Source organism: Ornithodoros turicata, unplaced genomic scaffold (genome assembly GCF_037126465.1).
Source record: "Ornithodoros turicata isolate Travis unplaced genomic scaffold, ASM3712646v1 Chromosome23, whole genome shotgun sequence".
NCBI lineage: Eukaryota > Metazoa > Arthropoda > Arachnida > Ixodida > Argasidae > Ornithodoros > Ornithodoros turicata.
In genome coordinates, this window is record NW_026999342.1 from 284,824 (window position 1) to 429,002 (window position 144,179).

Genomic DNA, 144,179 nt, shown 5'->3' on the forward strand with positions numbered 1-144,179 from the left:
CATAAGGGCTAAAATTTCGTCTAAAAATCATGACATGTAAATTGGAGCGGGATTTCCAGGGAGGGTTGCTCATACTCTGGGAAGTTTTGCCTATATACTGCTTGCAACAGCTGAAGGGGCAAAAAAAAAACACAATGTTTGTGCAAACAACCAACGTTTTGCGATAGTTTGCAGCAGAGAATTGAGCATTTGGTGGAAGGTTTACCGTCAGAATCATTTTTGAAAGCTTGCACGGGTGAGCAAAGATTATACCCTTAGACATGAGGACTTGCTGGCTATTTTGCTTTGGCTATATTGTATCCTTACAACAGGTTTTTCAAACCTGGAAGGAGCAGTGCAACCTTTCCCAGAGCCAGAAGGCGTTCAGGAATTATTTGAACTTTTGGGGTACTTTTATGGCCGGGTACCCTGCAGGATCAAGTGAGTATGTAGTTGGAATATTAGGGTCTCGACCAACAAGTTCTCATAGCTTGTCAGTCAAGTTCTCATGTTCTCAAGTCCTTTCGCGTTGCTTCATGCAGCATGTTTCCTGCTCCCACCACTTTCATACACCACTCTCCTCGTCATTCACCACTACGTGTTGTTAGTGACTATCAGAATAGTGACTGTTAGCCACTATTAGAATACCGTTGTCACTTGTGGGCGTGGTCAGAGAAAGAAAGATTACATGAAATATTTGACTTTTTTCCTAGCGCTTCTCTTCCCTAACACTAGTCGTGATCTCCAGCTGTACCGGCACCAACATTCAGGTTAACGTGCTACAGTAACCTCAAGGATCCTCCAGGGATGTACTGTGCTGACCTACGTCAGCCCCAAGAGCACACACGCTCCTCGGGATGTCCTCACAGGAGTGTCATCATGTCCTTCGATGTGTATCTCCAGAACGTCCTGAGGATGACAGCCGCGGACTATCCATGAAGAGTCATTCAGATACGTCCTGTGCCCGTCCCTGTGGGTAGCTAGCGGGACGAGAAATATTACTTTTTTTGTTCATCTGCTTAGACTCCCTGAACACATTTGTTTTGTTTTGGGGCGATCCTAGGGCCTGATTCAGCGTAAAATTATCTGCCTTGCAAAAGAATGAGTGTCTATCATACATGGAGTATTTCTCGTGGAAATGGCAGAAACGCGTTCCTTTGTAGCACTGCTTTTGACTTTCAAAGTACATACCTGGGTGTCTCAAACCAAAATAAGTAAGAAACATAGACTTTGCAGTGATGTAGAGCTAATACTTAAATAATTTTCTCGCTTTGGATATTTACTCTTTGCGTAATCGAAACAAGCGTGGACTGCTCCCCCTTCGTTTTGTATAGTATCTAGCAGGACTGTCGAATCTACGGAGGGTCATGTTATAAGCAGTAAATATTATCTGTTTTCGCTTCGGAAGGTATTTCGGGGTGGGTTTCTCGGGCATGGTGCCCCTGGCAGGATTGTTTCTTTGTCTTTTATACTTTTCTGCTTTCTTTTTAAACCATCCTGATCATTGTCTGTTGTGGATTGCACTAGAAACGAGCAGCAAGACTTTATTGTGACAGTTTACCAAGATGTATGGATCAGTAAAGTCACGCGGAAGAAAAAATAAGGTGCAATAAAGTGAAACTAGGATTCGTCCCTGAAGTGTCATCGCTCTGTCCTGAAATTGTCCTCAAGGAATGTCTGAGGACATACTTAGTACGCCATAAATAGTGCCCCATTGACACAATCAGGAGAATTTGAGGATCAGATTTGACTCTCCTCGGGATGTCATCCGTGTCTGTGCATGATGTTCTTGGGATATCCCTGCGATGACAGTGTGTTCTCGGAGAGGTGCTAACATCCCTGATTCTGTGAAAAAATATAGTTTTTCAAAGAGCATTTTTTTTTTCATTTGACCTAAGCAGTTCTGGCGAACGGAAACTATTGAGCATTCAAGCTGTAGGCTCCGTTTCTGCTTAGGAGTACCGATGACCACGGAGAGATTTCCAGATCAAGCAAAAGTGCGGAAATCATCAGCATACGTCTTACATGACAAAACAACCCTACACGTTTGCACACGCTACCATACCCGACATCTTCTCACAACCTCTGGAACCTCGCACAATCTTGCACATCCTCAGCATTCGGTCCAGCTTTGTTACTCGTTTACAAGAATACACCCGATCGACCTCCACACATGTCTTGTATGCGGCGCCCATGTGTACAATTTTTCAGCCTTTTGTGCGCAAGCATATATGTTCGTGATATTCCTTGTGTTCTAGTGGTGACGACGTGAAGGACATTCTTCATTGTCTTCTGCACTGCCAGCTGCACATTCCTGGATGGCAAGCCCTCCGTCGGCGTCTAATGCAGCTTGGCTATACCGTCCAAGGCCACCCTCCTTGGTCTTTTCCTTCGGCCTACCCGGTGAGCAGTCACCACAGTCCTGCTACACTTTTTCAAACACTCCAGCCTTCTGTCTACCCTCTGACTGGGCCCTCTTCCAGTGTCTAGCCTGTACTGTACTAACTGTTTTCCTTTCTTTCTTTCTTTTTCTAGTTTTACTTATTTTTATCTTTCTTTTTGGAATAACAAGCCAGCATTGGCCTGGCTGACATTTTCATATTCTCCCCCTGGTGTTCCTGAAGAGTAACGCACAAACCACTGTGGTCCGTTTACGTACACTGCACAAAATCCATACACTTCGTGGCCTCCGAAGTTATGTACATACTAACGGCTCATACATACTAACGGCGGATGGACAGCTGCAATTTACATTCCACATCATGGAGTTTCACATGAGCAAGGATTCAAGCTCCTCCATTCATTCGACTTTCTGCAAACCGTCAAAGTTTCTTCTTTTTCTTCTTTTTTTTCGAGTAGCAGCTGCATTGTATTGGGGTTTGTTTGCACTGCAGGGCCGACATTGTCCCGCCTATATTATGCAGAACTCTCAATAGTACGCCCGCTAATCGCTGCACAACGTCGTTCGACGACAACTGCGAGCGACATGATACAGACGTTGGTCCAAGGTGTAGTGGCCAACTAGGTCACATGCCGACCAAAAACCGACCACTAGCCAATGGTTGGCAGTCGACACTTTTCACTTGGGTAGAGAACAGGATATGGTTTAAATTTTGTGATAGATATTGCTATTACCGAAAATGGAGGGGCCTGTGCGTTCTTTTCAGTGAATCTCTTCGCGACGACCACACGATGTTGGCCAGATGATGCATGCCAAGGCTTTAACGACGCGTCAACAAGGTGCCAGGGTGTGCTGTGGGGCCAGCGTCCATTGACCAACATACTCTGTTAGTGACATTGGACCATGCTTGATTCAATCATTCTTGGCCGATGAAGTCGTTTGCCGACCGACTGCCGATGGCCGGCCGATCATCGGCAGTCGACAAATTTCCATTGGGTAGGGCCACCACATTAGGACTGGGACCATCCAGGCAGTCCCCACAATAATTGGGAAGCATCAAACTGGTGTCCACAGTAGTAATATTACAACCCAAGATTTACACAGAAAATCCACGGCAAGTATTGCACATTTTACTTTAAATTATTTTAAAATTACTTTAAAATTTACTTTAAAAATACTTAAAAAATTTTTAAATTTGGCAGAATCTGACTCAGTGCAATACTTGTCGTGGATTTTCTATGTAAAACTCGGGTTGTAGGAAATAAAAAACTAGATAGAAAGGAAGCAGACAGTAGGAAATGACTTATTTGAAAATCAACGACGCCATCTTGAGGAAATCACGTCGGTGCGGGCGACTGGAGCACGACGGTTGCAGAGGCAGGTGGCACGCTAGTTCCAAGGCGTCACACCAGATGGCGCCAGCATCGTAGCTCTATACGAGAAACACAGAGAACAAGAAAGTACTAGCGACACGTAAAAATGGCAACACTGCTTGACAACTCTAACCATGCCAGAGCGCGGGGAAAAGGCCTAACCGCTACTGCTAAACAGCACGGAGAAAACACTATACATCGGGGGAAAAGGCTTAAGGCAATCGACAAGGCCTAACCAAAGCGTCACAACACTACAACCAAAGCGTCACAACACTACGCGGCTAACACATGGCGGGAACCACTAGCCACACGATGGTAAACGTGCGTCAACAGGCTTGGACACCGCTAAACAAGTCTAAACATTCGCGTACGGCGAGAAAAGGCTTAACACGAGCACGGTAAAACAACGCGCAAACATCGGTAAATCACTCACCTTTTTCCCCGCCGCGACGAAGCGTCCGCTCTCGTCGACAGCCAGGGATCAAGTGACGACGGAGCGACCGGCCGCACGTCTTCTACCTACGAGAGCCAGAGCTGGACTGACTCAGGCGACGCGCCGCGGCAGCTACGCATGCGCACGCGCTCCTAGCGCCGTCTGCTCCACCTGACCGCGCATGCGCGCGCGCGCGCTCCTAGCTTCCTCTGCGCCGTCCGCGGATGTTTTCGGTTTCGGCTCTCCGCTGCGCGCGCGCGCGCTCCTAGCGGCGACGGGTGGCTTCTGAGTTTTGGTGTCACTTTCGTTTCTTTGCGCGCGCGTTTATCTGTATAAAGGCAGCGCGCACCGCGCTCGCGTCATCACTACGTGAAGATGTTCAGCTACCACTCGTTACAAAATTGTTCCCGCACCCACGCTTCTTGGGAAGAAGTGGAGAAGGAATGTTTCAGCAGCGAAAGTCCCCGCAACGAGCTCGTCATCACTGCTTTTCGCTACGTGATAGACATGGTAGGCTTTGGCTATAGGAGAGATCTCGCCAGGGCCACTGCAGGAGATGGTGCGTCGGGTCTACGCCCGTTACAAGAACGTCTGCATAACGGTTCCTGACGGACCCCTGGGACTGATGAGCGAATTTGTGAGTCTGGCCAACTCAGAATTCAACTACATCACTGCAGACATCGTGGACCTTCTCGCTCGTGCGAGGAATTTGAAAGAAAATTGGCGCGCTACGGGGAGAGAGACGCGTAGCGTTTCTCCGTGTCCCTCGACGGGTGTGAGATGTAGCAGCTTGACAAGGGGTTCCAGTATGTGCAACCCTTTCGGCGTTTTCAGAGAGTAGACGTTATCCGCGAATTCTAGCGAGGCGTCCAGCTTGTGCGTCTGGGTATACTTGTTGAGTGTGTTCCGTAGGGACGTGGTTTCCGAATTCAGAGTGACGTCACCGAGCGCGACGGGTGCGGCGTGCTCCAATAAGATGGAGGTGGCTTCGCGTTCGCTCAATTTGGGAGGTTTCACCGCACGACCTGCTTCGCGGGACGCTAGCGAGGCGTCGAGCGCCTGTGCGAGCCGAGGGTCCAATTCCACGGCTTTCACGTCCACGGGTAAGACGAAGTCGTATCGCGATTTATTGTACGCGAAAGAAACGTTAAATTCCGAAAGGGCTTTTCCCAAATCCCTCTCGAGATCCGAGGTGACACGAAAAGTTCTGCCGGCTTCCACCGTGTCCTCGAAAGAAACCTCGATTTTCGCATCTTGCCTTTCGTACCCGATATTTAAAAAATCGTTACTTATGCTGAGATCCATCACACCGACTTTATAGCGGTTCGAGAGCTGAAGCGGACTATCGAAAGCTACCGTGAAGGCGTTGAGTTTATTCGAGGGAAACTTATCCATGCTGGCGTTCGAGAGCAGGTGGACGCAGATGTCTGACGTCATTTTCCAATCTTGACCACGTCGCTGCTCGGAACCCAACTGTCGTGTTCTTTGTCGTAACCGAACCAGCGAACCAAGGAGAAGCTCTGACCGTTCACTTGCTTCTTTCTCAGCACTTTCGTTACTGGCCAAGGCTGATTGGCGTCTCGGGTTACGACGAGTACCTCCTCCGGGTAGAAAGATCCGTCCACTTCCTTACCCCGGTAATCTTCCAGGTGTACGACGGGAGGAGAGGTGTCTCTCAGGCGGGAGACGGTGAAAATCTGAGGCGACCAACTCCCTTCCGAGCTCTTATGAAAACCTTTTCTGTGTAGTAGGACCCTCACTTTATCCCCCAGTTTGAGCTTCTTTTTCATGGAGGGTACGACGGGCTTCCCATTTATCTTATTGAACAGCTCCAATTCGTTTTCGGGCGTGACTTCGGACGGGCTGATGCCCAAAGTCCTGTGTTTGGTGTTGTTGTAGTCGCGCACGATCTTGGGAAGCGCGGAAACGAAGTGGTATTTTCCCGTTACTCTAAAATAACGGAATATTCTGTCGCGTAAAGTGCGTATGACGCGTTCTGCCTGCGATGCTTTGATTACTGGAGAGAAGGTCGAATACATGTGTACCTTCTTCCGTGAGAGATACTCCTTGACGGTCTTGTTGTAGAATTCCCCGCCTCTGTCGCAAAAGATGTGTGTAGGTACGTTACCTCCGCGAAAAAGTCTTATCATGGCCCTTTTCATTTCGGCGGGGCGCTTCGTCTTTAGTGGGAGGGTGCGCAGAAAGCGGGAGAGGGAATCGATTGCCACGAGAATGTAGCGGTAGCCACCGTTGAATCTCTTGTATTTTGAAAAATCGGCGAGGTCCATTTGCCACACGTCGTTGATCTTGAGCGCGATGATGCGTCTCCTATTAAACTTTCTTCTGACCGGATGGTGGAGCGTGTATGCATCCAGCTTTCTGAGAATGGCGAGAGCCTTCTTTTTGCTCAAGTGATGCGCTTTTCTATAGCGTTCCACACCTCCCAAACCACCCTCTGGTTTCTCATATCCCTCCATAAGTCGTCCACGCAATGGAGGCCTGCTGCTGCTGTTGAGGCTCGCGAGATTTGGGCAGAGAAATCAGGCGCAATAGTTTCGAGACTTTGGGGAACCAGGAAGGTTTCTTTCCCGTCTTACGTTGCAACAAATAATTGACGAGTTCGTAAACGGAGGAGTGTCTGATGGGCTTGCCCGACACGGAGACACAACCCTCGCGATTCCAGGAAAGAACCTTCTTTAATTCCGAGACGACCCTTTCCGCTTCCTCTTCGTCCACCTCTGGAGAGAGGAGCGAATAGTCAAAGTCATTTGTAGCGTCAGACGCCTTGTTTTTATTGTCGTAGGGGTCAAATCCGTACAGCTTGAGTATGCGATACAGTGCTTGCAGTATGAGTTTCACTTTGACGTCGTCACTTTCCTTTGAGGAAAGAATGTTTCCGATGGAGGAGGAGGTGGTCACTTCAATTCTCTTGGCCATTGGCGAAAAGGTTCAACACGGCGGAAAGCAGGAGAGGAACCACCGACGAAAGAACGCCCTGTCCTCGCTGCTGAGACAGATAGCGCTTCAAATGTTGCGGATTCTTGTGAATCTTTTTGTAGGCGAGCCGTTGTAAAAAGCGTTTGTGCTTCTTCAAACGCGCGAACGTATCTGGAGCTAGAGCCACCTTTCCGTTCAATACACTGAGGCAAATTTCGGAGAGGTGTTTCATGTCGGACGAGGACGAACGTCTCAAGACGTCGCGGCGGCGTGGAGAGTACTTTGAGTAAAGTGAGGTGAGGGCGGAGATTCATTTCGGAGCGTAGATATATTGACGTTCTCCCGGAAAGATATTGCTACGCAACCTGTGATCCTCGTGCGTATAGTTGTGAAGATCCACGAGTAAATATGCGTGGGGCGACGACATCGCTTGTTTATATGCGTCCAGAAAATACTCCAATCTTTTTCTGCCAAATAGCTGTTGGCCGAAATGTTCCATCTGGTGCACGCTGCGCACGGTGCGCCACAGGACGACATAACTGGCGTTGTGGGATATTGTTCTAAAATGGCTACTGTCGAAAAAGATGTTTTGAACGAGTAAGAAGATCGACGCGTTGGCGTGGTGAGAACCCCGAATGAAGAGATTGGTCACCTCCTTCAAGGAACCGGCGTCGGTCATGTGATCATCGACGACGATCAGCGTAGCGCGCGACGTGTCCCACTCTCGCGGTAGCTCCTTGGTAAATTTTACGGAGTCCCCGAATTCGTCCTGCATGCTCGGCGAAGCATATTTCTGCACGTAGAATATTTGTGACGGAGGCTTGTCCACCACGTCGTTCAGGTTCCTCAGCACGTTAGCAATGAAAGTAGATTTGCCGCACATGGAGGGGCCGCTTAAGATACAGCGAAAAGGATGACGGAAACGAAAAGGTTCGGGGGAAGACATGTTGCGTGCGTACACGTTTCACGAAGAGAAAGAAGAGACTGAGACTCGAAGAGAAATGCATCGCTTTTATTTACACGTTGTCGTCGTCGTCCTCTACATCGGAACTGCGTTCCCAATACAGATTATCCAGGGTAAAGTTGGACTTCTTTTTCGCCAGTCTGTCCGCCGCTAAGATGCGGTCGAGCGTCTTCATCTTGTCCTGACACATTTCTTGACGCGCTTGCAACCATTCCAGGCGGTGGACTTGAAAGGCTTCCTCCACGATGCCGCGTATAAATTCGCGAAGTTCTTCGTTTTTTGTCTTTTCCTTGCGACGACGAGAAACGCAGGAGAATAAACCACACATGGCGTTTTCCACGTATCGGACAGAATGATGACGCGAGCGCGGTGCGCGCTGCCTTTATACAGATAAACGCGCGTGCAAAGAAACGAGAGTGACACCGAAACTCAGAAGCCACCCGTCGCCGCTAGGAGCGCGCGCGCGCGCAGCGGAGAGCTGAAACCGAAAACACCCGCGGGCGGCGCAGAGGAAGCTAGGAGCGCGCGCGCGCGCATGCGCGGTCGGGTGGAGCAGAGGGCGCTAGGAGCGCGCGCGCATGCGTAGCTGCCGCGTCGCTTCGTCTGAGTCAGTCCAGCTCTGGCTCTCGTAGGTAGAAGACGTGCGGCCGGTCGCTCCGTCGTCACTTGATCCCTGGCTGTCAACGAGAGCGGACGCTCCGTCGCAGCGGGGAAAAAGGTGAGTGATTTACCGATGTTTGCGCGTTGTTTTACCGTGCTCGTGTTAAGCCTTTTCTCGCCGTACGCGAATGTTTAGACTTATTTAGCGGTGTCCAAGCCTGTTGACGCACGTTTACCATCGTGTGGCTAGTGGTTCCCGCCATGTGTTAGCCGCGTAGTGTTGTGACGCTTTGGTTGTAGTGTTGTGACGCTTTAGTTAGGCCTTGTCGATTGCCTTAAGCCTTTTCCCCCGATGTGTAGTGTTTTCTCCGTGCTGTTTAGAAGTAGCGGTTAGGCCTTTTCCCCGCGCTCTGGCATGGTTAGACTTGTCGAGCAGTGTTGCCATTTTTACGTGTCGCTAGTACTTTCTTGTTCTCTGTGTTTCTCGTATAGAGCTACGATGCTGGCGCCGTCTGGTGTGACGCCTTGGAACTAGCGTGCCACCTGCCTCTGCAACCGTCGTGCTCCAGTCGCCCGCACCGGCGTGATTTCTTCAAGATGGCGTCGTTGATTTTCAAATAAATCATTTCCCACTCTCTGCTTCCTTTCTATCTAGTTGTTTATTTCCTACAACCCGAGTTTTACATAGAAAATCCACGACAAGTATTGCACTGAGTCAGATTTTGCCAAATTTAAAAATTTTTTAAATCTAAATTTTTTAACAAATTTTAAAGTAATTTTAAAATAATTTAAAGTAAAATGTGCAATACTTGCCGTGGATTTTCTGTGTGAATCTTGGGTTGTAACATTACTACTGTCCACACCACCCTGTATATTGCCGACAACCAGTGGCGATAAAAAGGAACAAATAGATAGGAATAGAATGGAGAGAAACAATTTATTCAAAATAGCAATTCGAATAATGATGATATGTCGTTTATTCGAGAATAAACTATGCCACTTCGGAGAAATCGGTATGTCAAGGCCGAGTGACCAGCGACCGCCTTGTGACTTGATCATGGCCGATAGTTGCGGAGATCGACGACAAGTGGCTACCTAGCTGCAGTGGCGTATCTAGAGAGGACGGCGCCCATGGCAAACGGAAACAAATGGAAACGAATGGAAATAATTCGAACTGGAATGGAAACAACTTGTCTGTGTCGTCCCTAATTGTTGGTCTGCCTCGGCCAAATCTCGTTGTTTACGCCCATGGCAAGCTGTGCAGTTGCGCCCCAGTCGCAGTGTACCCCATGTTGTTGTACGCGATAAACAAGGAACACTGCTGACTTGTCGATTATGTTTTTATGAACTCAGAATACACACAAAAACGACATAAAAAGAAAAACAATTGTCAGATTGGACAATTACAACACTATTTTCCAAGCCTTTGCTGCTGTCAGACTGTCATTGATGTCATCGAAATCCATTTTTTCAGTGTCATGTCTCTCTATGCTCAGCAGAGCAAGATCGCAGAGCCTTCTTTGACCCATGGAAGCTCGCAAATATGAAAGTATCAGTTTTAATTTACTGAAAGACCTCTCACAGCTGGCGATAAAAACCGCTATCGTTAGCATCATCTGGATCGCGATACGAAGATTGCGGAATACACTCTCGTCTCCACACCGAACAATAAATTAAGAAGGCCCTCGGGACTCGTTATCTTCAGGCTGGAACGACTTCACAGCAAAATTCTGCAATCTAAAATTTCTTCATAGAGTTGCTCCCCATCAACATCACTGTCGTAAAAACTACCGAAGCAGCTACACTTTTCCTTCAGACTGTCTGTGTTTGTGCCATAACATAAACCCTCGATATCGAGAAGGAATCCGAACATGACGTCAGTATCACGCAAACGGGTGAATCTTTCGTCCATCTCTCTGCGAAGACGATCACTCACTCACCATTTTTACCTCCTTAGTTAGCGCCATCGGCGCCCCCCATGAAACGGCGCCCAGGGCAAGTGTCCCCACCTGCCACACCCTAGATACGCCTCTGCCTAGCTGCAAGGCTTCACGCCAGGTGGTGCCACCATCATGGCTCTATGTGTGAAAAACAGAATAACAAAATACTAGTGGTGGGTAAAAATTACAAGAAGAAAGGCTAAACAAGCCTAAACATGTGAAAGTGCATATAAAACATCAGAGAAAAAGCCCCTGGCAAATGCTAAACATGCAATAGCACGGAGAAAAGTCTAAGCTCAGCTCTGAGTCACCGCACATCGCTACGAAGCTCCAGGGCTAACTCAAGGGCAACAAAATACTAGGAATGCATTTCTAAACAACAACTAAAACAAGATGACAACCACAATACAGTAGGGACAGGGTGAACACAACTAAACATGCGAAAGCATGGAGAAAAGGCTTAAGATGCAAAACGCTACGAAACTCAACAGCATAAGGTCAGTGCCAAACAAGTGCAGTTATGTGGAGAAAAGGCCAAATGGCTACAGCAAATGTAAAACATCGGCCGCATAGAGAAAAGGCTTAATGCGAGCGCGGTAAAAATGCGCAAACACTGGGAAAAACCACTACGATAAATCACTCACGTTTCCCCCGCAGCAATGGAGCGTCCGCTCTCTTCCACAGCCAGACCTCAACTGATGCGGCAAGACGACGCAAGAGCGACTGACCGACCACACGTCCTCACTCCATGACAGCCAGCGCTAGACCGACGCAAGCGCGGCTCTATGAGTGCTACGCATGCATGCGTATGCCGCCATGGCCACCCGGTAGCCAGTGGTCATCCCTTCTCGGGCAGGCGTGCTCGTTTTCGTTCTCTGTTTCCTCTGTGTGAACTCCTAGTGCCAACAGTTTGCTACTCCATTTTGGTTACACTCTTGTTTCTTTGCGCATGTTTATTTGCAAATGCACTATAAAGGGAGTGCGAACTGCACTCACATTACTATTGCGACCAATACCTGAAAATGTTCAGCTACCACGCTTTACATTCACACTTCTTGGGAAGAAGTGGAGAATGAATGTTTCAACGAGGAGAGTCTCTGTAACAAGCTCATCATCACTGATTTTTGCTACATCTCTGTAGACTTGATGGGCTTCAGCAATATAGAAGAGATCTCGCCGAGGCCACTACAGCTAGCCAGGCTATCGGATTCACGGAAGGTGGCGTAACAATTAATAAGTAGTGTCTACTTTCTTTCCGGAATGGAGCATCAGTACCTTTCGAAGTGAGTTTGTTGCGCTTGGTCACTTGGTGTGCCTCGCAAGATTTTTTCTTCATCTTTTATATTTCTCCTTTTTCTTTTTATTGCACCCTGCTCATTATTCATTGTGGAAAAATGAACTAGACATTATAGTGGCAGTTTACCAAGACAATGGACGGTAATAAGTAAAACAAAATGTAGTGGTCTGTGACGAAACAAATAAAGTGCAATAAAAGGAATTTAGAATTCGTTCGTGATGTGCCATAACACTGTCTTAAACTTGTCCTAAAGGATGGCCTGTGGAAACACAAGAGACAGAGAAACACTTACCAAAAGAGGACGAATATAGACCAGACGGTTCAAAATTGTTTCGAACGCGTGCATCATTGCTGCTAGAGGTTGATGCGAAGGTTGACGCGAGGTTGATGCGGAGGATTCAGGCGATGGTGGACGAGGTGGTACAAGGGAGGATGATTGTCTTATAGTAGAGGTTCCTTCTATGAAGTCATATCAGTCCTTGTCGATTTCCTTCTGAATATTTCGTTCGGTAATGCTGTCCTCGACTACGTTTCTGCCTGAAGCTTGTAGCGCTTGTAGCAGATGGCGAGTTTCCTGACCGCTTCGTAGGATGCTTTGAGATTGCAGATTCTGTCCAACTCCCAAGCCTTTGCTAGCTAGCTTTGCAAGGTGTTCATCCTTCCCGTATTTGAAGTTCGAGTATGCCTTTTCAGAGGGGACTACTCTCGGTTGACGCATTGCTGCTCTGCAGACGATGTTGAGGCCGTCTCTCCCACGCCGTTCGTCTGATTAGCAAGCGGGGTACTTCGGTATCTTGTCTCGACATCGAGGAGTAGGCAAATGTTCAACCTCGAGTGGTGTAGATACCTTCAAACCCTCTGGCACGCCAATAGCAGGACGGGACACCAGCCCAGTGAAGCTTTTCAGGTAAACTCTGTTTCTGCTGGTGCTGCTTCAGAACTAGGAGGTTCCTGCAAAAGTGTACCGTAGGGACGTGGTATAATGCTACTTCGGCACATTGAGGACGACTTGAGGATCAGATCTGTCCATCCTGAGGATGTCACCCCATTCTTAGGGTATCCCAAGGATGACAATGTGTGCTTGGGGTTGGTTATCAAAATGCAATGCATTAAACAGCTTGAATAACTTTGATGAGACTCTAGATGGGTAGAAATCCAATGAAACGGCAGGGAAGTACGAAGGGAGTTGCTTCAGGACAGGAGCCGCCGATATTTCGAACAGAGACTGTTCTTCTTCTGGGCACCGTCCTCATCATTGGCATGTATTTAAAGGGTTAGGTGTGACGTGTTAAAGCTTCATGGGAATTGTGGGTCAACAGCCCGGAGGGAAGAAATGGTCCGTACGCGCTTTTACGGCCGGAGTGAACGGCCGCCTCTGTTAGTGTGTGGAGGGGATTATGTGAACGAAGTGATCTCGGGTCCAGGCCAGTTACAGGAATGGGAGGTTCACGAACACGGGGACGGAATGGGACAACAGGCAGGAATTGTCAAGCATTCCGAAAGATAAGGAGGTTAGTGGTTACGTGGGGAAAATTTCAGAGTGAGCAAAGCATTTTTTTAAAGATATATATTCGTAATACAAAGTTGTGGCATGCAATAAAGAAAGCAAAAAGGAGTGGCCATGCAGAACACAGATGATGCAGAACACAGAAGAACAGATGATAAAGGGAATAGACGAGAAAATGTCTGAGCATATTTTATTTGTGAAGTGTTTCTAGGGTGCCTTGTGATTTGGTGATACCGAACGGGTGAAGAGCGTTGAACTTGTGTATAAAAGAAGACTCCCTATCACTTCTGTCATGTGTGGATCTGAACCCGGTTTCCAGAATATATAGTATAATGTTGCCAAAATTGTGACCAGCAACGTTAAAGTGTTCGGCCAAAGCAGTCGCCGAACACTTTAACGTTCCTGACACCTCATGCTTTCCCCGACACCTTTGTTCCTTAACGTGCTGCCCTGTGGCAGGGCTCAGCTAACACTGAGAAGCCTTTGACACTCGGCTATGGAAATATGAAAGAACACTGCGAGATAATTTGTGTCATCGGCCTTCGAAAAGGGCAGTGGTGTAGGGGATAGAGGTGTCTCCACCTGATAGCTATGTGCGCTGCCCAGCTCGGCTGGTTTGGCGTGTGTGCCATGAAGAGACAAGCCTCTTTTCGAGGTATTGCTTCCGCACATTCTAAAAGATGGCTTACCCGGTATGTACTCGGCTTGCTACATATTTGAGACCAGTGTACGGAAACTCATGCACTGTTGGGGACACAGTTAGCTAAAATCGCCTGTCAGTACTTCGCTGTCCCTTATTACCTCGGTTGCGCTTGAGAGTGTTGTGTCAATATTGTATTTGAAGGTTGACCAGGTGCAGCACGTGTTTACTACTCGAAAGAAGTAGTCTTACAACACCTGGAGATTTGAGGTGCGAAAAACGACGTAGTGCACATTTTAGATCCCCAACCGTGTCCCCGACAGTACATCCATCAAGTCGCGACAACACACAGAGTATCCGAGCATGAGTTAGCTGGCGATTTAAAATGTTTACGTTTGTTGAAGTAGAAAGCTATTGCTAGAATTGCAGCTTAGTGTTGATTCTACCTTTAAGCGTGACAAATGCATAGACATTTTCAAACAATTTATTGAGATGCATTGTCGCAGACGTTTACAACTGAAGGCGCCCTCAGCAGAAATCAGGTTCGTATGTCGTCTGGCTTGTTTTGTCTTTAGTGATCTTATCGAACGTCGATTTGCAGCATGTTGAGGTGTCAACGGAAGCTTTCGTGACCCACAGCTCAATCTCTGCAAAAGAACACAGAACTGTCTATTCCGCAATTGCAAAAAGCAGAGTTCTACTCCAGCACTGTAACGGGAAATTGATGCTTATTGATGAACGTATGATATATTCCAGTTAGAATATTTCAGTTTGTAGCCGCACGTGGACAATGACTACGCGCCATTGCAGGCAAGCGGTAGCGCACAAAGCGGTCTGCCATGCGTTGAGAAGCCACCCAGCACATTTTGGCCCTCCAGAGGGAGAGATGTGCCAGATTTGGATATCGTGATACACATCGAGGGAGCGCCATCCCCTCTGCATTTGGTAACCTGGATAGCGAGAACTACACCCTGATCGAATATAGTGTTCCACCTTTAACCATCCCAAATTTCACAACGAACGTGAAAGCACTCACGCGAAGGCACGGAAGCTGTAGAAAAATGATCCCGAAACAAGGAAGGAAGACAAACACGACATGTTCTGAGAACGTGTCGTGTTTGTCCTCCATCCTTGTCTCGTGCTCCTTTCCCTTCACCATGTACCAGATCGTCTGCGCCCTTGCTCTTGTCCCGCTTTCCCAAGCCACACGCTCCAGTATCTGTCGCGGCACGTTACTGTTAACTGCACCACTTCTAGCACGTTCTATGGTAGGCGGTCCATGAACCAATACCACTCTACATTCCCAATACACTCTAACAACTGAGCTTCACGGCATAGCAGGCTGTGCGGCAACCATTGCCACGAATGATATAGGGTTATATCAGTTGTGATTCGAAGACAGAGGGGGCGTACGCTTTTTTGTGTCGATTTGGATACGTGATAATTGACACAAAAAGGCGTACGCCTCCCGGTCTCCTCGAATCAGGAGCGATAACGCTATCATGCGTTGCAATGATCGACGCAGAGCGTGCTATGCGGTGGAGTTCAGTTTTCAGGGTGTAGGTCGTCGTTTTCGGATTCGCCAGCAGCCAACCACCTTCTGGCGGACACGTTGCACCGGAATGGAGTGGAGTGACGCTAATATCGAGCGTTCTGCATGCCGTAACAGCGGCAAGGTAATGGTAATGGTAGCGTGTATTACGCGTAAGTTTTGTATGCTTGAACAGTGGCCAGACAGTATTCCATAACAAGAGTTAAATGCATCACTTCACTCATGATACGCCGCGAGCTCCCGCACGAAGGCCAATCGCAACTTCAATATGAAGTCTCGGCCGACCAGAATGGTTGTTATGTGCCGTCGCAGGAGTTTGCTGTACACTCTTAGGCGGCAACCGCATATAGCAACTTTTGGCAACTGAATCGGGCCAACGGAGCGCCAACTCAGCGTGAACGGAACGGTATCGAAGCTACGCAACCGCATGGAGCAGAATGTCCACGTTCAGGTTGTCATGGGGAAGCGTCGGCGTAGCGTTTACCACCGCTTGTTGCACGCGATGTGGCAATAGGGGGGGGGAAGATATTTATTAGCCGAAAAGGAAAAAAGACGATATGGCAATGCTTATTGTAGTAAATTGCTGCACGCATTGTTTAGTAACATAAATTATATTTTAGCGGTTCTTGAAAAAGTACGGTGCTAATAACATCTAGAAACCAGGTGTTTACAAGATATTTTGAGATACGAAGAGAATGTTGGCTTATGAGTGTTTCTAGCAATGCTCACTAAACAAATATCAGATTGCACTTTTGTTACCGCTATCTCCTCACACATTTCCGATTTCCCATGTGCCACAAATAATATTTTGATGTTCCATTTAGTCACCTTCGCCGTGCACACACCTTATTGCCACCTCCTGCCAAAGGATATATTTTAAGTTGATGTCCATACTCAACAAGTTTGACGTTCCAAAGGGGCGGCCTCCTTGAAACCTCCGATATTAATATATTCACGTCGAAGTCCGCGCGACGGACCATCTGCGTGTCCTTCTAGGAGGCAGGGCGAAGAAAGCAAAGGCCGCAAAAAAAAAAAAAAAAAAGCGGTCACAGGCATGGACACAGGTGACTTTGTCACGTGCTCGTGGCATTTCCTGTGAAGCGTGTTTTCATTGGCGCACACGGTTCCGTCGGGTGGTGTCACTTCTTCTCCTCAGACTAAATATCTGTCCTTGGCAGAAACCGGCTCATCCGTCCGTCGTCTATTGTTCGCTTAGTAGGTCACCGTTCCTTTCAAGTTCTGCTGCCATTCAGTTGGCAAAAGTGCTCCATGCGGTTGCCGCCCTAGAAATTATGGTGGTGGCGGTGATGGTAAAAGGGACCGCCGTTGTCGGCCTCACAGAGGTGGGCAAACGTCACGACTTACGCCATGGGGGACTGTGCGTCCTGGGCCGACTTCTAAGGGAACTGTGCCGACATATGTCTGAAAACGTCTCTTAGAAATGAACGTCACCACATAGCACGCTCCTGGCCAACCGTCATCTCGAATGATATCGTGAAATGATATTGTGAAAACGGGAGGCCTCCTCTTTTTTTAGAGTGAACACTGACTTGAAAATAATAATAATAATGTGTGCTATGTGCATTCTAAAAACAGAACTTCACAGCATAGCAGGCTGTGTGTCAAACAATCCCACGAATGATAGTGTTATCGCTTATGATTCGAAGAGAGAGGGGGCGTACGCCTTTTTGTGGCAATTAGCATATATTAAAATTTCCAAAGAAAAGGTGTACGCCCCCTGTGTTGTCCAATCACATGCGATTACCCTGCCATTCGTGGAAATAGGTGGCGCGAAGCGTGCTATGCGGTGAAGTTCTGTTCTTAAAGTGTGGAAGTTTCACATACAGGGTGGTCCACCAACCATGATAGAAATTCATAGTAAAAAACGTAGACCCTGGAGAGACATGCGGTCAAGGGACTTTTTTCTGCCAATAACTTTTGAAACATATTGGTAACATTTTTACTTCATTTCAATTGGCGGAAAGTTAATTTCTTGAATTGAACTCCGAAATTTCCCAAGGCAACCTAACGTTTTCTTTGCGGAAATGGGTTCCCCGTGGTCATTTTACTCAGTATAACACATAATTCCACTCGTAATGCAATGGCAATTGCCGAAATAAATTCGCCGAAAATCTGTGGAAATGAGCCCTTGGCTCCGCCCCTTTTTTGACGGCTCGTAGTTTGAGCGCAAAGCTACGAAGAAAGGAGGTTACATTGACACGCCACACAAGGGGGGAAAGGGTTACAAGGCGTCGGGTGACTTCATTTTTTATAAGATAGCTCTGATTCCCGCACTCACCGCGCGTGTTTGTTCCGTGGGTAAGGCTTGTAACCCTTTCCCCCCTCGTGTGGCGTGTCAATGTAACCTCCTTTCTTCGCAGCTTTGCGCTCAAACTACGAGCCGTCAAAAAAGGGGCGGCCAAGGGCTCATTTACACAGATTTTCGGCGAATTTATTACGACAATTGCCATTGCATTACGAGTGGGATTATGTGCTATACTGAGTAAAATGACCACGGGGAACCCATTTCCGCAAAGAAAACGTTAGGTTGCCTTGGGAATTTTCGGAGCTCAATTCAAGAAATTAACTTTCCGTCAATTGAAATGAAATAAAAATGTTACCAATATGTTTCAAAAGTTATTTGCAGAAAAAAATACCTTGACCGCATGTCTCTCCAGGGCCTACGTGTTTTACTATGAATTTCTATTATGGTTGGTGGACCACCCTGTATATTTTCACTTAAGTCAAGGAAGTGACAGGCATGTATTTATCTGCTACAGGGTGATTTTATGCGCGTAAGAAAAGACATGCTTACCGTCTTGTAAACGGAGGACGAAACAGTTATCGCCCTGAACCGATACTTTCTTTCCGCTCAGTGGCCCTATTCATAATTTAAAAAAAAAAAAACTATATATGAGACATGCAGGCATTCTTTTGCACGTGAGCATGTCGTAACAAAATCAATGGCTCACGCATGGAAACCGTCTTTGTCTGGCTATAATATTTGATTTGATCAGGCATGGTCTAAGCGAAAGTGGCGTATGTTAACAATTTGCATACTGACGGCATGTCGGCATGCCATTTAGCTCAGCCTGGAACACCGCACTCTGCTCTTGAGAATTTTGTGTTTATTCGTGGCTGCGGAGCTCTGCCTCCTCTTCTTCTTGAGCAAAAGCAGCATACGCTGGAAGTGTAGAGGTCCTCCAGCGCCCTACTGGGTCGCAGAATTTTCCGAATGAGTTACCAACAAGCCCGAGAACGCTAATCTTGCATAATCTAAAGCATCCAGACAAACAAAACCACAGCAAGCAAATGTTATTTCACGAGGCAAGCAGATCTTAAGGCAAACGGCATGACAGCAATACCGGTGCTTTGAACCACATATCGCTTTCCTCTAGGGGGATTTCCCTTTTCCGTAATATCAGTCGTGGTATTCTGGCCGCATCATGATTCCCAATGTTAGTCCTAATTTCAATAACACTTATCTGCCTCAGTTGGAAACAGTGACAAACCTTCGATGAACTACCAGTTTATGTCTGCGTCTGATTGACGGGGCTCCAGAGACCGATTTCCTCGGTTTCCTTCTTCGTTGAATGAGACATGTCGTTACTTTGATACAAACAAGTGCGAACGATAATCGGTTGCGCCGTTCCTGATATATGAACCAAGGGTACCGCTGTTTATGCTTTCCTTCTCCACCTCCTTCTCTAAAAGCCTTTGGGAGACAAGCCAGCACAATGAGAGGAGCCCTGTAACGTCCTTGTCATCGTTGCCGCGGGGCGGCTAAATACTCAACAGGCTGCCGACCGCTGGCTGGGGACCCGGATGAACTATGGGTGATACAGATAAAATGGTTAACTTGAGACTTGTGTTGTGTCGTCTGTTTTTCGTCTTTTTCCCAGTCTCGGGTTTTCGTCATGGATATGGGTGATCTCTTCTTACTTCGTATTTGTCTAAGACAATAACACTCCGCCTCCTCATCGTTTGCCGAAAGTTCATTTGCGAGCCTCGGCGTTCGGCCTGCGTTCTCAACTGAGTGCATGAGGCACGCCATTACTTGACGAGAGAAACGTAATGCTAGTAAATCAACTAACACGGAGAAGTGGGGTAGTTCATGCACAGATCCACTGGATGAAACAGCGCAGGAGGCAACAGCAGGCTGCACCGTAAGCAGGGTATTGAAATAGGCCCGTTTCATCTCATTGGACTAGTTGGAAGCACCGGTTGTGTTGTTTCTATCTTTCGTGGTGTTGTCTCCTGCTATGTTTCACCCTTGGATTTATCGCATTTCATCCCGTGGTGTCGGAAATTTCTCTTCGTTCTTTCTCTCAGAGGGGTGCGACTAGGGGGCCCTCATTCGGTTGGTACCTGGTTGATTGCCGAATTGCCCTTGTCACCGCATCGAGCAGGTACGATTGGCACACGATAGTGATTCTGTAACTTTTTCAACGTCCGACCTGCGTGTCGGCGAGTTTAAACCTATGCACGTTTGCTGCATGATCTAGGCTTGCAAGAACTGGAATCACGGGACGCCGACATCCGCGCGGAATTCGCGAAGGCTTGATTACTGTCTCCACTTGCAGCGGAGAAGAACTGTCTCTTTGTGAGGCAATGCAGTGTAACAGCGTAAGGAACCGCGTAGATATGTTGCCTCAGTGTCCTGGGAAAAATTTCTTGCATATTTCGTTCGCGTATTTTTCTGTAATTGGTTCGAAAATTTCGCGGATCTTTCAACTTGCGAAGAGAAGAGCTCCCGTGAATGTCGTGAAAATCAGTTCCTCGTGAAAATTACTACTTATACAGTAACTTCTCGCCTGTAACGGGACGATCGGCACCGACCAGACGTCCAACGGAAGTCGGGGTCCCATGAAATATTCAACAAAGCGCGTCAATACGGTGACGTCCCGGATTGGTCTCCTCGAACGACCCCGCTCGATGATTGCACAAATCGTTCGAGGGGGCCAATTAGAGCACGCTCCGCGCTGTCGGGGTCTCTGAGAAGGAGTGGGCCAGGAAAAGCGTAAATTGCAGATTGCCTTTCTCATAAATTACGAACGACTAAACGAATTAATCCCGTTCCTTTTATGTTCGTTTCAAGGTAACAGCATATTTCCTTCCGTGATGAGAGATCAGCGCACTTTAGTACTCCTCTAAGGCTTACCACGAAGACCCGAGGGAAATCTATGCTCTTTCTTGCTTTTCTCGTCTTTCTCCTCTGTGACCCCTTCTGTTACGTTAAACCTGCAAATAAGAAAGTAATTTCAGTTTCAATCCACTCGTCGATAGTTAATAAGTAAGTAAATTAGTAAAATAAAGTAAACCTTAGAGGTTTCAGCAACCCACCATGGGTGCTACCTGGTCTATCGCAAGAGCTGTATAGCTATTACACACTCTGAATCTAAATCCCCCAACAATCAAAACAAATCACAGCGGGATCCCTCACATACTCAATCAATGAAGCGGGAAAACAATATAGAACACTACAGATCTACAAACTACAGTGTCAGGAGTTCACACTAAAATGGAGTTCGCACTTAGTGTTCACAATACGGTTGTGAGACCAGTCTCACTCAAGCAGGATACCAGCAGACGGATTGTCTCACGCCATTGTCTGGTACGCCACGGCATGAAAAATCTGTAGCGGGCCGTGGACAATGACGAAGATGTCCACGCGCCTGGAGCACCTGCCTCAGTTCCACCAGCGCGGCCATGGAGATAGGCCACCGTCATCGCCTCTTTGTGGCATACCATTGTCGTGGGTCGGAACTCATGTAGAGGAAGACTATCACACAATCCTCTACATTTTGTGACCCGAACGATGAACATCAAGTTCGGAGCAATTCAGCCATTCACCATCCCAAAGATTTGACAAAATCGACTAGCACTACCACAGCGCTCTATCCATGGAAGTCACCGCCATTACTCGGCTCACGACGACAGCATCACGACTGCCCTTCTCCTATCGACTGACTCGCCGACCGCTCACGTACCGCTCCCCTCCACGGTACCGATTCGGACGACCATGCAACGATCCGACCGCTCACTGGTCTCCGGCTCCTCTAACCGGCTATCGCATGACGGCTTCCAGGGACCGCCCTGCGCTGTGCACGGACCCCGGCACACTCACGACCCGCCGCTTCCTTTGTGCATCTCGACGCTCATTCGCAGCCGGCCGCGACACCAGAGCAAAGTGTCAGAGCAAATTCGCGGCCGCCGACGCCACGGCACGCAATAGCCGGCGTCTCGCCAGTTATCCCGGCAGTTCTCACAGGTACGCAGCCTCACTTCCTGAGACCCTACGAGCTCTCGCTCCCGTGCCGGTGGCGGCACCCCAAGCCATGACTCTGACGCCCAACAATTCGCCCCTCATCTGTCCCGCTCATCGAGAGCTTCTCGCAACGGGTATTGTGCCGTACCACGAATACGTCCAGTAGTGCACGTCATCCACAGGCGCCTCTTCCTCTCTCCCTACGGTGTAGACGTAGTTCACCGTTCTTCTTTCTCGCCGCTCTGGATCTGGAGCACATTCTTCTTCATTGCCCTCACTACGAACCTTCCCGAGCCACACTCTCCGAGTCTCTTCGTCAGCTGGACTCTCGCCCTTTCTCCCTATCGAAATTGCTTGGTCCCTGGCCCAACCCAGCCCAGCAACGCTCTGCGCTCAAAGCTCTTCTGAAATTTCTGGACACCATCGGTCAACGATCGTTATTGTGAAGGGGCTCGTTATTTTATTCCCCACCTCCATCCAGCAATGGGGTAGAGTATCGCCTGTGGCGATGAAACTCCCCACTCTCCAAGGTCGAAAATAAAGTTGTTGTTGTTTCTCGCCGCTCCGCGTCTGGAGCGGGGGGAGCACTGTAGCGGGCCGTGGACAATGATGAAGATGGCCACGCGCCTGGAGCACCTGCCTCAGTTCCACCGGCGCGACCGTGGAGATAGGCCACCGTCATCGCCTCTCCGTGGCATACCATCACCGTCCGTCGGGGCTCGTGTGGAGGAAGACCATCGTCCTCTACAAATCTTAGGTTGGGGTTCATCTGTCGTAGAACATTCAGGTTACAGCTAGAGTCTGCAAACCACAGTCGACGAGAAACGTCGTACGTGACGCTGTGTAGTAGTCGGCGGGCGTCGTGCGCTGTGAATGGAATAGCACGACATCGGCGCATACTATGTGCCTCTGTAGCGAGACAGTCAGTCTTTTCATTGCCAGGGATACCGCAGTAGCTGGGTACCCACTGGAACCTAACCTCGTCACGGTCCTGGACAACAGATCCGTCGATATGAGCAACGTGCTCCGGCCTCCAGCGGAAATATCTCCTGCCGGTGTGGCGATATGCTCTGGGATATCGTGCCTCCTGGTTCGAGTTCAAAGCGGACTAAGCCGACATTTCTCTTAAAGCGTCTAACGACAACACATGGGTAAACAACACTGCCCCCGCCCGTATTCGTAAACGGCTCTCCTCCCAGTCTCGGCGTGGCATCTGGCAAACTGACATCGCCAGTATCTTTGCGGGCAAAGTTTACTTTTTTCTAGCTCCGTCTTGCGGGGAAACACGAAATCTCAGATTTGGTAGGTAATGATCGCACGTGCCAATGGGTTGGAGAGTCTTATCCGGTGACTTCTAGCTGTATTTCACGGCCCATTTAAATGGGGCATGGCCCGAACGGCTTTTTTAAGCAATTATTTTGCATGTTAGCGTAAGAGCACACATTTTAGAGCCATCTTAGTCAGCAGGTGTTTATTGGTTCGCTTTTTTTCTGCCCCTTCTCTGCTAGCAAAGAAGAAATAGACAACGCTGTGAACTAAGTGACCAACAACCCTTGATCAACTGTGAACTGGACCAACTGTGAACAACACCAAACGTGTGGTCAACTAATGTTACCAACAAATATGCGACCTGCTGTAACAAATGTGACCAACAGAAAAATATTATGGTGAAGTGTATGGTGTGAACCGAAGGTGACCACCAGATGGAACAGCCACCGAACTTTGCGGCGAACGTATCATCGCTATCTGTCGTGTGTCCTGTTGGCGTGGCCCGTTTTTTCGTGTTTTCTTTTTATTTGTTGTTGCCTTTTCTCTCTCTCTCTCTCTGTTGCATCTTGCCGCCCGTGTCGGCAGGCAGACCGCTGGTAGTGGTGGTGGTACTGCTGAAACAGCTCGCCGTTGTCGGGCTCGCAGGTGTGGGCAACATCGCGACTAACGCTCTGGGGGAATGTGCGTCCTCGGCCGACTTCTAAGGGAACTGTGCTGGCATATGTCTGACAGCGTCTGGGGAAAACCCAGGAAAAGCCCCAGGCAGCACAGCTGACTGCACCGTGACCGCACCGAACCGTGCACGGTCGTTGATCACTGGCGGCTGTCCACATCACGAGCCTTTTACTTGATGCTGCCTGGTTTCTTCACATGGGAGCTCTGTACTAGCGCAGTTCGAACGCCTGCTGTGCACGAGAGAAAATGTGCAGACAAAAATGTGTCAACCAGTAGTGGAATCAACATAATCGTCCTGCTCGCACTGCATGCTCCGTGGAACTACAAACAGGTTGCAATAACTGTGAAAAAGTGACAAGGTTCGTTCAGTCAATTTTTAATAAGAACGAAATGACGATTAAATGCAAGGTTCGTTGCAGAATATGCCGACTTTGAACATTGTGTATCGACCAACTCAGACAGTGTCGCCGGTCACGCATGTGGATGCATCCGTATATTAATGATATGAGGTATATTAATATTAGCATTAGAGTCCTCGGTATGCAAGAATCGCGGCGTAGTCTGGCTGTAGCCACGGCGCGCATGCTCAGTTAGTGGAGAGGGAAGAAGAAAGCTGGTGCAGAACCTTTGACGCTGCGCACCGGCCAGTGCAGCTGTGATGGTCACAGGTTTAGATGTGTCAGCGTGGTCGCGCCATGAGTTATGGAAGCTGTGCGAAGGAGCACCAGCGAAAGGAGGCAGAGGCACCGAGATGGCGCCGCCAAGCTGAGTCGGAAGAATCCCGAAAGGCGGGCTTGGCTGCGGATGCTGCCTTGAGTTAGCGTTGTGTAGGGTCGTGTGAAGGGTTGTGTAATGTTTTTGAACGGTCATTGAAGGGATGTGTAGCGTTGTGAATGGCAGTCCGAAAGGGGTTTTCAAGTTTTAAAGCTATGCATTTCCGTCGGACCCACAAATGGATCGACCATGTTTTTGTACTATGCTCTGGCGTAAGTCTCTTCCTTGTAATGCGATATCTACGACTACTTGCCGGTTGCCGTTGCCTTTATATCAGTAGGGGACGGGTGTCCAAGACGAGAAGAAAACAGAACGTGACATATGTCGCACGGATACTTGCCATGCTTTGCCTTTCTTGTATCCGTACATTACTGGCGTCCCGGACACGCACTCGTCGTTTAACCCCTGAGTAGACAGGAAGTAACAGGGCTCCCGCGTAGTATTCCTTGTACGCGTGAGGTAATACGTCTCCTTCTGTAATGCTGCGAGGACCTGTAGGAACAAGTAAAGAAAAATGCAGACCCTGTCCTGACACGTCACTGTCAAAATCGTTAGCATAGATACCGCTTCAGCTTCGACGTCTTGCCCGCCGCGCAACCAGAAAGGCCGTCTCATCTCGGTCACTTTCATTCCTCATAAAGTAACTACACACGTAACACTTTAAGGCACAACTTCTCCGCATTAGCTCATTCAAGGTCAACCATTGCAGAGGATGATACCACGCCTGATTTGAGAGGAGATGGAGCTGCAGTCAACATAAGCGCAAAGTGCCATAAAAAGGCGTATGTCTTCCATTCTCCACAAACGAAGAGAGACAACGATGTCATTCATTATGGCTGGCAAAGAGAAGAGTACGGACAAAGTGGTCTTTAGGGGGCACTGCCCCTAGTCTCAATACAGTGACGTCATTCCACACGATGGTGCGCTTTCCCGGTCTCTTATGAACTCGTGGATCGCATTACATGACGTAAATATTGTGGGTCCCTGCGTGGGATATTCGCTTTGTGGTAGTTTCTCATCGTGGTTTAAGCTACATCACTATGATATGCCTTAAAGTGACGCACCTGAGACACAGTATTGCCTTCGTTACATCCTGTCTTCTTCTTAGTTCCTGCATTGCCATGAACGGCGCCTAACAACAGGCAATCAGTCAAGAAAGTGGCTAGCTGAATCATGTTTCACCCGTACTTCTCGAATGGTACGCCTCAAGTACCACGCAAATAGTGGTGCTCTCTGTGTTATGAAAAGCGCCTGATGCTTCAGGGAAAGATCACCAATACAATAGTTCTACTATTGGCTGCTGACGTTCCGTAATCCTGAAGGACAGGTCGCACGCTGGTTCCAGACCATCCAGGAATATGACTTCACGCCACAACATCGCAGAGGCCGGGATCACGCCAACGCTGATGCCCTATCTCGACTTCCTTGCGAAGGAAAAGATTGCGGTCATTGTGCGCATGCGGACGATCATAACGTCCTCGCTCCAGCGCGTCCGCTAAGAATTGATGTCTCTCTCACCCACACAGCCTGCGCCGTTGGAGTACACTCCGAAGAGAACCTGGACCACATGAGGCGGGCGCAATAGTAGGATCGGAACATTGGCCCCATTCTTCTATGGAAGCGAGCGGGATCTCGACCATCGTGGGCCGAGGTGTCAGGACAATCAGATCAGGTCAAAGGCTACTGGTCGCTGTGGGACTCCCTCGATTTGCATAACAACCTCCTATACCGGGTATGGGAGTCTCGTGACGGACGGAGAAACCAGACATGAAAGAGATGAAAAGATATGAAAAGACCAGATATGAAAAGCGCCTGATGCTTCAGGGAAAGATCACCAATATAATAGTTCTACTAAGAAAAGAGATAAGAAAACGCATATTGCTAGGACTTTTCGCAAAAGGTCGACACATGTCTCTAACCTTGGCATTACGGCACATGCACTTGACACATGTTGGAAAATCGATTTCCCTGGTAAGGGCGAACAATGGTACCTCAGCTCCGAGTGAATCAATCAACTACAGAGTGGTTGCTTAACACGTCACTGTAGACGTTGATAAATTGACTGCACTGTTTCTTGGTACCCAGACCCAGTTTACGAATGGAAATGTGAAATATGTTGTAATACATGGTAGCTGCTTCCTGGGAATGAGAAAATATCCAGTGAAATACAGTCAACACAAGATATAGAAAGATACAGTGAAAGCTCTGTTTATTAGCATATAAACTTTTATATAGCAGGCTGCATTTCAGGCAGGTGCAGTACTGGACAGACGTTTACGGAACAGGCTCCGGCGCATTTATTCCTCAGAGTGAAACGCTAGCACTTAATGGTATCGTACGGGTTTACAAACAGGCCACTGGGCTACCCAGGCATATGTCGTTAAGCCCGTACGGCCCGATTCGCTGAAGCGTGTCACTCTGAGGAAGGAAAGCGCCGGAGCGTCTTCCGTAAACTTTTGTGCAGCACTGTACCTGGCAGGTGGGCTGCAGGTGCATGGTGAAATCGAGTCCACTGGATGAATGCTTTTAGGCTAATAACAAAAAAAAAAATAGTATGTGTGTTTATATATTTATCACTGCATAGTTGCTTCCAAGAATACGTGAGTCACCAAGCTACCGCAAAGCAGGAGTTTTTGCAAGGCTTTACGAGCTCTCCAAATGAATCCAAATGCTTTCTGGATAGGAAATAAAACGAATCTTTTGGGTGCTACACTATATCCGTCAGACGACACCATATGCCCTAAAAATTCATGTAAAAAATCATGACATGTAAATCAGAGCGAGATTTCCAGTGAAGGTTGTTCAGGCTCTGGGAAGTTTTGCCTATATACTGCTTGCAACAGGTGAAGGGGCAAAAATAAATCACATTGTTTGTGCAAACAATAAACTTCTTGCGATGGTTTGCAGTACAGAACAGAGCCTTAGGTGGAAGGTTTACCGTCAGGATCATTTTTGAAAGCCTGCACGGGCGACGAAGGACTATACCCTTAGACCTGAGGACTTCGCAGGCTTTTCGCCATGACAGTATTGTATGCTTACAACAGGCTGCTCGAACCTGTAAGGAACAGAGCAATTTTTGCACAGAGCCAGAAGACGTTTAGCAATTATTTGAACTTTTGAGGTACTTCTATGGTCGGGTATAGCAAAATAAAGCCAGCAGAGTAAAGTCAGTCTATAGTTGAAATATCAGGATCTCTACGAACAAGGGCTCATTGGGTTGACTGAAGTGGCCTCTGTGATTAGTTATTTGCCAGTTTAGTCATGGCTGTTGTTTTGTTGTTAGTTGTGCTGTTGTTTGTGCATTGCGTTTGTGTTTAGTTACTGCATTGTTGTTTCAAAAAAACAGTTGCTTCAGCTTGTTTCTTATTTCTATCACTTTCATACACCACTTTCCTCGTCATTCACCACTACACGTATTTGTTGTCATGGATACGCCACTATTAGAATACTGTTACCACCTGTGGGCGTGGCCAGAAAAAGAAAGATTACATCGGATATTTAACTTGTTCCTTGTCCATCGGACTTGTTCCTTGTCCATCGGATATTTAACTTGTTGTTCTCTTCCCTAACAATAGTCACGATCTCCAGCTGTACCAGCACCAGCACCTACATTAAAGTGCTTCAGCACCTCCGCGGCTCCTCCTGGGATGTCCTGTGCTGACCCACGTCAGCTGCTTACATCCCTGATTCTGTGTTCTGTGCCATATACCTGAGCTAAGCAGCTCTGGAGAACGGGAACTACTGAGCATTCAACCCCGTAGGCCCTGTTTCTGATTAGGAGTACCGATGACCGCGGAGTCTTACCCCGTTCTAGCAAAGGCATGGGAATCATCGACACGTGTCTTACATGATAAAGGAACCCCTCCAAGCTTATACACGCTGCCATACACGACATCTATCTCACCACCTCCGGGATCTTGCCCATCCTCAGCATCTGGCCCATCTTCGTTCCTCGTTTACAAGACCCCCTCCACCCTTGTCTCGTATGCGGCGCCCATGTGAACAATTCTTCAACCCTCCGTGCACAAGTACATTCCTGGTAATCCTTAACAGTAACGCACCAAGCACTGTAGTCCGTTAACTTACACTGCGCAATGTCCATACCCTTCACACCCGCCGAAGTTATGCATACAGGGTGTCCCAGGTAAAATCGAACATATTTGTCAAAAACATATACAGTCATGTCTGGATTATCCGTACACCTCGAGAGTCATCTACAGAACGGATTTTTGTTCTGAAAACGGCAACGATATCACGTAACCGAAAAGAACAGATGTTCTCATTGGGACATGGTAGCTTTTGTTATTGAAAGTTAATTAAGACATTGTCGTAGGAGTGTAGGAGTTTACGGATGCCCTCCTAATTATTGCCCTTCAGCATATGCTATATTGTACAGTCGACCCGTGTTTATCCGGACGGCTCCGTTTCCTGTGAAAATGTCCGGATAGCGGGGAACCAGATAAGTGAAACACGAAAATCCAGGGTGATCCTAAAAGGACATCTTTATTGACCATCACACAGAAAACTATCCATTGTCATATGTTTCATTCTAATACACGCATCCAGTTCTTGCAAACCTTTGCTAATGACATTAACTTGCGAAATATTGTTCTGTTGCTCGAAGAATACTAGCGCTGTTCTCAGTGCCGCTCTCGCATTTTCTACCGTCACAGTTGGTGCAGTCCCGCTTTCATCCAAGCAGCACACAATATTGGGCCCATGTAGGCTGGTCATTGGCTATACGGGTCCACGCGGGCAATATGGAACCCGTTTCGCCAAGATTTTCCCCATATTGGCTGAAAATGGGCAATATGGGCCCCATATTGCCCAGTTTCAGCCAATATGGGGAAAATACTGGCAATATGGGCCCCATATTGCCCGCGTACAGCCCATATTGACTGAAAATGGTACGTACCCGTGTTGCACAAATGCCCATGCAGCACGGCAAGATTGAACGTTGAAGCGTGTGAAATACTGTACAAATCTCTCTTGGGGCTTCTTCCCATGCATCCGGCGGCTGTGGGCCTTGGTGTGCCCCGGCAGGTTGCTTGGCGTCTTGTCACCGCGGGCTGGTTCGACGCACGTCGGGCTAGCCTGCAATGGCGCTTGGCACACGGCGTTTTACCGCTTCGGGACCGTCTGGCTCGGTACGGAGTCACCACTCCTTTCTGTCCATTCTGTGCTTGTCACGAAACTGCGGAACACGCGTTTCATCAGTGCCTTGTGCCCGATACGCTATGGCACAAAGTTGAAGTCCTGTTCGGTGTGTCACCCATTCGGTGGGCTGTCATTCAAACGCTCTTTCAGCCTCCCGTCCCGCATCGCGATAGGAAACAGTTCCTACTTCTGGCAGTTGAGATTAACTACCAGGTGTGGATTTCTCGCTGCATTGCAGCACAGGGTGGCCGCATCCGTAGTGTAGCAGAAGTGCTAAATCTTGTTCGAGCAGGGGTTCGTCGCGCTCTTCGTAGAGAGAGAGCTGTGCTCGGAGCTGTGCACTTTGCAAGACGGTGGCAGACATCTTCGGTCCTCTTTGAAGATGATAGAGGTACGTATGTGCTTCACTTTTAGGTGGCCAAGTACAGTGTGCCGTTGTCATGTTCGCAGCTTTCCGCGAGTATTCGTTCGTTGCATGGTGACGTCCAGCACACATATTAATCTAGAGATCATATTGCTCTAGAGTTGGCATCTACGTAGCCTTAGTTTAGTCCGTGTGAAACGTTAGAGGGAGCCAGTCTGTGTGGCTGGTCTTCCGCTCTGATGCCAATACAGAGAGGGAACTTGGCATTGGCAGTTCCGTGGGACTGCTTGTGTCCTTCAGCAAGGCGGGCGTAGCACCTGTTCTTCGTTTTTTTTTGGGGGGCAATGCCGTGTTTCTTTTTCGTTTTTTTTTCAGTCATGTGAACGTGGATCAATTAATTAGATCCTCAGAAATAAAAAAGCAAAAGTCAGACAAAAGTAATATGAGTGGTGAATATTATACAGCATAATGCTTTATTATTACACGGACTCCCCGTTGGTGTTATCACAGAAATATTGGCAATATTGGCGCAAAATGGGCTTGCCAATATGGGCAGCCCATATTGGACCAATATGGGCAATCTTGGCAGCCCACATGGGTCCAATATCGGACCAATATTGGCGTGCTGCTTGGGCATCAGTAGGTTCCTCTTGAACACTACGGAAGCGACGACACTGACGATGTCGTCATCTGTGATTGCAGCGCAGGGGTCCTCGTTGCGGACCTTCTCAGTCTGAAATGACCAGACTGCTCAGTGGATTACTTTTGTGTAACGTACAAAGTCGGAAAGGGAGAAAATTCTTCCTAGCAACACCCTCTTTGTGTCAGTCAAAAGGAGGCCACCAACACGGTCCTCGACCTCGCTTGACTAGGTGTGGGCCAAGAGTCCTTCCTGGACAATCACCGGAAAAATGAAGCCGATTGTTAGGTATTAGTCACTTCTGTTCCCTGGAATTCTCGTCCGAATCAGGAAGATGAAGTCCGGATAAACGAGGGCGAAATACATGGGGAGAAATCCGTCCCCATGCTTTTTTGTCCGGATACCGCAGGACCCCGATAAACGCGGGTCGACTGTAACTGATTTCATTTAGAAAAAAAAAAAAACTATATATATATTTTTTAAGATATGTTAGCTGGGACATCTTGTATTTTAACGGTCAGTTATTAATTATCAGTCAGTCAGTTATTGATTATTAATTAATTATCAGTCCCTGAAGACGGATGGACAGCTGCAATTTACGTTCCACAGGACGGAGTTGAGCAAGGATTCAAGCTCCTCCACACAATGTCACAGTAGCCGAAGTCTTCTTCTTTTTTTTGATTTCGTGTTAGCGACGCGAAGCAACTGTGGCTATGTGCGGCGTAAAGATATGGACACATGGAGAGAGGACGACAGGAAGGAGTGGACTGAAGTCCTCGCTTTGAGAGACGACTCCTCGGCGACACCTAGAGTTTGGATAATCCTGACGGACAGTAAATGAGCGTTTGAGGTATGGTCTTCTACTCCGCTAAAGTAATGATCACCGATATCTACTCCACGGTTCTTGACGTGCACAACCAACCCATGTCCCTGCGACACTGTGTGTGGTTCCAATGGGCACCAAGTCACTTAGGGCTGAAAGCTAACCATGTATAGACCTGTATAGCGCTAGGCAAGACGAGTTCATGATACTGGTGCGCCGTTAATGGTGTCCCCCTGATGTCCTCTGGCTGCCAACCGAACATCCACCGCCTCGGTACCGGTAGCGGGCAGCTCTTTGTGCAGGATGCTGTCAGGACTAACGCCTTCTTGCGACCTGTTGGCGATATCTGAAAATCAATGGCGGAAATGCGAGAGAAAAATAATTAATTTCCTGGTATGTTCCATTGCTGTTTTGAAATTTTAATATTAAATTTGAACAGCAACAATAATAGATGATGACGATCAGATGGGGTGCTTCACCGCGGTGGTGCGGTGCCCTAACCCATTGCACGTGGAACATTATATGAGGATGATGACGGAAGGATGAAAATACGAGGAAACATTACGGCGTCTGGAGCAATCCAGTGGAAGACAGGATGTCCATGAGCAGGTGAAGAACCCGACGATGGAGCACAAGCTCTTCATAGGGGCTAAGGGGTGCACCCAAGTTAAGCGGTCATTTGCTGATACGGGCAAGCTCATCACACAGTATCCACCTTTGCGGGCAGCAGAGTGCACATTCCATAAGAATGTGCTGCTCTACGAAAAAAAAAAATAAGGGTGTGAAAAGGTGGTAACTGTTATCGTTGCCACCAAGGTCAACATAGACGTCTGATAAAGGGTGTAAAAGGGCGGTAAAAGCAATTATCATATATCCAATTTGCTACAAAAAGGCGTACGCCCCCACCGCTCACCAAATTAGAAGCAGTAACCCTATCACTTGCGACAGAGAGTGATGTAGCGGGTAGAACTTTGCGACCTTTTAAGCACAACATAAGCGACAACCATTACCTCCTAAAAGGTGTATCTGCTCCGCCCTTTTGTCTAAGAGTTTGGGTGTAAGAAGAGAAGCTTGTGTCACAGCATGTGATCACGCACTTAAATTGTGGGGTGAAAGCCACATTGAGGCGGAGTCTACGCAGGACGGATGTAAAATGTCGTAATAATATCAAACTAATATTAATAACATTAATGTTAAATTTGAAGTTACTGCACTACAATACGTAATCTACCTTAAATTGATTCACCTCAGTTACGCCGTTTTCAGTCTTACACTTTTCGCCACGAGTAATGTCTAAGAACAGACAGGCGGAGAAGTGGCTACTCGGATCATGAGTTACCCGTGCTTAACGACAGATAGGCTTCTAGGATCACCGAAGTGACCGCATAGAACAGTGCTGTCTGTCTGGGAGGACAGACACCAGCCGCATGAGACAGAGATCACCGAGACAACAGCCTCACTAAAAGTACAGAAAGAAAAACCGCGACACCTGACTCTCAACGCGCTAACGTCAGCAGTTGTCTTGGGAAACCATGTTCCCTGGGCGAACAGTGAACTGACGGCTGCACGTACTTCATCAATAATTGTTGATTTAGACAAGATCGACTGCTTGCCTTGTCATACCTGGCTCAGTCTCAATTAAATTTCAAGACCAACAGGAAGTATAGCATGAAATTATGTGCATAACTTGATATTTCCTTCCAACTAGACAACTGAGGCAACAAGTAATGCAACGGAAATGTAGTGAAGCGTATTCGAGTGTTTAACGAGAATCTTTTCGTAGCAGCTGGCAAAACTAAGCGGAACGTTTCGTCTTGATGCCTTTTGACCTTTTGGGTATATTGTTATCATTCGTGTAAAGAAAATGAAGGACATCACGCAACGGTTTGACAGATGTAAGGTGTTTCCAGTGTAAGGTGGTGAGAAATGGGACACAGATTCGTTTTCGAACGTTATATTTATTTGTACTTTTATGTGAAAAAAAAAATCAAAGAGCGCTTCTTGGCTGCAATAAACGACGCGTGAGTCTAACACAAAATCATACTATGAAATTGAAAAGTCACCGTCGTCTGCTTTTGCCCGAGCTCTAGAGGCACAATTAAGCCTGAAAGACGCTGAGCTTGCGAAACGACATCGATGTTGGAAAATTCAGCAAGGCTTTAACCTTGCTGTCGATGGGGCGAATGCCTTCGCTGCTTACCAAGAACTTGTGGGCCATACTATCTGCTCTTGCCACAAACGACGAAGACGAAGATGTGCCTCGGATGCTGCGCGCCACTACGCCTGCCAGCCAGGGGCCGGATTCACAAAAAGCTCGTGCAACGGAATCTGTCGTAACTCCGTCGTACGGGAAGATACGACGAAGTGTAGATTCACGAAGGGCGCGCGTCGCAAAATCTTCGCAGCTTACGGCGGAATCCTGCGAGAGCTCCCGAGCTGTCTTACGAAGAAAAATGGCGGCGTATTTGGCAGCGGTGGAATTGGAGACGACAAACAAAGACTCCGTAATACGCGTCCACTCATTGCACTTTGCCACATAACCTACGAGATAATCCCCGAAGTGTCAATGATGCACTTTTTGCTTGATAACATTCAACAAATGCTTCAATTTTGTGCTCCGTAACATCGGGTCTCAGGGATTTTTCAAGCATCCCCCCAACACCCCGCTAAGACACCCCCAAAAACCTTGTCACACCCCTCCAAACTGTCTGCAAGAAAGGCCAAAAAAAGCCATAAAAGCTGCAAATATGGCTGCACCGCTTACAAACCCCCGCAGTTGGTCTTCTCGGAAATCTCGGCAGTTGGGCTTGGCGGACACCGCCACCACACAGGCCCAGCGAACACCGCCACACTCATCATCTCGCATTGCGCACATCGCCACCTTCACTTCACCGCTTCCCGGACCCGATGGCTACCGTCCTCAAGCCCACTCCACGTCGGCCCACACCGCCACTTCTCCCCACTCCCTCCCTTGCGCACGCTGCAGACATCCACCAACCTGCCAACCTCCTCATGAAGAACATTGGCTGCAACCGCAACAGACGTTGTACGCCCGATCTCCCTCCATCTCCACGGTCATCAACACCCTCTTGCACAGACGCCCCTGTGTCCTGGCAGGGGAGTACCTGTGGCGGCCTATCTGCTCATGCCACAGGCGACGACGAGGTGCAGCGCGCCATTGCGTCTGCCAGCCAGTTCTACGGGCACCGTCCTATAGCGTGAGGCCACGAACATCTGCATGCTGGAACATTCCATCATCGCCGGTCACGACTCATGTGGGGGAACACCATCTCCTCTACAACCTCCAATGATGACATTTCAAACTGATTTTGCTGCATTGATGACAAATTCATGTCTAACCGGCTAAAAAGCGCGCGGAGATAGGTCTCGTGTTCTTCTCGTGAGACACTAGTAACAAGTATGTCACCAATAGAGGCGAATGCGAAATGGAGTCCTCTCAAGACTTGGTCGATGAAATGATGGCAAGTCTGTACAGCGTTATGCAGCCCAAAATGGCGTCCTGAGATATTGAAGCATGACAAGAAGTGTGACAATGACAGTTTTCGGAATATGTGAGGACTGTACTCACAGTATAAAGTATACCTCGCAGTATAGAGGAGGTCGCGTGGAGGAATGGGGTAAAATCATGAATGTGTGAGATATGGCGGCAGTCTGGCGCTGTCACCTTATTTAGTGCTCGCCGTGAGGACAGTCGCCAGTTTTCTTTGGCACTTGTGTAACGTGCACGATCAATCGCCAGAAGAAACTCTGTAGGCAGCATTACCAATATCCATGAGGTTCATATTGTCTGCAGCAGCTAAATCATTCTCGCGTAGCCTGAGGAGAAACAGTTTACTCAGGACGTGGTCGTCTAGGATGTGAGGTGGCGATACTGTCTACTGCGATAAGGGTTTGCCTGAATCGCGTATGACGTCTTTAAGTGAGTGTCCTACATTAACTGAGGGCGGAGATATCGACGCCATTTTCGCTATTTTGCCTATCACTTTCGGTTTGCTCAGACGGCAAAGGCCAAATAGTTAGGTCTGTAGCGTGCGCTGCAATTGCTTTTGTGCTTCATCAGTAGTTCAAGCGGACCATGTAGAGGTCAAGCTTTAAAATTGCAATGTGCTGTATAATTTAGAGGTTGATTAAAATAACTCTTAATTAGTCTCATAACTGAGGAAAAATACGGTTTTCTTGTAGCTGTCCTATTGAGTAATCCAATAACCAAAGGTAAAGCGTCCTAAGGCAACTCCCTTTTTAGCTGCAACAAATTTTTACGTACGCCTTTTTGTTCTACATGTGCAGTTATATTAATAAGTTAGTAATAATTAGTCACAAGAGGCGCACACTCCGCTTCTCTTCAAAACTATCATTCGGCGCAGAGCGCGCCATGCCGTCAGGTTCCCTTTTTACTCGACTGTATCGATATTTAAGCAAGTAATTGTGCAGCTCTCCTTCAAGTCGGCCCAGGAGGCACCATTCCCACGAACAACACGTTTCCACACCGGCAGGCAGATCGCTCGAAAATAGCACACTACCATCACCACATCCACCATCACTTTTCAGCCGTTCTTCAGTAGTATGTGGTCGTGACGACGCGCACCCTCGTGCGTCAGCTGCGGCGAGTTAAATGTCGACATTATCTATCTAGAGTGTACTCCGCGGAAGAAACTCACCTCGGTTACAAGGGCCACACTCCATTACCATTACATCACTCGCCATGTGTCATTGCTGTTGTCTTACGTTGTTGGCTTTTTATACAATTTTAGCGCGAAATATGTATAAAAATTTCATGATTTGTTTTGCAAATTTCCGTCACGGGCGTAGCGTCGTCTCCTAACGCCCGACATCTCCCAAAGCAGTTGCGCAGTTTCTAAGCCATGGTGACCCAGGGGGACGACAGCAGCGCCCCTATTCGCGCTACAGGGTTCGCAGATGTGCCGCCCATTGCTGCGAGAGACGCAGATGCGATGGCGGAACATGGCAAATGCAAGGGGCATGCCATACCAGGATGGCAGGAAACGGCACAGCGCGGTGGCGTTGCTCCCGGCCGCATATTTCGAAACCCTGACCGATACAGAAGAGCGGCGGCGGCGGCAGAAAACCCTGAAAACCCGATCCGTCGCGTTGGCACAGGACGCTGTTGACATAATGGTGGCTGCTCTAGCCGGTGTTATGTTTTGTGGTGTTGGGTTGGGACAGATGGGTTGAGCGAAAAGAAGCAGATAGATTTGGCTTGCTGGTTGACGGCCTTGAGATTACACGTTAAGTAACGTGCAAGTTCTTCCAACATTTATGCTCCTTGTGTTTGAAAGCGTGAGTCCGCAGAGAGCCGGTGTTTTCAGTGTATGAGAGCGATGTTGTGCTTCTATTTGGGTGGTGGTTGCCATTAATGCATGGCATGGAAGTTGAAAGTGATCGAATGTGAAAGTGGGACAGAAACTGAGAATGGGTCCTCGCGGCGTGTAGAGAAGTTTGAAGTGAATCTGCCAAAGCAAAGGCGCCGTAGTGAAGTCTGTGCGTAGTGCGTGCACAAAGACTGTGTGTGTGGTTCCAACTAGAGTCACTAATAGTCACTAGAGTTCTGACGCTTTCAGGTTATATTCCTTTTGTCTTTTTTTTTTCTCTCGCAGAAAAAGTTGCGTGTAGTGGTCTTGAGCGTCAAATCCAAATAATGTGCACCCAGTTTAGTTCATGATTGAAACGTGATTGAATTCAGGGCGATACTTGGTTTAACACGAACTCTTCAGGCTCTGGGGTAGAATCGGGTATAACACGTAATCAGGCTGTATTTATGGTGCATTTCAGAGCACTTCACATATATTTCTGACCAATATTTACATGCTTTTAGGACCATAGTGTTGATACAGCTTACTTTTGTGGTTACATGTTGGCAAAAATGCCTTGCCTTACACTTGCCTTTCATTACTAAATGTTGTGGATAAATGTACACAGTATGACAAAGATTGCACACGGGTTTCTATATAGAGATATTTTATTTTTTATTCAGTGTTTCTGACTGCTAACAGGGAACTGTGGCCTGAACTTGGGAAAACATTATGCATAATGTACACAAGCCTACCTAAAGATAGCAAGTGCACCAAAATAGCAAGACTAAATGCATGAAAAGCATACTTCTACAAAAGCTACCAGTAAAAGCTGAAACAATAATGAAGTCAGTATCACTGCATTGGTCATCTTATGATGAGGAATGGCATTCACATTGTTTTCTGCACAGAGAAGGGATGCTTCGAGTTGGAACATTTAGGTATAGCTACTTGTGTCTCACTTAGTATCACCCAACCAGAACTGACCAATTTTGTCACACATTCATGTCTGTCTTCTCATTTGAACTGCACGAACTGAACGTAAGTATTAGTTACATTACTTGTTTTAGATTAGTTCATTACTACGCAGCTCAGCAAGACATTACTTTTGTAACTTTGTGACTTAGCAAATGCCCACATTGCACGTTCCATGAGCAATATTGAAATCACCATTTGTGGTGTAAATTATGTTATCTGATTTTATTTTTCACTCTGTATCCCATGGCTATGATAGTCTCTGTGTCTCATGGTCAACTCTCATCTCTGCTCATGACTGTGATGGTAATGGAGAAAGAGACAATCGTGGTTATCACCTCAGGACGAAAGATCATCAGTTTCACCCGTTCACCTGTTTATGCAATACTTATGCATGCACATACCAGATTCCCCACGGAATTGTTCATTGGAGACAACCATTGACCATTACCAGTCATAACTATAGAATTGTAGCTCCAGAAAAACATGTCTAAATTACTTTGGTTAGGAATAGTGACAAGATATATTTGACACGGTCATGAGATGCTTACAACTTGCTTTTCATTTTTGGCTGGGGCCACTGCTACTGCCCTGTGTTTTGGCAACTAACACATGACACGTTTCTCTTGTTTTTATTATTTAGGAAAGCTGTCATGCAACGGCTTCTACAAGGGGGTATCTAGCAAACTTAGAAACTTGTTAACTTATCAAGATGGGAAGGTGTTTAGGTTCACGTGTTTACTGATCAAGGCAAGGGAGTGGGTTAACTTAAAAAAATACAGTGCCGGTGTTTGCAACCACTTGACTCAATCTTGATCATACCCGCACCATCACATGCTGTATGTATGTATACACATAAATTGAGCTTTAAGTACAACATGTTGCTCACAAATGCAAAGGCACTGCAGCTGTGTAAAAGAGTAACATGCACTGCCAGGTTATGAAACAAAAAGGGACTGGACAGCAGTGTTTTCAGTGTAGTGAAGGTGTTGGGACTTTGGGCACCGAACACTAGGGATGCTGCCTTGGCAGCACTTGTGTTCAGAGCTGTGGGATGGATACAACCTTTTAGGATTCTCTGTGCATGATCCTGTGATAATTGTGAATAGTAGACTGCTAGTGAACATATGGCTAGTGGACTTCTGAACAGCGAAACAACAACAACAACTTTATTTTCGGCCTTGGAGAGTGGGGAGTTTCATCGCAACAGGCGATACTCTACCCCATTGCTTGGTGGAATGGGGGGAATAAAATAACGAGCCCCTTTACAATAACGATCGAAGTCCGATGGTGTCCAGAAATGTCAGAAGAGCTTTGAGCGCAGAGCGTTGCTGGGCTGGATTGGGCCAGGGACCAAGCAATTTCGGTAGGGAGAAAGGGCGAGAGTCCAGCTGACGAAGAGACTCGGAGAGTGTGGTTCGGGAAGGTTCGTAGTGAGGGCAATGAAGAAGAATGTGCTCCAGATCCTCAAGAGCACCACAGTGGCAGCAGGTGGGAGAATCAATTTGTCTCAAGCGGTAACGCCACTGAGCTGTAAAGGCCACATCGAGGCGCATGCGGTGGATTAATGCAGCATCCTGACGAGATGTGTTTCGTGGCATGCGGAAAGCGAGCGTGGGATCAACTCTGTTCAACATAGAGGGGGGAAGAATGTCGGTTGTCCGTTGGCGGGAAGCCAGGGGTGTCACTAGACGTCGCAGAATTGAACGGCGGTCTCCTCTGAGCAGAACAATACAGGTCCGGTTCCGAGACGAGAGTGCTGCTTCTGCGGCGCTGTCGGCCTGCTCGTTCCCCACGACACCACAATGGGCTGGAACCCACTGGAGAACTAGCCTGTGGCCTGCGGCGTAGATAGTGTGGTAAGCCATTAACACGTCTGTGACTAGGGGTGCGGATGGGCCTCGTATGCCGGAATTTTCAATTGCTTGAAGTGCAGATTTGGAGTCTGTAAAGACTGCCCACTCCCGGGGTGGAAAATCAGCGATGTGTTGTAGAAAGAAAAGGATGGCATAGAGTTCCGCAGCTGTGGAGGAGGTTGGATGTGAAAGGCGTCTTCCGTGCACGACGCCTTCGTGTACAGCTGTGTACTGAACAGCGTACTGAACTGAGCAGTGTACTGAACAGCGAACATGCGCATAGTGAATACCAAACTTGCGAGCAGAGCACATGAGCAGTATTTTTAGGGGGTGTGTGTGTGGAGGGGGATGAGAAATTATGGTCGGGGCAGCAGAACAAGTTGGGAGACATGTTCAATTTCTTTTTTTTTTTCATTACAAGCAAACAAAAGAGATTATTTATTCATGTCACTGCAATGTCACACAGCAATGTCGTTTCCACGAAACCCCCACATGTTGCAGGATAAATTACTTGCTTGGGCTTCATGCATTCCGTGTAATACAAAAACATTACAACTGTATTCCCCATATTTTGCCGCTAATAATGGCCTTTTAATATTTCAGTTTGCTGTGCACAAACAACATATCAATTATGGTAGCACCATATCACTAGAGTTACAACTTTTTGGTTTCCCTATAGGCTGTGTAAACACCTGCCAGTTTGAACAAAAATATGTAATGACCTGGGATTTGAATTAATGAGTCTACTGTAATTTGGTGTTCTCACAACGTCTTGCAATTATGCTCATATGAAAAAGTTGCATGCAGGCCCAGTCCGTTCGTTTTGCTTCGTTATGCTGCTTCCTTCTGATTTGTTTATTTATGCCCTCAGGGCAGAGCAATGTGATGCTTGATGAACTTTGACAATTGCTTTTGTACTGCACCATCTTTTGAAACCCGCAAAAAAGTATTTTAGAAGTTTACGCATGCTGTTCTGCAAATCTTGTAGGTCATGCTTTGTGGTAAACAGGCCTCATCAATGGACGTACTCTGAAAGCAACATGACAGGATGCAGGCTTTTTGTGTTGTCTTCAACATTTGCCCATTGCTCAGGGTTGTTTACCATGCACTCTTAAAAATGAACTTCACCTCATAGCACGTTCCTAGCCAACCATTATCTCGAATGATATCGTTATCTGCCCTGATTTGTTGAAAACGGGGGGCGTACGCCATTTCTGTGACACTTATGCTGTTCATAATTGTCACAGAAAAGGCGTACGCCCCGTGATTTCAACAAATCAGGGCAGATAACGATATCATTCGAGATAATGGTTGGCTAGGAGCGTGCTATGCGGTGAAGTTCATTTTTAAGAGTGTGCAGTTTGTCCACCAGCTTGCCTGCATTTATGCTGTTCTATCAGTTATTGTAGGCCAAGTTATTGTCAGGCAATCACATTATTGATGAAAGATGGAAGTCACTGAAAAGGCTAGCCAGCTGTAAGACTCGAACCCACACCTTCTGGATTACCGGTCCAGGGCTCCACCAACTGAGCTAAGCTAACACACCTCCCCAGCCACTTCCAAGGGTGCGTCATCTGAAGGGACAAACCAGCCACTCTCTCTCACTCGTCCTCCTTTCACTCTTACATTTTTGCTCACTCATACATACATTCATACGACGGGATCGACACAAGTGGCAACTGTTGAACATGAGAGAACTGATGTTCTGAAGCTGGAGCACGTAGAAAGGACAAATACATAAAAAGCCTGTTGTTTGTTTGTTACTGTCATGCTTCCTGCTTCTAAGACCAGATAGCACTTGTGTTTGCTATACTATCTGAAAGACAGATGAAGAAACACAATGTTGTAACACAATTGTGCTTAATAAAGCTCATGTCTTGCAGCCACAGCAACCATTTAGTTGAGTGAAATGATGAAGCCCGTACATGCTCTGTTATATTTGTTGTTTATTATTATATACTATTATTATTAAACTAATATTAATAATATATTTTATTATATACTATTATGTATTATTATTATTATACTGCATAGCCTTATACGTGGTTGCAGATACCCGGCGAAGGTGTCATCTACCATTCAGGTTTCACAAGGCACACTTTTCGTAAAAGCAAGGGATAGTGGTGTGTGTGTGGAGGGGAGGGGGTATGTTCCTTATATTAAAAAGTAGTAGGGAAAGGTTAGCCTCTGCTATGGCGGCTTCCTATTCCCAGGAAAGAAAAAAGAGGGAACGACAAACCAAAGAAAAACAAGTGATGTAAGGTTTTTAACAAAAGCTCTGTCTTTTCAATGCAGTCAACTTTTGGTGAAACACAAGCACGCGTGATGAAAATGAAAGCATCATAACCACCAGGTCTATCAACACAACCCCTTTGTTTACATTGATATAATGTATGTTTGTATGTATGCAGGTGTTGGAAGGTGGGCGCAGGAGAACACTATCCTCTTGATCTCAGGGATTTGGGGGAACGGCCCTCCTTTTCATACATAAGGGACATTTTCGACAGGGCGCCTGATATTCTTTCATACGGCATATTTTTACAGAATTTACATGTATTTTGATTACTACAGGTAGTGTCTATTAAATTAGAAGGATCTGTTATGTGTCGTCAATATGTTTACTAATAGAATCACTACCCCTCTGATACCAAACATACCTAAATATGGCCTCACATCATGTGAGCCCTACCAGAAGTCTGCTTACCACAATTTACAATATTGCAGATTAGATTTCAAAAACTGCAGCTGCTACATGGAATAAACTGCCAAAGTGTAAACACCCCATTTCATTGTTACTCCTTTTGTTGTCCACGTCCCCTTTCTTTTGGATTTCTTTCGTGAAGGTTTCCAGTCTGAATAATTCATAAAGAGTTGGTGCTATTGGAGAGCTTTCTTATCACTAAAGATGAGTTGTACAGTGAGTGGCTTATTTGCATATGCTCACTAATTAAATAAATATCAACTTTTGAATTTTACTTTGGACACTTTTGGGTAAGTACCTGGGCCTGCTTGCATTAGACTTCTGCTAGGGTCCTAATCTTGAGGAATTCCCTTTGGCACAGCCTTGCTAGTACTTGTGTCACATGCTACTGACATAAACTTTCCACTGCAGAGCACTGCCAGAGCTGTGTCAAAGGAAATGTCTCAAGGTTAGCATCCTAGCAGAAGTTTTGTGCAAGTGGGCCAGTACCTCCAGCAAAAAATATTCTGAGAACGAGCTGCATTGACACTCAGTGACTTTTTCGAGTTATTAGTTGGACTCTGTTTACATATCTCTTGCGTGAAGCATTGTACAAATGTGCTCTTTGGCTGCTGTCACATGGAAGATGCACTGCGCTTTTCATTCGTCTTCTCTACCGAACTGGTGCACAGCACTCGTGTCGTCTCATGATGCAAACGTGCTGTCTCACCTGCGAAATGACATCATAGCCATTGCTGTTTACAAGTCAGGTAGAGAATGATTCCAAAGCATGCCTTGTGGGTGTTCTTTAAGCAGTGTTCACAGAGACCAACAGACCAACTTCGAGGCGGTGTCATCTGCGTACACACATGTGCCAACTAGGCAGATCCGCAGACAAACAATATCACATCATCTTTTTTCACCAAGAGAACAACATTCTCTTAAGAAATGACAACTGGGATGTTTGTGCGGCTGTGACTTTTTAAGGACTATTATTTTTCAGCTACACCTGCAATCTAATAATAGTAGTACGGCACTATGACACAAATAAAATTGCATCACCATTGGAAGTGAGGGCATAAGTCATGTGACAATGCTCCTCTTGCCGACTTGCCAATGCACAACCACTTTCTGAAGGTTTCGTTCTTTGACAGATTCCCTCCAATTTGAGTTGGTCATGAATGTTCAGTTGGTGGTGAAAGTTGGCCTGTGTAAATGCTCTTATCCTTTGTCACCCCTGTTTGTGTGACAGACAAATGAACATGCGATAGATACGTCAAGTGAGCTGAGTAAGAGAGCTTTGGACACTGCTCTGTACAAACAATGTGTAAACTGTAACCAACTGATAACTTGAAAAAATCACCAATTGCCAACATAATTTTCTTTAAATATTTTTCACTGAAGGTTCCGATACGTAAAACAGACATTCCAAAAGTGTCACTAGTGAAATTGAAATGTTAGAATTTTCATTCAATTAGTGAGCATATACAAATGAGCCATTGCCTGCACAGTCCATGGCACTGCACTCTCAAGTTTACGGAGGTCTAATCTGCACTAGTGCAACCCAGCTTAAGACATACAGAATTAATTTGCCAGTTTCGATTTAAATGCACGTGTCAAGTGTGAACAACACACACTTGTTTCCTGACTGTAGGTCCTCTATGCCCACTCAGAAGAAGAGCTCGATGCAGCGACAGCCAGCCCTCAAAGTCAGTCTCACCCATGCAAGTGTCAAGGTGATGCTGCTCGATTACAATCTCTGTCTCTTTATTACAAATATCCAATTATTACATTATTCTTTATTTGACACAATATCATTTTCCTTCAATACAAGTCAGGCCACATCTGCCATTCGATTGACTCGCCTGCAAGTTTGTTGCGGTTGTTGATGTTGCAAAATATAACAAAATTTACAAAAATTTCCTAGAGTATAATAACTATTGGGACCTGCCTACTAGTGTGTGCTGACATTTGTAGAACTTATTACCTGTATGAAGATATAATAAGTACAACATGCAGTGTATGTCTCAGCCTTAGCGTTACACATCTCTACAGCAACAGATAGCATGACACATCGTATTGACAGTTCAGTACAGTGGATCAATTCTCCGCACCGTGTTTACCAACAGCATATGAATGATAAGTGGAGGCTCCTAAATGACAACTGTTTTGACGCAGGAGACTGTTTTGATGTGCTTCGAATGTGGGTCGAGGCACATCTGACACATGACACATGACTACATCAGACAGGGAAAGAACGACATTGACATTAACAGTGCGACTGGACATACTGTTCCTTGTGTGACAGTTTCTGAACGTTCACCGTTACCCTCTTGCTGTATATGGCGTAACACATTCTCCGAATATCTGTGTGGTTTCAACTATAACTTCGTAACGTTCCGTCTCATCTACAGTCCAAGGGGTAGTCAAATTTGACCCACCCTTGCTTGTAATCCAAACACATAGTAAAGAACGTCAAAATTACGTGCATGTTCCAACCTAACCTTGTTCTCCAGCACATTTCACCACCCTCCGCCCTGCCCCGTGGGCGATGCGTACAATTTACAAATAGTCGGCGTCGGCGTCCGTACAGCAAACGCATCGGGTTTTCGGGGTTTTCTGCCGCCGCCGCCGCCGCTCTTCTGTATCGGTCAGGGTTTCGAAATACGCCTCCTGGCCAGATGTTTAGAAGTGCACACGAAAGAGCACACCGGGTTTGGCAGGAAGTGAACCTGTTTGCAGGCGGCACCCGTGTTTCTGTAGAGGCCCATCATAACATATGGTCAGGTGTGCTGTTGCCCCAACCGCAGGTCATGTATGGTCACAGCGTAGGGCACTGTTCTCAGTCTGCGGCACTGCTATCGTGTTTTGTACTTGTTTAGCAGTGCACCAAAGAGCACAGTGACTTTTTTAAATAAGAATATCCGCAAAAAATAAAATCAGACACCCTGTGTATGATGTGCTCATTCTTTACCGATAACCTTGCTCTTTCAAGTGTTGCCGTGTGGTATAGGGCGCCGGCTAACAAGACACGGTAAGTATTTGCCATTCCGATATTGAAGTATGAAAGAGAAAATTGGTGTCATCGCCCTTCAAAAAGTGGGAGTTGGGGGTCTCCCTCTGGTAGCTATGTACGGTTGCCAGCTCGTTTGGCAAGTGTGTTTTCTTCAAGAAGAGGCAAGCCCCTTACACGTTGGTTGTGCATATTTCAAAAAGATGACTTACCCAGCATGAGCGTATTATGTATTTCAGAGCAACATATGCATCGTAGTTTTGCAATTCATGCTACATTGATCAAGTCGCGACACAAAAAGAGTAACTGAGCACGGGTTGCTTGCTGATTTCTGGCGTTTGTGTGTGTTAAAGTTGAAAGCTGTTGTTGTTGATGCTTGTTGTTGGTTCTACTTTTAAGAAAGACAGCTACACACGCATTTTTCCAAGTATTTGTTCAAACGCCTTGGCGTTGAGGTTTCACAACTGAGGCGCCTTCAGGAGAAACCATGTAAGTATATCGTCTTGTATGGTCCATCTTTACGCATTCTCTCGAACTTCGACATACAGCATGTTGAATTGTCAAGGGAAGGTTTCGTGACCCACAGCTGAATCTCTGCAAAATAACACAGAACTGTGTGTTCGGTATTTGCAAAAGCAGAGTTCTGCTCTGGCACTGTAACAAAAAATTGATGCTCATTGATGTTGCGCACACTCATAACAATGAACTTCACCGCTAGCACAGTTTTAGCCAACCATCATCTCGAATAATATCGTTATCTGCTCTGATTATTTGACGACAGGAGGCGTACACCTCTTTTGTAACACTTATGTTGTTCATAATTGTCGCAAAAAAGGCGTACACCTCACGTTTTCAACAATCAGGGCAGATAATGATATCATTCAAGATATGGTTCGCTTGGAGCGTGCTACGCGGAAAAGTTCATTTCTAATGGCGAATTCGGGTAGTCATTTGATGGCAACACGGCCTAGCGCTCAGAAATTGCTAGGTCACCGCCCGAGCTGTATCATGTGACCGTTGTCACCTGAACATGAGAGCCAGGAATCTAGCGGTTTTAGTAGCTTAGATTATGCTAGGGGCATTGCGGTCGCCCGTCTTCGAGTTCCGTCTTCCGCTAAATCACGCGAACTTCGTCGTGCGGGCCGATGAGGGCACTCACCACGTTTGCAGTGCGGATGTGACAACACTGTATATAATTGGGCTCAGTCGTTTGGAGACCAGGCAAAAAAAAAAAAAGTGCTAGTTGGCAAATTCAGAGCGTTCGGAAAGAGCCACGCAAACATATGCGAGATTGCTTGGCTTTGACCAACCGAACATGACTGCTCAGGACATGTAAAAAAAAAAGAAGTTGCCAGAAATTGACAACCCGAATTCGCCATAAGAGTGCATGATATATTCAGTTTAGAATACTTCAGTTTTAGCTGCCCGTGGACGATGTCTACGTGCCATTGCCGGCACGCGGTAGCCGGCGCATAGCGCTCATTTCTATCGAGCAAGGCCGACCATTGAGAAGCTAACCAGCGCTTCTACACGCTCTACCATCGTCGGTCGTGATACCGAGGTTCCACCGTTCCTTCTGCATTTGGTAACCTGGATAGCGAGTACTACACTCTGGTAGATAATGTTCCCTTTAACCATCCCAAATCTCACAAGGAACGTGAAGGCGCACATGAGACATCCCGGAAGCTGAAGGAAAATGAACCCGATGCAAGGGAGGAGGACAAACATGACTCGGTTTGAGAACGTGTCGTCGTGTTTGTCCTCCTTCCTTGGGTCGGGTTCCTTTCCCTTCACCATGTACCAGATCGCCTGCGCCCTTACTCTTCTCCCGGAAGCTATCCTCCGACATCCACCAGCAGTGCTTTCCCAAGGCTCCAGTACCTGTCGGCGCAAGTCGATGTTAACTGCACCACTTCTAGCACGTTCCAGGAACCAGTCCCATGCACTCTACATTCCGAAAAGGTAATCCCTTTTGGGTTCGCCGACAGCCGACCACCCTCTGGCGGACAAGTTGCACCGGAATGGAGTGGAGTAACGTTAATATCGAGCGCTCTGCATGCTGTAACAGCGGCAAGGTAATGGTAGCGTGTATTCCACGTAACGTCTGTCTGCCTGAACGGTGGAAAGACAGATCTTTAACTTGTCGACGTTCCGTAGAAACCGTTGAATGCATCACTTCGCCCGTGACTCGCCACGATTTCACGCGTGAAGGCCAATTGCAGCTTCAATTTGAAGTCCCGGCCCACCAGAACGGTTGTTATGTGCCGTCGCAGGAGTTTGGAGTGCGCTAACTTGAAACATAACCCTAATGCGTGCTATGTACACTCTAAAAACAGAACTTCACGGCATAGCATGCAGTGCGCCAAACCGCCATCGATTGCCACGTATGATCGGGTTATCGCTTCGGATTCAAACAGAAAGGGGGCGTACATCATTTTGTGACAATTTGCATATCGTGGGGAAGACTCATCGCCATCGCCGGCCCCGAGCGGGAAGTTCATTCGAATTGAACGCTTCTACCGCCATCCGCCGGCGATGAGTCTTCCCCACAATATATGAAAATTTCCACCACCCGCAACACACACACACACACAACCCTCCACATCGCCCCCCTGTTTCCCAATCTACGCGATCACGCCACCATTCGGGGAAATAGGTGGCGCCAGTGGCGGATCCAAATTGTCACTTTATACAGTGGGTTTCCCTCTCTCCCCTCCCCCATTACGAACTACGACAACCCCCCCCAAAAAAAAAATAAAAAAAAAAATACGAGTGTCTGGCTCCGCCCCTGGGTGGAGCGGTAACTGTATGCGGTGAAGATATTCTCACTTAAGCTCAGGAAGTAATTGGCATGTATGCATCACAGAGTGATCGTACTCACGTAAGAACGACATGCTTACCGACTCTTAATTGAAGGACGAAACAGTCGTTGCCCTGAACTAATAATTTCTTTCTTCTCAGTAGCCCTATTCATAATAAAAAGAAGTAATATGAAACATGCAAGCATTATTTTGCAAAGTTACCATGAAATCTGCTCTCGACCCACTGGACAACCTCAACTTTTCCCTCGTTAAAGTACTGTGTCCTTGGGCACCTGACAAGAGGGACGCTGCCTTGTCAGTGCTTATGACATTTATTCATAAGTGGCGTAGGATTCAGTCTATTAGGACCGTGTGATCGCTAGTTACCCCGTGATTTGGCACTTGGCCGGCAGTTATTGCTAAAACAGGAGTTTGTCTTTTATATTGTCATGTTTTACGTCAATTGTACCTCTCACTTGTGCAGTGTCATCTAATTTATTGTGCCACTTCTTGGGGTACTGCATTCCCAACATATCTGGATCGTCTGTTCAGGCTTCAGAAGAGAGCTATAAGATTAATTACTTGTTCTGGCAGTAGAACTTCCTGTATTGAGTTTTTTAATTCTCTGAATATTCTCCCACTGCCTGATCTTATTCGAGAGCGTCGTGCCTTACTTGTAGAGTCAATTGTAAAGAATAACGTTCCTTTTAATAACAACATATTTAAAAAATGTCCAAGAGGTAACCGAAGCGTCATGTCGAATGACTTTATGTTATATCGGCCAAAAAATGTGTATGGTACCAGACTGACAGTGTGTTTTGGGCCGCGACTCTGGAACTCTATGCCTCTTGAGGTTAAAAACAGCCAGTCATTCCGCAACATGCTACGACGATACCTTATGGACACTTCAGCCTATTTGAACCCAGGAATGTAACTGTTTGTTGCATTATTTATCTCACCTGTTTTTCTGTTCCATTTACCCCGCGGGGCATGAGCCTGTACTAGCGAAAGCTATTGGACACGCCCCACGGTTTTTCTTGTTCTTTGTTTCCTAGTGATGACAATAAACAATAAACAATATTTTTTCCCCTTTTGTGGGGGTCTGTTTATGGTAGTATCGGAATTTGGCATGCGACGAATTCAATCTCTCCCTATTATTTTTTTTCTTGCATTAACATCAACATCTTTTACACGTTAGCACAGCAAAAAATCAATGGCTCACGCATGGAAAACGACTTGGTCTCGTTAGTACGTAAAAATTAGTACGTGATTTGATCACGAAGCAGAGTGTAAGATAAAGTGGCCTGTATTAACGTTGGAACGCTGACGCGCTCTGCTCTTTCTTTTCCTTTCTTTTTTCTTAATAAACATATCCCCCCTTCTGCTCTTCACAATGTTGTGTTTCTTCGTTGCTGAGAGGCTCTGCTTCCTCCTCCTCTCCCATTTCTCCTGAGCAAAACAAGCCCTGGAACTGAAGAGGTCCTCCAGGGCCCTACTGTGAGGGGGGATATGTTTAATGCTGATAGAGAAAAACAGAAGGATCGTAACTGGTCGTGAGAGTAAACTGGGCCGCAGAATTTTCCAAAGCGGTTACCAAGAAGTCCGAGTATGCCAGTCCAGCTTAATCAGAAGCATCCAGACAGACCAAACCGCAGCGAGCAGATTTCGAGGCAAGCGGCATGACAGTAATACCGATGCTTTGGACCACAAATCGCTTTTTTTAGTGAAATTTCTGTTTTCTGACTACCAGTTGACATTTGCATCTGATTGACGAGGCTCCGAAGCGCAACAATGTCTCCCCGTTGAATTGAAAATGTCGTTACCTCGATACAAACACAAAACGAACGGCATTCGTCGGGCGCTGGTGGTACGATGTTCAAAAGAATAGGAGTGAGGTCTGCCTGCCCAGACAAAAAGCTTCACTCCTTAGTTAAAGAGGAAGGGGAGAAGGGGGAGTAAATCAGAAAGGGTATAGAGGGTCAGAAATTAAAAGAAATACGAAATTAGAAACGCTGAGAGAAAGAAAAAAAGAAAGTGGGAAGGTAGAGAGAAGAAAAGCGTTCGCGACAGACCCGCAGACCCGGATGCACTGCTCTGCGTCCCTACAAACCGTCCTACAAAATGTCGTGTTCCTTCCAGAGAAGGGCTCATCCTGTAAGTTAGGCGGCTCGCGAATACACAGTCTTGAGGTGGAACATTAGGCGATATCTCTGTTCTGTACTTCACATTTCCCTAATCAAAGAACTCTCCGCCTCCTAATCGGTTACCAAGAGTCGATCTGCACGCCTTGTCGTTCGGCTTGCGTTCTCTACGGAGTGCATGAGGCACGCCGTTACTTGATGGGGGAAATGTATGCTGGCGAATCCTCTTCGTCCAGCGCTGATGACGGCCTTGTTGACTTCACCGCTGCAGTGCAGTGTGATTTGGCAAGTGAGCTCTGGTCTGTAATGGGATCGGTCGGCACTGACCACACGCTCGACGGAAGTCGGGGTCGCAAGAAATATTCAACAACGCAGGTCAGTACGGAGAGTTCTGAAATTTGTCCTCTCGAACGACCTCCTGCGATTATTGGGGAAATTGTTTAAGGAGACCAGTGAGAGCATGCTCTGCATTACAAGGTAAGTAAAAGCGTAAATTGTAGGCTGCCTTTTGATAAATTACGAACGACGAAACAGATGAATCCCGTTCCATTTCTGTCTTTGTCAAGGTAACGGCATCTTTCACGCCGCGAGGAGAAATGATTGCACTTCAGTGCACCTTTAAGGCTTACCTTCAAGATCAGAAGGAAATCTCAGCTCTTTCGGGTCTTTCTGCTCTGCGACCCCTTCTGTTACGTTAACCCTGTAAATAAGAAAGGATTTTCAATTCCAATCTGTCCGTCGATATGAGCAGAATACCATGTAGAAATATCGTTACTGGAGTTGATAAGAAAGAGGCAGACCAGAAATGAGATCAATGATTATCTGGTGCTACCTGCTCGGCACGAGGCGCTGACGCGTTTCTGCGCAATTTAATTGCCAAACCATGTGTAAAATTAACATCGGCAGCAGCAACTAAGCGCAACCGCGAGGTGACCACGCGCGCGCAGGGGATTCCTCGAGTTGGAGGTGACGTGCGCTGTGTGATGCGGCCTCGACCGGAAATATCTCACATGACAACCGACATAGGTGATGGTGATGGTGGAGGTGGTGTGCTATCTCTGAGCGTTCTACGTGCTGGGGTAGCGGTATCTTGCTCAGGGATAACGTGCCGCCAGGGCTGACTTCACATGGGACTGTGACATTTGTCTTGTCGCTTGCACGGTGCCGCCCGTTCCGGCCATCACACCTTTGGCCGAGTATCCTGATGGTCAGCGTTCTGTCAAAAGTCTTTCCGTCACTGTCAACACCCTACAATCCAGCGTTGATCGGCTCACACAGCTTGTAACTGGATTGACCACTCTGGTTGCCTCTACAACCGCGCGACAACATCCATCGCCTTCACCGCACTACCGGTATAACCGTCGCCGGCACACTCGCTCGCCCCGACGATACCGCTCTCCATCTCCAGCTCAGTCTTCACCTTACTGTTGGTACCATGCCAAGTTCGGTCCCCGGGCCCGTAACTGTCAACCACCATGTACGTGGCCGGGAAACCACAGCCCCGGCAACTGAACGCGGCCGAAGTCGCTGGGCCTGATAACAGCCGCCTCTTTTACGTCAACGACACCATCAATCATCTTCGCTTTCTCACTGACACTGGCGCTGAAGTCAGTATCATTCCACCCCATCCTTCGGACCGTCATCGCACTTCTCAGCATTCATTGCAAGCTGTAAATTCTTCACCAATTAAATGTTTCGGTGAGCGATCCCTCACCCTGAACTTGGGCCTGCGTCGGAACTTTCAATGGGTCTTCATCATAGCCTACGTCTCTGATGCCATCATCGGTGCGGACTTCCTCAAGCACTTCGGTTTGATGGTCGATGTGAAGGGACGACGCCTCATTGACAACGGCACGGGCCTATCTGTCCGCGGACTTCGTGCCTTCTGTAATCCCATTGGCCCTGTCTTCACCCGCCTATCGGCACCTGTTCAGTTCCGTGACATCCTTAAGGATTTCCCCGACATCGTCCGTTTGCCACTTACAGATGCACCCCCTCTCCATAACACCACGCACCACATCATCACCAGAGGCCCCCCGGTGCATGCTAAGCCTCGCCGTCTTCCGCCTGATCGCCTTGCGATCGCCCGTCGCGAGTTCGACCATCTCCTCGCCTTGGGGTACATTCGTCCATCCAGCAGCCCATGGGCTTCGGCATTGCATATGGTGCCCAAAAAGGACCCGGGAGATTGGCGACCGTGTGGGGATTATCGGGCGCTGAACGCTGTCACCATACCCGACCGTTACCCTTTACCACATCTTCACGACTTCGCCGCAAATTTCCATGGTGCCTCACACTTTTCCAAGATCGATCTTATAAAGGCTTACCATCAGATCCCTGTGGAGCCCAGTGACATTCCGAAGGCCGCAATCACGACCCCGTTCGGCCTCTTCGAATACGTTCGAATGCCCTTCGGTCTTCGCAACGCCACGCAAACTTTCCAAAGATTCATTGACGAGGTCCTTCGCGGCCTGCCTGATTGTTTCGCCTACCTCGACGATATTCTGGTGGCTAGTTCCACTCCCGAGGACCACGCCGAACACCTTCGCCAATTGTTTCAGTGTCTACGTCAGCATGGCATTGTAATCAATCCGGTTAAATGCGAACTCGGTGTTCCTTCCCTCACCTTCCTCGGCCATCGCATTGACAGTTCCGGCATCACCCCTCTGCGGCAGAAGGTTGACGCCATTGACCGCTTTCCCCGCCCTACCACACGGCGGAAGCTTCGTGAATTTCTGGGCTTGGTGAATTTTTATCGCCGCTTGATACCGAACTGCGCGCACACCATCAAGCCGCTCTGTCATTTGCTGGCTGGCCCTGGCGGTCCGTCGAAAACCATCGAGTGGATGACATCCGCTGACCTAGCTTTCCGGAAGATAAAGTAGGACATCGCCTCCGCTTCATTCTTGGCTCATCCCATCCCAGACACTTCACTCGCACTCTTCGTGGATGCCTCTTCAGAAGCCGTTGGGGCCGCTCTGCACCAGCTCGGCCCGCACGACCAGTTACAGCCGCTGGGTTTCTTTTCCAAACCCCTCAAGCCCACCGAAGCACGGTACAGCACTTTCGGGCGCGAGCTGTTGGCGGTGTATCTGGCTATCAAACATTTTCGCCGCCTTCTCGAGGGACGCCAGTTCATTGTTTATACCGGTCACAAACCTCTCACCTACGCAATCACATCTGCCTCTGGTTCTCACTCGCCCCGAGAGATCCGTCACCTGGCCTACATCGCCGAGTTTACGACCGACATCAGGCACGTTCCTGGTCATGCTAACGTCGTCGCGGACGCTCTCTCTCGAGCTCACATTGCTGGTCTGGCCCACCATCTGTCACCAGACATTGACTATGTTGAGCTTGCAGAAGCGCAAGCGAACGACCCCGACATGCCTGCCATGGTTCAGTCATCCCCGTCCCTCGACATCCACAAGGTTTCCTATCCTCGAACCTCGAGCCTCTTGTTATGCGAGACCTCTACGGCTACCCGACGTCCTCTGGTTCCCCACGACTTCCGTCGCCACATCTTCAACCGCTACCACTCTCTGCATCACCACGGCATCAAGTCGACGCAGAGACTCATTCGCACCCGCTTCGTCTGGCCGTCCATGAATCGGGACATCCGCCAGTGGGCTCGAAATTGTTTGGCCTGTCAGTGTTCCAAGATCCAGCGCCATACGACATCCCCGTCGATGCCCTTTCCCACCCCTGATGCCCGCTTCCGCCATGTACACTTAGATCTGGTGGGTCCTCTTCCTCCATCTGCCGGCTACGCCTACCTCTTCACCTGCATTGACAGGTACACCCGGTAGCCTGAAGCGGTACCTATCAAGGATATCACGGCTGAGACAACCGCTCTCGCGTTCCTGTCCTCCCGGGAGGCGCGTTTTGGAGCTCCCGGCGTTATCACGACCGATGGCGGACGCCAATTCACGTCCCGCCTCTTCGCTGACGTCTGCAGATTCCTTGGCGTTCTCCATCACTTCACCACGGCCTACCACCCAAGTGCCAACGGGCTGGTCGAGCGGTTCCATCGCACGCTCAAGACCGCTTTACGTGCCGCTGAAGACCCGACCCATTGGGTCGAGCGCTTGCCTTTAACGCTCCTTGGCATTCGTGAAACCTCCAAGGTGGACTGTGGCGTTGCACCATCCACCCTGGTCTTCGGGTCTGCCTTGCGTCTCCCTGGGCAGTTCTTCGACGCAGCGACTATAGCCCAGCCCGCACCAGACCCTCTCCACTTCGCCACACGCCTCGAAGAACATGTGGCTGAGTTTCGCTCGCCAGTCCCACGCCATTCATCTTCTCGTCCAATATTTGTGCACCCAGACCTTTCCACCGCCACCCATGTCTTCCTTCGCCACGACGCCATCCGCCGTCCACTCGAGCCTCCTTACGACGGCCCCTTCCTGGTGCACTCGAGGCAAGACAAGACCCTTACCCTCAAATTTCAGGGTCGTCTCGAGGTCGTATCCATAGACCGCGTCAAGCCGGCATTCCTGGACACTTCTCCAGCACCGACCCCTCGGCTCCTGTCCCCTCGCCCTTTACCCCCGCAAGCTGCCCTCCCAGCTCCAGCTCCATTGGGCTCCAGACTCCCCGCAAATTCACACCTTTCCCGCTTCGTACCCATCCGGGAATCTGCGGTGACGACCCAGCCGTGCGCGGCCTTCCCGACTTCCGCCACGTCTTCCGGCCTTGCTTTCGTCAACCTCCGGTCTAGGCGGGGGGCCCTTGTAGCGGCAACTGCGGACAACGACGGGCCCAGTCTCTGCCCTGCTCGTGCTGACTGTTCGTGCGATTTTTCGTTAGTTGAGATCCGGCACTCACACAGTAAAGTGGTTGTTGCCTTTGTCTCTTTTATTGTCGTGCCTTGACTTCGCGACACCCTCCTCTCGGTGCGCCCATGATTTTTTTTTATTTTTCATGAAACATTTTTTTTACTTTTTTCGGGATATGCCGAAAAGAAGAAACTCTATAAGGTGGTAAGCTTTTTGTGTTTTCCTGCGTCTGTCTTCAACTATATGTTTCCTTTCCGAGAACCGCTGCACCCTGGTTGTGGTGGCGGTACTGCCGAAAAGCTCGGCGTTGTCGGGCTGATATGGGTGCGCAACGTCACGACTACGCTCTGAGCGAATGTGCATCCAGGGCCGACTTCTAAATGAGCTGTGCTGGCATACGTCTGACAGCGTCGGAGGAAAACTCAGGGAAAGCCCCAGACAGCGCAGCCGACCGCACTCTCACAGCACCATACCATGCACGGTTGTTGACCAGTAGCGGCCGACCACATCACGAGCCTTTTAGTTCACCCTGCCAGGTTTCTCCACACGGGAGCTCCATACTCGCGGAGTTCGAATGCCTGCTGTGCACGAGGCAGAGCAAGATGCGATAGGCTCGTATATCTTAAAGAGCCACTAAACTGATGGTCGTAGTTTGTCTAATAAACAGCACAGAGTGAGAGCAGGGATTTCACTCTACCTAAATATGGGGAAGACCTTGTGTAGCTCAGGCGCTTTAACTATTTAAAAAGTAGATCAAAGCGCGAAATCAGTGCAACTCTCCCCTTCGTCTAATGCGGTAGCAAATGTCATTCGGCTACAGCCAACGGGGCAGACTCATCCCCGAATGACGTTCCGCGTCGTCAACCAACCCTGGACTCCCACAAGGTCACCCGCGGGGGAGATCCTACCGAGTTTTTATGGCAGCTTCGTACCCTTGTTCAGACGTGTCAGAGTGGTAGCGCCATGGATTATCAAAGCTGTGCGTACGAGCACCCGCGAAAGAAGACGGAGACTGGGAGACAGCGAAGCAAAGCTGGGTCGGAGGATGCCCGGAAAGCGCGTTTGGCTGCAGATGCAGTCTTGACTTAGCGTTTTCTAGGGTCTTGTGAAACGTTGTGTAACGTTTGTGAAGGGTCGTTGACAGGGATGTGTAGCGTTGTGAAGGGGAATTCCAAAGGGGTCTTCAAGTTTTAATGCTACGCGTTTCTGTCAGATCCAGCAATGAATCGACCATGTTTTTGTACTATGCTCAGGCGTGCGTCTCTTCATTGTAATGCGATATCTACGAGTGCTTGCCAGTTGCCGTTGCCTCTATATCAGTAGGCTAGGTGTGCCCAAGACAAGGCAAAAAGAGAACGTGACATGTGTCGCACAAATACTTGCCCCCAGCGCAACCAGAAAGGATGTCTCATCTCGACCACTTTCGTTCTCCATAAAGTAACTCCACATGTGACACTTTAAAGCAGACCTCCTCCGCTTTAGCACATTCAACGTCAACCATTACACAGGATGATACCGCGCCTGATTTGTGCAGAGATGGAGCGGCGGGCCTTTCTTACAGTCAACATAAAGGCAAAGTGCCACGAAAGGGCGGACGTCTTCCATTCTCCACAAATGAAAAGAGAAAACGATATCATTCATGATGGCTGGAGAAGAGAATTGAATGCGACAAAGTGGTTTGTAGAGAAGAAACCGCCCCTAGTATTAATAAAGTGACGTCATTCCACACGATATTGTGCTTTGCGTGTCTCTTGACTAATGGGTCGCCTTACGCAACGTAAATATTGCGGGTCTCTGCGCAGGCTATCGACTTGGTGGAAGTTCCTCATCGTGTTTTAAGCTACCTCAGTATGCCTTAAGGTGACTCACCTGAGTTACACTGCCTCTCTTACATCTTGGCTCCTTCTTCTTGCCTGGTTTGCCATGAACGGCGCATAACAACAAGCAGGCAGTCAAGAAAGTGGCTAGCGGAGTCATGGTTCACCAGCACGTCTCGAATGATACGCCTCAAGTGTGACACAAATACGGCTTTATACGTGCACAATACAGTGTTCTCTGTACTGTCACCCCCAGCGGAAGCCATCCCCATATCATCGTCATCATGTATTTCTCTCTCTCTCTCTCTCTCTGTGCTGTCTGTTATACATAGTCCCTTGATGCTTGAGGGAAGGATCACCAATACAATAGTACTATTAAGAAAATAGAGAAAAACATCGCATTTTTCCAAGACTTTTCGCAAAAGGTCAACACAAGTCTCTAGCCTTGGCATTACGACACATGTGCGGGCCACATGTTGGAAAATCGATTTCCCTGGTGGGAGGCGAAGAATGAAACCTCAGCTCCAGGTGAATCAATCAACTACAGAGTGGTTGCTTAACACGTCACTATAGACGTTGATAAATGCTTCCGCACTGCGACCGCACTGTGAAATGGTCAACGTAAGTAATAGAAAGATACAGTGAAACCTCTGTTTATTAGCTACATGAACTTTTATGTATAGCAGGCTGCATTTCGGGCAGGTGCAGTGCTGAACAAACTTTTGCAGAACAGGCTCCGCTGAATTGTTTCCTCAGAGTGACACGCTGGCACCTAATGGTATCGTGTGGACTTACAAACAGGGTTACCAAGGCATATGTCGTTAAGTCCGTAGGTGCGATTCCCCGTAGCGTGTCACTCTTGGAAGGAAGAATTGCACCAGAGCGTCTTCTGCAAACTTTGTGGGTGTGTTTCAGATACCTTGTGAAACTGAGTCTGCCGCATGAAAGCTTTTACTTTAGTAAAAAAAGGACAGTGTGTACGTATATATATTTATCACCTCATAGTTGCTTTCAAACACACTTGAGACACCAAGGTAAAGCAGGATTTTTGCAAGGCTGTACGACCTCTCAAAGTGAACCCAACTGCTTCAAATGCTCCCCGGATTGGAAATGAAACGATTTTTTTTTTGTGCTACACTGTCCATCAGACGACATCATATGGGCTAAAATTTCGTCTAAAAATCATGACATGTAAATTGGAGCGGGATTTCCAGGGAGGGTTGCTCATACTCTGGGAAGTTTTGCCTATATACTGCTTGCAACAGCTGAAGGGGCAAAAATAAAACACAATGTTTGTGCAAACAACAAACGTTTTGCGATAGTTTGCAGCACAGAATTGAGCATTTGGTGGAAGGTTTACCGTCAGAATCATTTTTGAAAGCTTGCACGGGTGAGCAAAGATTATGCCCTTAAACATGAGGACTTGCTGGCTATTTTGCTTTGGCTATGGAAGGAGCAGGGCAACCTTTCCCAGAGCCAGAAGGCGTTCAGGAATTATTTGAACTTTTGGGGTACTTTTATGGTCGTGTACCCTGCAGAATAAAGTGAGTATGTAGTTGGAATATTAGGGTCTCGACCAACAAGTTCTCATTGGACTGACTGAAGTAGACTTTGTGGTTAGTTCCTTGCCACGTTAATCGTTGCTTCTACTGTCTCAATAAAATAGTTGCCCATGAAACGCTGTCTGTGCCCCTCCTGGTCATTTCGCCTCATGGTGCATGTTTCCTATTTCCACCACTTTCATACACCACTCTCCTCGTCATTCACCACTACGTGTTGTTAGTGACTATCAGAATAGTGACTGTTAGCCACTATTAGAATACCATTGCCATTTGTGGGCGTGGTCAGAGAAAGAGAGACTACATCAAATATTTGACTTTTTTCCTAGCGCTTCACTTCCCAACACTAGTCGTGATCTCCAGCTGTACCGGCACCAACATTAAGGTTAACATGCTTCAGTACCTCCACGGATCCTCCAGGGATGTATTGTGCTGACCTACGTCAGCCCCAAGGGCACACACGCTCCTCAGGATGTCCTCACAGGAGCGTTAGCGTGTCCTTCGATGTGTATCCCCAGAACGTCCTGAGGATGACAGCCGCGGACTATCCATGGAGAGTCATTCAGATACGTCCTGTGCCCGTCCCTGTGGGTAACTAGCGGGACGAGAAATATTACTTTTTTGGTTTACCTGTTTAGACTCTCTGAACACATTTGTTTTGTTTTGAGGCGATCCTAGGGCCTGATTGAGCGTAAAATGATCTGCCTTGCAAAATAATGAGTGTCTATCATACATAAAGTATTTCTCGTGGAAATGGCAGAAACGCGTTATTCTGTAGCAGTGCTTTTGACTTTCAAAGTACATACCTGGGTGTCTCAAACCAAAATGAGTAAGAAACATAGACTTTGCAGTGATGCAGAGCTAATACTTAAATAATTTTCTTACTCTTTGCGTAATCGAAACAAGCGTGGACTGCTCCCTCTTCGTTTTGTGTAGTAGCCAGCAGGACTGTCGAATCTACGGAGGGTCATGTTATAAGCAGTAAATATTATCTGATTTCACTCGGACCTTGTGTCTATACCCTCTAACTGGGCCCTCTTCCAGTGTCTAGCCTGTGCTGTACTGATTTCCGTTCTTTCTTTCTTTTTTTTTTCTTTTTGCTTATTTTTATCTTTCTTTTTGGAATAACAAGCTGGCATTAACCTGACTGACATTTTCATATTCTCTCCCTGGTGTTCCTGAAGAGTAACACACCAACCATTGTGGTCCGTTTACGTACACTGCACAAAATCCATACACTTCGTGCCCTCCGAAGTTATGTACATATACTAACGGCTTAGTCCTTCAAGACAGATGGACAGCTGCAATTTAGATTCCACATGACGGAGTTTCACATGAGGAAGGCTTCAAGCTTCTCCATGCAATGCCATATAAGCCAAGGACTTCGCTATTAGCTGCTTTGAAAGACGACCCTTAGGCGACACCTAGAGTTTGGATAATCCTGACGGGAAGTTAAGGTTAGAGCCCTGCACCATCCGCGGATGGAAGCGGATATCTGCGGATGGAAGCGGATATCCGCGGATATCTGCAAGATACTTGCGGATTCGGATGATAATTTAGCACTTTCTGCGGTGTGCGGATCGGATGCGGATGGCGCGAGGTCGGATGCGGATCGGATGCGGATACGAAGGCAGCGGATCGGTAGCGGATCGGATGCGGATATACCGCGTGCTGTCATTTTTCCACCAGCAATTTATTTGTATTGCGCGCCGACAGCCGACAGCGAGCGCATGCTCGGGTTCAGCTTTGACCATGCACGGCGGCAAGACGGGAGAGGAGGCATTCTGGCGTCTCGAACCGCGCGAGCACCGACGAGGTAGCGTTCCACGCGTTCCAGAAGTCTCTCCATATCGCGTTTGTTGAAAGGTTTACCTTTGCTTGTCGTCATGACTGAGTCCTTCCGTGAGAGCATGGAGGCATCCGAAATTATACCAACATGCTTCCGGCGGTCTTTACGCGTCTTTCGAAACGTGCGGATTTTGCGGATCGATGCGGATTGTGCGTTTTGCTCAGCGGATCGGATGCGGATGTAAACTGTTGTGTATGGTGCGGATGCGGATCGGATGCGGATAACGTGTGCGCGGATGCGGGTCGGATGCGGATGCCAAAAATCTCATCCGCGCAGGGCTCTAGTTAATGTGCGTTGAAGGTAGTAGTAAGCACTGACCACAGGATGCCGGCATCGCACACGACAGGACAACACACAGGGGATGTGGACACCATTAAATTAGCATTTAGAGCTAAGTAGGGCCAACACCACAACACTGGGACCATCCAGGCAGTCACCACAATTATGGGAAGCATCAAACTCATGTCCACACCACCCTGTGTGTTGCCAACAACGAGTGGCCATAAAAACAAACAAATAGATAGGAATAGAATGGAGAAAAACAATTTATTCAAAATAACAATTCAAATAATGATGATATGTCGTTTATTCAAAAATAAACGATGCCACTTCGAAGAAATCGCTATGTCACGGCCGAGTGACCAGCGACTGCCTTCGCAGTAAACCACAAACATCTATCGGACGTACCAGGAAAATCCAAACGTCTACATCCAAAAGCAATATCTCATCGATGTCCACCGTACGTACAGAAAGTACGTTAGAAAAGTTGGATGCCTAAGGAACGTACACTGCACCCTGATTTCAGACATCTAGTGTGCATCCATTGTTATGTGCATTGAACGTCTGATATATGTTGTACACATATGTGTTGTAAACATAAAGATGTCTGGCGTCGAGAAGGTGAATTGGAAAGGTTGTTTCTAGTTTGATCGGCAGTGCGAAAACGAGCGCCCACACAACAAATCCTGTGACAGACACGTGCCGGTTCGATAAGTTCCCTCAGACAGTACAAAAGGCTTAAAAGATGCACAACGCTACGAAACTCAACAGTATGGAAGTCAGTGCCAAACAAGTGCAGTCACGTAGGGAAAAAGCCAAACTGCTACAGCATATGTAAAACATATGTCAGCATAGAGAAAAGGCTTAGGCTTATGCTTAGGCGAGCACTGTAAAAATGCACAAACATTAGAAAAAACCACTACGACAAATCACGCACCTTTCCTCCGTGGCAATTGAGCGTCCGCTCTCATCTACAGCCTGAACTGATGCGACAAGACGACTCAGGAGTGACCGACTGGCCACATGTCCTTACTCCATGACAGCCAGCCCTAGACTGATGCAAGCGCCGCTCTATGGGTGCTACGCATGGGCGTGTGTGTAATCTTAGAGTCCTCTGCGCCGCCATGGCCAGCTGGCGGCCAGCGGTCATCCCTTTATTTCGTCTTTGTTCTCTCTCTTCTCTGTGTGAACTCCTATTGCCAACAGGTTGGTACTCGATTTCAGTTTTTCTGTTGTTTCTTTGCGCATGTTTATTTGAAAATACTCTATAAAGGCAGTGCGCACTGCATTCACATTACCATTATGACAAATACCTGAAAATGTTCAGCTACCACGCTTTACAAGCTTGTCCACGCATCCACACTTCTTGGGAGGAAGTGGAGAATAAATGTTTCAGCAAGGAGAGTCCCTGTAACGAGCTCATCACCACTGTTTTTCGCTACATCGTAGGCATGGTGGGCTTCGACAATATCAGAGAGATCTCGCTGAGGCCACTGCAGAAGATCGTGCGTTGGACCTACGCTCGTTACAGGAACATCTATACAATGGTTCAGGATAGACCTTTGGGGCTGATGAGCAACTATATGAGCTTGACCAACCCTGAATTCAACTACATCTCTGCAGACATCATGGACCTTCTTGCCCATGCCGTTGCTCATATTAAGTATGGTCTGCGGACGCAGCATTATTTGCAAGCAATCTACAATAGTGATGGGAAGTCTGACTCATTTTGGTGAACCGGCTCATTTCAATCAGTTCACCTTACTGATTCGTTCAAATGATTCATTCATGAACCAGTGATGTCACAGTTTTTCTGACGTCATACTAGTATTCAGCCAGCTCATGAGCACATCGTGGGTGCTATCTGCTGGAATGCAGGCTCACTGGTTACAGCTGTGTCAGTGAAAGCCTCTGTCGTCGGACGGGCTGTGCCGCGTCCGTCAATGCTTGACATGACACGACCGCCTAAAACTGTACAAGAAGAAATACCTACCACCTGCGACAGCCTTCCATCCTGGGCAGAAGCAGTCGACAGATCCCAAACCACATCATCTCATGAACGACGACAGAGCGCGAGTTGTAAACAGCGAGCCAACTCATAAAGCCACAGCAGCTACATCACACCAATGCCACAGCGAGCGAGCACAACAAGGAAGAGACGCCACATACACAAAAGCACAGGAGCTCACTGCAGCCAAAAACATTTCTCAACAAACAACTCAATGAGCGCCATCGCTACAACCCCATTCACCCGTTCTCCGAGCTCGTTGCGCTCTGTCCAACTATCACTCAGCCATTCAGCGCGTCAGTTCTCTCACTCCCGAACCACACCAACACTGATCATGAAGCGGAGAGCATCAGACCCACAGGGATGGCAAACATTGCGGTTCCCGTTATCAGCGGCCAAACAGACAGTAAACAAAGCAGTAGTTGCTCATGTGGATCCTCTGAGGACCTTATTTCAGCCTTCATCGTTGGTCTTATTCACTATACCTGCGATTAAACACATAGTAAAGGCGTTATTTATGCAGCCTGCGTTGTGAAACGTGAGACGACGGTTGGGGCGGGAATGCTTGTCCTTCTGACAGATCGTTTCATTGCACCACCTGACATTCCCAGGAAGCACACAGTGGTCCTGTATTGCAAGTTATCTAAAAACTCATTGGTGCAAGCCTTTGAGGTCAACTACCCAGTACACCAGAAATATCCCTGGTACATCCCACAAAGGTCGCACACGTCGCATCTGTCTGCCACGTCTATGCGACGTTACCTGCATGTCCACTATGGGACTTCGAAAATTGTCTTACTTTCTATATCCCTGGGACATCTGATAGGTGTAAAAAGAAAGGTGAAAGCCCGCGTTATTTTTCGGAGACATTTAAGACACGTGACCTTTAGTGGCGTGATGTAAGCAAACGGAACAAATTGCAGGTTTACTGTTTTATCTACCAAGTAATCACATTATAGACGGTAGCTAGAGTTAAAAACACGATATTTGCCTGGATGGGGCGTAAGCAGCGTTTGCAGCTATATGCTGATGTCGTAGCAGACTCTCAAGTTAACTGCAAAGACGTCACCGTTGCAAACGTGGTACGCCACGGTACACTTGATGAACGTACTCCAACAATTCATATTTCAGTATATGCTCGCTCTGGTATCTCATGAATTCCGCGTATGCGGCGGAGGGGCCAAGAAGGGAGCCAGTGTCTCATATGGTGAAAGGTGAAAGGCGAAAGCTCATTTACTATCGCGCGGTCTGCACTGGTCTTGGATTATAGCCAAAAGTTGACCCCTCCCCAAGTGGGGTTTGCTGCAAAAAGTAGATGCGTTTTTGATTAATTAGTGTGTTCAGCATTAATTTGGGATACCAATCAATCACTACCAATTTCAAATTGATTCAACACAAGAATATAATAAATTTTACAATATCCCTGGAACATCCAAATATCCAAAATAGATGTCTATGGGACTGTTCTGGGATGTGAATACAGTAGGAATCTGGCTGTTCCATGAATGTACTTTCTACGTAAACGGGCTCTCTGTGGAGCTCCCATGGATATCCTAAAATCCAATTTGCGATATCGCAAACAACAAACAAACGGCGTCAGCGAGCCTCTGTGAACCGAACAGCGCAGCGACTACACAACATTACACCGCCCACTGGCGATTCAATACCCGTGTCTCATTCCTGGCCTACATTCTCGTTCTCCAACCTGGCGATCTAGCATTCAGCTGCTTCTTTCCTCAGTTCCCCGACTCTCGATTCCTTCGAACACTCTCGGTACGAACGAATCACCTGCGCCTCCATGGGTCTCTCTACCTTACGAACTGCCCTCAACAACCCCTCAACAGTACGAGTACGCCCTCTCCGCCTCCTCCTCCACGTTTAATATTTGAGTAAGCATGGCAACAACGTCCACAGAAGGCGGGATAGGCTCGCGGTCGAGCAGCAGCTGCTGTCGCCGCTGTTTTTTTATGTGTGTTCGTGCTTGTTACCGCGATTGTGGATGTGGTCTTAACGGGGTGAGCTGATGAACTGTTGAACTGATATTTGCGTGATCGAAGAACCGACATATGATCGAGAATCGAATCTCGCGACCGCCGTGCTTCTGACTTTTCGTAGGTCATACCCCCAATGCCTCAAATCAACAGGAGTAAGAAATATGAGTTTCACAGTAATGGAGACTTAATACTTTAGGCAATTCCTTCCCTCGGTATTTTTTGGTTCTCTAATTGAACTGAACTTTGACAGCTCACCGTTTGTGCTGAGTGGGAGGCTAGCAAGGCTATCGGATTCACCAAAGGTCGCGCAACAATTAATATGGAGTTTCTGTTTTCTCTTCGGAAGGGAGCCTCAGTTCCTTTCGAAGTGAGTTTGTTGGACTTGGTCACGTGGTGTGCCTGGCAAGGTTTTTTCTTCATCTGTTATATTTCTCCTTTTTCTTTTTATAACAACCTGCTCATTACCCATTATGGAAAAATGAACTAGACATTATAGTGGCAGTTTACCCAGACAATGGACAGTAATAAGTAAAACAAAATGTAGTGGTCTGTGACGAAACAAATAAAGTGCAATAAAAGGAATTTGGAATTCGTCCCTGTTGTGCCATAACACTGCCTTAAAATTGTCCTAAAGGAAGGCCTGTGGAAACAGAAGAGATAGAGAAACACTTACCAAAAGGGAGACGAATATGGACCAGACGGTCCAAAATTGTTTCAAACGCGTGCATCATTGTCGCTAGAGGTTGATTCAGGCGATAGTGGACGAGGTGGTACAGGGGGGGATGACCGTCTTATAGTAGAGGTACCTTAGGTCATATCGGTCCTTGTTGATTTCCTTCTGAATACTTCGTTCGATAATGCTGACCTTGACATTTCTCTTCTACAGAGACATCGAATACGTTTCTGCCTGAAGCTTGTTATGCTTGTAGCAGATGGCGAGTTTCCTGGCCGCTTCGTAAGATGGGTTGAGAATGCAAATTCTGTCCAGATCCCAAGCCTTTGCTAGCTTTGCAAGGTGTTCTTGCTTGCCGTATTTGAAGTTCAACTGTGCCTTTTCAGATGGGACTACTCTAGGTTTAGGCCTTGCGCCTTGCTGCTCTGCAGACGATGTTGGGGCCGTCTCTCCCATACCGTTCGTCTGATTAGCAAGTGGGGTACATCGGTACCTTGTCTCGACATCGAGGAGTGATCAAATGTTCAAACTCGAGTGGTGTAGATACCTTCAAACATTCTGGCACGCCAATAGCAGCACAGGGACACCAGACCAGTGAAGCTTTTCAGATAAATTCTGTTTGTGCTGGTGCTGCTTCAGGACTAGGAGGTTCCTGCAAAAGTGTACTGTGGGGATGTGGTATAGTGCCCCTTTGGCAGATTGAGGACGATTTGAGGATCAGATTTGTCCATCCTGAGGATGTCACCCCATAATTAGGGTATCCCAAGGATGACAATGTGTGCTTGGGTTTGGTTATCAAAATGCAATGCATTAAACAGTTTGAATAACTTTGATGAGACTCTAGATGGGTAGAAATCCAATGAACCGGCAGAGGAGTACGAAGGGAGTTGCCTCAGGACAGGAGCCGCCGCTTTCGAATTCGAATTCGGCGGCGAATTCGAACAATTTCCTTTTCGCGTCCCGACCTGATAACAACACCGATAACACGCCCGGGATTCACGTAAGATAAAGAATAAGACGTGATGTATAACTGTGGCAACGAGCATGAGACCTTCCAGATATCGGGAGATTGCCGGATGAAATTGGCAGGTTGGCGCCTATGATAGCCTTCTGGACGACAAATTGGCTAAATGCGAGTTCTAAGAGTGCAGCAAGGACAGCAGCTATGGTCCGCAGACGATACACAGACTACGTAATTTTATGATGATACCGTCAGCATCAAATTGGTATCAAGAGTTATTACACGCTAAAATAGAGGAAACTGACAAATTGGCGCCAGTGAGTGCCACTTGGGCGACGATTTGCCAAAATGTCTGAAGTATATAAATAGGGCTGGTTGGTGTAAATCCACAAGCGACCAAAGAACAAACACGAAACAACAACAGAGCGACTTGTGGGTGATCTTGTCTCCTGTTTGTTCTTTGGTCGCTTGAAAATGAATGATTTGACCAAACGCTACTTCGCAGGCTCTAGCAAGGGAACCAGGTATGGGCCGCGGACTCATAGCCATTAAGCATGAATATACAGACTACGTAATTAAGTGATGACATCTTCGATATCACGTTTATATCCAGAGTTATTACTAAATGAAATGAAAGATATGAACAATTTGGCGCCTGCGAGTGCTGTGGCGATGCGAGTGGCAATGATTTGATCAAACGCGACTTCTTTGGACCAGAGATTTTGGAGCAGAACTAAATATCAGATTTGGAGAGAACGCTAAACAAGTGCTACGCGCCCTCGAGTACATTATTTATTTCTCGCTTAAGATGAAGCAATGCTTAGATCAGGGCAATCAGGGCTCTCACACACGCGGGCCGCATGTGCATGGCTTGCAGTCAGCTATTCTGTGTCCCGAGGGCTCTTGACCACTAAATACAATAAAGCTGCCCCCCCCCCCCACACACACGCACACACCAATAATGAAGAATTCGGAATGAAACCAGGTTTTCAGGCATTGTTTTTACCCTTGCTTGATGTAGTGCTGCTCCTGTCGTTAGCAAGTACATTCACATTCGAGCAGTTCTTGTGACTCATGAACCTCAACAAGTAGTTATAGCGATCTGGTGTGAACGTGCATTTTGATAAACTACACTGTAAGTAATATGATAATTGAGAAGTAATAGTGGAGACAAGTGCAGAGAATGACATCATCTTAATTATTACAGTAAGTTTATGGGCTTACAGCATAGCAGCAGCCTCTCCGGATATCATGCGCGAAAAACTTTATACGGACCACAGAGAGGCGCAGAGAAAAAAGAAAAGAAAAAAATAGATGGAGTAGTTATGTACGAGGGTCACTGTGTGAAAAATTTTAATTATTTCTCTTTTTCTGTTTTTTTTTCACGTTGAAAATGCAAGCAAAATCAACAATACAGTGTGTAAACCGACAATTTCAGTGCTCCTGAACGTTGGGATAATCGTTCGTGAAGAACTATGTACGAAGAACTTGCAATGCCTTTCAAATTTTCAATGTCTCATTTGGAAAAGAAGCTGATTTGTTTCTGTTGGTGTGTCAAGTGAAGTTTTTCATTGACGAATTGTATATGCGAATGCCTAATAACTATAGCGCTCAGCTGTTTACGCTAAGGTACTTTGCTATAATTGCGGTCCTGTCCAGGGTCATTACCCCCACCCCCCAGGGAGGTGTACACTCCCCCTGAATTTTTCCAACCACTCCCCTGTAATTCATGAGATTTCCCGATGCAGCTTGGACACCAATGCATATACCCATAGATATGTATCCATATAGATATACCACCCTATGGTTCGTTCCACTGGAAATCACGCAGACATCTTATCACGCCGGGTACCGCATCTTGGCTTCTATGCGCATTGATGATAGTGCCAGCCGCAACAACAATGACAAAGAAGAAACTGTCGTTCCTCTTCGCTGCTGATACGAGTTGCGCAACCGACTAAAAGCTGATGCCTTCCGTTTGAATTCAGCATGAGAGAGCCCGATATGGCAAGGAAAAAAACTTGCCAAGATACGGGGCACAAAAGTGAACTTGCACGGCAAATCGCCGGCAGTCAGAACATTTACACGGCAACAGACACCTACGAGCACTGGTGTTAAAGTATGGGGAAAAGACATCATAGATGAAAATACATATCCGTTACGAAGCCTTTTGAATTTCACTGTTCATGGTAATCAACCAATTTTTCTCGAAGTGCAGCACGCACAAAGAAGTCCATGATTCGCTTACACGTCGACCTGCAAGAAATGACCCATAGTATCCTTCTGAAACTTTGCATCACTTCCAACGTCTTTGAGAAAAGTAAAAAGTAACCTTTCTGCAACTCCGATGATGGCAGGGGCAACCAAGGAATACACCACAAAGCGTCACTGGTGTATTCTGCATAGCGAAGCCATTATCAACGACTTATACTAGGCCCTTGTACTTGGATTTTAACAGTGGTGACCACAAAATTTGGAAAAGGCGCCGGCAGAGCCCTCTAAAACGGGCAAAACCCTTTGCATCACGGTGCCAAAGGCATATTCGAGACGGCTGATGCTATTGCCCTTCCCAATGGGATTGTAACGCAGGCGACCGCAAAATCCGTAAAAGACCGAAGCAGAGCCCTTTAGAACGGGCGAAACCTCTTTAATCATGGCTCCAAACAGATATTATCAACGGCTTATGATGCTCAGCAGGGTCCTTTAAAACGTACGAAACCCCTTGTATCGTGGTACCAAAGGCATATTCATGACGGCTTATGATATGCCTTTCTACTGGAATTGCGCAAGAGGGGACCGCAAAATTTGGATACGGCGGCAGCAAGGCCTTTTAAAACGGGCGAAGCTCCCTGTATCATGGAGCGAAAGAAAGAAAGTTATCAGTGGCTTGTGCAATGCTAATCTGCTGTAGATATAACACAGGCGATCGCCAAATTCGGAAAACATGGTAGCAGAGCCCTCTTAAACGAGCAAAACCCCTTGTGTCATGCTGCCAAAGACATAGTAACAACAACTTATACTATGTCATTCTACCGAGATCATAACACAGGCGAACGCAAATATCGGAAAAGGATGCAGCATAGTCCTTCAGAACGGGCGAGACCCCTTGGATCATGCTGCCGATGACATGTCGTCAATGGCTTGTGCTATGCCCTTCTACTGGGATTGTAACAGAGACTACCGCAAAATACTGAAAATGCGGCATTTCGTCAACTTTGGAGCTTTATATCATTTGATATAAAAATAATATTAAAGATGTCCTAAGTTAATTTTGTAGAATGTATATCTGGAAGTAAGATTACGGGGTTTGAACCCCGTATCTTGTTCTCCTGTTGCACCCTGAGAGGACGCGTTTGACAAAATCGCTTCCAAAACGGCACTCGAAATGACCAAGTGGCCAATTTCATCACTTTCGGGCCCTAATATCATTGGATATAATAATAATATTAAAAATGTCCTCAACTAATTTTGTAAGATGTATATGTGAAAGTAAGATCACAGTGTTTAAACCCCGTACGTTGTTCCCCTGTTGCACCTAGAGAGGTCGCTTTTGACAAAATCGCTTCCAAACCGGGACTCGAAATGGCCAAATGACCAATTTGGTCAACTTCGGGGCTTAATATCATTTGATATAAAAATATTATTAAGGATGTATTAAGTTAATTTTGTAGTGTGTATATCTGAAAGTAAGATCACGGGGTTTGAACCCCGTATCTTGTTCTCCTGTTGCACCCTGAGAGGTCGCGTTTGACAAAATCGCTCCCAAAACGGCACTCGAAGTGGCCAATTTCGTCAACTTTGGGGCTTAATATCATTTGACATAAAAATAATATTAAACATGTCCTAAGCTGATTTTGCAGTATGTATATGCGAAAGTAAGATCACGGGGTTTGAACCCGGTATCTTCTTCCCCTGTTGCACCCTGAGAGGTCGCGTTTGACAAAATCGCTTCCAAAACGGCATTCAAATGGCCAAGTGGCCAATTTCATCACCTTCGGGCTTAATATCATTGGATATAACAATAATATTAAAGATGTCCTAAGTTAATTTTGTATCTTGTATATCTGGAAGTAAGATTACGGGGTTTGAACCCCGTATCTTGTTCTCCTGTTGCACCCTGCGAGGTCGCGTTTGACAAAACCGCTTCCAAAACGGCACTCGAAATGATCAAGTGGCCAATTTCGTCAGCTTTGGGGCTTAATATCATTTGATATAACAATAATATTAAAGATGTCCTAAGCTGATTTTGTAGTATGTATATGTGAAAGTAAGATCACGGGGTTGGAACCCCGTATCTTGTTCCCCTGTTGCACCCTGAGAGGTCGGGTTTGACAAAATCGCTTCCAAACCGGCACTCGAAATTGCCAAATTGCCAATTTTGTTAACTTCGAGGCTTAATATGATTTGATATAAAAATAATATTAAAGATGTCCTAAACCAATTTTTTAACATGTATATGTGAAAGTAGGATCACGGTATTTACACCCCGTACGTTGTTCCCCTGTTGCACCCTGAGTGGTCGGGTTTGACAAAATGGCTTCCGAACTGGCACTCGAAATTGCCAAATTGCCAATTTTGTTAACTTCGAGGCTTAATATGATTTGATATAAAAATAATATTAAAGATGTCCTAAACCAATTTTGTAACATGTATATGTGAAAGTAGGCTCACGGTGTTTACACCCCGTACGTTGTTCCCCTGTTGCACCCTGAGTGGTCGGGTTTGACAAAATGGCTTCCGAACCCGCACTCGAAATGGCCAAATGGCCAATTTCGTCAACTTTGGGGCTTAATATCATTTGATATAAAATAATATTAAACATGTCCTAAGCTGATTTTGTAGTATGTATATGCGAAAGTAAGATCACGGGGCTTGAACCCAGTATCTTGGTCCCCTGTTGCACCGTGAGAGGTCGCGTTTGACAAAATCGCTTCCAAAACGGCATCGAAATGGCTAAGTGGCCAATTTCATCACCTTCGGGGCTTAATATCATTGGATATAACAATAATATTAAAGATGTTCTGAACTAATTTTGTAGTATGTGTATGTGAAAGTAAGATCACGGGGTTAGAACCCGGTATCTTCCCCTGTTGCTCCCTGAGAGGTCGCGTTTGACAAAATCGCTTCCAAAACGGCCAAATTGCGAATTTCATGAAGTTCGGGGCTTAGTATACTTTGATATAACGATGATAATAAAGTTATCCTAAGCTGATTATGTAATATGTATATGTGAAAGTAAGATCACGGGGTCTGAACCCTGTACCTTGTTTTCCTGTTGCACCCTGAAAGGTCGCGTTTGACAAAATCACTTCCAAAGCGGCACTCGAAATGGGCAGTTTTATCAAGTTGTATAGTTTAATATAAAAGCGATATAAAATACAAAACGGTATCCTTTGTATATTACTCACTCAAAATAAAGTTGTCTGTTCTGTCTGCCACTTCGAGTTCTGGAAAAAATGACCGTTCTCGTTTCGAACTCCTTCAGACAGGCCGTACAGTCTCAGCGCATGCGTATTACGATAATACTGGGACTTAGTCTGTCGAGCGCCTCGGAGGGGAACCCTGTCTGAGTCGCAACTTTAAAGGCCCTGGGTGCATCAGGATTAACACTCACACATCGTGCCGTGGTTGGTATGTGGCCTGGAGGACGTACTGAACGAAAATAGGCGATGACATTTCCAAAATTTGACTGCCTTTGTCGAAAAATCGTAGTCTAAACATGGGCGCTGTGCAAAAATCCACGGAATCCCCATAGGCGCAATGCATTAAAATTCATTTGGCCAGGGTGCACTAGGCTTATATTCTGCTGGCGCCTTTCATGTCTCCAGGGGTTCTTTACATGGTGTTCTTCTCTATTAGACGATGACATCTTAAAAAAATTATTCTGTTTTGCTGTTAATTGGCATAAACACTGTCTCCCACTGGATTCACATCCTGTAAGGCCGCTTCCCGCATAGCGGCTGAGTATAGTGACGGAGTGCGCCGGCGGGAGGGTGACCGCCAATTTTGGGATTGTTACTACTCGAAAGAAGTAGTCTTACAACACCTGGAGATTTGAGATGCGATAAACCACGGAGTGCTCATTTTAGATCCCCAACCGTGTCCCCGACAGTACATCCATCAAGTCGCGACAACACACAGAGTATCCGAGCATGAGTTAGCTGGCGATTTAAAATGTTTACGTTTGTTGAAGTAGAAAGCTATTGCTAAAATTGCAGCTTATTGTCGATTCTGCCTTTAAGCGTGACAACTGCATAGACATTTTCAAACAATTTATTGAGATGCATTGTCGCAGACGTTTACAACTGAAGGCGCCCTCAGCAGAAATCAGGTTCGTATGTCGTCTGGCTTGTTTTGTCTTTAGTGATCTTATCGAACGTCGATTTGCAGCATGTTGAGGTGTCAACGAAAGCTTTTGTGACCCACAGCTCAATCTCTGCAAAAGAACACAGAACTGTCTATTCCGCAATTGCAAAAAGCAGAGTTCTACTCCAGTACTGTAACGGGAAATTGATGCTTATTGATGAAAGTATGATATATTCCAGTTAGAATATTTCAGTTTGTAGCCGCACGTGGACAATGACTACGCGCCATTGCAGGCAAGTGGTAGCGTACAAAGCGGTCAGTTCTATCGAGAACTGCCACGCATTGAGAAGCCACCCAGCACATTTTGGCCCTCCAGAGGGCGAGATGTGCCAGATTTGGATATCGTGATACACATCGAGGGAGCGCCATCCCCTCTGCATTTTATAACCCGGATAGCGAGAACTACACCCTGGTCGAATATAGTGTTGCCCCTTTAACCATCCCAAATTTCACGACGAACGTGAAGGCAGTCACGCGAAGGCACGGAAGCTGTAGAAAAAGGATCCCGAAACAAGGAAGGAAGACAAACACGACATGTTCTGAGAACGTGTCGTGTTTGTCCTCCATCCTTGTCTCGTGTTCCTTTCCCTTCACCATGTACCAGACCGCCTGCGCCCTTGCTCTCGTCCCGGAAGCTATCCTCCGACATCCACCAGCGGCGCTTTCCCAAGCCACACGCTCCAGTATCTGTCGCGGCACGTTACTGTTAACTGCACCACTTCTAGCACGTTCTATGCAGGCGGTCCATGAACCAATACCACTCTACATTCCCAATACACTCTAAAAACTGAGCTTCACGGCATAGCAGGCTGTGCGGCAACCATTGCCACGAATGATATAGGGTAATATCACTTGTGATTCGAAGACAGAGGGGGCGTACGCTTTTTTGTGTCGATTTGGATACGTGATAATTGACACAAAAAGGCGTACGCCTGCCTGTCTCCTCGAATCAGGAGCGATAACGCTATCATGCGTTGCAATGATCGGCGCAGGGCGTGCTATGCGGTGGAGTTCAGTTTTCAGAGTGTAGGTCGTCGTTTTTGGATTCGCCAGCAGCCAACCACCTTCTGGCGGACACGTTGCGCCGGAATGGAGTGGAGTGACGCTAATATCGAGCGTTCTGCATGCCGTAACAGCGGCAAGGTAATGGTAATGGTAGCGTATATTACGCGTAAGTTTTGTCTACTTGAACAGAGGCAAGACAGATCTTGTCAAGACAACTTGTCGATATGTCAATAGTTAAATGCATCACTTCGCTCATGATACGCCGCGAGCTCCCGCGCGAAGGCCAATCGCAACTTCGATATGAAGTCTCGGCCGACCAGAATGGTTGTTATGTGCCGTCGCAGGAGTTCGCTGTCCACTCCTAGAAATTATGATGGTGGTGGTGATGGTAAAAAGGACCGCCGTTGTCGGCCTCACAGAGGTGGGCAAACGACACGACTTACGCCCTGGGGGACTGTGCGTCCTGGGCCGACTTCTAAGGGAACTGTGCCGACATATGTCTGAAAACGTCTCTTAGAAATGAACTTCACCGCATAGCACGCTCCTGGCCAACCGACATCTCGAATGATATCGTGAAATGATATTGTGAAAACGGGAGGCCTCCTCTATTTTAGAGTGAACACTAACTTGAACAAAAAAAAAAAAACAATGTGTGCTATGTGCATTCTAAAAACAGAACTACACAGCATAGCAGGCTGTGTGTCAAACATTCCCACGAATGATAGTGTTATCGCTTATGATTCGAAGAAAGAGAGGGGGCGTACGCCTTTTTGTGGCAATTAGCATATACTAAAGTTTCCAAAAAAAAACGTGTACGCCCCCTGTGTTGTCCAATCACATGCGATTACCCTGCCATTCGTGGAAATAGGTGGCGCGAAGCGTGCTATGCGGTGAAGTTCTGTTCTTAAAGTGTGAAAGTTTCACATACACTCTTAAAAATGAACTTCACCACATAGCACGCTCCTAGCCAACCATCACCCCGAACGACAACGTTCTCGCCCTAGATTTGTTGAAAACGGGAGGAGGAGCCTATTTTGTGTTCATTATGCACGGCACAAAATAGGCTCCTCCTCCCGTTTTCAACAAATCAGGGGCGAGAACGTTGTCATTCGGGATGGTGGTTGGCTAGGAGCGTGCTATGTGGTGAAGTTCATTTTTAAGAGTGTACAGGGTGGTCAACCAACCATGATAGAAATTCATAGTAAAAAACGTAGGCCCTGGAGAGACATGCGGTCAAGGGATCTTTTTCTGCCAATAACTTTTGAAACATATTGGTAACATTTTTATTTCATTTCAATTGCACTCTTAAAAATGAACTTCACCACATAGCACGCTCCTAGCCAACCATCATCCCGAGTGACATCGTTCTCTCCCCTGATTTGTTGAAAACGGGAGGCGTCCGCCTTTTTGTGACAATTAACATTTCTACATAACTGTCACAAAAAGGCGTACGCCTCCCGTTTTCAACAAATCAGGGACGAGAACGTTGTCATTCGGGATTATGGTTGGCTAGGAGCGTGCTATGTGGTGAAACTCATTTTTAAGAGTGTGGCGGAAAGTTAATTTCTTGAATTGAACTCCGAAATTTCCCAAGGCAACCTAACGTTTTCTTTGCGGAAATGGGTTCCCCGTGGTCATTTTACTCAGTATAGCACATAATCCCACTCGTAATGCAATGGCAATTGCCGAAATAAATTCGCCGAAAATCTGTGGAAATGAGCCCTTGGCTCCGAAGAAATTCCCCCCTCGTGTGGCGTGTCAATGTAATCTCCTTTCTTCGCAGCTTTGCCCTCAAACCACGAGCCGTCAAAAAAGGGGCGGAGCCAAGGGCTCATTTCCACAGATTTTCGGCGAATTTATTTCGGCAATTGCCATTGCATTACGAGTGGGATTATGTGCTATACTGAGTAAAATGACCACGGGGAACCCATTTCCGCAAAACCAGTCCCATGCACTCTACATTCCGAAAAGGTAATCCATTTTGGGTTCGCCGGCAGCCGACCACCCTCTGGCGGACAAGTTGCACCGGAATGGAGTGGAGTGACGTTAATATTGAACGCTCTGCATGCCGCAACAGTGGCAAGGTAATGGTAATGGTAGTGTGTATTCCACGTAAGGTTTGTCTGCCTGAACGGCGGCAAGACAGATCTTTAACTTATCGATGTTCCGTAGCAACCGTTGAATGCATGACTTCGCCAGTGCTTCGCCACGATTTCACGCGTGAAGGCCAATCGCAACTTCAATTTGAAGTCCCGGCCCACCAGAACCGTTGTTATGTGCCGTCGCAGGAGTTTGGAGTGCGCTAACTTGAAACAGAATCCTAATACGTGCTATGTACACTCTAAAAACAGAACTTCACCGCATAGCACGCAGTGCGCCAAACCGCCATCGATTGCACCTCGACATCCACCAGCGGCGCTTTCCCGGGGACACACGCTCCAGTATCTGTCGGCGCACGTCGCTGTTAAATGCACCACTTCTAGCACGATCCATGCAAGCGGTCCAGGAACCAGTCCCATGCACTCTACATTCCGAAAAGGTCATCCCTTTTGCGTTCGGCAACAGCCAGCACCCTCTGGCGGACAAGTTGCAACGGAATGGACTGGAGTGACGTTAATATCAAGTGCTTTGCATGCCGTAACAGCGGCAAGGTATTGGTAATGGTAGTGTGTATTTCATGCAAGGTTTGCCTGCCTGAACGGCGGCAAGACAGATCTTTAACTTGTCCAGGCTCTGTAGCAACTGTTGAATGCATCGATTCGCCCGTGCTTCGCCACGATTTCACGCGAGAAGGCCAATCGGAACTTCAATTTGAAGTCCCAGCCCACCAGAACGGTTGTTATGTGCCGTTGCAGGAGGGAGTGCGCTAACTTGAAAGGTAACCCTGATGCGTGATATGTGCACTCTAAAAACAGAACTTCATCGCATAGCACGCTGTGCGCCAAACCGCCATTGATTGCTACGAGTAACCAGGTTATCGCTTCTGATTTTAATAGAGAGAGGGCGTAGGCCATTTTGTGACAATTTGCATATATGAAAATCTCCACAACCCCCCACAAAACCCTCCACAACGCCCCCTCCCCCCCACTGTTTCCCAATCACATGCGATTATATGCCATCATTCCTGGAAATAGGTGGCGCCAGTAGCGGATCCAAAACGTCACTTTATAGCGAGGGTTTTCCTCTCTCTCCTCCCCCATTACGAGCTTCGGCAAAAGAATCCCCCCCCAAAAAAAAAACGAGTGCCGCCCCTGGGTGGAGCACAGAGTACTATGCGGTGAAGTTCTGTTTTTAAATTGTTGAAATTCAAGGAAGTAATTGGCATGCATGCATCACAGGGTGATCTTACTCACGTAAGAAAGACATGCTTACCTTTTTTTAAACGGAGGACGAAACAGTTGTTGCCCTGAACCGATACTCTCTTTCCGCTCAGTGGCCCTATTCATAGTAAAAAGAAATAATATGAAACATGCAGGCATTCTTTTGCAAGGTTACCATGGAATCTCCTCTCGTCCCACTGGACAACCGCAACTTTTCGTAAAAGTATTGGTTCCTTGGGCACCTGACAGGAGGGACGCTGCCTTGTCAGCGCTTGTGACATTTATTCATAGGAGGCGTTGGATTCAGTCTATTAGGACCGTGTGATCGCTAGTTACCCGTTGATTTGGCACTTGGCCGAGAGTTATCGCTAAAGCGGGGGTTTATCTTTTATATTTTTTTTTCCCTTTGGGGGGTTTGTTTATGAGAGTAGCCGAATTTGTCGTGTGACGAATTCAATCTCTCCCTATTATTATTACTTTTTTTTGCATTAACGTCAACATCTTTTACACGTTACCATGGCAAAAAATCAATGGTTCAAGCATGGAAAACGACTTGGTCTCGTTAGTACGCGATGGTTAGTAAGGGATTTGATCACGAAGCACAGTGTAAGAAAAAGTGACCAGTATTAACATTGACACACTGACGCACTCTGCTCTTGGCAATGTTTTGTTCCTTCGTGACTAAGGGGCTCCTCCTCTTCCATTTCTCCTGAGCAAAGCAAGTCCTGGAACAGAAGAGGTCCTCCAGGGCCCTACTGTGAGGGGGATATGTTTAATGCTGATAGAAAAAAAGAAGGATCGTAACTGGTCGTGAGAGTAAACTGGGCCGCAGAATTTTCCAAAGCGGTACTACCAAGAAGTCCGAGTATGCCAGTCTAGCTTAATCAGAAGCATCCAGACAGACCAAGGCGAGCAGATTTCAAGGCAAGAGGCAGTAATACCGACAGTAATACCGATGCTTTGAACCACAAATCGCCTTTTTTAGAGGAATTTCTGTTTTCCGAAACGTCCGTCGTGGTATTACGACCGCGTCACGATCCCCAACGTTGGTCCTAATTTCAATAACACTCATCAGCTCAAGTTGAAAACAGTGAAAATCTTCGACAGACTACAAGTTGACATTTGCATCTGATTGACGAGGCTCCGAAGTACAGCAATGTCTCCCCGTTTAATGGAAAATGTCGGTACCTTGATACAAACACAAAACGAACGGCATTCGTCGGTCGCTGGTGGTATGATGTTCAAAGGAATAGGAGTGAGGTCTGCCAGCTCAGACAAAAAGGTTCACTCTTAGTTAAAGAGGAAGGGGTGAAGGGGGAGTAAATCAGAGAGGGTATAGGGGGTCAGAGACTAAAAGAAATACGAAATTAGAAACGCTGAGAGAAGAAAAAAGAAAACAGGAAGGGAGAGAGAAGAAAAGCGTTCGCGACAGACCCGCAGACCCGGATGAACTATGATGCGTACTGCTCTGCGTCCCTACAAACCGTCCTACAAAATGTCTTCCAGAGAAGGGATCACCCTGTAACTTAGGCGGCTCGCGAATACACAGACTTGAGGTGGAACATTAGGCGATATCTCTGTTCAGTACTTCACATTTCCCTAATCCAAGAACTATCCGCCTCCTAATCGGTTACCAAGAGTCGATCTGCACGCCTTGTCGTTCGGCTTGCGTTCTCTACGGACTGCATGAGGCACGCCGTTACTTGATGAGGGAAATGTATGCTGGCGAATCCTCTTCGTCCAGCGCTGATGACGGCCTTGTTGACTTCACCGTTGCAGAGCAGTGTGATTTGACAAGTGAGTTCTGGTCTGTAATGGGATCGGTCGGCACTGACCACACGCTCGACGGAAGTCGGGGTCGCAGGAAATATTCAACAACGCAGGTCAGTACGGAGAGTTCTGAAATCTGTCTTCTCGAACGACCTCCTGCGATTATTGGGGAAATTGTTTAAGGAGACCAGTGAGAGCATGCTCTGCATTGCCAGGGTTGCTGAGAAGGCGAGGGTAAGTAAAAGCCTAAATTTAGGCTGCCTTTCGATAAATTACGAACGACGAAACAGATGAATCCCGTTCCATTTCTGTCTTTGTCAAGGTAACGGCATCTTTCACGCCGCGAGGAGAAATGATTGCACTTTAGTGCACCTTTAAGGCTTACCACGAAGATCTGAAGGAAATCTCTGCACTTTCGGGTCTTTCTCGTCTTTCTGCTCTGCGACCACTTCTGTTACGTTAACCCTGTAAATAAGAAAGGATTTTCAATTCCAATCTGTCCGTCGATATGAGCAAAATACCATGCAGAAATATCGTTACTGGAGTTGATAAGAAAGAGGCAGACCAGAAATGAGGTCAATGATTATCTGGTGCTGCCTGCTCGGCACGAGACGCTGACGCGTTTCTGCGAAATTTAATTGCCAAACCATATGTAAAATTAACATCGGCAGCAGCAACTAAGCGCAACCGCGAGGTGACCACGCGCGCGCAGGGGATTCCTCGAGTTGGAGGTGACGTGCGCTGTGTGATGCGGCCTCGACCGGAAATATCTCACGTGACAACCGACATAGGTGATGGTGATGGTGGAGGTGGTGTGCTATCTCTGAGCGTTCTACGTGCTGGGGTAGCGGTATCTTGCTCAGGGATAACGTGCCGCCAGGGCTGACTTCACATGGAACTGTGACATTTGTCTTGTCGCTCGGACGGTGCCACCCGTTCCGACCATCACACCTTTGGCCGAGTATCCTGATGGTCAGCGCTCTGTCTCAAGTCTTTCCGTCACTGTCAACACTCTACAATTCAGCGTTGATCGGCTCACACAGCTTGTAACTGGATTGACCACTCTGGTTGCCTCTACAACCGCGCGACAACATCCATCGCCTTCACCGCACTACCGGTATAACCGTCGCCGGCACACTCGCTCGCCCCGACGATACCGCTCTCCATCTCCAGCTCAGTCTTCGCCTTACTGTTGGTACCATGCCAAGTTCGGTCCCCGGGCCCGTAACTGTCAACCATCATGTACGTGGCCGGGAAACCACAGCCCCGGGAACTGAACGCGGCCGAAGTCGCTGGGCCTGATAACAGCCGCCTCTTTTACGTCAACGACACCATCAATCATCTTCGCTTTCTCACCGACACTGGCGCTGAAGTCAGTATCATTCCACCCCATCCTTCGGACCGTCATCACACTTCTCAGCATTCATTTCAAGCTGTAAATTCTTCACCAATTAAATGTTTCGGTGAGCGATCCCTCACCCTGAACTTGGGCCTGCGTCGGAACTTTCAATGGGTCTTCATCATAGCCGACGTCTCTGATGCCATCATCGGTGCGGACTTCCTCAAGCACTTCGGTTGATGGTCGATGTGAAGGGACGACGCCTCATTGACAACGGCACGGGCCTATCTGTCCGCGGACTTCGTGCCTTCTGTAACCCCATTGGCCCTGTCTTCACCTGCCCATCCGCACCTGTTCAGTTCCGTGACGTCCTTAAGAATTTCCCCGACATCGTCCGTTTGCCACTTACAGATGCACCCCCTCTCCATACCACCACGCACCACATCATCACCAGAGGCCCCCCGGTGCATGCGAAGCCTCGCCGTCTTCCGCCTGATCGCCTTGCGATCGCCCGTCGCGAGTTCGACCATCTCCTCGCCTTGGGGTACATTCGTCCATCCAGCAGCCCAATTGCTTCGGCATTGCATATGGTGCCCAAAAAGGTCCCGGGAGATTGGCGACCGTGTGGGGATTATCGGGCGCTGAACGCTGTCACCATATACCCGACCGTTACCCTTTACCACATCTTCACGACTTCGCCGCAAATTTCCATGGTGCCTCACACTTTTCCAAGATCGATCTTATAAAGGCTTACCATCAGATCCCTATGGAGCCCAGTGACATTCCGAAGGCCGCAATCACGACCCCGTTCGGCCTCTTCGAATACGTTCGAATGCCCTTCGGTCTTCGCAACGCCGCGCAAACTTTCCAAAGATTCATTGACGAGGTCCTTCGCGGCCTGCCTGATTGTTTCGCCTACCACGACGATATTCTGGTAGCTAGTTCCACTCCCGAGGACCACGCCGAACACCTTCGCCAATTGTTTCAGTGTCTACGTCAGCATGGCATTGTAATCAATCCGGTTAAATGCGAACTCGGTGTTCCTTCCCTCACCTTCTTCGGCCATCGCATTGACAGTTCCGGCATCACCCCTCTGCGGCAGAAGGTTGACGCCATTGACCGCTTTCCCCGCCCTACCACATGGCGGAAGCTTCGTGAATTTCTGGGCTTGGTGAATTTTTATCGCCGCTTCATACCGAACTGCGCGCACACCATCAAGCCGCTCTGTCATTTGCTGGCTGGCCCTGGCGGTCCGTCGAAAACCATCGAGTGGATGCCATCCGCTGACCTAGCCTTCCGGAAGATAAAGTAGGACATCGCCTCCGCTTCATTCTTGGCTCATCCCATCCCAGACACTTCACTCGCACTCTTCGTGGATGCCTCTTCAGAAGCCGTTGGGGCCGCTCTGCACCAGCTCTGCCCGCACGACCAGTTACAGCCGCTGGGTTTCTTTTCCAAACCCCTCAAGCCCGCCGAAGCACGGTACAGCACTTTCGGGCGCGAGCTGTTGGCGGTGTACCTGGCTATCAAACATTTTCGCCACCTTCTCGAGGGACGCCAGTTCATTGTTTATACCGGTCACAAACGTACGCTGTGTACGCTGTGCCGCTGCCTGAGAATTTGTTGTCATTGAAGCTACGTGCATGATATTTGATTGCTGACTTCCTGCATATAAATATGGCCAACGTAGCACAGGTAAAGGAAATTCATAAGGCCATAGCCGATCTGACTGCTCAGTTCAGTCAACTGACTAAACATGTGACAACAGAAATAACCAATGTCAAGTCTCTTCTTGAGAAAGAACGCTTAGAATTGTCCACTTCCATGCAATACATGAGCGATTCATTTGAAGAAATGAAAACTGCGTTTAAGTCCGTTCAAGAAGAGACGGCTGCGTTAAAAACGGAAGTTGCACAAGTTACAAGTAAAAACTGTTCCCTGGAACGTGAATTGTCTGTACTCCGGGCCGAGGTGGTTAGTCTTAAGCAGTACTCACGCAGGAACAATGTGGAAATAAGAAACTTTCCGTTGAGGCCTAACGAGAACAGCGCCGACCTAGTTTGCGAAATAGCCACAAAACTGGGTGTAGATTTATCACCAGACGCAATTGAGGTTGCTCATAGGGTGCCTACGCAGGACTCGTCAAAGCTCAATATTATTGCTCGGTTTTTCTCTCGAGAAGCTAGAGATTCGTTAGTGTCTGCGTCAAGGCGTAGGCGACTGACCACTTCGGACTTTGGGTATGAGCACAACGAGCCAGTCTATGTTAATGAGCACCTGTGTCAAGAGCTTAAGCTTCTTTTGGGAAAAACTATCCACGAAAAAAAAAGAAAATAAGTGGCGGTACGCACGGGTCAAGGACGGAAAGATATTCGTCCGTCGAACTGAGAATTCTAAAGCTGTCCAGATTCAGTCTGAAAAAAACCTACGGGAATTACAGCTGTCACATTGTGTGTAATTTTGTTATGTGCTATTTTGTTGCCTACTCCTAAACTGTTTATATGGATGATATTGTATCGATTACTGAATTGAACAACCTGTCCAATGGTACCATGTTTAAGCTATTAAATTTGAAGGTAAGGAGTGTTCGAAAGAATTTCGATCAACTAGTTGCTCTACTGTCCACGCTAACTTTTAAATTTGACGTTATAGCTCTAACGGAAACATGGCTAATGCGAGATGAGTGTTATCACCTTCATGACTATGTGTTCTATTCTCAACCCCGATTGTTACAGTCCCGACATAGAGGAGGCGGCGTCGGCCTATTTGTGCATAAAAATGTGAAATGTAATCTCCGAGCTGATATCGTTCTTGAGATACCAGGGTTCTGTGAGGCTCTCTTTTTAGAATTGCCAGGTAGTGTTATAGTGGGAGTGGTTTATCGAGCTCCGAGGTGTAACATATCGATATTTCTTGAAGCGTTTGAAAACACATTCTTTACAATTGCTGCGTTGAAGAAACGGGTGTTTATCGCCGGGGACTTTAACATTGATACCTTACACGATGGCGGTGCTGCCTATGAATGTCTGTTTCCTTCTTTCGGTTTCCGTAATTTAATCAACTCTCCCACACGTGTTACAGCCTGCACAAGTTCTGCCATAGATCACATTCTTTCTAATATTGAAAACGCTGACGATTATTCCGGTGTTTTGAATTATGATATCACAGATCGTTACCCTGTGTTTACTGTTATCCCAAATATGGACCTGCGTCATAGTGTCACCAGACCATCTAAATATCACATTAACTATTCACGACTGCGTCAGCAACTCTCCTGTATGGATTGGTCATTGATGTGTAACACAGACGTTAATGTTGAATTTGACGTATTTGTGGCCCTCGTGAGAAGCGCTATATATGATTCAAGGAAGATGGTAGGCAAGGCGTACGACGCACCACTTTGTCCTTGGATGACAGATAGAGTTTTGACCATTCTAAAGATAAAGCAAAAATGGTATCGCAAATTTAGACAACACAAGGATAACGCATATTATTTAAACAGGTACAGATACTACCGAAATTTAGTAACTAAGGAGTTGCGCCAAGTGAAATCAAAGTATTACCATGACATTATATCTCGCTCTCATGGGGATAGTAAGCAGATGTGGAAAATTATCAACTCTGTAATTGCTACACCAAAAGTTCAGGTCCTCCCAGGCAGAGACAGGGCTGGGGTTACACATCAAGAATTGTGTGAGAATTTCAATCTTTACTTTGTCTTGATAGGGCAAAGTCTCGCCCATGCTTTTATTGGAAATGGAGATGGAGAGCTCGCAGAGCAAGTAGAACAAACTCCTAGTAACAGCTTTGTTTTTGAACCTATTGATGTACAGGAGGCAATCGGCATAATCCACAGCATGAAGTCCAATACAGCAATGGGTGTTGATAATATTAGTGTCTCGATAATTAAGAGGCTGGTGGACATACTTAGCCATCCGTTATGTTATCTTTACAACCACTCAATCTCATTAGGCGTTTATCCCGATGCTTTGAAAGTTGCCAAGGTTGTTCCGATATTTAAAGGTGGTGATAAAGATGTTCTTGAAAATTACCGCCCTATCTCTGTTCTTAACACAATAAATATAATATTCGAAAAAATAATATGTAAGAGAGTGACGTCCTTTCTTGAAAAGTATGGCGTGATTAGCGACAGTCAACATGGTTTTAGAGCGCGCAGATCCACTGCAACAGCCACTTTAGCAGTAAGCCAGTTTATCAACGCTGCTCTCAATGACAGAAAACTTGTGCTGGGGCTGTTTCTAGATTTAAGAAAAGCCTTTGATACTGTCAATCACGCTATACTGTTGGATAAATTAAACTCGTACGGATTTAGGGGACACATAAATAGCTTCTTCCGTAGCTACCTGTCAGGACGTAAACAGTTGGTAACTATCGATGGGACATCATCTGCGTATTTGGACATAAATGTCGGTGTACCGCAGGGTTCTGTGCTGGGGCCGATACTGTTCGCCCTATATGTAAATGATCTCCCAAACAGCTTAAAAGTCTTTACTTCTTACCTTTATGCAGACGACACATGCTTATTTATATCGAGTCCAACACTTAAGGATATCTCAGACACCATGCAAGGAGATTTGCGTGCACTAGAAAGATGGTTGCTTCGTAATCAGCTAACCTTAAATACAAATAAAACCACATTTCTTATATTTCACTCTTTTAAAAGTCCGATAGACACCAGCAGCTTTCAAATGATGTTGTGTGATAGTCCCATAACACAGTCCAATCAGGTTCGGTACCTGGGCATAATACTTGATAACACACTATGTTGGAAGCCACATATAGAGTCACTTAGAAGAAAATTGGCATATGGCTGTCATTTACTCCTCAAGTGTAGGCACATATTTCCACTGCACGTAATGAAACTGTTGTACTTCTCTTTTATACAGAGTCATCTCACCTACTGTTTGGAAACATGGGGTAGTACATACCATACATATTTAAGGGTACTAATAACGTTACAGAAACGTGCGGTTAGGATTATAGCAGGTACCAATAACCGTTCCCCGTCCAAGGTACTTTTCAATACCCTGCAGTTTCTTACCTTGGAGCAGTTAGTGGTTCAGCGATGGGCGCAAATAATGAAAAACGTAATCAGAAATAACATTCCAATTGACGTCTCCAGCCTGCAGCAACCGCGAACACCAACTAGGATGCAAACAGATAAAAAGCTTATCATTTCAAGTGCAAATAATGTCTATGGTACCAGGACTCTTCAGCATTTGGGAGTGCGCATTTGGAACCAGTTGCCGATAGAAGTAAGAAACACCCAGCTGTTCTCAAAATCATTACAGGACTTCGTTCTGTCGGAGGATCGAGTACATATATGGTAAATCCGTAATATGCCGATTACAACCAATAGTCGCTCTATTTTGCAGTGAATGTACTTTGTGGTTATATGCTGCACTTTGTGGTTATGTGCTGTACTTTACAGTGATTTTTTCTAGACATTTCTTTTCTTTTTCTTTTTTTCTGTCACTGTTGCCAATGTCATTGATGAACATCTTTAGTGGACCCATCACTAGCTTCTGCTAAGGGACCACTCAGTTTTTGTGACCTTTTAACTTGAAGAAATGACCCAATAAAATCAAAATCAAATCAATCAAATCAAACCTCTCACCTACGCAATCACATCTGCCTCTGGTTCTGACTCGCCCCGAGAGATCCGTCACCTGGCCTACATCGCCGAGTTTACGACCGACATCAGGCACGTTCCTGGTCATGCTAACGTCGTTGCGGACGCTCTCTCTCGAGCTCACATTGCTGGTCTGGCCCACCATCTGTCACCAGACATTGACTATGTTGAGCTTGCAGAAGCGCAAGCGAACGACCCCGACATGCCTGCCATGGTTCTGTCATCCCCGTCCCTCGACATCCACAAGGTTTCCTATCCTCGAACCTCGAGCCTCTTGTTATGCGACACCTCTACGGCTACCCGACGTCCTATGGTTCCCCACGACTTCCGTCGCCACATCTTCAACCGCTACCACTCTCGAATGTGCAGTTGGTGGTGAAAGTTGGCCTGTGTGAATGCTCTTATCCTTTGTCACCCCTGTTTGTGTGACAGACAAATGAACATGCGATAGATACGTCAAGTGAGCTGAGTAAGAGAGCTTTGGACACTGCTCTGTACAAACAATGTGTAAACTGTAACCAACTGATAACTTGAAAAAATCACCAATTGACAACATAATTTTCTTTAAATATTTTTCACTGAAGGTTCCGATACGTAAAACAGACATTCCAAAAGTGTCACTAGTAAAATTTAAATGTTAGAATTTTCATTCAATTAGTGAGCATATACAAATGAGCCATTGCCTGCACAGTACATGGCACTGCACTCTCAAGTTTACGGAGGTCTAATCTCCACTAGAGCAACCCAGCTTAAGACATACAGAATTAATTTGCCAGTTTCGATTGAAATACACGTGTCAAGTGTGAACAACACACACTTGTTTCCTGACTGTAGGTCCTCTATGCCCACTCAGAAGAAGAGCTCGATGCAGCGACAGCCAGCCCTCAAAGTCAGTCTCACCCATGCAAGTGTCAAGGTGATGCTGCTCGATTACAATCTCTGTCTCTTTATTACAAATATCCAATTATTACATTATTCTTTATTTGACACAATATCATTTCCCTTCAATACAAGTCAGGCCACATCTGCCATTCGATTGACTCGCCTGCAAGTTTGTTGCGGTTGTTGATGTTGCAAAATATAACAAAATTTACAAAAATTTCTTAGAGTATAATAACTATTGGGACCTGCCTACTAGTGTGTGCTGACATTTGTAGAACTTATTACCTGTATGAAGATATAATAAGTACAACATGCAGTGTATGTCTCAGCCTTAGCGTTACACATCTCTACAGCAACACATAGCATGACACATCGTATTGACAGTTCAGTACAGTGGATCAATTCTCCGCACCGTGTTTACCAACAGCATATGAATGATAAGTGGAGGCTCCTAAATGACAACTGTTTTGACGCAGGAAACTGTTTTGATGTGCTTCGAATGTGGGTCGAGGCACATCTGACACATGACTCATGACTACATCAGACAGGGAAAGAACGACATTGACATTAACAGTGCGACTGGACACACTGTTCCTTGTGTGACAGTTTCCGAACGTTCAAATTAACAGTTGTTGCCCTCTTGCTGTACATGGCTAACACATTCTCCGAATATCTGTGTGGTTTCAAGTATTCGTTCCGTCTCATCTACAGTCCAAGGGGTAGTCAAATTTGACCCACCCTTGCTTGTAATCCAAACACATAGTAAAGAACGTCAAAATTACGTGCATGTTCCAACCTAACCTTGTTCTCCAGCACATTTCACCACCCTCCGCCCTGCCCCGTGGGCGATGCGTACAATTTACAAATAGTCGGCGTCGGCGTCCGTACAGCAAACGCATCGGGTTTTCGGGGTTTTCTGCCGCCGCCGCCGCCGCCGCTCTTCTGTATCGGTCAGGGTTTCGAAATACGCCTCCTGGCCAGATGTTTAGAAGTGCACACCAAAGAGCACACCGGGTTTGGCAGGAAGTGAACCTGTTTGCAGGCGGCACCCGTGTTTCTGTACAGGCCCATTATAACATATGGTCAGGTGTGCTGTTGCCCCAACCGCAGGTCATGTATGGTCACAGCGTAGGGCACTGTTCTCAGTCTGCGGCAATGCTATCGTGTTTTGTACTTGTTTAGCAGTGCACCAAAGAGCACAGTGACTTCTTTAAAGAAGAATATCCGCAAAAAATAAAATCAGACACCCTGTGTATGATGTGCTCATTCTTTACCGATAACCTTGCTCTTTCAAGTGTTGCCGTGTGGTATAGGGCGCCGGCTAACAAGACACGGTTAGTATTTGCCATTCCGATATTGAAGCATGAAAGAGAAAATTGGTGTCATCGCCCTTCAAAAAGTGGGAGTTGGGGGTCTCCATCTGGTAGCTACGTACGGTTGCCAGCTCGTTTGGCAAGTGTGTTTTCTTCAAGAAGAGGCAAGCCCCTTACACGTTGCTTGTGCATATTTCAAAAAGATGACTTACCCAGCATGAGCGTATTATGTATTTCAGAGCAACATATGCATCGTAGTTTTGCAACTCATGCTCCATTGATCAAGTCGCGACACAAAAAGAGTAACTGAGCACGGGTTGCTTGCTGATTTCTGGCGTTTGTGTGTGTTAAAGTTGAAAGCTGTTGTTGTTGATGCTTGTTGTTGGTTCTACTTTTAAGAAAGACCGCTACACACGCATTTTTTCAAGTATTTATTCAAACGCCTTGGCGTTGAGGTTTCACAACTGAGGCGCCTTCAGCAGTCACCAAGTTTCTGTGGCGTCTGGTATGGTCCGTCGTCACGCATTCTCTCGAACTTCGACATACAGCATGTTGAATTGTCAACGGAAGGCTTCGTGACCCACAGCTCAATCTCTGCAAAATAACACAGAACTGTGTGTTCGGTATTTGCAAAAGCAGAGTTCTGCTCTGGCACTGTAACAAAAAATTGATGCTCATTGATGTTGCGCACACTCATAACAATGAACTTCACCGCTAGCACAGTTTTAGCCAACCATCATCTCGAATAATATCGTTATCTGCTCTGATTATTTGATGACAGGAGGCGTACACTTATGTTGTTCATAATTGTCGCAAAAAAGGCGTACACCTCACGTTTTCAACAATCAGGGCAGATAATGATATCATTCAAGATATGGTTCGCTTGGAGCGTGCTACGCGGAAAAGTTCATTTCTAATGGCGAATTCGGGTAGTCATTTCATGGCAACACGGCCTAGCGCTCAGAAATTGCTAGGTCGCCGCCCGAGCTGTATCATGTGACAGTTGTCACCTGAACATGAGAGCCAGGAATCTAGCGGTTTTAGTAGCTTAGATTATGCTAGGGGCATTGCGGTCGCCCGTCTTCGAGTTCCGTCTTCCGCTAAATCACGCGAACTTCGTCGTGCGGGCCGATGAGGGCACTCACCACGTTTGCAGTGCGGATGTGACAACACTGTATATAATTGGGCTCAGTCGTTTGGAGACCATGCAAAAAAAAAGTGCTAGTTGGCAAATTCAGAGCGTTCGGAAAGAGCCACGCAAACATGCGAGATTCCTTGGCTTTGACCAACCGAACATGACTGCTCAGGACATGTAAAAAAAAAGAAGTTGCCACAAATTGACAACCCGAATTCGCCATAAGAGTGCATGATATATTCAGTTTAGAATACTTCAGTTTTAGCTGCCCGTGGACGATGTCTACGTGCCATTGCCGGCACGAGGTAGCCGGCGCATAGCGCTCATTTCTATCGAGCAAGGCCGAGCATTGAGAAGCTAACCAGCGCTTCTACACGCTCTACCATTGTCGGTCGTGACACCGAGGTACCACCGTTCCTTCTGCATTTGGTAACCTGGATAGCGAGTACTACACTCTGGTAGATAATGTTTCCTTTAACCATCCCAAATCTCACAAGGAACGTGAAGGCGCACATGCGACATCCCGGAAGCTGAAGGAAAATGAACCCGATGCAAGGGAGGAGGACAAACATGACTCGGTTTGAGAACGTGTCGTCGTGTTTGTCCTCCTTCCTTGTGTCGGGTTCCTTTCCCTTCACCATGTACCAGATCGCCTGCGCCCTTACTCTTCTCCCGGAAGCTATCCTCCGACATCCACCAGCAGTGCTTTCCCAAGGACACACGCTCCAGTACCTGTCGGCGCAAGTCGATGTTAACTGCACCACTTCTAGCACGTTCCAGGAACCAGTCCCATGCACTCTACATTCCGAAAAGGTAATCCCTTTTGGGTTCGCCGACAGCCGACCACCCTCTGGCGGACAAGTTGCACCGGAATGGAGTGGAGTAACTTTAATATCGAGCGCTCTGCATGCTGTAACAGCGGCAAGGTAATGGTAGCGTGTATTCCACGTAACGTCTGTCTGCCTGAACGGTGGAAAGACAGATCTTTAACTTGTCGACGTTCCGTAGAAACCGTTGAATGCATCACTTCGCCCGTGACTCGCCACGATTTCACGCGTGACGGCCAATTGCAGCTTCAATTTGAAGTCCCGGCCCACCAGAACGGTTGTTACGTGCCGTCGCAGGAGTTTGGAGTGCGCTAACTTGAAACATAACCCTAATGCGTGCTATGTGCACTCTAAAAACAGAACTTCACCGCATAGCATGCAGTGCGCCAAACCGCCATCGATTGCCACGTATGATCGGGTTATCGCTTCTGGTTCAAACAGAAAGGGGGCGTACATCATTTTGTGACAATTTGCATATCGTGGGGAAGACTCATCGCCATCGCCGGCCCCGAGCGGGAAGTTCATTCGAATTGAACGCTTCTACCGCCATCCGCCGGCGATGAGTCTTCCCCACAATATATGAAAATTTCCACCACCCGCAACACACACACACACAAAACCCTCCACATCGCCCCCCTGTTTCCCAATCTACGCGATCACGCCACCATTCGTGGAAATAGGTGGCGCCAGTGGCGGATCCAAATTGTCACTTTATACAGTGGGTTTCCCTCTCTCCCCTCCCCCATTACGAACTACGACAACCCCCCCCCCCCAAAAAAAAAAAAAAAACGAGTGTCTGGCTCCGCCCCTGGGTGGAGCGGTAAAGTTGTGTGCGGTGAAGATATTCTCACTTAAGCTAAGGAAGTAATTGGCATGTATGCATCACAGAGTGATCGTACTCACGTAAGAACGACATGCTTACCGACTCTTAATTGAAGGACGAAACAGTCGTTGCCCTGAACTAATAATTTCTTTCTTCTCAGTAGCCCTATTCATAATAAAAAGAAGTAATATGAAACATGCAAGCATTATTTTGCAAAGTTACCATGAAATCTGCTCTCGACCCACTGGACAACCTCAACTTTTCCCTCGTTAAAGTACTGTGTCCTTGGGCACCTGACAAGAGGGACGCTGCCTTGTCAGTGCTTATGACATTTATTCATAAGTGGCGTAGGATTCAGTCTATTAGGACCGTGTGATCGCTAGTTACCCCGTGATTTGGCACTTGGCCGGCAGTTATTGCTAAAACAGGAGTTTGTCTTTTATATTTTTTCCCCTTTTGTGGGGGTCTGTTTATGGTAGTAGCGGAATTTGGCATGCGACGAATTCAATCTCTCCCTATTATTTTTTTTTCTTGCATTAACATCAACGTCTTTTACACGTTAGCACAGCAAAAAATCAATGGCTCACGCATGGAAAACGACTTGGTCTCGTTAGTACGTAAAAATTAGTACGTGATTTGATCACGAAGCAGAGTGTAAGATAAAGTGGCCTGTATTAACGTTGGCACGCTGACGCGCTCTGCTCTTTCTTTTCCTTTCTTTTTTCTTAATAAACATATCCCCCCTTCTGCTCTTCACAATGTTGTGTTTCTTCGTTGCTGAGAGGCTCTGCTTCCTCCTCCTCTCCCATTTCTCCTGAGCAAAACAAGCCCTGGAACTGAAGAGGTCCTCCAGGGCCCTACTGTGAGGGGGGATACGTTTAATGCTGATAGAGAAAAAGAGAAGGATCGTAACTGGTCGTGAGAGTAAACTGGGCCGCAGAATTTTCCAAAGCGGTTACCAAGAAGTCCGAGTATGCCAGTCCAGCTTAATCAGAAGCATCCAGACAGACCAAACCGCGAGCAGATTTCAAGGCAAGCGGCATGACAGTAATACCGATGCTTTGAACCACAAATCGCTTTTTTTAGTGAAATTTCTGTTTTCTGACTACCAGTTGACATTTGCATCTGATGGACGAGGCTCCGAAGTGCAACAATGTCTCCCCGTTGAATGGAAAATGTCGTTACCTCGATACAAACACAAAACGAACGGCATTCCTCGGTCGCTGGTGGTACGATGTTCAAAAGAATAGGAGTGAGGTCCGCCTGCCCAGACAAAAAGCTTCACTCCTTAGTTAAAGAGGAAGGGGAGTAAATCAGAAAGGGTATAGAGGGTCAGAAATTACAAGAAATACGAAATTAGAAACGCTGAGAGAAAGAAAAAAAGAAAGTGGGAAGGTAGAGAGAAGAAAAGCGTTCGCGACAGACCCGCAGACCCGGATGCACTGCTCTGCGTCCCTACAAGCCGTCCTACAAAATGTCGTGTTCCTTCCAGAGAAGGGATCGCCCTGTAAGTTACGCGGCTCGCGAATAGGCAGACTTTAGGTTGAACATTAGGTGACATCTCTGTTCAGTACTTCACATTTCCCTAATCCAAGAACTCTCCGCCTCCTAATCGGTTACCAAGAGTCGATCTGCACGCCTTGTCGTTCGGCTTGCGTTCTCTACGGAGTGCATGAGGCACGCCGTTACTTGATGAGGGAAATGTATGCTGGCGAATCCTCTTCGTCCAGCGCTGATGATGGCCTTGTTGACTTCACCGCTGCAGGGCAGTGTGATTTGGCAAGTGAGTTCTGGTCTGTAATGGGATCGGTCGGCACTGACCACGCGCTCGACGGAAGTCGGGGTCGCAGGAAATATTCAACAACGCAGGTCAGTACGGAGAGTTCTGAAATTTGTCTTCTCGAACGACCTCCTGCGATTATTGCGGAAATTGTTTAAGGAGACCAGTGAGAGCATGCTCTGCATTATAAGGTAAGTAAAAGCGTAAATTGTAGGCTGCCTTTTGATAAATTACGAACGACGAAACAGATGAATCCCGTTCCATTTCTGTCTTTGTCAAGGTAACGGCATCTTTCACGCCGCGAGGAGAAATGATTGCACTTTAGTGCACCTTTAAGGCTTACCACTAAGATCTGAAGGAAATCTCTGCTCTTTCAGGTCTTTCTCGTCTTTCTGCTCTGCGACCACTACTGTTCTGTTAACCCTGTAAATAAGAAAAGATTTTCAATTCCAATCTGTCCGTCGATATGAGCAAAATACCATGCAGAAATATCGTTACTGGAGTTGATAAGAAAGAGGCAGACCAGAAATGAGGTCAGTGATTATCTGGTGCTGCCTGCTCGGCACGAGACGCTGACGCGTTTCTGCGAAATTTAATTGCCAAACCATATGTAAAATTAACATCGGCAGCAGAAACTAAGCGCAACCGCGAGGTGACCACGCGCGCGCAGGGGATTCCTCGAGTTGGAGGTGACGTGCGCTGTGTGATGCGGCCTCGACCGGAAATATCTCACGTGACAACCGACATAGGTGATGGTGATGGTGGAGGTGGTGTGCTATCTCTGAGCGTTCTACGTGCTGGGGTAGCGGTATCTTGCTCAGGGATAACGTGCCGCCAGGGCTGACTTCACATGGGACTGTGACATTTGTCTTGTCGCTTGCACGGTGCCGCCCGTTCCGGCCATCACACCTTTGGCCGAGTATCCTGATGGTCAGCGTTCTGTCAAAAGTCTTTCCGTCACTGTCAACACCCTACAATCCAGCGTTGATCGGCTCACACAGCTTGTAACTGGATTGACCACTCTGGTTGCCTCTACAACCGCGCGACAACATCCATCGCCTTCACCGCACTACCGGTATAACCGTCGCCGGCACACTCGCTCGCCCCGACGATACCGCTCTCCATCTCCAGCTCAGTCTTCACCTTACTGTTGGTACCATGCCAAGTTCGGTCCCCGGGCCCGTAACTGTCAACCACCATGTACGTGGCCGGGAAACCACAGCCCCGGCAACTGAACGCGGCCGAAGTCGCTGGGCCTGATAACAGCCGCCTCTTTTACGTCAACGACACCATCAATCATCTTCGCTTTCTCACTGACACTGGCGCTGAAGTCAGTATCATTCCACCCCATCCTTCGGACCGTCATCACACTTCTCAGCATTCATTGCAAGCTGTAAATTCTTCACCAATTAAATGTTTCGGTGAGCGATCCCTCACCCTGAACTTGGGCTTGCGTCGGAACTTTCAATGGGTCTTCATCATAGCCGACGTCTCTGATGCCATCATCGGTGCGGACTTCCTCAAGCACTTCGGTTTGATGGTCGATGTGAAGAGACGACGCCTCATTGACAACGGCACGGGCCTATCTGTCCGCGGACTTCGTGCCTTCTGTAACCCCATTGGCCCTGTCTTCACCCGCCTATCGGCACCTGTTCAGTTCCGTGACATCCTTAAGGATTTCCCCGACATCGTCCGTTTGCCACTTACAGATGCACCCCCTCTCCATACCACCACGCACCACATCATCACCAGAGGCCCCCCGGTGCATGCTAAGCCTCGCCGTCTTCCGCCTGATCGCCTTGCGATGGCCCGTCGCGAGTTCGACCATCTCCTCGCCTTGGGGTACATTCGTCCATCCAGCAGCCCATGGGCTTCGGCATTGCATATGGTGCCCAAAAAGGACCCGGGAGATTGGCGACCGTGTGGGGATTATCGGGCGCTGAACGCTGTCACCATACCCGACCGTTACCCTTTACCACATCTTCACGACTTCGCCGCAAATTTCCATCGTGCCTCACACTTTTCCAAGATCGATCTTATAAAGGCTTACCATCAGATCCCTGTGGAGCCCAGTGACATTCCGAAGGCCGCAATCACGACCCCGTTCGGCCTCTTCGAATACGTTCGAATGCCCTTCGGTCTTCGCAACGCCACGCAAACTTTCCAAAGATTCATTGACGAGGTCCTTCGCGGCCTGCCTGATTGTTTCGCCTACCTCGACGATATTCTGGTGGCTAGTTCCACTCCCGAGGACCACGCCGAACACCTTCGCCAATTGTTTCAGTGTCTACGTCAGCATGGCATTGTAATCAATCCGGTTAAATGCGAACTCGGTGTTCCTTCCCTCACCTTCCTCGGCCATCGCATTGACAGTTCCGGCATCACCCCTCTGCGGCAGAAGGTTGACGCCATTGACCGCTTTCCCCGCCCTACCACACGGCGGAAGCTTCGTGAATTTCTGGGCTTGGTGAATTTTTATCGTCGCTTCATACCGAACTGCGCGCACACCATCAAGCCGCTCTGTCATTTGCTGGCTGGCCCAGGCGGTCCGTCGAAAACCATCGAGTGGATGACATCCGCTGACCTAGCTTTCCGGAAGATAAAGTAGGACATCGCCTCCGCTTCATTCTTAGCTCATCCCATCCCAGACACTTCACTCGCACTCTTCGTGGATGCCTCTTCAGAAGCCGTTGGGGCCGCTCTGCACCAGCTCGGCCCGCACGACCAGTTACAGCCGCTGGGTTTCTTTTCCAATCCCCTCAAGCCCGCCGAAGCACGGTACAGCACTTTCGGGCGCGAGCTGTTGGCGGTGTATCTGGCTATCAAACATTTTCGCCACCTTCTCGAGGGACGCCAGTTCATTGTTTATACCGGTCACAAACCTCTCACCTACGCAATCACATCTGCCTCTGGTTCTCACTCGCCCCGAGAGATCCGTCACCTGGCCTACATCGCCGAGTTTACGACCGACGTCAGGCACGTTCCTGGTCATGCTAACGTCGTTGCGGACGCTCTCTCTCGAGCTCACATTGCTGGTCTGGCCCACCATCTGTCACCAGACATTGACTATGTTGAGCTTGCAGAAGCGCAAGCGAACGACCCCGACATGCCTGCCATGGTTCAGTCATCCCCGTCCCTCGACATCCACAAGGTTTCCTATCCTTGAACCTCGAGCCTCTTGTTATGCGACACCTCTACGGCTACCCGACGTCCTCTGGTTCCCCACGACTTCCGTCGCCACATCTTCAACCGCTACCACTCTCTGCATCACCCCGGCATCAAGTCGACGCAGAGACTCATTCGCACCCGCTTCGTCTGGCCGTCCATGAATCGGGACATCCGCCAGTGGGCTCGAAATTGTTTGGCCTGTCAGTGTTCCAAGATCCAGCGCCATACGACATCCCCGTCGATGCCCTTTCCCACCCCTGATGCCCGCTTCCGCAATGTACACTTAGATCTGGTGGGTCCTCTTCCTCGATCTGCCGGCTACGCCTACCTCTTCACCTGCATTGACAGGTACACCCGGTAGCCTGAAGCGGTACCTATCAAGGATATCACGGCTGAGACAACCGCTCTCGCGTTCCTGTCCTCCCGGGAGGCGCGTTTTGGAGCTCCCGGCGTTATCACGACCGATGGCGGACGCCAATTCACGTCCCGCCTCTTCGCTGACGTCTGCAGATTCCTTGGCGTTCTCCATCACTTCACCACGGCCTACCACCCAAGTGCCAACGGGCTGGTCGAGCGGTTCCATCGCACGCTCAAGACCGCTTTACGTGCCGCTGAAGACCCGACCCATTGGGTCGAGCGCTTGCCTTTAACGCTCCTTGGCATTCGTGAAACCTCCAAGGTGGACTGTGGCGTTGCACCATCCACCCTGGTCTTCGGGTCTGCCTTGCGTCTCCCTGGGCAGTTCTTCGACGCAGCGACTATAGCCCAGCCCGCACCAGACCCTCTCCACTTCGCCACACGCCTCGAAGAACATGTGGCTGAGTTTCGCTCGCCAGTCCCACGCCATTCATCTTCTCGTCCAATATTCGTGCACCCAGACCTTTCCACCGCCACCCATGTCTTCCTTCGCCACGACGCCATCCGCCGTCCACTCGAGCCTCCTTACGACGGCCCCTTCCTGGTGCACTCGAGGCAAGACAAGACCCTTACCCTCAAATTTCCGGGTCGTCTCGAGGTCGTATCCATAGACCGCGTCAAGCCGGCATTCCTGGACACTTCTCCAGCACCGACCCCTCGGCTCCTGTCCCCTCGCCCTTTACCCCCGCAAGCTGCCCTCCCAGCTCCAGCTCCATTGGGCTCCAGACTCCCCGCAAATTCACACCTTTCCCGCTTCGTACCCATCCGGGAATCTGCGGTGACGACCCAGCCGTGCGCGGCCTTCCCGACTTCCGCCACGTCTTCCGGCCTTGCCTTCGTCAACCTCCGGTCTAGGCGGGGGGCCCTTGTAGCGGCAACTGCGGACAACGACGGGCCCAGTCTCTGCCCTGCTCGTGCTGACTGTTCGTGCGATTTTTCGTTAGTTGAGATCCGGCACTCACACAGTAAAGTGGTTGTTGCCTTTGTCTCTTTTATTGTCGTGCCTTGACTTCGCGACACCCTCCTCTCGGTGCGCCCACGAATTTTTTTTATTTTTCATGAAACATTTTTTTTTACTTTTTTCGGGATATGCCGAAAAGAAGAAACTCTATAAGGTGGTAAGCTTTTTGTGTTTTCCTGCGTCTGTCTTCAACTATATGTTTCCTTTCCGAGAACCGCTGCACCCTGGTTGTGGTGGCGGTACTGCCGAAAAGCTCGGCGTTGTCGGGCTGATATGGGTGCGCAACGTCACGACTACGCTCTGAGCGAATGTGCATCCAGGGCCGACTTCTAAATGAGCTGTGCTGGCATACGTCTGACAGCGTCGGAGGAAAACTCAGGGAAAGCCCCAGACAGCGCAGCCGACCGCACTCTCACAGCACCATACCATGCACGGTTGTTGACCAGTAGCGCCCGACCACATCACGAGCCTTTTAGTTCACCCTGCCAGGTTTCTCCACACGGGAGCTCCATACTCGCGGAGTTCGAATGCCTGCTGTGCACGAGGCAGAGCAAGATGCGATAGGCTCGTATATCTTAAAGAGCCACTAAACTGATGGTCGTAGTTTGTCTAATAAACAGCACAGAGTGAGAGCAGGGATTTCACTCTACCTAAATATGGGGAAGACCTTGTGTAGCTCAGGCGCTTTAACTATTTAAAAAGTAGATCAAAGCGCGAAATCAGTGCAACTCTCCCCTTCGTCTAATGCGGTAGCAAATGTCATTCGGCTACAGCCAACGGGGCAGACTCATCCCCGAATGACGTTCCGCGTCGTCAACCAATCCTGGACTCCCACAAGGTCACCCGCGGGGGAGATCCTACCGAGTTTTTATGGCAGCTTCGTACCCTTGTTCAGACGTGTCAGAGTGGTAGCGCCATGGATTATCAAAGCTGTGCGTACAAGCACCCGCGAAAGAAGACGGAGACTGGGAGACAGCGAAGCAAAGCTGGGTCGGAGGATGCCCGGAAAGCGCGTTTGGCTGCAGATGCAGTCTTGACTTAGCGTTTTCTAGGGTCTCGTGAAACGTTGTGTAACGTTTGTGAAGGGTCGTTGACAGGGATGTGTAGCGTTGTGAAGGGGAATTCCAAAGGGGTCTTCAAGTTTTAATGCTACGCGTTTCTGTCAGATCCAGCAATGAATCGACCATGTTTTTGTACTATGCTCAGGCGTGCGTCTCTTCATTGTAATGCGATATCTACGAGTGCTTGCCAGTTGCCGTTGCCTCTATATCAATAGGCTAGGTGTGCCCAAGACAAGGCAAAAGAGAACGTGACATGTGTCGCACAAATACTTGCCAGTTATTGCCTTCTTTGTATCCGTACATTACTGGCGTCCCGGACACGCAATCTTCGTTTAACCCCTGAGCAGACAGGAAGTAACAGGGGGCCCGTATAGGATTCGTTGTACGCGTGAGGAAATACGTCTCCTTCTGCAATGCTGCGAGGACCTGTAGGGAAAGAAGGAGTAAAGAAAACTGCGGACCCTCTCTAACCCTCGACACATCACTGTCACAATCGTTAACGTAAATACCGCTTCAGCTCCCACGCCTTGCCCCCAGCGCAACCAGAAAGGATGTCTCATCTCGACCACTTTCGTTCTCCATAAAGTAACTCCACATGTGACACTTTAAAGCAGACCTCCTCCGCTTTAGCACATTCAACGTCAACCATTACACAGGATGATACCACGCCTGATTTGTGCAGAGATGGAGCGGCAGGCCTTTCTGACAGTCAACATAAAGGCAAAGTGCCACGAAAGGGCGGACGTCTTCCATTCTCCACAAATGAAAAGAGAAAACGATATCATTCATGATGGCTGGCGAAGAGAATTGCATGCGACAAAGTGGTTGGTAGAGAAGAAACCTCCCCTGGTATTAATAAAGTGACGTCATTCCACACGATATTGTGCTTTGCGTGTCTCTTGACTAGTGGGTCGCATTACGCAACGTAAATATTGCGGGTCTCTGCGCAGGCTATCGACTTGGTGGAAGTTCCTCATCGTGTTTTAAGCTACTTCAGTATGCCTTAAGGTGACTCACCTGAGTTACACTGCCTCTCTTACATCTTGGCTCCTTCTTCTTGCCTGGTTTGCCATGAACGGCGCATAACAACAAGCAGGCAGTCAAGAAAGTGGCTAGCGGAGTCATGGTTCACCAGCACGTCTCGAATGATACGCCTCAAGTGTGACACAAATACGGCTTTATACGTGCACAATACAGTGTTCTCTGTACTGTCACCCCCAGCGGAAGCCATCCCCATATCATCGTCATCATGTATTTCTCTCTCTCTCTCTCTCTCTCTGTGCTGTCTGTTATACATAGTCCCTTGATGCTTGAGGGAAGGATCACCAATACAATAGTACTATTAAGAAAATAGAGAAAAACATCGCATTTTTCCAAGACTTTTCGCAAAAGGTCAACACAAGTCTCTAGCCTTGGCATTACGACACATGTGCGGGCCACATGTTGGAAAATCGATTTCCCTGGTGGGAGGCGAAGAATGAAACCTCAGCTCCAGGTGAATCAATCAACTACAGAGTGGTTGCTTAACACGTCACTATAGACGTTGATAAATGCTTCCGCACTGCGACCGCACTGTGAAATGGTCAACGTAAGTAATAGAAAGATACAGTGAAACCTCTGTTTATTAGCTACATGAACTTTTATGTATAGCAGGCTGCATTTCCGGCAGGTGCAGTGCTGAACAAACTTTTGCAGAACAGGCTCCGCTGAATTGTTTCCTCAGAGTGACACGCTGGCACCTAATGGTATCGTGTGGACTTACAAACAGGGTTACCAAGGCATATGTCGTTAAGTCCGTAGGTGCGATTCCCCGTAGCGTGTCACTCTTGGAAGGAAGAATTGCACCAGAGCGTCTTCTGCAAACTTTTACGGGTGTGTTTCAGATACCTTGTGAAACTGAGTCTGCCGCATGAAAGCTTTTACTTTAGTAAAAAAAGGACAGTGTGTACGTATATATATTTATCACCTCATAGTTGCTTTCAAACACACTTGAGACACCAAGGTAAGGCAGGATTTTTGCAAGGCTGTACGACCTCTCAAAGTGAACCCAACTGCTTCAAATGCTCCCCTGATTGGAAATGAAACGATTTTTTTTGGTGCTACACTGTCCATCAGACGACATCATATGGGCTAAAATTTCGTCTAAAAATCATGACATGTAAATTGGAGCGGGATTTCCAGGGAGGGTTGCTCATACTCTGGGAAGTTTTGCCTATATACTGCTTGCAACAGCTGAAGGGGCAAAAATAAAACACAATGTTTGTGCAAACAACAAACGCTTTGCGATAGTTTGCAGCACAGAATTGAGCATTTGGTGGAAGGTTTACCGTCAGAATCATTTTTGAAAGCTTGCACGGGTGAGCAAAGATTATGCCCTTAAACATGAGGACTTGCTGGCTATTTTGCTTTGGCTATATTGTATGCTTACAACAGGTTTTCCAAACCTGGAAGGAGCAGGGCAACCTTTCCCAGCGCCAGAAGGCGTTCAGGAATTATTTGAACTTTTGGGGTACTTTTATGGTCGTGTACCCTGCAGAATAAAGTGAGTATGTAGTTGGAATATTAGGGTCTCGACCAACAAGTTCTCATTGGACTGACTGAAGTAGACTTTGTGGTTAGTTCCTTGCCACGTTAGTCGTTGCTTCTGCTGTCTCAATAAAATAGTTGCTCATGAAACGCTGTCTGTGCCCCTCCTGGTCATTTCGCCTCATGGTGCATGTTTCCTATTTCCACCACTTTCATACACCACTCTCCTCGTCATTCACCACTACGTGTTGTTAGTGACTATCAGAATAGTGACTGTTAGCCACTATTAGAATACCATTGCCATTTGTGGGCGTGGTCAGAGAAAGAGAGATTACATCAAATATTTGACTTTTTTCCTAGCGCTTCACTTCCCAACACTAGTCGTGATCTCCAGCTGTACCGGCACCAACATTAAGGTTAACATGCTTCAGTACCTCCACGGATCAAGGGATGTATTGTGCTGACCTACGTCAGCCCCAAGGGCACACACGCTCCTCAGGATGTCCTCACAGGAGCGTTAGCGTGTCCTTCGATGTGTATCCCCAGAACGTCCTGAGGATGACAGCCGCGGACTATCCATGGAGAGTCATTCAGATACGTCCTGTGCCCGTCCCTGTGGGTAACTAGCGGGACGAGAAATATTACTTTTTTGGTTTACCTGTTTAGACTCTCTGAACACATTTGTTTTATTTGTTTTGTTTTGAGGCGATCCTAGGGCCTGATTGAGCGTAAAATGATCTGCCTTGCAAAATAATGAGTGTCTATCATACATAAAGTATTTCTCGTGGAAATGGCAGAAACGCGTTATTCTGTAGCAGTGCTTTTGACTTTCAAAGTACATACCTGGGTGTCTCAAACCAAAATGAGTAAGAAACATAGACTTTGCAGTGATGCAGAGCTAATACTTAAATAATTTTCTTACTCTTTGCGTAATCGAAACAAGCGTGGACTGCTCCCTCTTCGTTTTGTGTAGTAGCCAGCAGGACTGTCGAATCTACGGAGGGTCATGTTATAAGCAGTAAATATTATCTGATTTCACTCGGACCTTGTGTCTATACCCTCTGACTGGGCCCTCTTCCAGTGTCTAGCCTGTGCTGTACTGTTTTCCGTTCTTTCTTTCTTTCTTTTTTCTTTTTGCTTATTTTTATCTTTCTTTTTGGAATAACAAGCTGGCATTAACCTGACTGACATTTTCATATTCTCTCCCTGGTGTTCCTGAAGAGTAACACACCAACCATTGTGGTCCGTTTACGTACACTGCACAAAATCCATACACTTCGTGCCCTCCGAAGTTATGTACATATACTAACGGCTTAGTCCTTCAAGACAGATGGACAGCTGCAATTTAGATTCCACATGACGCAGTTTCACATGAGGAAGGCTTCAAGCTTCTCCATGCAATGCCATATAAGCCAAGGACTTCGCTATTAGCTGCTTTGAAAGACGACCCTTAGGCGACACCTAGAGTTTGGATAATCCTGACGGGAAGTTAAGGTGCGTTGAAGGTAGTAGTAAGCACTGACCACAGGATGCCGGCATCGCACACGACAGGACAACACACAAGGGATGTGGACACCATTAAATTAGCATTTAGAGCTAAGTAGGGCCAACACCACAACACTGGGACCATCCAGGCAGTCACCACAATTATGGGAAGCATCAAACTCATGTCCACACCACCCTGTGCGTTGCCAACAACGAGTGGCCATAAAAACAAACAAATAGATAGGAATAGAATGGAGAAAAACAATTTATTCAAAATAACAATTCAAATAATGATGATATGTCGTTTATTCAAAAATAAACGATGCCACTTCGAAGAAATCGCTATGTCACGGCCGAGTGACCAGCGACTGCCTTCCCAGTAAACCACAAACATCTATCGGACGTACCAGGAAAATCCAAACGTCTACATCCAAAAGCAATATCTCATCGATGTCCACCGTACGTACAGAAAGTACGTTAGAAAAGTTGGATGTCTAAGGAACGTACACTGCACCCTGATTTCAGACATCTAGTGTGCATCCATTGTTATGTGCATTGAACGTCTGATATATGTTGTACACATATGTGTTGTAAACATAAAGATGTCTGGCGTCGAGAAGGTGAATTGGAAAGGTTGTTTCTAGTTTGATCGGCAGTGCGAAAACGAGCGCCCACACAACAAATCCTGTGACAGACACGTGTCGGTTCGATAAGTTCCCTCAGACAGTACAAAAGGCTTAAAAGATGCACAACGCTACGAAACTCAACAGTATGGAAGTCAGTGCCAAACAAGTGCAGTCACGTAGGGAAAAAGCCAAACTGCTACAGCATATGTAAAACATATGTCAGCATAGAGAAAAGGCTTAGGCTTATGCTTAGGCGAGCACTGTAAAAATGCACAAACATTGGGAAAAACCACTACGACAAATCACGCACCTTTCCTCCGTGGCAATTGAGCGTCCGCTCTCATCTACAGCCTGACCTCAACTGATGCGACAAGACGACTCAGGAGTGACCGACTGACCACATCTCCTCACTCCATGACAGCCAGCCCTAGACTGATGCAAGCGCCGCTCTATGGGTGCTACGCATGGGCGCGTGTGTAATCTTAGAGTCCTCTGCGCCGCCATGGCCAGCTGGCGGCCAGCGGTCATCCCTTTATTTCTTCTTTGTTCTCTCTCTTCTCTGTGTGAACTCCTATTGCCAACAGGTTGGTACTCGATTTCGGTTTTTCTGTTGTTTCTTTGCGCATGTTTATTTGAAAATACTCTATAAAGGCAGTGCGCACTGCATTCACATTACCATTATGACAAATACCTGAAAATGTTCAGCTACCATGCTTTACAAGCTTGTCCCCGCATCCACACTTCTTGGGAGGAAGTGGAGAATAAATGTTTCAGTATGGAGAGTCCCTGTAACGAGCTCATCACCACTGTTTTTCGCTACATCGTAGGCATGGTGGGCTTCGACAATATCAGAGAGATCTCGCTGAGGCCACTGCAGAAGATCGTGCGTTGGACCTATGCTCGTTACAGGAACATCTATACAATGGTTCAGGATAGACCTTTGGGGCTGATGAGCAACTATATGAGCTTGACCAACCCTGAATTCAACTACATCTCTGCAGACATCATGGACGTTCTTGCCCATGCCGTTGCTCATATTAAGTATGGTCTGCGGACGCAGCATTATTTGCAAGCAATCTACAATAGTGATGGGAAGTCTGACTCATTTTGGTGAACCGGCTCATTTCAATCAGTTCACCTTACTGATTCGTTCAAATGATTCATTCATGAACCAGTGATGTCACAGTTTTTCTGACGTCATACTAGTATTCAGCCAGCTCATGAGCACATCGTGGGTGCTATCTGCTGGAATGCAGGCTCACTGGTTACAGCTGTGTCAGTGAAAGCCTCCGTCGTCGGACGGGCTGTGCCGCGTCCGTCAATGCTTGACATGACACGACCGCCTAAAACTGTACAAGAAGAAATACCTACCACCTGAGACAGCCTTCCATCCCGGGCAGAAGCAGTCGACAGATCCCAAACCACATCATCTCATGAACGACGACAGAGCGCGAGTTGTAAACAGCGAGCCAACTCATAAAGCCACAGCAGCTACATCACACCAATGCCACAGCGAGCGAGCACAACAAGGAAGAGACGCCACATACACAAAAGCACAGGAGCTCACTGCAGCCAAAAACATTTCTCAACAAACAACTCAATGAGCGCCATCGCTACAACCCCATTCACCCGTTCTCCGAGCTCGTTGCGCTCTGTCCAACTATCACTCAGCCATTCAGCGCGTCAGTTCTCTCACTCCCGAACCACACCAACACTGATCATGAAGCGGAGAGCATCAGACCCACAGGGATGGCAAACATTGCGGTTCCCGTTATCGGCGGCCAAACAGACAGTAAACAAAGCAGTAGTTGCTTATGTGGATCCTCTGAGGACCTTATTTCAGCCTTCATCGTTGGTCTTATTCACTATACCTGCGATTAAACACATAGTAAAGGCGTTATTTATGCAGCCTGCGTTGTGAAACGTGAGACGACGGTTGGGGCGGGAATGCTTGTCCTTCTGACAGATCGTTTCATTGCACCACCTGACATTCCCAGGAAGCACACAGTGGTCCTGTATTGCAAGTTATCTAAAAACTCATTGGTGCAAGCCTTTGAGGTCAACTACCCAGTACACCAGAAATATCCCTGGTACATCCCACAAAGGTCGCACACGTCGCATCTGTCTGCCACGTCTATGCGACGTTACCTGCATGTCCACTATGGGACTTCGAAAATTGTCTTACTTTCTATATCCCTGCGACATCTGATAGGTGTAAAAAGAAAGGTGCAAGCCCGCGTTATTTTTCGGAAACATTTAAGACACGTGACCTTTAGTGGCGTGATGTAAGCAAACGGAACAAATTGCAGGTTTACTGTTTTATCTACCAAGTAATCACATTATAGACGGTAGCTAGAGTTAAAAACACGATATTTGCCTGGATGGGGCGTAAGCAGCGTTTGCAGCTATATGCTGATGTCGTAGCAGACTCTCAAGTTAACTGCAAAGACGTCACCGTTGCAAACGTGGTACGCCATGGTACACTTGATGAACGTACTCCAACAATTCATATTTCAGTATATGCTCGCTCTGGTATCTCATGAATTCCGCGTATGCGGCGGAGGGGCCAAGAAGGGAGCCAGTGTCTCATATGGTGAAAGGTGAAAGGCGAAAGCTCATTTACTATCGCGCGGTCTGCACTGGTCTTGGATTATAGCCAAAAGTTGACCCCTCCCCAAGTGGGGTTTGCTGCAAAAAGTAGATGCGTTTTTGATTAATTAGTGTGTTCAGCATTAATTTGGGATACCAATCAAAATCGCAGCTTATTGACGATTCTATCCTTAAGCGTGACAACTGCATAGACATTTTCAAACAATTTATTGAGATGCATTGTCGCAGACGTTTACAACTGAAGGCGCCCTCAGCAGAAATCGGGTTCGTATGTCGTCTGGCTCGTTTTGTCTTTAGTGATCTTATCGAACGTCGATTTGCAGCATGTTGAGGTGTCAACGGAAGCTTTCGTGACCCACAGCTCAATCTCTGCAAAAGAACACAGAACTGTCTATTCCGCAATTGCAAAAAGCAGAGTTCTACTCCAGCACTGTAACGGGAAATTGATGCTTATTGATGAAAGTATGATATATATTCCAGTTAGAATATTTCAGTTTGTAGTCGCACGTGGACAATTACTACGCGCCATTGCAGGCAAGTGGTATCGCACAAAGCGGTCAGTTCTAACGAGAACTGCCAGGCATTGAGAAGCCACCCAGCACATTTTGGCCCTCCAGAGGGCCAGATGTGCCAGATTTGGATATCGTGATACACATCGAGGGAGCGCCATCCCCTCTGCATTTTGTAACCCGGATAGCGAGAACTACACCCTGGTCGAATATAGTGTTCCCCCTTTAACCATCCCAAATTTCACAACGAACGTGAAGGCAGTCACGCGAAGGCACGGGAGCTGTAGAAAAAGGATCCCGAAACAAGAATGGAAGACAAAGACGACATGTTCTGAGAACATGTCGTGTTTGTCCTCCATCCTTGTCTCGTGTTCCTTTCCCTTCACCATGTACCAGATCGCCTGCGCCCTTGCTCTTGTCCCGGAAGCTATCCTCCGACATCCATCAGCGGCGCTTTCCCAAGCCACACGCTCCAGTATCTGTCGCGGCACGTTGCTGTTAACTGCACCACTTCTAGCACGTTCTACACTCTTAGAAATGAACTTCGCCGCATAGCACGTTCCTAGCCAACCATAACATTGAATGATATCGTTATCTGCCCTGATTTGTTGAAAACGGGAGGCGTACGCCTTTTTTGTGACAATTATGAACAGCATAAGTGTCACAAAAAAGACGTACGCCTTCCGTTTTCAACAAATCAGGGCAGATAACGATATCATTCGAGATTATGGTTGGTTACGAGCGTGCTATGCGGTGAAGTTCATTTTTAAGAGTGTATGCAGGCGGTCCATGAACCAATAACACTCTACATTCCCAATACACTCTAAAAACGGAGCTTCACGGCATAGCAGGCTGTGCGGCAACCATTGCCACGAATGATATAGGGTAATATCACTTGTGATTCGAAGACAGAGGGGGCGTACGCTTTTTTGTGTCGATTTGGATACCTGATAATTGACACAAAAAGGCGTACGCCTCCCTGTCTCCTCGAATCAGGAGCGATAACGCTATCATGCGTTGCAATGATCGGCGCAGGGCGTGCTATGCGGTCTAGTTCAGTTTTCAGAGTGTAGGTCGTCGTTTTTGGATTCGCCAGCAGCCAACCACCTTCTGGCGGACACGTTGCACCGGAATGGAGTGGAGTGACGCTAATATCGAGCGTTCTGCATGCCGTAACAGCGGCAAGGTAATGGTAATGGTAGCGTGTATTACGTGTACGTTTTGTCTACTTGAACAGCGGCAAGACAGATCTTGTCAAGACAACTTGTCGATATGTCAAGAGTTAAATCCTGCGCGAAGGCCGTCTCGGCCGACCAGAATGGTTGTTCTGTGCCGTCGCAGGAGTTTGCTGTCCACTCCTAGAAATTATGATGGTGGTGGTGATGGTAAAAAGGACCGCCGTTGTCGGCCTCACAGAGGTGGCCAAACGACACGACTTACGCCCTGGGGGACTGTGCGTCCTGGGCCGACTTCTAAGGGAACTGTGCCGACATATGTCTGAAAACGTCTCTTAGAAATGAACTTCACCGCATAGCACGCTCCTGGCCAACCGTCATCTCGAATGATATCGTGAAATGATATTGTGAAAACGGGAGGCCTCCTCTATTTTAGAGTGAACACTAACTTGAACAAAAAAAAAATAACAATGTGTGCTATGTGCATTCTAAAAACAGAACTACACAGCATAGCAGGCTGTGTGTCAAACATTCCCACGAATGATAGTGTTATCGCTTATGATTCGAAGAAAGAGAGGGGGCGTACGCCTTTTTGTGGCAATTAGCATATACTAAAATTTCCAAAAAAAAGGTGTACGCCCCCTGTGTTGTCCAATCACATGCGATTACCCTGCCATTCGTGGAAATAGGTGGCGCGAAGCGTGCTATGCGGTGAAGTTCTGTTCTTAAAGTGTGGAAGTTTCACATACACTCTTAAAAAAATGAACTTCACCACATAGCACGCTCCTAGCCAACCATCACCCCGAATGACAACGTTCTCGCCCTAGATTTGTTGAAAACGGGAGGAGGAGTCTATTTTGTGTTCATTATGCACGGCACAAAATAGGCTCCTCCTCCCGTTTTCAACAAATCAGGGGCGAGAACGTTGTCATTCGGGATGGTGGTTGGCTAGGAGCGTGCTATGTGGTGAAGTTCATTTTTAAGAGGCCTGGTATACTGACGTACGTCCTCTTCCCCGAAGGTTCTTGTGCGGAACGACTTTCAAAAACTCGCGGCCTCGTGCGCTTTCTCCAAGCAACGGGCCTAGCGGAGAGACCACTCTAGTGCACCTCTCACCTACAGTGTGCTTCTGTCTCATCAGTACCGGTCATCCTGCTTCTACATCAGTTTGAAGCCCTCAACTCCCCTTTCTCCCACCTTCTTTTCCTTTTTTTTGGCTATAGTCGTGACGATGCCCACTTGAGTGCGGCCAACAACGGCAAGCTACCTCGACCCCCCCCCCCCCCCCTCATTTTTAAGAGTGTACAGGGTGGTCCACCAACCATGATAGAAATTCATAGCAAAAAACGTAGGCCATGGAGGGACATGCGGTCAAGGGATCTTTTTCTGCCAATAACTTTTGAAACATATTGGTAACATTTTTATTTCATTTCAATTGGTGGAAAGTTAATTTCTTGAATTGAACTCCGAAATTTCCCAAGGCAACCTAACGTTTTCTTTGCGGAAATGGGTTCCCCGTGGTCATTTTAGTCAGTGTAGCACATAATCCCACTCGTAATGCAATGGCAATTGCCGAAATAAATTCGCCGAAAATCTGCGGAAATGAGCCCTTGGCTCCGAAGAAATTCCCCCCTCGTGTGGCGTGTCACTGTAATCTCCTTTCTTCGCAGCTTTGCCCTCAAACCACGAGCCGTCAAAAAAGGGGCGGAGCCAAGGGCTCATTTCCACAGATTTTCGGCGAATTTATTTCGGCAATTGCCATTGCATTACGAGTGGGATTATGTGCTATACTGAGTAAAATGACCACGGGGAACCCATTTCCGCAAAACCAGTCCCATGCACTCTACATTCCGAAAAGGTAATCCCTTTTGGGTTCGCCGGCAGCCGACCACCCTCTGGCGGACAAGTTGCACCGGAATGGAGTGGAGTGACGTTAATATTGAACGCTCTGCATGCCGCAACAGTGGCAAGGTAATGGCAATGGTAGTGTGTATTCCACGTAAGGTTTGTCTGCCTGAACGGCGGCAAGACAGATCTTTAACTTATCGATGTTCCGTAGCAACCGTTGAATGCATGACTTCGCCAGTGCTTCGCCACGATTTCACGCGTGAAGGCCAATCACAACTTCAATTTGAAGTCCCGACCCACCAGAACCGTTGTTATGTGCCGTCGCAGGAGTTTGGAGTGCGCTAACTTGAAACAGAATCCTAATGCGTGCTATGTACACTCTAAAAACAGAACTTCACCGCATAGCACGTAGTGCGCCAAACCGCCATCGATTGCACCTCGACGTCCACCAGCGGCGCTTTCCCAGGGACACACGCTCCAGTATCTGTCGGCGCACGTCGCTGTTAAATGCACCACTTCTAGCACGATCCATGCAAGCGGTCCAGGAACCAGTCCCATGCACTCTACATTCCGAAAAGGTCATCCCTTTTGCGTTCGGCAGCAGCCAGCACCCTCTGGCGGACAAGTTGCAACGGAATGGACTGGAGTGACGTTAATATCAAGTGCTTTGCATGCCGTAACAGCGGCAAGGTATTGGTAATGGCAGTGTGTATTTCGTGCAAGGTTTGCCTGCCTGAACGGCGGCAAGACAGATCTTTAACTTGTCCAGGCTCTGTAGCAACTGTTGAATGCATCGATTCGCCCGTGATTTGCCACGATTTCACGCGAGAAGGCCAATCGCAACTTCAATTTGAAGTCCCAGCCCACCAGAACGGTTGTTATGTGCCGTTGCAGGAGGAAGTGCGCTAACTTGAAAGGTAACCCTGATGCGTGATATGCACGCTCTAAAAACAGAACTTCATCGCATAGCACGCTGTGCGCCAAACCGCCATTGATTGCTACGAGTAACCAGGTTATCGCTTCTGATTCTAATAGAAATGGGGCGTAGGCCATTTTGTGACAATTTGCATATATGGAAATCTCCACAACCCCCCCACAAAACCCTCCACAACGCCCCCCCCCCTGTTTCCCAATCACATGCGATTATATGCCATCATTCCTGGAAATAAGTGGCGCCAGTAGCGGATCCAAGACGTCACTTTATAGCGAGGATTTTCCTCTCTCCCCTCCCCCATTACGAGCTTCGGCAAAAATATCCCCCCCAAAAAGAAAAAAAAACGAGTGCCGCCCCTGGGTGGAGCACAGAGTACTATGCGGTGAAGTTCTGTTTTTAAATTGTTGAAATTCAAGGAAGTAATTGGCATGCATGCATCACAGGGTGATCTTACTCACGTAAGAAAGACATGCTTACCTTTTTTTTAAACGGAGGACGAAACAGTTGTTGCCCTGAACCGATACTCTCTTTCCGCTCAGTGGCCCTATTCATAGTAAAAAGAAATAATATGAAACATGCAGGCATTCTTTTGCAAGGTTACCATGGAATCTCCTCTCGTCCCACTGGACAACCGCAACTTTTCGTAAAAGTATTGGTTCCTTGGGCACCTGACAAGAGGGACGCTGCCTTGTCAGCGCTTGTGACATTTATTCATAGGAGGCGTTGGATTCAGTCTATTAGGACCGTGTGATCGCTAGTTACCCGTTGATTTGGCACTTGGCCGAGAGTTATCGCTAAAGCGGGGGTTTATCTTTTATATTTTTTTTCCCTTTGGGGGGTTTGTTTATGAGAGTAGCCGAATTTGTCGTGTGACGAATTCAATCTCTCCCTATTATTATTACTTTTTCTTGCATTAACGTCAACATCTTTTACACGTTAGCATGGCAAAAAATCAATGGTTCAAGCATGGAAAACAACTTGGTCTCGATAGTACGCGATGGTTAGTAAGGGATTTGATCACGAAGCAGAGTGTAAGAAAAAGTGACCAGTATTAACATTGACACGCTGACGCACTCTGCTCTTGGCAATGTTTTGTTCCTTTGTGACTAAGGGGCTCCTCCTCTTCCATTTCTCCTGAGCAAAGCAAGCCCTGGAACAGAAGAGGTCCTCCAGGGCCCTACTGTGAGGGGGATATGTTTAATGCTGATAGAAAAAAAGAAGGGTCGTAACTGGTCGTGAGAGTAAACTGGGCCGCAGAATTTTCCAAAGCGGTACCACCAAGAAGTCCGAGTATGCCAGTCTAGCTTAATCAGAAGCATCCAGACAGACCAAGGCGAGCAGATTTCAAGGCAAGCGGCAGTAATACCGACAGTAATACCGATGCTTTGAACCACAAATCGCTTTTTTTAGAGGAATTTCTGTTTTCCGAAACGTCCGTCGTGGTATTAGGACCGCGTCACGATCCCCAACGTTGGTCCTAATTTCAATAACACTCATCAGCTCAAGTTGAAAACAGTGAAAATCTTCGACAGACTACCAGTTGACATTTGCATCTGATTGACGAGGCTCCGAAGTGCAGCAATGTCTCCCCGTTTAATGGAAAATGTCGTTACCTTGATACAAACACAAAACGAACGGCATTCGTCGGTCGCTGGTGGTATGATGTTCAAAGGAATAGGAGTGAGGTCTGCCAGCTCAGACAAAAAGGTTCACTCCTTAGTTAAAGAGGAAGGGGTGAAGGGGGAGTAAATCAGAAAGGGTATAGGGGGTCAGAGACTAGAAGAAATACGAAATTAGAAACGCTGAGAGAAAGAAAAAAAAAATAAAACAGGAAGGGAGAGAGAAGAAAAGCGTTCGCGACAGACCCGCAGACCCGGATGAACTATGATGCGTACTGCTCTGCGTCCCTACAAACCGTCCTACAAAATGTCATGTTCCTTCCAGAGAAGGGATCGCCCTGTAAGTTACGCGGCTCGCGAATAGGCAGACTTTAGGTGGAACATTAGGTGACATCTCTGTTCAGTACTTAACATTTCCCTAATCCAAGAACTCTCTGCCCCCTAATCGGTTACCAAGAGTCGATCTGCACGCCTTGTCGTTCGGCTTGCGTTCTCTACGGAGTGCATGAGGCACGCCGTTACTTGATGAGGGAAATGTATGCTGGCGAATCCTCTTCGTCCAGCGCTGATGATGGCCTTGTTGACTTCACCGCTGCAGGGCTGTGTGATTTGGCAAGTGAGTTCTGGTCTGTAATGGGATCGGTCGGCACTGACCACGCGCTCGACGGAAGTCGGGGTCGCAGGAAATATTCAACAACGCAGGTCAGTACGGAGAGTTCTGAAATTTGTCTTCTCGAACGACCTCCTGCGATTATTGCGGAAATTGTTTAAGGAGACCAGTGAGAGCATGCTCTGCATTATAAGGTAAGTAAAAGCGTAAATTGTAGGCTGCCTTTTGATAAATTACGAACGACGAAACAGATGAATCCCGTTCCATTTCTGTCTTTGTCAAGGTAACGGCATCTTTCACGCCGCGAGGAGAAATGATTGCACTTTAGTGCACCTTTAAGGCTTACCACTAAGATCTGAAGGAAATCTCTGCTCTTTCAGGTCTTTCTCGTCTTTCTGCTCTGCGACCACTACTGTTCTGTTAACCCTGTAAATAAGAAAGGATTTTCAATTCCAATCTGTCCGTCGATATGAGCAAAATACCATGCAGAAATATCGTTACTGGAGTTGATAAGAAAGAGGCAGACCAGAAATGAGGTCAACGATTATCTGGTGCTGCCTGCTCGGCACGAGACGCTGACGCGTTTCTGCGAAATTTAATTGCCAAACCATATGTAAAATTAACATCGGCAGCAGAAACTAAGCGCAACCGCGAGGTGACCACGCGCGCGCAGGGGATTCTTCGAGTTGGAGGTGACGTGCGCTGTGTGATGCGGCCTCGACCGGAAATATCTCACGTGACAACCGACATAGGTGATGGTGATGGTGGAGGTGGTGTGCTATCTCTGAGCGTTCTATGTGCTGGGGTAGCGGTATCTTGCTCAGGGATAACGTGCCGCCAGGGCTGACTTCACATGGAACTGTGACATTTGTCTTGTCGCTCGCACGGTGCCGCCCGTTCCGACCATCACAGCTTTGGCCGAGTATCCTGATGGTCAGCGCTCTGTCTCAAGTCTTTCCGTCACTGTCAACACCCTACAATCCATCCAGCGTTGATCGGCTCACACAGCTTGTAACTGGATTGACCACTCTGGTTGCCTCTACAACCGCGCGACAACATCCATCGCCTTCACCGCACTACCGGTATAACCGTCGCCGGCACACTCGCTCGCCCCGACGATACCGCTCTCCATCTCCAGCTCAGTGTTCACCTTACTGTTGGTACCATGCCAAGTTCGGTCCCCGGGCCCGTAACTGTCCACCACCATGTACGTGGCCGGGAAACCACAGCCCGGGCAACTGAACGCGGCCGAAGACTCTGGGCCTGATAACAGCCGCCTCTTTTACGTCCAACGACACCATCAATCATCTTCGCTTTCTCACCGACACTGGCGCTTAAGTCAGTATCATTCCACCCCATCCTTCCAACCGTCATCACACTTCTCAGCATTCATTGCAAGCTGTAAATTCTTCACCAATTAAATGTTTCGGTGAGCGATCCCTCACCCTGAACTTGGGCCTGCGTCGGAACTTTCAATGGGTCTTCATCATAGCCGACGTCTCTGATGCCATCATCGGTGCGGACTTCCTCAAGCACTTCGGTTTGATGGTCGGTGTGAAGGGACGACGCCTCATTGACAACGGCACGGGCCTATCTGTCCGCGGACTTCGTGCCTTCTGTAATCCCATTGGCCCTGTCTTCACCCGCCTATCGGCACCTGTTCAGTTCCGTGACATCCTTAAGGATTTCCCCGACATCGTCCGTTTGCCACTTACAGATGCACCCCCTCTCCATACCACCACGCACCACATCATCACCAGAGGCCCCTCTGTGCATGCTAAGCCTCGCCGTCTTCCGCCTGATCGCCTTGCGATCGCCCGTCGGGAGTTCGACCATCTCCTCGCCTTGGGGTACATTCGTCCATCCAGCAGCCCATGGGCTTCGGCATTGCATATGGTGCCCAAAAAGGACCCGGGAGATTGGTGACCGTGTGGGGATTATCGGGCGCTGAACGCTGTCACCATACCCGACTGTTACCCTTTACCACATCTTCACGACTTCGCCGCAAATTTCCATGGTGCCTCACACTTTTCCAAGATCGATCTTATAAAGGCTTACCATCAGATCCCTATGGAGCCCAGTGACATTCCGAAGGCCGCAATCACGACTCCGTTCGGCCTCTTCGAATACGTTCGAATGCCCTTCGGTCTTCGCAACGCCGTGCAAACTTTCCAAAGATTCATTGACGAGGTCCTTCGCGGCCTGCCTGATTGTTTCGCCTACCTCGACGATATTCTGGTGGCTAGTTCCACTCCCGAGGACCACGCCGAACACCTTCGCCAATTGTTTCAGTGTCTACGTCAGCATGGCATTGTAATCAATCCGGTTAAATGCGAACTCGGTGTTCCTTCCCTCACCTTCCTCGGCCATCGCATTGACAGTTCCGGCATCACCCCTCTGCGGCAGAAGGTTGACGCCATTGACCGCTTTCCACGCCCTACCACACGGCGGAAGCTTCGTGAATTTCTGGGCTTGGTGAATTTTTATCGCCGCTTCATACCGAACTGCGCGCACACCATCAAGCCGCTCTGTCATTTGCTGGCTGGCCCTGGCGGTCCGTCGAAAACCATCGAGTGGATGACATCCGCTGACCTAGCTTTCCGGAAGATAAAGTAGGACATCGCCTCCGCTTCATTCTTGGCTCATCCCATCCCAGACACTTCACTCGCACTCTTCGTGGATGCCTCTTCAGAAGCCGTTGGGGCCGCTCTGCACCAGCTCGGCCCGCACGACCAGTTACAGCCGCTGGGTTTCTTTTCCAAACCGCTCAAGCCCGCCGTAGCACGGTACAGCACTTTCGGGCGCGAGCTGTTGGCGGTGTACCTGGCTATCAAACATTTTCGCCACCTTCTCGAGGGACGCCAGTTCATTGTTTATACCGGTCACAAACCTCTCACCTACGCAATCACATCTGCCTCTGGTTCTCACTCGCCCCGAGAGATCCGTCACCTGGCCTACATCGCCGAGTTTACGACCGACATCAGGCACGTTCCTGGTCATGCTAACGTCGTTGCGGACGCTCTCTCTCGAGCTCACATTGCTGGTCTGGCCCACCATCTGTCACCAGACATTGACTATGTTGAGCTTGCAGAAGCGCAAGCGAACGACCCCGACATGCCTGCCATGGTTCAGTCATCCCCGTCCCTCGACATCCACAAGGTTTCCTATCCTCGAACCTCGAGCCTCTTGTTATGCGACACCTCTACGGCTACCCGACGTCCTCTGGTTCCCCACGACTTCCGTCGCCACATCTTCAACCACTACCACTCTCGAATGTGCAGTTGGTGGTGAAAGTTGGCCTGTGTGAATGCTCTTATCCTTTGTCACCCCTGTTTGTGTGACAGACATATGAACATGCGATAGATACGTCAAGTGAGCTGAGTAAGAGAGCTTTGGACACTGCTCTGTACAAACAATGTGTAAACTGTAACCAACTGATAACTTGAAAAAATTACCAATTGCCAACATAATTTTCTTTAAATATTTTTCACTGAAGGTTCCGATACGTAAAACAGGCATTCCAGAAGTGTCACTAGTAAAATTTAGAATTTTCATTCAATTAGTGAGCATATACAAATGAGCCATTGCCTGCACAGTCCATGGCACTGCACTCTCAAGTTTACGGAGGTCTAATCTGCACTAGTGCAACCCAGCTTAAGACATACAGAATTAATTTGCCAGTTTCGATTTAAATACACGTGTCAAGTGTGAACAACACACACTTGTTTCCTGACTGTAGGTCCTCTATGCCCACTCAGAAGAAGAGCTCGATGCAGCGACAGCCAGCCCTCAAAGTCAGTCTCACCCATGCAAGTGTCAAGGTGATGCTGCTCGATTACAATCTCTGTCTCTTTATTACAAATATCCAATTATTACATTATTCTTTATTTGACACAATATCATTTTCCTTCAATACAAGTCAGGCCACATCTGCCATTCGATTGACTCGCCTGCAAGTTTGTTGCGGTTGTTGATGTTGCAAAATATAACAAAATTTACAAAAATTTCCTAGAGTATAATAACTATTGGGACCTGCCTACTAGTGCGTGCTGACATTTGTTGAACTTATTACCTGTATGAAGATATAATAAGTACAACATGCAGTGTATGTCTCAGCCTTAGCATTACACATCTCTACAGCAACACATAGCATGACACATCGTATTGACAGTTCAGTACAGTGGATCAATTCTCCGCACCGTGTTTACCAACAGCATATGAATGATAAGTGGAGGCCCCTAAATGACAACTGTTTTGACGCAGGAGACTGTTTTGATGTGCTTCGAATGTGGGTCGAGGCACATCTGACACATGACACATGACTACATCAGACAGGGAAAGAACGACATTGACATTAACAGTGCGACTGGACATACTGTTCCTTGTGTGACAGTTTCCGAACGTCCAAATTAACAGTTGTTGCCCTCTTGCTGTGTATGGCGTAACACATTCTCCGAATATCTGTGTGGTTTCAACTATAACTTCGTAACGTTCCGTCTCATCTACAGTCCAAGGGGTAGTCAAATTTGACCCACCCTTGCTTGTAATCCAAACACATAGTAAAGAACGTCAAAATTGCGTGCATGTTGCAACGTAACCTTGTTCTCCAGCACATTTCACCACCCTCCGCCCTGCCCCGTGGGCGATGCGTACAATTTACAAATAGTCGGCGTCGGCGTCCGTACATCAAACGCATCGGGTTTTCGGGATTTTCTGTCGCCGCCGCCGCCGCTCTTCTGTATCGGTCAGGGTTTCGAAATACGCCTCCTGGCCAGATGTTTAGAAGTGCACACCAAAGAGCACACCGGGTTTGGCAGGAAGTGAACCTGTTTGCAGGCGGCACCCGTGTTTCTGTACAGGCCCATTATAACATATGGTCAGGTGTGCTGTTGCCCCAACCGCAGGTCATGTATGGTCACAGCGTAGGGCACTGTTCTCAGTCTGCGGCAATGCTATCGTGTTTTGTACTTGTTTAGCAGTGCACCAAAGAGCACAGTGACTTTTTTAAATAAGAATATCCGCAAAAAATAAAATCAGACACCCTGTCTATGATGTGCTCATTCTTTACCGATAACCTTGCTCTTTCAAGTGTTGCCGTGTGGTATAGGGCGCCGGCTAACAAGACACGGTAAGTATTTGCCATTCCGATATTGAAGTATGAAAGAGAAAATTGGTGTCATCGCCCTTCAAAAAGTGGGAGTTGGGGGTCTCCATCTGGTAGCTATGTACGGTTGCCAGCTCGTTTGGCAAGTGTGTTTTCTTCAAGAAGAGGCAAGCCCCTTACACGTTGCTTGTGCATATTTCAAAAAGATGACTTACCCAGCATGAGCGTATTATGTATTTCAGAGCAACATATGCATCGTAGTTTTGCAACTCATGCTCCATTGATCAAGTCGCGACACAAAAAGAGTAACTGAGCACGAGTTGCTTGCTGATTTCTGGCGTTTGTGTGTGTTAAAGTTGAAAGCTGTTGTTGTTGATGCTTGTTGTTGGTTCTACTTTTAAGAAAGACAGCTACACACGCATTTTTCCAAGTATTTATTCAAACGCCTTGGCGTTGAGGTTTCACAACTGAGGCGCATTCAGCAGACACCATGAAAGTATGTCGTCTGGTATGGTCCATTGTCACGCATTCTATCGAACTTCGATATACAGCATGTTGAACTGTCATCGGAAGGTTTCGTGACCCACAGCTCAATCTCTGCAAAATAACACAGAACTGTGTGTTCGGTATTTGCAAAAGCAGAGTTCTGCTCTGGCACTGTAACAAAAAATTGATGCTCATTGATGTTGCGCACACTCATAACAATGAACTTCACCGCTAGCACAGTTTTAGCCAACCATCATCTCGAATAATATCGTTATCTGCTCTGATTATTTGATGACAGGAGGCGTACACTTATGTTGTTCATAATTGTCGCAAAAAAGGCGTACACCTCACGTTTTCAACAATCAGGGCAGATAATGATATCATTCAAGATATGGTTCGCTTGGAGCGTGCTACGCGGAAAAGTTCATTTCTAATGGCGAATTCGGGTAGTCATTTCATGGCAACACGGCCTAGCGCTCAGAAATTGCTAGGTCGCCGCCCGAGCTATATCATGTGACCGTTGTCACCTGAACATGAGAGCCAGGAATCTAGCGGTTTTAGTAGCTTAGACTATGCTAGGGGCATTGCGGTCGTCCGTCTTCGAGTTCCGTCTTCCGCTAAATCACGCGAACTTCGTCGTGCGGGCCGATGAGTGCACTCACCACGTTTGCAGTGCGGATGTGACAACACTGTATATAATTGGGCTCAGTCGTTTGGAGACCAGGCAAAAAAAAAGTGCTAGTTGGCAAATTCAGAGCGTTCGGAAAGAGCCACGCAAACATGCGAGATTCCTTGGCTTTGACCAACCAAGCATGACTGCTCTGGACATGTAAAAAAAAAGAAGTTGCCAGAAATTGACAACCCGAATTCGCCATAAGAGTGCATGATATATTCAGTTTAGAATACTTCAGTTTTAGCTGCCCGTGGACGATGTCTACGTGCCACTGCCGGCACGCGGTAGCCGGCGCATAGCGCTCATCTCTATAGAGCAAGGCCGAGCATTGAGAAGCTAACCAGCGCTTCTACACGCTCTACCATCGTCGGTCGTGATACCGAGGTACCACCGTTCCTTCTGCATTTGGTAACCTGGATAGCGAGTACTACACTCTGGTAGATAATGTTTCCTTTAACCATCCCAAATCTCACAAGCAAGGTGAAGGCGCACATGCGACATCCCGGAAGCTGAAGGAAAATGAACCCGATGCAAGGGAGGAGGACAAACATGACTCGGTTTGAGAACGTGTCGTCGTTTTGTCCTCCTTCCTTGTGTCGGGTTCCTTTCCCTTCACCATGTACCAGATCGCCTGCGCCCTTACTCTTCTCCCGGAAGCTATCCTCCGACATCCACCAGCAGTGCTTTCCCAAGGACACACGCTCCAGTACCTGTCGGCGCAAGTCGATGTTAACTGCACCACTTCTAGCACGTTCCAGGAACCAGTCCCATGCACTCTACATTCCGAAAAGGTAATCCCTTTTGGGTTCGCCGACAGCCGACCACCCTCTGGCAGACAAGTTGAACCGGAATGGAGTGGAGTAACGTTAATATCGAGCGCTCTGCATGCTGTAACAGCGGCAAGGTAATGGTAGCGTGTATTCCACGTAACGTCTGTCTGCCTGAACGGTGGAAAGACAGATCTTTAACTTGTCGACGTTCCGTAGAAACCGTTGAATGCATCACTTCGCCCGTGACTCGCCACGATTTCACGCGTGAAGGCCAATTGCAGCTTCAATTTGAAGTCCCGGCCCACCTGAACGGTTGTTATGTGCCGTCGCAGGAGTTTGGAGTGCGCTAACTTGAAACATAACCCTAATGTGTGCTAACACTCTAAAAACAGAACTTCACCGCATAGCATGCAGTGCGCCAAACCGCCATCGATTGCCACGTATGATCGGGTTATCGCTTCTGATTCAAACAGAAAGGAGGCGTACATCATTTTGTGACAATTTGCATATCGTGGGGAAGACTCATCGCCATCGCCGGCCCCGAGCGGGAAGTTCATTCGAATTGAACGCTTCTACCGCCATCCGCCGGCGATGAGTCTTCCCCACAATATATGGAAATTTCCACCACCTGCCACACACACACACACAGCCCTCCACATCGCCCCCCTGTTTCCCAATACACGCGATCACGCCACCATTCGTGGAAATAGGTGGCGCCAGTGGCGGATCCAAATTGTCACTTTATACAGTGGGTTTCCCTCTCTCCCCTCCCCCATTACGAACTACGACACCCCCCCCCCCCAAAAAAAAAAAAAACGAGTGTCTGGCTCCACCCCTGGGTGGAGCGGTAAAGTTGTATGCGGTGAAGATATTCTCACTTAAGCTAAGGAAGTAATTGGCATGTATGCATCACAGAGTGATCGTACTCACGTAAGAACGACATGCTTACCGACTCTTAATTGAAGGACGAAACAGTCGTTGCCCTGAACTAATAATTTCTTTCTTCTCAGTAGCCCTATTTATAATAAAAAGAAGTAATATGAAACATGCAAGCATTATTTTGCAAAGTTACCATGAAATCTGCTCTCGACCCACTGGACAACCTCAACTTTTCCCTCGTAAAAGTACTGTGTCCTTGGGCACCTGACAAGAGGCACGCTGCCTTGTCAGTGCTTATGACATTTATTCATAAGTGGCGTTGGATTCAGTCTATTAGGACCGTGTGATCGCTAGTTACCCCGTGATTTGGCACTTGGCCGACAGTTATTGCTAAAACAGGAGTTTGTCTTTTATATTTTTTCCCCTTTTGTGGGGGTCTGTTTATTGTAGTAGCGGAATTTGGCATGCGACGAATTCAATCTCTCCCTATTATTTTTTTTTCTTGCATTAACATCAACATCTTTTACACGTTAGCACAGCAAAAAATCAATGGCTCACGCATGGAAAACGACTTGGTCTCGTTAGTACGTAAAAATTAGTACGTGATTTGATCACGAAGCAGAGTGTAAGATAAAGTGGCCTGTATTAACGTTGGCACGCTGACGCGCTCTGCTCTTTCTTTTCCTTTCTTTTTTCTTAATAAACATATCCCCCCTTCTGCTCTTCACAATGTTGTGTTTCTTCGTTGCTGAGAGGCTCTGCTTCCTCCTCCTCTCCCATTTCTCCTGAGCAAAACAAGCCCTGGAACTGAAGAGGTCCTCCAGGGCCCTACTGTGAGGGGCGATATGTTTAATGCTGATAGAGAAAAAGAGAAGGATCGTAACTGGTCGTGAGAGTAAACTGGGCAGCAGAATTTTCCAAAGCGGTTACCAAGAAGTCCGAGTATGCCAGTCTAGCTTAATCAGAAGCATCCAGACAGACCAAACCGCAGCGAGCAGGTTTCAAGGCAAGCGGCATGACAGTAATACCGATGCTTTGAACCACAAATCGCTTTTTTTAGTGAAATTTCTGTTTTCTGACTACCAGTTGACATTTGCATCTGATTGACGAGGCTCCGAAGTGCAACAATGTCTCCCCGTTGAATGGAAAATGTCGTTACCTCGATACAAACACAAAACGAACGGCATTCGTCGGGCGCTGGTGGTACGATGTTCAAAAGAATAGGAGTGAGGTCTGCCTGCCCAGACAAAAAGCTTCACTCCTTAGTTAAAGAGGAAGGGGAGTAAATCAGAAAGGGTATAGAGGGTCAGAACTTAAAAGAAATTCGAAATTCGAAACGCCGAGAGAAAGAAAAAAAGAAAGTGGGAAGGTAGAGAGAAGAAAAGCGTTCGCGACAGACCCGCAGACCCGGATGCACTGCTCTGCGTCCCTAGAAACCGTCCTACAAAATGTCGTGTTCCTTACAGAGAAGGGATCACCCTGTAAGTTAGGCGGCTCGCGAATACAGACTTCAGGTGGAACATTAGGCGATATCTCTGTTCAGTACTTCACATTTCCCTAATCAAAGAACTCTCCGCCTCCTAATCGGTTACCAAGAGTCGATCTGCACGCCTTGTCGTTCGGCTTGCGTTCTCTACGGAGTGCATGAGGTACGCCGTTACTTGATGAGGGAAATGTATGCTGGCGAATCCTCTTCGTCCAGCGCTGATGACGGCCTTGTTGACTTCACCGCTGCAGTGCAGTGTGATTTGGCAAGTGAGCTCTGGTCTGTAATGGGATCGGTCGGCACTGACCACGCGCTCGACGGATGCGGGGTCCCAGGAAATATTCAACAACGCAAGTCAGTACGGAGAGTTCTGAAATTTGTCTTCTCGAACGACCTCCTGCGATTATTGCGGAAATTGTTTAACGAGACCAGTGAGAGCATGCTCTGCATTATAAGGTAAGTAAAAGCGTAAATTGTAGGCTGCCTTTTGATAAATTACGAACGAGGAAACAGATGAATCCCGTTCCATTTCTGTCTTTGTCAAGGTAACGGCATCTTTCACGCCGCGAGGAGAAATGATTGCACTTTAGTGCACCTTTAAGGCTTACCACTAAGATCTGAAGGAAATCTCTGCTCTTTCAGGTCTTTCTCGTCTTTCTGCTCTGCGACCACTTCTGTTTCGTTAACCCTGTAAATAAGAAAGGATTTTCAATTCCAATCTGTCCGTCGATATGAGCAAAATACCATGTAGAAATATCGTTACTGGAGTTGATAAGAAAGAGGCAGACCAGAAATGAGGTCAATGATTATCTGGTGCTGCCTGCTCGGCACGAGGCGCTGACGCGTTTCTGCGAAATTTAATTGCCAAACCATGTGTAAAATTAACATCGGCAGCAGCAACTAAGCGCAACCGCGAGGTGACCACGCGCGCGCAGGGGATTCCTCGAGTTGGAGGTGACGTGCGCTGTGTGATGCGGCCTCGACCGGAAATATCTCACGTGACAACCGACATAGGTGATGGTGATGGTGGAGGTGGTGCGCTATCTCTGAGCGTTCTACGTGCTGGGGTAGCGGCATCTTGCTCAGGGATAACGTGCCGCCAGGGCTGACTTCACATGGGAGTGTGACATTTGTCTTGTCGCTTGCACGGTGCCGCCCGTTCCGGCCATCACACCTTTGGCCGAGTATCCTGATGGTCAGCGTTCTGTCAAAAGTCTTTCCGTCACTGTCAACACCCTACAATCCAGCGTTGATCGGCTCACACAGCTTGTAACTGGATTGACCACTCTGGTTGCCTCTACAACCGCGCGACAACATCCATCGCCTTCACCGCACTACCGGTATAACCGTCGCCGGCACACTCGCTCGCCCCGACGATACCGCTCTCCATCTCCAGCTCAGTCTTCACCTTACTGTTGGTACCATGCCAAGTTCGGTCCCCGGGCCCGTAACTGTCAACCACCATGTACGTGGCCGGGAAACCACAGCCCCGGCAACTGAACGCGGCCGAAGTCGCTGGGCCTGATAACAGCCGCCTCTTTTACGTCCAACGACACCATCAATCATCTTCGCTTTCTCACTGACACTGGCGCTGAAGTCAGTATTCCATTCATTCCACCCCATCCTTCGGACCGTCATCACACTTCTCAGCATTCATTGCAAGCTGTAAATTCTTCACCAATTAAATGTTTCGGTGAGCGATCCCTCACCCTGAACTTGGGCCTGCGTCGGAACTTTCAATGGGTCTTCATCATAGCCGACGTCTCTGATGCCATCATCGGTGCGGACTTCCTCAAGCACTTTGGTTTGATGGTCGATGTGAAGGGACGACGCCTCATTGACAACGGCACGGGCCTATCTGTCCGCGGACTTCGTGCCTTCTGTAACCCCATTGGCCCTGTCTTCACCCGCCTATCGGCACCTGTTGAGTTCCGTGACATCCTTAAGGATTTCCCCGACATCGTCCGTTTGCCACTTACAGATGCACCCCCTCTCCATACCACCACGCACCACATCATCACCAGAGGCCCCCCGGTGCATGCTAAGCCTCGCCGTCTTCCGCCTGATCCCCTTGCGATCGCCCGTCGCGAGTTCGACCATCTCCTCGCCTTGGGGTACATTCGTCCATCCAGCAGCCCATGGGCTTCGGCATTGCATATGGTGCCCAAAAAGGACCCGGGAGATTGGCGACCGTGTGGGGATTATCGGGCGCTGAACGCTGTCACCATACCCGACCGTTACCCTTTACCACATCTTCACGACTTCGCCGCAAATTTCCATGGTGCCTCACACTTTTCCAAGATCGATCTTATAAAGGCTTACCATCAGATCCCTGTGGAGCCCAGTGACATTCCGAAGGCCGCAATCACGACCCCGTTCGGCCTCTTCGAATACGTTCGAATGCCCTTCGGTCTTCGCAACGCCACGCAAACTTTCCAAAGATTCATTGACGAGGTCCTTCGCGGCCTGCCTGATTGTTTCGCCTACCTCGACGATATTCTGGTGGCTAGTTCCACTCCCGAGGACCACGCCGAACACCTTCGCCAATTGTTTCAGTGTCTACGTCAGCATGGCATTGTAATCAATCCGGTTAAATGCGAACTCGGTGTTCCTTCCCTCACCTTCCTCGGCCATCGCATTGACAGTTCCGGCATCACCCCTCTGCGGCAGAAGGTTGACGCCATTGATCGCTTTCCCCGCCCTACCACACGGAGGAAGCTTCGTGAATTTCTGGGCTTGGTGAATTTTTATCGCCGCTTCATACCGAACTGCGCGCACACCATCAAGCCGCTCTGTCATTTGCTGGCTGGCCCTGGTGGTCCGTCGAAAACCATCGAGTGGATGACATCCGCTGACCTAGCTTTCCGGAAGATAAAGTAGGACATCGCCTCCGCTTCATTCTTGGCTCATCCCATCCCAGACACTTCACTCGCACTCTTCGTGGATGCCTCTTCAGAAGCCGTTGTGGCCGCTCTGCACCAGCTCGGCCCGCACGACCAGTTACAGCCGCTGGGTTTCTTTTCCAAACCCCTCAAGCCCGCCGAAGCACGGTACAGCACTTTCGGGCGCGAGCTGTTGGCGGTGTATCTGGCTATCAAACATTTTCGCCACCTTCTCGAGGGACGCCAGTTCATTGTTTATACCGGTCACAAACCTCTCACCTACGCAATCACATCTGCCTCTGGTTCTCACTCGCCCCGAGAGATCCGTCACCTGGCCTACATCGCCGAGTTTACGACCGACATCAGGCACGTTCCTGGTCATGCTAACGTCGTTGCGGACGCTCTCTCTCGAGCTCACATTGCTGGTCTGGCCCACCATCTGTCAACAGACATTGACTATGTTGAGCTTGCAGAAGCGCAAGCGAACGACCCCGACATGCCTGCCATGGTTCAGTCATCCCCGTCCCTCGACATCCACAAGGTTTCCTATCCTCGAACCTCGAGCCTCTTGTTATGCGACACCTCTACGGCTACCCGACGTCCTCTGGTTCCCCACGACTTCCGTCGCCACATCTTCAACCGCTACCACTCTCTGCATCACCCCGGCATCAAGTCGACACAGAGACTCATTCGCACCCGCTTCCTCTGGCCGTCCATGAATCGGGACATCCGCCAGTGGGCTCGAAATTGTTTGGCCTGTCAGTGTTCCAAGATCCAGCGCCATACGACATCCCCGTCGATGCCCTTTCCCACCCCTGATGCCCGCTTCCGCCATGTACACTTAGATCTGGTGGGTCCTCTTCCTCCATCTGCCGGCTACGCCTACCTCTTCACCTGCATTGAGAGGTACACCCGGTAGCCTGAAGCGGTACCTATCAAGGATATCACGGCTGAGACAACCGCTCTCGCGTTCCTGTCCTCCCGGGAGGCGCGTTTTGGAGCTCCCGGCGTTATCACGACCGATCGCGGACGCCAATTCACGTCCCGCCTCTTCGCTGACGTCTGCAGATTCCTTGGCGTTCTCCATCACTTCACCACGGCCTACCACCCAAGCGCCAACGGGCTGGTCGAGCGGTTCCATCGCACGCTCAAGACCGCTTTACGTGCCGCTGAAGACCCGACCCATTGGGTCGAGCGCTTGCCTTTAACGCTCCTTGGCACTCTTGAAACCTCCAAGGTGGACTGTGGCGTTGCACCATCCACCCTGGTCTTCGGGTCTGCCTTGCGTCTCCCTGGGCAGTTCTTCGACGCAGCGACTATAGCCCAGCCCGCACCCGACCCTCTCCACTTCGCCACACGCCTCGAAGAACATGTGGCTGAGTTTCGCTCGCCAGTCCCACGCCATTCATCTTCTCGTCCAATATTCGTGCACCCAGACCTTTCCACCGCCACCCATGTCTTCCTTCGCCACAACGCCATCCGCCGTCCACTCGAGCCTCCTTACGACGGCCCCTTCCTGGTGCACTCGAGGCAAGACAAGACCCTTACCCTCAAATTTCCGGGTCGTCTCGAGGTCGTATCCATAGACCGCGTCAAGCCGGCATTCCTGGACACTTCTCCAGCACCGACCCCTCGGCTCCTGTCCCCTCGCCCTTTACCCCCGCAAGCTGCCCTCCCAGCTCCAGCTCCATTGGGCTCCAGACTCCCCGCAAATTCACACCTTTCCCGCTTCGTACCCATCCGGGAATCTGCGGTGACGACCCAGCCGTGCGCGGCCTTCCCGACTTCCGCCACGTCTTCCGGCCTTGCCTTCGTCAACCTCCGGTCTAGGCGGGGGGCCCTTGTAGCGGCAACTGCTGACAACGACGGACCCAGTCTCTGCCCTGCTCGTGCTGACTGTTCGTGCGATTTTTCGTTAGTTGAGATCCGGCACTCACACAGTAAAGTGGTTGTTGCCTTTGTCTCTTTTATTGTCGTGCCTTGACTTCGCGACACCCTCCTCTCGGTGCGCCCACGATTTTTTTTTATTTTTCATGAAACATTTTTTTTACTTTTTTCGGGATATGCCGAAAAGAAGAAACTCTATAAGGTGGTAAGCTTTTTGTGTTTTCCCTGCGTCTGTCTTCAACTATATGTTTCCTTTCCGAGAACCGCTGCACCCTGGTTGTGGTGGAGGTACTGCCGAAAAGCTCGGCGTTGTCGGGCTGATATGGGTGCGCAACGTCACGACTACGCTCTGAGCGAATGTGCATCCAGGGCCGACTTCTAAATGAGCTGTGCTGGCATACGTCTGACAGCGTCGGAGGAAAACTCAGGGAAAGCCCCAGACAGCGCAGCCGACCGCACTCTCACAGCACCATACCATGCACGGTTGTTGACCAGTAGCGGCCGACCACATCACGAGCCTTTTAGTTCACCCTGCCAGGTTTCTCCACACGGGAGCTCCATACTCGCGGAGCGCGAACGCCTGCTGTGCACGAGGCAGAGCAAGATGCGATAGGCTCGTATATCTTAAAGAGCCACTAAACTGATGGTCGTAGTTTGTCTAATAAACAGCACAGAGTGAGAGCAGGGATTTCACTCTACCTAAATATGGGGAAGACCTTGTGTAGCTCAGGCGCTTTAACTATTTAAAAAGTAGGTCAAAGCGCGAAATCAGTGCAACTCTCCCCTTCGTCTAATGCGGTAGCAAATGTCATTCGGCTACAGCCAACGGGGCAGACTCATCCCCGAATGACGTTCCGCGTCGTCAACCAATCCTGGACTCCCACAACGTCACCCGCGGGGGAGATCCTACCGAGTTTTTATGGCAGCTTCGTACCCTTGTTCAGACGTGTCAGAGTGGTAGCGCCATGGATTATCAAAGCTGTGCGTACGAGCACCCGCGAAAGAAGACAGAGACTGGGAGACAGCGAAGCAAAGCTGGGTCGGAGGATGCCCGGAAAGCGCGTTTGGCTGCAGATGCAGTCTTGACTTAGCGTTTTCTAGGGACTTGTGAAACGTTGTGTAACGTTTGTGAAGGGTCGTTGACAGGGATGTGTAGCGTTGTGAAGGGGAATTCCAAAGGGGTCTTCAAGTTTTAATGCTACGCGTTTCCGTCAGATCCAGCAATGAATCGACCATGTTTTTGTACTATGCTCAGGCGTGCGTCTCTTCATTGTAATGCGATATCTACGAGTGCTTGCCAGTTGCCATTGCCTCTATATCAATAGGCTACGTGTGTCCAAGACAAGGCAAAAAGAGAACGTGACAAGTGTCGCACAAATACTTGCCATTCATTGCCGTCTTTGTATCCGTACATTACTGGCGTCCCGGACACGCACTCTTTGTTTAACCCCTGAGCAGACAGGAAGTAACAGGGGTCTCTAAGAGGATTCGTTGTACGCGTGAGGTAATACGTCTCCTTCTGCAATGCTGCGAGGACATGTAGGGAAAGAAGGAGTAAAGAAAACTGCGGACCCTCTCTAACCCTCGACACATCACTGTCACAATCGTTAACATAAATACCGCTTCAGCTCCCACGCCTTGCCCCCAGCGCAACCAGAAAGGATGTCTCATCTCGACCCCTTTCGTTCTCCATAAAGTAACTCCACATGTGACACTTTAAAGCAGACCTCCTCCGCTTTAGCACATTCAACGTCAACCATTACACAGGATGATACCACGCCTGATTTGTGCAGAGATGGAGCGGCAGGCCTTTCTGACAGTCAACATAAAGGCAAAGTGCCACGAAAGGGCGGACGTCTTCCATTCTCCACAAATGAAAAGAGAAAACGATATCATTCATGATGGCTGGCGAAGAGAATTGCATGCGACAAAGTGGTTTGTAGAGAAGAACTGCATAACTTAGAGGAGGACGATGGGCGACCAGGTGCATGGGATTGCGATGAGCGCGCGGCGCCTGGCTCGAGTTGGGATTCTGGGCACTTGTTGATTAAAGCTTGTTGGGGTTAGTCATCTGGAGCCTCGGTCCGTCTGTCTCATTTACGTAACACTTTTTGGTGCCGAAACCCGGGATTCGGACCGCGCTCCGGATGTCAAGCGAAGCACTCGACGGCCTACTGCGTACTCGGGCAGGAACCCGCGACGGGGTCACCCATGCCACCGAACATCTCGCCGTACTTCTGTCTCGACCGGTAAAAGTTAAGGCAGCAATTGAAGCAGACCTCCGATGCCTGATTGCCGGGAAGGCAGCCCTAGCGGAGCTGGATGCCCAGGTCATGGGTTTGATAAGTGATGAGAGATTCGATGACGAACTGCAAGATATACTGGAGGAAGAATGGCAAGTGGAACTGGCAATTTCGAAAGCGAGAAGCGCACTCCGCCTGGCTCTCTTGCCTACCTTGCCTATTGGGACGTTCACTGTGTGGACCAGGGGAACAGTTCATCTCACTACAGCTGGTCAGCTCGGAAGTCAAGTCTCGGTCAGCCAGCCTCCTGCTTCTCCAGCTGGCGCAATTGAAGGTCAATCAAATTCGACAGAGAGTGATACCATTCAAGAACGCTCGATGTCACGCCATCCGCACCAGTCGGACCTCACAGCAAACATTGAGGCATCTTTCGAGGAATGGCGATGGCAGCATACGAACAGCGCGACCACAGAACACCAGGAAACCGCTGAGGGTCAGTGTGATGCAAAAGTATGGCAAGTATGGCCAGAAGACTGCAACCTCAGTAAGCGACCAGGGAAAGACTGCACTGACTGTAAGGATTCGCTAGTTCAAACCAGGTTGTCGGAAGGCCTACCTCCCGTCTACACGAGCAACATAGCACAAAAATCGTCGAACTCCGAATGTGATTCGCACGACGTTGTGCAAAGGCACCAACGATCTTCGCAGATCTTCGCTGAAAGAGAAATAATCCCTCCAGCTCATTTTGAAGCCGGCTCTAAGATAGGGAGAATGTCGTCGAACGTCGGCAGCAGAATCAACGCTCAACCGCAATCGGCGGAGGACCTTGGCAGCGCTTTAGAAGCCACACCTTTGCCCACAGTCGTCCACGTTTGAACGAGTCAGCAGACATCCGCATCGGTCTCCTTTATGACACTCAGCGACCCAGCGGCAGCAGCCACAGACCACAGACACTTCGCCAAGGACGACTGTACAGCACACCACACCCTGTGCCGCGCCGCGACGATGTTTAGGATGTTTTGGGGTCTTCACGTCAGACGACGACGCGGACGATTGAAATATTGCAAGCCTTCGTAAACCCAGACCGTGAGGACACCTGCCTCGATCGGCCACGTCCCCACCTGACGTCACTTGGACACTGCACAGATATGATCGCCGCCAACGCGGTCGCCCTGTCGGCGCGGGAGTGTGTTGCATAACTTAGAGGAGGACGATGGGCGACCAGGTGCATGGGATTGCGATGAGCGCGCGGCGCCTGGCTCGAGTTGGGATTCTGGGCACTTGTTGATTAAAGTTTGTTGGGGTTAGTCATCTGGAGCCTCTGTCCGTCTGTCTCATTTACGTAACAACCGCCCCTAGTATTAATAAAGTGACGTCATTCCACACGATATTGTGCTTTGCGTGTCTCTTGACTAGTGGGTCGCATTACGCAACGTAAATATTGCGGGTCTCTGCGCAGGCTATCGACTTGGTGGAAGTTCCTCATCGTGTTACTTCAGTTTGCCTTAAACTGACTCACCTGAGGTACACTGCCTCTCTTACATCTTGGCTCCTTCTTCTCGCGTGGTTTGCCATGAACGGCGCATAACAACAAGCAGGCGATCAAGAAAGTGGCTAGCGGAGTCATGGTTCACCAGCACGTCTCGAATGATACGCCTCAAGTGTGACACAAATACGGCTTTATACGTGCACAATACAGTGTTCTCTGTACTGTCACCCCCAGCGGAAGCCATCCCCATATCATCGTCATCATGTATTTCTCTCTCTCTCTCTCTCTCTGTGTGCTGTCTGTTATACATAGTCCCTTGATGCTTGAGGGAAGGATCACCAATACAATAGTACTATTAAGAAAATAGAGAAAAACATCGCATTTTTCCAAGACTTTTCGCAAAAGGTCAACACAAGTCTCTAGCCTTGGCATTACGACACATGTGCGGGCCACATGTTGGAAAATCGATTTCCCTGGTGGGAGGCGAAGAATGAAACCTCAGCTCCAGGTGAATCAATCAACTACAGAGTGGTTGCTTAACACGTCACTATAGACGTTGATAAATGCTTCCGCACTGCGACCGCACTGTGAAATGGTCAACGTAAGTAATAGAAAGATACAGTGAAACCTCTGTTTATTAGCTACATGAACTTTTATGTATAGCAGGCTGCATTTCCGGCAGGTGCAGTGCTGAACAAACTTTTGCAGAACAGGCTCCGCTGAATTGTTTCCTCAGAGTGACACGCTGGCACCTAATGGTATCGTGTGGACTTACAAACAGGGTTACCAAGGCATATGTCGTTAAGTCCGTAGGTGCGATTCCCCGTAGCGTGTCACTCTTGGAAGGAAGAATTGCACGAGAGCGTCTTCTGCAAACTTTTGTGGGTGTGTTTCAGATACCTTGTGAAACTGAGTCTGCCGCATGAAAGCTTTTACTTTAGTAAAAAAAGGACAGTGTGTACGTATATATATTTATCACCTCATAGTTACTTTCAAACACACTTGAGACACCAAGGTAAAGCAGGATTTTTGCAAGGCTGTACGACCTCTCAAAGTGAACCCAACTGCTTCAAATGCTCCCCTGATTGGAAATGAAACGATTTTTTTTTGGTGCTACACTGTCCATCAGACGACATCATATGGGCTAAAATTTCGTCTAAAAATCATGACATGTAAATTGGAGCGGGATTTCCAGGGAGGGTTGCTCATACTCTGGGAAGTTTTGCCTATATACTGCTTGCAACAGCTGAAGAAGCAAAAGTAAAGCGGTAAGTTTTTGATTCGCAACGTAGTTCTTTTTTCTCATGACTGTTGTCTTTTTCAGTATTTAGCTCAAGCCCGATATACTTTGAAAATGGTAAGGAATTATAATGAAATATGAAAAGGGTGCTTAAATTTGATTTCTTCTTTCAGCTCCAGAGTCGCCGCCACAAAACTGTGTGTATTATTGGAATACAGTTGTGCAGGTTTAGTTATTATTATTTGATAATATCTTTTCAGCTTACACGCCGGAGTCCGACGAGAGCAGTAAGTTTTTGATTTGCAATGTAGTTCTTTTTCTCATGACTATTGTCTTTTTCAGTATTTAGCTCAAGCCCAACATTTTTTGAAAATGGTAAGGAATTGTAATGGATATGAAAAAGGTGTTTAAATTTGATTTCTTGTTTCAGCTTCAGAGTCGCCACTGCCAATATGTATGTATTATTGGAATATAGACGTATATAGTCGTGTTGTGTATATAGTTGTTACGCCTGTACCACGGCCAACGCCCAAATGTGAGAAAAAGTTATAGGACACGATTACAATAATAAATGAGATTCTCTTTCAGATCATTGGAGTCCGCCACCGCAATGTATGTATTATTGAAATGTATAAGCTGATATTAATTTAGATTCACTTACAGATTACTGGGGTCTGCCACCACAATGTATGTATTAATGAAATGCATAAATTGATATTAATTTAGATTTACTTACAGATTACTGGGGTCTGCCACCACAACATTGTATGTATTACTGAAATACAAGTGTGGTTTCATATAATAACAATAACCGCTTTTTCAGGTCAGTGCTGTGTCCAACGTGAGTTATCGTGTGGTAAGCAATGTGACGACGTTAATTTTATGTTTCCTTTCAGGTTCTGAAATGAAAGAGTTTATCAAAAGTGTTATTGTAAATACATTGAATGAAATATTAACAAATGAACAAATGTATGTTTCCTTTACATGTACTGTCTTGTGTTTCTTCTGTTACAGGTCGTGAAGGTTTTTGGGCTGGGTTTTTCTCGTTCACCTGATTGGCATCACAATTGGCACAATTCCCAGCACAATTGGCTTTGATAAACATATCTCAACTTAATTGGCATTACAATTGGCATTAATAAATATATTTTCACTTGTACTTTTTGTGTATGACCCTTCTTTGCATGTCTCTGCATGTTATAAGCGCGCGGACAACCCTCCGCACACGCGCCGCGCGGGGAAAAATACCCGAACGACGGTGTCGCTGCCCTGGTGGCCATGTTGTAGTTTCACCTCCCCGTAGTCTCTCAACCTAATACTACTACTCACGTTCATATGTCTTTCCGATATTATGAAGGACACATGCAGCAACTATGACAGCCTTTGTTGTCTGTAGGCTCGTCTCAAGCTTTCTGATGAGGCAGCGGAATTTATTTTTTAGCGAGCAATCACACGCTCGATGAGTTGCCTTGTGCGACGGTGAGCATTATTATACCGCTATTCAGCTTCTGTGCGTGGTCTGAGCAGTGGGGTCAGGAGGTGCTCACTCGTAGCATAGCCGTTGTCCCCGAGGAGAGCTCCATGTATTGCCGGTTCGCAATGAAAGCATTTCGTTCATAGCTTATTGAAATAGCTATCTACGACAGCAGTCGAGAGACTTACACCAGAGGAACATATTCTGTGCAGCTCTGACTCTTTCCATATCCTTTAGTCATGTCCACTGCCCCGCCACCGATCAACAGCATTTGTGATGTACTCTTCGGCATAACACACCAGCTGAAAGTGAGCGCCAAACTCAGTTACACCAAGAACATATGGTTCATGCATATTGACGTCAGCTTCTGGAACCTGTCAACCAAAGTGGAGAGAAGTCTTACATGTGTGAGGTTTTACGCCCTACCCTCCCCCCGCTTACCGGCGGGGGGAGGGTAGGGCGTGCGCTTATCATAGCGCATTTTTCAGCCTGGGCCAACTTCTTTCGACATTTTTCCGCCTGGGCCGACTTGCTGTCATTGCTGCAAGGTGCTTACCTGTGTCCCTGTGTTGCAGTTTGTGAAGGTGTAGTGCTATTGCTGGCCACTTCAGTGACCACTGGTGTCGTTGGTTGGGCTACTGTGATGCTACCAGATGGACACAGGATGGGACTGCTGAACAGAACGGGCGTGTTAGTCATTCTGTTGGTAATGACCATGGCAGTAGGTACCACCTCCTGTGATGACAAACTGTTTACAAACCTGGGACCTTCCTGAGTTTCTCCTGCCATGTCTGAGGCTCGTCTGCAGGAAACAAAAAAATGAAAAAGAAAACATTTTTTGTGAAGGAACGCTGTCCTTGTGCGGTATCTTACGGTTCACATTCTGCCGCAGTTGCATCGTCGTCGTAGTCGTTGGTGTCCTTGTGAAATTCTGGCGGTAGAGCCTCCCAAATGGCCTTCCCAGTAAACCACCGATGTCCCATGGACGTCCTGAAAAGATCCCGAAGTCCTGATCCGCGAAAAATGTCCCAATGATGTAAATAAGACGTCATTCGAAACGTCCTAGCGTTGTCTAGCCAGGATGTATTTTAATGATATCGCTGGGACTTCGAAATGGCGTCCCGATCGGATGTTGATTTAGAAGTAGAATACAAACATACTTTCGATGCTCATTATATTTTTGTATCCTTATGATAACGTTCAACAGCGTGCAGCAAGAAACTAAAACAGTGACACTAATTTTTATCCGTGTTACCGAAGTGGCAACACACAAGAATTATTCATCTGAATTTAGAAAGAAACTCCAGACATGCAGCTTAGCAGATGTACCACAGTATCTAGCTTCTGTTTCCTTTTACTGTAGTGCTAATAAAGGTAGTTGGGAAGGCCGAGAAGACCTCGATATCTCTTGCAATATTTCCATGTAGAACGGAACACACACAACTACATCTCCAGATGTGCTTCCCTGCCGGAACGAGAAGACATAACATCATTGAATTGTCGCCACAATTCCAACGAGATCCAAGGACAAATCAGACAGTCAATTCGTTCATTATGTAGCCGTCAGGTACAAGTTCCTCACTGACAGAATCAGGGTTTTTGAAGAGAAGCTATACCTTCGCGACATCATGTTCCACTATGTTGTGTGGCGAAGACCGTACCCACGGAATAAAGAAGCAATTCAATGAATTGGCTTAATGGATATAAATGCTAAACGCTGATTTCCACTTGATTTAATGTAATCCAACATGTTTTGTACACACTGCACCAGTTCAAAGAATGCGAAACCAATTGAAGAAATTGGCCTAGAGTATCAATAAAACAACTTTATTTCTAAGGTTAATAATGAGGAGTTTCGTCGCTAGTGTGGATACCCGAGCCCACTGGCGTAAAATGCGATGAAATGTGCCCCTTCACCATAAGGATCGAAGTCCTGACGTGTGTAAAAAGACCAAAAAAGCTCTCATCACAGAGTGTTGATGGGCTGGATTTCACCAGGGGCCAAGCAATTTTCATAGAGATAGAAAGGGTGAAATTCCAACTGACTAAGGATCTGAGAGAGCGCGGTTCGGGAAGGTTGGTAGCATGGACAAATAAGAAGAATGTGCCCAGGTCCCCTACGGCACCGTAGTGACATCATCGGTCAGAATAGATCAGATATGCATAGAGATTCCAAATGAGCACTGCACATGCCACTTGAGGTGGCGGTTGATACCGCGGCGTCTTTTAGCCATCCAGTGATGGTTTAACCCCATCAGAGCGACATCGCGGTGTTTCGCGATGGGTTCCCGTATCTAATATCTTGGGCTGCAGCGGCGATATCGGGATGCTGTTTCTTGTGACGAATTTCCCTTCCATCCCCCTACGCGTGCAGCTTGCGGCTCGTGAGAAATCCTGGCGGTTGTCCAGATATTTGAAAATTCTAGGCAACCGTCGGTGCTTCTGACACCTTCAAAGTCTTGTAAATCCCGCCCGGACTGTTGGATCGAGACCAAAATTCAGGTCCGGACGGGCCTGGATTAGCTGTGTGATCGCGCAAATCACACAGGAACTGATGTGTAGTGGTTTCGAACTCGTAGGCGGAGACGCGTTAGTAAAATTCGTTTTTTCGAACTTCAGTGCCCTTGTTGGAAAGAAGTTCGCCTCGGACAGGGTTCATACTTGGAGAACCCACTGTTCTCGACGCGGAGCACGTGATAAAATTCACCGCGTCTCTCTAAATTTACCAGTTCTCGAGTTAGAGGATTCCGCGTTCACACTCCTCCCAATACATGGGACAAGCGGCTTCCCCGCCCCCCCCCCCCCCCATAAAAAAGCCCTCCCGTTGCTGCCACATGGTCATGTTTACCTTCGTTATGAAGGTCTAAATGTGCTCTCTCCAACAGCGTTTGTCCCGCAGGCGCGCGATGTTCCGTTATCCCGATATCGGCTTAAGGCGGTGCATCAGAGCCGGCACTTCGTCGTCTACAATCGAGGGATGGCGCAGCGAGCGAAATGGTTCGCGCAGACACCGCTTCACAACATTTTGGCGCTTGCTTGGAAATGTGGTACCGCTGATGTAACGTCTTCTTATTCTGTTATTTTTGTTTTCTCTTTGCGCGCGACGGGTCAAGCGAAATCTTGTGCAAACATATGACCGCTCGTGCTCACCCATGCCAAGTCCAATACTGTAAACACGCATATCGCGCTCAGCCAGACGGAACAATTAGTGGCGCGGCTTTTGAATGCGCACAGGCTGTCCAGCTGTCTCCTGAACTTCTTCGTCGATCTGTTGCTGTTCCGTGCTGTGTTCTTGTCGGGCGAAGGGTTAGTCACCAGTCGTTTCGTGTGATTTCGGCAATGCTTTCGCATATAATAAATGAAATTCCTCGTAACACAAAAAACCTAGGTTGGACACGACGCGGTTGAAACACGTTGGTGTCGGCATGTTATAGCTTACCGACATTACGCGGAAATTGCGAAACGAAGCCGCAACCTGTTTTTGTTATTTTCTGTCACTCTGGGCTTACAAATCTCAGACCACGTTGTGGTGGTACAAAACACTTCATTTACTTGCACAGTCAGCGGAAATGAAATAAAACTGCAAAGAGGCTGCATGACGTTTCCCATATCCTTGGACATCAGTGGAGAAGGAGGAAAAAGGCAAAAGAGAAGAAGAAAAGGGAAGAAAAGCAGGGTAGAGGAGAAAAATGTGTCTGCCTGGACCATACAGCTGCTTGGAACGTAAAGTGCGAATGGAGGTTTCCAGTTTGGTCGTCTGTATAATTCGGGTCCGTTGTGCTCATCCTGGTCGTCACTAACCACGGCCCCAGACTTCACCCAAGCACAGATCAGCATGCCGCGAACTGGGTCTCTGATGTCCCATTCGTCTGGAAGTGACCTTCAGCTCGTGGTTCTGTCAGTCTGGATCTCGGAGTGAGAGCATTTCGTAACAAATTGTCATTGTGAGTGTCATCTTGCCTATCCGCGCAGGAACTTCCAGAAATCCTCTCTAGCTTTCTTTTTCGTCCTCGTCGTGGCTGCCGACATCACGACCTTGTCTCGATTAGCAAAAAGCACACGGCACACTGATTACAATTGTTCTGGCCTGGCGTACTTCCTTCTGTAATCGGGAACTCTAATTCGCATGCTTCGAGGATAGCGAGGGTCAACAAGCTCTAGCAGGAGGCAGTCGCTATAAATTCGCGCAAGGTACACCACCCTTTTCTCGTTCCGCAAGGCGTCGTCCAGTACCTACAACGAAGAGGCAGTACTGACGGTTGGTTATACGTGGAGTTGGCCGTGGATCTGGTACCGGTAGACATGCGTGCACTTCCACAGACCGCACTTACTTCCTCAGTTCCGGTACGTGACTCTGTCCTATACCCTTGCTACGGTCCCCCAGTTGGTCCTGATATTTCACGAATGTTCCGGTCACTATACACGGCATGTTCAGCGCAGCACAGAACTGAGCATGGGCTCAATATCGCGCTCCACTAGAGAGGACTCCCAAAACTACAGCGGTGTTCACGTCCATATGATCTTGTCCGATGCTTGGTGGACGCTCAGTGTCAGCCACACCCTTTAGTCTGTACATTTTGCACTGCAGTGTTAGTTCACTGCGCAATCCTTTTCTGCGTTCAGAAACGACTTTCATGTCCGCAAGTGCACAACAATGGGTGATGGTTTCCGAGCGCCTTGAAGCTACTGAACAGGTGCATTAGTGACAGACAGACGTAACTAAAGCCCACAATATTGACATGTAACTAAAGCCCAAAATACTGACATGTAACTAAAGCACTTGTAGAGGGGCGCATCCTGCATACTCTACCAAAAAAAAAAAAAAAGACGCCGTAAGCCGCTTTCTCCTTTCTTGTTTCCACCGGAGGCTCAGCGACTGCTCTATGGTGTCTTCCTGTAATGCGGCATGCTCCTCCTCTGAGAGCTCAAGCAATTTTTTGTAGTCGATGCATGCCGTCGCGAAGGACGTTGGCTCCATGTCTGGTCTTTGCGCTTGTTCCCCATAGTCAGCAATTCGGCGCTCGGGCTTCTTACGCAGGGCTGGAAGGCTGGCCTTCTTCGCTTTGGTGTTGAGACGGCGCTTGGCCCTTGCCTCTTCACGTGCACTACAACGTTTTTGAAGGCTCAAAGTGTACTTCCCTGGCTTTGTTTGACACATCTCCTTGTGCACACGATGATGCAAACCTTCACGTGAGTTCACTGTTACGGCTGCGGCAAATGCGCGTGTTTGGTAAGACCGCCTCTGACAGAAGTTGATCCGCTTTCCCCCAACAAACTTCGCGATAACGGAATTGAAGTGCTCGGCGGCGTTATTGTCAACATTCATCAACAAGCTGCGAGCATTGCCTGCAACACGACTTAGTGTGATCTCAGTGACTTAGTGACTCAGTGACTAAGTGACTTAGTGACTCAGTGTGATCTCAGTGATCTCCAGTGTGATCTCAGTGCGCAACCCTGTTCTGCACTCATGAATTATTAGCCAGTTTTAGTATACCGTTGGTAACGTCGCCGGTAAGTTACCGTGCCCACCGGAACCAATGACAGCGTGCGTGATACAGAATCTTAGCTGTTGATAGAGTGCGGTAGACGCGGTAACCTACGGTGCTCCCGGTAGCGGTATACTAAAACTCGCTATTTCCATATCTCAAACAGCCAGAAGCTTTCGTGCCTGTCCGCAATGGTTTTGCTTCAAGTGTTTCCTTTATACGATAGCTGACTGGTGCTCTGAATTTTTTCTTGCATTCCTGTTTTTAATACACAATTTCCAATGAAGTGAGGCTGAACGCGATCGTCCCGGCGTTATATGGGGGAATGACATGCCACGTTCATGCCCTCCCCCGCCCCTCCCCCCGAGAAAATAAACATCGATGAATGAACAGCTCATGTATAGTATAGTCCGTTCACGTATTTGCGGCAGGCGTGTGCTCGTGCTCCTGCGTCACAGTCAACGTCGGCTTCGTCGTCCACCTGCACGTGCAGCGGTATAGCATTTCCAGCGCTCAAATTGTTGTGCCTTGTGACGATACCCTCCATGAGAGATGGCAGCACTGCGCTGCCCATTCTGAAGCGGCGTACTCCACGGATGACCATACCTGACAAAAACTCGTGTGCCGAGTCAACGGCTTAACATAGATGAAATCTTTTTGTTGGTATTGGTTCTTGATATGTTTTTCTAGTGCGTGATCGAGCCAGATTTTCGATTTTGGGCGGCTCTATTTTGTAAGCGAGCGGAATCTCGAAATATAGCTTTTCCCAAACCTTTCGACGACGATATAAAAATTTCTGAGTCTAAAACGCAAAATCTGCTTCGATCAGGCACTAGATCTAAGCATCCTCTTCCATTTAAAAGCAGTTGCACGGAGATCAACCGAATTTTCGCGGCGCTACGGGAGTTGAAAAATGTATGGGGATTCCCATAGAGCGTCGGTGGTGATGCACCGCCTTAAGAGCATGACGAGCTGCGAGGCTGGCTAGAGCCACCCTGAAACGCTTCCCACTTTTCGGTGTCGTAAGTCGATTACCCGATGTCCGATTTAGTCGAAATTTTGTGTGCGCGTGCTCTGTTCCCTGCTCTACAACTTTCCAATTGAGACCAGCCGTCGATTTCCAGTGGTTAAGACGTCATTCTCGAAATTCCTGACACCGACCACCGTTCACCGATTTTTGTCCCTGTCTTCAGGCTTGAAGCCCACGGCGGATCGGACTTCCTTTTAATGGGCACACACACTCGACATGGGAAACGCGTAGAAACTTGCCGCATGTTTCTATCCCTCTCGGTTCTCGAGTTAGAACACCGTGGCAACGGCGGCTGTCTGATACATGGGCCTGGGGCATTTTTTTCGATATCGGGTTCTTGCTGGCGTAGGAAGGTGATTGAGATGTGTTTTTGAAGAGGAAAACGTCCTCTTTCCGATAGCGTTGGTCCCGTCTTCGCGCGACTTTCCGTTCCCTTGCTACATTCCGAGGAGCGCCTGGGCGCTGGGGTATGGCCTGGGGTGCAGGTGGCCTTCCTGCCGTTTCTGCGCTGCGGGCGGCGTCCAATTCGCTTGCAAGCACTTGCAAGCTTCGTTGCGTTCGCACGCCTTTTTCTGGCTCCCGTTGTCTCGCGTTCCGTCGTTGCTCTGGTGCCCTGGACTGCTGTGAATGTGTTTTTATACCCTACTAGTGTTGCCTGGGGGTGCTTTTATGTGTGCACCCTGGAAGATTGGTCCAGAAGCCTTGCGATTTCTTATATTAAAGGTTAGTTCTATGTTTGTACGATTCGTGCAACTTTTGTTTGGTATCATTCCTAGCGTGTGGGTTCTATTACTTTATGCTAGCAGTGTGATTATTACCCTTTTGATTCCTATTACCCTATGCTTTATCTTTCAGCGAAGTGTACTCGTGACCCTACCAGCACTTTTCAAGGTGAAGATGCAACATCGTCAGTGGCCCCGTTACTAATGTCTAACCTATGAATTTCAGATACTTTCGACGTATTCATTGCGGTGAACAACGCGGTTGGGACAGCACACTCACGACGTGGGAAGGTCACAGAAATGTTGAAAGACATCAGGTAAGTTACGCTAAAGTGCGTTTCAGAGCTCTTCAGTGACTTGTGTTTACTGCGAAACAGATTGGGCATACGCTTCACCCGTGCAACTTCGTCATGTGCTCCACGGCTTTACGGCTGTGCCACTGTATGTAAAAAATGCTGAGTGATTTTAATAAAGAATTTGCAGGGAAGTACAATGTGTCGCACCTTGTTGACTCTTTTACAGATGTGTGGAAACGTCGTAGCGGATGAATGTGAATTATGGATCTCCAAGTGGCGTCGCCCGCGTCATTTTCAAGATTTTACCCGTTTTGAAGGTACGTAGTGAATGTGCGAGGCATTCACGTTCCTACTACGTGGTTATCCATGCGTTTCCCGTCTTCGCAGGCAATAGGGCTGTTGATAGGGAGAATGCTAGGCTACTGCAGACTGCAACCATAGGCGCTGTGTCTAAAGGTATGCGATACGTCGATGCGTACTTCACAGTGACATTTTGCTGTAGCAGTGTTTTTGAAATTGCATTTCTTGCAGGTTAAGCTCACATGACGCGGCAGGGAAGGGAGTCCGTGGCGAAAAGTGATTATAGCTGAAGCTGGATAGCGTTAATTTTTGCGCACGAAAGGCAAGCTGGACACATCGCAAATCTCCAGTTGTACGAAACACAGTGCAGCATGGTCGTCGGTTATGCCAGTGCTTCAACATATGTTTCAGCGTCGCACTTCAGACATTGCGGGCATATACCCTTAAGTTTTTCCCCTTGTGGACCGATGCTGTGTGTGTTCATGGACATCATGTTTTCAAAGACATGTAAGTTCTCAATAATAATGCGAAAAAAATGCTGGTCATGTTACGCTGTGATATAATACCTGGTGAGGTAATACGATGCTATGACGCTCAGTTTCATACGAAATAAAGTGTTTGATCTAATGTTGCTTGTTTGTGCCACTGATACGCACTGCTGTGCGGTGTTGATGTTATGTTCAGAGAACGCCAGTAAGCCTGGCTAAGGCACGGGAAAAAGGTCCACTAGAGGTCCGTAAAAGGTCGTCATTGACGTACTATGGACTTCCTTGGGACGTGCGCGGATGTTATTTTGGCAGTTCTGAGTACGTCCCAAGTATGTCAAAATTATGTTTCAGGATGTCCTCAGGATGTCTTCATCGTCCTGAGAGTAACATCATGTAGACGTCCTTGGGACATCGGTGCGGACAGCTCAAAATCAGAGCCCCCCGCCAGTGCCGCAGTGCTCCTTGCGATACACTCTAACTTTTTGTTTTGCGGCCAATTTGAGGCGCTTCCATTGTCCCTTGATGGCATCTTCTGATCGCGGGCCAAACGCGGTCATGGCATTGAAGCGTTCGGATATGGCCAGCCACGCATCCTTTTTCTTTCTCAGTGTATATATGTTTGCAGACTTGTCCTCGACAATGCGAAAATACTCCAACACAAGTTTTACACTACATAACGCTTACTTACTACATAACGCTACATAACGCTTGTCGGCAAACTCCCAGTTTTCTGACCTTACTCGCTTCGCTGCCATTTCACGCTCAGGTGTCGTCTGCTATGCAACGATCCTGTAGCATGGCGCATTATCAACGTAAAAACAACAATACGAAGGACACATCTGGTGACAGTAGAAAAATATATGTATTTCGACAAAAATAGGCGGATTTCGTTACCCAAAGTTTAAAGTTGTGCTGACGCAACGCGCACTGTTGTCGTCTGCTACGAAGCCGAGTATCGCGAAATTATGATGGAGCTGCGGGAACTGAACGAACTCGAACAGCTCGGCGATTTTGAAAGCTGCTCATGGACGAGAACTGTCAGATACCGTCTAAATCCCTTTACAACATGGAGCGGTAGCGGTTTCAAGCGCCGATACCGTTTTTCGAAGGACACCGTACGGTTCATTATCGACACGGTGCGGCCTGATCTGTAGGAGAGCGAACTGAACTGTGCGATCGCACCGGAGCTTCAACTGCTTAGCGCGTTGCGATTCTTCGCAAAGGGCTGGTACCAGGACGACGCCTCCGGCCTACACAGATTCAGTCAGCCCGCGCAATCACGAATCGTCCGAAGTGTTGCCGTAGCCCTAGACAGCAGCCGGTCCAATTCATAAGATTTCCGCTCTCCCCAGCTGAGCAAGTAGGGGCAAAGAATAAATTCAAGAGAAGATTTGGCTTGCCATTGACCTTGGGTGTTATAGATGGCTCCCACGTCCGGATTAAAAGCCCTGGCGGACAGACTGCACAGATGTATGTCAACAGGAAAGGGTAACACTCCTTAAATGTGCAGGTACGTTATTCTGGGGAGTAGCAGTGTGCAAAGATGCAAGTGTTGTCCTGAACCAACATGGCTAGCAACACGTTTATGTGCTCAGGAAAACAAGTATTTTAGTTCAATACAGTACAGTTCTCTACAGGTGCATGTCTGACATGTGACTATACTCAATAGTAGTAATATCAGGTTGGGAGAGAAAAACAATGAGAGTTAGCAACAGGGACCCCTGACCCATGGGCCGATCTAACTCGCGTATTTTCCGGCGCGCGCCGGGCGGCGCGTGTGCGGAGGGTTGTCCGCGCGCTTACCGGCGGGGGGGAGGGCTGCACGTGCGCTTATCGTAGCGCATTTTTCAGCCCGAGCCGACTTCTTTCGCCATTTTTCCGCCAGGGCCCACTTCCCTCACATTTTTTCCTCATTACAGCAAGTGCGCGGGGGCGGTTTACATGCAAATGATAGCCATACACAAAAGTACAAGTGAAAATATATTTATTAATGCCAATAGTGCCACTAATTATGCTGTGACTCTGTGTAGAGGAGACAAACCAAGCCAAAAAACCTGAAGCAATAGGATACACGTATCAAAGATTATACTTATTACTGGTATGATGCAATAGCATTGAAGAGTTATCACACATCAAACAATATTTTTTATTAATGGCAATCATACACACAAGTTTTCAATGAATCAGAATTAATATGGAATAGCACATTTCATCAAAGAAGATATTTTTATTCAATGCGACTAGAATCAAAATTACGAGTTTTATTATAAAAAGTCTGAGACGTGAGCCCCATCATTGCAACAGTGGAGTTTTAATTACAAGTTCTGAGAGATGTAACAATTTCGAGCACAATATGAACGCTAAGTTTAATATTCCAACATGGCACAAATTTAATCAGTTTCTTATGAAGTGAATAGTGCAGACATAAGGAAATAATTCGAATCAACACGATCAACAGATATCATTAATTAGGAACCAAACAGACATGTCGTCCAACATGTAGGGAAATAATAGCTAAACAATACCATATCAAAATGAGAAATGGACACCACATTTAATCAAAGAAGATATTCATAATCAGTATGATTACAATCAAAATTACAAGTTGTATTATAAAAAGTCTAATATTCCTATACGCTACCATCATCATTGCAATAGCGGGATTTTAATTACAAGTGCCGATAGATGTATGTAATTAATTGTGAACAGCAGAGACCATGGCAGACCATGGGAAACGAACGACACGACGACAATAACGACACGAACACAAGAGGAAATAAAATCTATAACACTACATTTAATCAAAGAAGATATTCTTAATCAATATGATTACGATCAAAATTACAAGTTTTATTATAACAAGTCTGAGTCGCGATCACTATTATCGCAACACTAATAATTTCCTCATTATCATACATATTATTAAGTGTTTTAAGTAATTTTGAGCACATGAGCCCAACATGGCACCGCTTTTAATTAATCAATTTTAATAGCGCAGACGTAAGGAAATAAGAAACAACACAATCATCAGATAGCATTAATAGAGAGCCAAACCTGCACATCATCCAACACATAAACAACAGTAACAGGCAGGAAAATAATAGCGAAACAATATCACAAAACGATAAACATTACAAATTTAATACTGTGATTAGCACAGGCTTAGCGAACACCCTAA

General features: G+C 47.7%; 2 protein-coding genes and 1 long non-coding RNA gene across 6 annotated transcripts; 1 reads left to right on the forward strand and 2 right to left on the reverse strand.

The window, feature by feature from the left end:
• Positions 1 to 14,545: 14,545 nt before the first annotated feature.
• LOC135373284 (uncharacterized) lies at positions 14,546 to 26,289 on the reverse strand. Its single transcript, XM_064606510.1, has 5 exons — positions 25,674 to 26,289; positions 24,950 to 25,101; positions 20,785 to 20,864; positions 18,439 to 18,504; positions 14,546 to 14,718 (listed from the first exon to the last, which is right to left on the reverse strand). Exons 1-5 carry the CDS (start codon positions 25,782 to 25,784, stop codon positions 14,600 to 14,602), a joined length of 528 nt encoding a protein of 175 aa, XP_064462580.1. The 5' UTR covers positions 25,785 to 26,289; the 3' UTR covers positions 14,546 to 14,599.
• A 19,582-nt stretch (positions 26,290 to 45,871) lies between these two features.
• On the reverse strand, positions 45,872 to 99,339 carry LOC135373285 (uncharacterized). 4 transcript variants are annotated; one of them, XM_064606514.1, is made up of 5 exons: positions 99,142 to 99,339; positions 98,399 to 98,550; positions 51,019 to 51,089; positions 48,348 to 48,413; positions 45,872 to 46,041 (listed from the first exon to the last, which is right to left on the reverse strand). In XM_064606514.1, the coding sequence occupies exons 1-5, from the start codon at positions 99,247 to 99,249 to the stop codon at positions 45,923 to 45,925; spliced, it is 516 nt and encodes a 171-aa protein (XP_064462584.1). In that variant the 5' UTR covers positions 99,250 to 99,339; the 3' UTR covers positions 45,872 to 45,922. The 4 variants fall into 4 exon arrangements, with proteins under 4 accessions (XP_064462584.1, XP_064462583.1, XP_064462581.1 ...); XM_064606513.1 differs by lacking the exon at positions 51,019 to 51,089 and adding an exon at positions 79,151 to 79,230; XM_064606511.1 differs by lacking the exons at positions 45,872 to 46,041; positions 48,348 to 48,413; positions 51,019 to 51,089 and adding exons at positions 72,568 to 72,740; positions 77,048 to 77,113; positions 79,151 to 79,230.
• A 31,201-nt stretch (positions 99,340 to 130,540) lies between these two features.
• Positions 130,541 to 131,492, forward strand: LOC135373271 (uncharacterized). The gene is made up of 3 exons (XR_010416391.1): positions 130,541 to 131,322; positions 131,379 to 131,402; positions 131,466 to 131,492. It is a non-coding gene; the product is annotated as an uncharacterized LOC135373271 (long non-coding RNA).
• The last annotated feature ends 12,687 nt before the right edge of the window (positions 131,493 to 144,179 follow it).

Excerpts from the sequence above, each read along its gene's own strand:
- LOC135373284 (XM_064606510.1), bottom strand. The coding sequence starts at position 25,784 with ATGATTCAGCTAGCCACTTTCTTGACTGATTGCCTGTTGTTAGGCGCC. Across the intron at positions 25,102-25,673 it reads AAGGCAATACTGTGTCTCAG|GTCCTCGCAGCATTACAGAA; the intron begins GTGCGTCACTTT and ends TTGTTCCTACAG. Across the intron at positions 14,719-18,438 it reads CGTCCTCCGTTTACAAGACG|AGATTGAGCTGTGGGTCACG; the intron begins GTAAGCATGTCT and ends GTTCTTTTGCAG.
- LOC135373285 (XM_064606513.1), bottom strand. The coding sequence starts at position 99,249 with ATGACTCCGCTAGCCACTTTCTTGACTGCCTGCTTGTTGTTATGCGCC. Across the intron at positions 48,414-79,150 it reads ATTTCCTTCAGATCTTCGTG|GGCTACTGAGAAGAAAGAAA; the intron begins GTAAGCCTTAAA and ends TATTATGAATAG. Across the intron at positions 46,042-48,347 it reads CGTCCTTCAATTAAGAGTCG|AGATTCAGCTGTGGGTCACG; the intron begins GTAAGCATGTCG and ends GTTATTTTGCAG.